Source organism: Lycium barbarum, chromosome 10 (genome assembly GCF_019175385.1).
Source record: "Lycium barbarum isolate Lr01 chromosome 10, ASM1917538v2, whole genome shotgun sequence".
NCBI lineage: Eukaryota > Viridiplantae > Streptophyta > Magnoliopsida > Solanales > Solanaceae > Lycium > Lycium barbarum.
The window spans coordinates 107,231,577-107,361,202 of record NC_083346.1 but is presented as its reverse complement, the minus strand read 5'-3'; the positions used below and the strand labels follow the sequence as shown (position 1 = coordinate 107,361,202).

Sequence of the window (129,626 nt, the reverse complement as noted above, 5' to 3'; positions counted from 1 at the left end):
AGACTAAAACCCGTGTGGTTTTCTACTCCGTTTGAAATTCGTGTTCTGACTTGAAGATATAAAAACTTCGTTGGAATATTAAAGTTCATACTTGCATAACGATTTGAAGAACATAAAAAATTCAACTTTGTTGTTGTGAAAAGTTTGCTATTCTAGTTTGTCAATTTTGATAGTTAAAAGAAATGGCAATTGAAAGCGCTACTACTTCTGCGACTGTTGCGGCAACAAGCCGAACTGTTGTGCCACCGGCGGAAAAATCGGGAAAATTTTCTAGAGCCAACTTCAAAGGATGGCAGCAAATTGTGTTCTTTTGGCTTACCACTCTTGGTATGCAGAAGTTCACCAACGAAGACCCTCCTGTGCCTACTGCCAATATGCTGGCCAATGAAAATTTTATGATTGTTGAGGCGTGGAAACAGGCAGATTTTCTATGCAAGGGCTACATCCTAAGTGCTTTGGAGGATGATTTGTATAATGTCTATAGTGCTATGAAAACTTCGAAAGAATTGTGGGATGCACTTGAGAAGAAGTATAAGACTGAAGAAGATGCATGCTTAAAAAATTTTATGGTTGCCAAGTTTTTAGACTATAAAATGATAGACAGCATAACCATTGGAACCCAAGTTCAAGAGCTTCAACTTATTTTTCATGATCTCATTGCTGAAGGTATGGTAGTTAACGAAGAATTTCAAGTGGCTGCAATGATTGAAAAGTTGTCTCCTTTGTGGAGAGATTTCAAAAATTATCTAAAGCACAAGCGCAAAGAAATGAAGTTGGAAGATCTTGTGATTCGTCTCAAGATTGAGGAAGATAACAAAGCAACCGAGAAGAATTCGCGTGGGAATTCAACGGTTATGGGAGCGAATATCATTGAAGAGGCTGCTTCAAAAAGTAAGAAAAGAAAGAAGTCGAAAGGAAAGAAGTCCACCGGACAAAAGAAGGAGCAAGCCAAGAAAAAGTTCAAGGGAAACTGCTATAATTGTGGGAAAGCATGCCACAAAGCCTTAGATTGTCGTCTCCCGAAAAAGGACAAGAAAAAGGGACAAGCCAATATGGTGGATAAGAATGATGACATGGATGATCTGTGTACAATGCTATCAGAATGAAATTTGGTTGGAAACCCAAAGGAGTGGTGGCTCGATTCTAGTGCCACACAACATGTTTGCTCTGTAAAAGAAGCATTTGCAACCTACGCTCCCGCTGGACCCGAAGAGGAGCTTTTTATAGGAAATACTGCAACAGCCAAGGTTGAAGGATATGGGAAGATACTTCTGAAGATGACTTCAGGCAAGGTGCTAACTCTTAACAACGTTCTGCATGTTCCTACAATTAGGAAGAATTTAATTTCAACCGCACTACTCGTCAAAAACGGGTTTAAGTGTGTGCTTGTTAGTGAGAAATTTGTAATAAGTAAGAATGAGATGTTCATAGGAAAGGTCTACCTCACCTAGGGTCTTTTCAAACTAAATGTAATGGTTGTTGACAGTATTAATATGAATTCAGCTTCGTCTTACTTATTGGAGTCAAATGATTAATGGCATGTTCGTTTAGGATATGTCAACTACAAAACCTTGTGAAAATTGATTAATTTAAAAGTATCGCCTAAATTCGAGTGTAATAAATCAAAGTATGAAATCTGCGTTGAATCTAAGTTTGTTAAACATCCATATAAGTCTATTAATAGGAGATCAGATCCTTTAGACTTAATCCACACAAATATATGTGATATGAAGTCAATACCATCTCGCGGTGGGAAAAAGTATTTTATAAATTTTATTGACGATTGCATGATATATTGTTGTGTATTTGCTTAATAGTAAGGATGAAGCAATTGATGCATTTAAGCAATACAAGAACGAAGTGGAAAATCAATTGAATAAAAAGATAAAAATGATTAGAAGTGATAGGGGTGGAGAATACGAATCTCCTTTTGCAAAGATAAGTTTAGAATATGGAATTATTCATCAAACTATTGCCCCATACACACCACAATCAAATGAAATTGCAGAAAATAAAAACCGAACACAATCTATTACATATGAACTATGGAAAGGAAGAAAACCCAACTTGAAATATTTCAAAGTGTGGGGGTGTTTAGCAAAGGTACAAGTTCCTTTACCCAAAAGGGTAAAAATCGGACCAAAAACTGTGGATTGTGTTTTTATTGGATATGCTACAAACAACAAAGCTTGTCGATTTTTGGTTCATAAATCCGACAATCCCGAAATTCATGTTAATATGGTAATTGAATCAGATAATGTTGAATTCTTTGAAAACATTTATCTGTATAAAACTGAATGTGAATCGTCGAGTGAAAGATCTAAACGACCATGGGAAGAACTAAAAGAAAGTACACCAAGTGAAAAGGATCCAAGGCGTAGCAAACGTCAAAGGACATCCACTTCCTTTGGACCAGATTTGGTGACATTCTTGCTTGAAAATGAGCCTCAAACAATTAAAGCAGCGATGTCTTCTTCTGATTCAGCATTTTAGAAAGAGGCAGTCAATAGTGAGATTGAATCAATTTTGAACAACCACACATGGGAATTGGTTGATCTTCCTCCTAGAAATAAACCTTTAGGATCAAAATGGATCTTTAAAAGAAAAATGAAAGCTGATGGCACTATTGACAAATATAAGGCAAGACTTGTGGTCAAAAGTTATAGACAAAAAGAAGGACTTGATTACTTTGACACATACTCGCCAGTAACAAGGATAACAACTATTCGGATGTTAGTGGCACTGGTGGCCGTACATGGTCTTGAAATTCATTAAATGGATGTTAAGACAGTTTTCTAAATGGAGAGTTAGAGGAAGAAATTTACATGGAACAACCTGAGGGGTTTGTGGTTCCTGGTAAATAAAGGAAAGTGTGCAAACTTGTTAAGTCACTTTATGGACTAAAACAAGCATGCAAACAATGGCATGCTATATTTGATCAAACAATATTGGCAAACGGATTTAAGATCAACGAGTGTAACAAATGTGTCTACATTAAAAACACTCGAAATCATAAAGTCATTGTTTGTTTATATGTTGATGACATGTTGATAATGAGTAAAGATATTGCCGATATAATTGCTACTAAGCGCATGCTGGCTAGCAAATTTGATATGAAGGACTTAGGGGTTGCTGATTTGATCCTAGGAATCAGAATTCATAAAACTCCACAAGGTCTAGCGTTATCGCAGTCTCATTATATTGAAAGAGTACTTGACAAGTTCAAGTATTTGGATTTCAATATTGCCAAGACTCTAATTGACGTGAGCTATACATTTTAGAAGAATGAAGGTGAAAGTGACTCATAATTGGATTATGCAAGAGTGTTGGGAAGTTTGATGTATATCATGAATTGTACGCGACCAGATATAGCATGTGCTATTAGACAATTGAGTCGATTCACAAGTAATCTCAATTAAACTCACTGGACGGCAATGAAACGAGTTTTGGGTTGTCTGAAACATACCCAAGACTTTGCTTTGCATTATAACAAATATCCCACCGTGATTGAGGGATATAGTGATGCAAATTGGATCACCGGATCATCTGAAGTTAAATCCACGAGTGGATATGTTTTCACAATTGAAGGTGGAGCAGTGTCTTGGAAATCATCCAAACAGTCGTGCATCTCCCGTTCTATGATGGAATCTAAATTTATAGCTTTAGACAAAGCCGGTGAAGAAGTTGAATGGCTCCAAAATTTCTCAGAAGATATTCCATTCTGGCCCAAACCTCTGGGTCCTATATGCATACATTGTGATAGTCAAATGGCAATAGGTAGGAGAGGAAGCGTTATGTACAACGGAAAATCTCATCATATACGATAGAGACATAATACTGTGAGACAACTACTCTTTGGTGGAATTATCACTATTGACTATGTAAAGTCTAGAGATAATGTGTCAGATCCACTTGCCAAAGGCCTAACTAGAAAGGCGGGTGAAAGATCATCTAAGGAAATGGGTTTAAGGCTTAGGACAAGTCATCATGGCGGTAACTCTACCTAGCAGACTAGAGATCCCAAGAGCTAGGTTCAAGGAGATCAAACAAAGTTGTGACAGACGGTTTGGCATTGTCAAATAACTCAATCCATTCTCGTGATGAAGACAATGTTCAGGAACAAGGATAAAACATTAAGGCTTTTTAACGAGTTCATAAAGCTTAAGTTTTTTAACGGTTTCTATGTTTGGCAGGTTTGACCAAATAGTGTATCTACGCGATAATACGTTTAGGAATTGCCTATGTGACTGTGAAGTATAAGCCACTTCAAAGAGGATGATTGTAAAAAGCCCATTCTTTATGCACTCATCAAACCAAGAGGTGTTCATGGCTGAAACGAACATAGCCATAAGAACCATAGACGGTAAAGGGTTGATTGTGCGACATGTGGTTGTCTTGGTATACAACAAAGCTCGACGGTTCAAAGATATCAAATCTACCAATTGACCGAGTATATCCGACATATGTTCACTACGGAAAGTTCAAAGGGAAACCTACTTATCCAAATGCAATTAATCCCTGCTTGTAAATTACACACTCGTCCGTGCATTCCTTTATGTTATAGCCATTCCCCATTCATGTTGGGTTTAATTGATAGGTTGAATGGGAATTGATACAAAAAAAGTGGAGGGAAATGAGATGAGTTGTTCCCTCTTGCTTTATGAAATAAGCATTTGTCCCTCATTGGTAATGGAAAGAAAAGCTCTCCCACTTAAAAGTAGAAGCAGCCCTTCTTGTTGCTAAAGGGTTAAGAAGAGGGTCTCTCCTCGCGCCGTCGTCATCGCTCGGCTCGGCTTCGGATTTGGATTTGGTCAAATGATCTGATTGATTGATAATATTTTTGGACCAAATTTTCTTTAAATTTAATTATTTAATTAGTTATTATTTATTTAATTACTTAATTAAATTATACAAATCCCGACCCGTTAGTGACCCGGATCCGCGTGTCTGACTCGCGACCGGTTATTTCTTGGATTTTTTTTAAAATTCTCGCCTGTTTAAAGTGACTGTTTTGAAGGGTTGCAAACCTTCAGAAACAATACTTCCATGGCTATAAATTCGTTTGATTCCTTAGATTTTTCGTAACGAATTTCTTGAACTGCAAAAAGTTCTTCTTCTTCTGCACAAAATACATTCTAGTGTAATTACTGCTGTTGAGTGGTTCGCTGACACTGTAGTTTTAGGTACCGATACACCGGTGAGTAAGATCGTTCTATCCTGAGAGGATATACTCCATTAACCTCAGGTACTTGAGGGGAATAATTTCCCTAAGGATACGTTGTGCATTCAGTGGGATCGATTTTGATTCTTACATAGCTTTTCAGAGACTATTGTTATTTTTCCAGTTTATGGTTTTCGTTTTCTACTGTTTTTCCAGAATCTGTCCAGTTTCTGTTTTCTGTTTCAGAAATTTTTTCTAAGTTACTGTTTCAACTTTTTTTGCAATACTATGACCACGTCAAAGCTTCGTTATCTCTAATCCCGTTGTTAAACCTATCGTATTGATCTCTCATATACCTAAAGAGTGACGTTGTTCAACAACAACCTAATTATGCATTCTCTCTCAAGCAACACATAATAAATAGTAACAGCTAATCAATGGCCATTCAATCAACGGAAATAAGCACGTAGTTGAACAAGTAGAAAATCCAACCGCTCAATTATATAAAAATGTAACAAGAATTCATCCTACTAAAGGTTCCATCAAAACCCTAGATAGGGAATCTAGATACTCATAATATTGTTTAAGAACATAGCATAGAATTCCATAATAAACAAGTAAAAAAATGGAAGAAATTGGAACTCTAAGCCGAATCCCATCGCTTCTGCTCCGTGCTTGTTCTTGACTCCAAAATAATGTGTTTATGTTTTGTGGCCGTCCTCTGTGCATCCCTTCTCTTCGAAAATATGTCGTTAGAGGTCTTTATATGACCTAGGTTTTTTTAGGAGATCATTTAAGCCTATCCAAAGTCTGACAGGAAAAACTGAAGTCACACGTCTATGGGCTCGTTTTACGTGGAGGTTGATGAGCACCTTCTTTCCAATGTTCAAAGTTGCACTCTATGGGGGACGTTTTTTGCACGACTTTATTGATTTGTGTTGCTGCCAAGATCACTGGCACGCTTTCCTGGCTCGCGAAGTGGGAAGGCTGACCTCCTTCCGTTCGCTTCAATTGTTCTTGCTTCGATTTCATGTCAATTCATTCATTATGGCTCTTCCAATCCCAAGCACTTCCTACACACATAAAACATGTAATAAGCTCAAAGAAACTCAATACATAAACCGCACAACGATAATCAAGATATGAGGCGATAATGTGCTTGAAATATAGACTTTTTAGTCGAATATCACCATCCCACACTTAGACTTTTGCTCGTCCTCGAGCAAGTTTTAAGAATTTACATCATGGGAAAGAACAAGTTTCAAGCATACTCATGCATCACAACTAATGAAAATAGTTTATATCGACATTTAGAAACTAGCATATGAATATAGACACCAACATAAGAATCAAACGATCTCTTCTAACATCCTAGTCTCGAAGATTGAATTTCTTCCTATTCAATTATTGAATTCCTTTCCTACACCAACATAAGAATCAAGTACCTCACAAATCTCTTGTGAATCATGTGCCCTCACCAATCAAAGAGAAATCAGCCCACACACTCATATAAACTTCAGATGTATAAGGACTTCCCTAACAAAGAAAACTCATGTGCCTTCCAAGGTTGTACCATAAGCTTGTTGTTGTATAAGACTCAACTAATCTAAGCATGTCAAATCTAAGATCAAGTAAGACTTTTATAGGTTGTAATGTAAGCTAAGGGACAGGTAGGATATATTTAGGGAAATAGTGACTCCACCCTCCTAAGCACTTTAATACAAAACAATTTTTCACTTTCGGGTGCATGCTGCTCATAGTCCCCATTCAATTGCTCATTATACAAATGCATGACAAAAATCACTTTGTTTTCAATCCAATACATATAAACAATTTCACTATCCAAGAACAAAGTAGTATTCTTTTTCTTTTCTTTTTTTTTCCGTTCTTTTCTTCTTTTTTTTTTAATCATTTTTTTTCTTTTCCTTCAGCTAATGAAACTTCTCCACTGTTTCCTTTAGTTCCAGTCAAAAGTTACTCATATTCCCTATTTTTGTCTTTAGCTTATTCTTGCAAATCAAGTGCTTTCAGATGTAAAGGTTAAAAGAACAAGCAATTAAGAACAAAAGGGTATAAGCTTGTAATGTGGATGCCAAAGAATAGGTTATAGGCTCAAAAGGGTCGACTAAGGCTCAAAAGGGTTGACTAGGATATTGTTATCATTGGTAGAAAAAAGACTAAAAGGGCCGATCAAAGAAATGCCTATGTCATCTCCTAAATTTGATACAACTTATTTATTTCCCTTTGACCACATACAAGGCAAGTTCTAAACTAGCAAGGGATGACACAAATTATCATTTAATCCTCACTTCACATAATGCACATGATCCACTCTAGACAGTTCCGTCATGACTCTCAAGTTAAAGCAATAGGGCACAGTCAATAAATATACTTCAAGCACATGAGGTAATAAAAGTCAAAAATCGAGCCTCAAGTGTCAAACGAAGATCACAAAAATTCTCAAAGGCATTTGAAGAAAGTATTGTACACATGATCAGCCCTAAATCCTAACATAAAACATGTCACACAGTTTATGGCAATAGAGTTCTTCGTTTTCTTACTTGTTTGTTCATCCTAAAGACTAATCCACTTAACTAAAATAGCACAGGAAACTAGCCAACCAATCTCCCACCCCACACTTAAAATTGTGCGTTGTCCCTAATGCACACCATAAATATAAGATGGTAAAATAGACTCCCTAGTAGGCCGAAGAAATAGTGCCTTATGGGGTACTCAGACTTCTCCCAGGCATGGTTCTTTGTGCGGACACCCCATACTTAGTTCCGACCATCCCGCTCACTTTTGCATCCTTCAGGTGGCTTCTGTTCCTATGGTCCTACAAAATTTAAAAAAAAAAAAAAAACTAAAAAAATAGACAAAAATTGTAAAGTTGGGTTGCATCCCAACAAACGCCTAATTTAACGACGTGGCACGACGTGAACAACTTTTTGCCTCCGCTTCAAACTTATGAATTGTACTCCTAATTTTGATTCTGCTTTGTAATTATGCTCTTCGGGTGGTACAAATTGTTGCGAGCCAAAAATAATAAAATTCCTTAAGCACTTTTTGGCTTTCAATTGAGGAGTGTTACCTTGCCTAGACGGCTTCAAAATTTCAGAATGAATGATTCATCTACCTCTTCCTTTGATTGTTACATCGGCTAGTACGGATCAATTTCTATATCTCCTTCTGAACACAATGTCGAAAAATGCCTAGAGTGAGTACCAATGCGCTCAAACTGAAAATTCAACTTGTTATTAACCTCCTCTTCTTGACACAAACTAGAGTCAATTAAAATTGCATCTGTAAGGTTCTTGGTTGACTCTAGTACCACATTTTCAACTTGGACATCATCAAATTCTGATTGGTTAGACTGTTGGTGTTCTACTGTCGACTCTTCTTGGCTACAATCCACAATATTAGCATGTTGAGCTTTAAAAGCTTCCACCAATTGATTCAATTGAGCTTCCAACTTGTGAATAGTTTCCTCTTGCCTTTGTATTTGTAGTTGTTTCATATCATCTTTCTCCACAAGGCACTTTAATATACCCTTGATCTCCTTTATGTCATCATCATGTAGTTCTTTGTTCCTATTAACTTCACAAGAAAAAGCAGAACTATCATAATAAGTGGTTGGGGAAGGTTAAGAAATATAAGAACAACAATAAAAGTGACTATCTTGACCACCACACATATTACACACATTTCGCATATAAGATTGAGTTGGTACACATAACTTGCTCCACGGAAGATTTTGACAATTTTGGCACGGGTGGTTTCCTCAACAATATGCACAAGGAAGATCAAAAGTATAATTACCAACACCAAAACTCCCATAGTTCAAAGATGCCATGTTTCTCAAATCAACAACTAAAATAAATAATTAAAAATAATAGAAAAATATTCAAACTTAAAATCTAGCAATATTTACAACTATAACAAAACTGTTAGTTTCCCGGTAATGGCGCCAAAATTTGATCACGCCCAACTCTAGTCCTAAAAAGGATAGCGGTCGCTGCAAATATAATCCGGTCTACAAGTCCGGAGTCGAATCCCCTAGAGAACTAGCGTTAGCTATAACTGTTCAATGTTACTAAGAAAATAAGTCTGAATGATATTCTGAATTATAAAGATTAAGATTTCTATTTTAAACTAATTATGTAATAAATAATAAAGCAGTAAAAATTATCAACTCAAGAGCATGAAATTGAAAACAAGATTTAGGGGGCCTAGAGTTATGATTTTCCCAATTATCGGAATCCTTCTCGCTACGGTATCTATAATCTCGCCGAGTAATTCTCTACGGATCGTGAGCACTCAACTTATAATAATTCTCTCTCGAGCAATCACAATAATTTACTAGACGTATTCTCTCAAACTACCCTAGCTAGCAATTTCTCACCGCTCACTATGACCACGTCAAAACTTCATTATCGCTAATCTCGCTTTTAAACCCACCGTATTGATCTCTCATATACCTAAGGAGTGTCGTTCTTCAACAACTACCTAAATATGCATTATCTCTCGAGCAAAACATAATAAATAGGAACAACTAATCGATGGCCATTCAATCAACTGAAATAAGCACGTAGTTGAACACGTAGAAAATCCAACCGCTCAATTATATAGAAATGTAACAAGAATTCACCCTACTAAAGGTTCCATCAAAACCCTAGATAAGGAATCTATCTACTCATACTATTGTTTAAGAACGTAGCATAGAATTCCATAATAAACAAGTAAAAGAATGGAAGAAATTGGAACTCTAAGACGAATCCCATCGCTTCCACTCCGTGCTTGTTCTTGACTCCAAAATAATGTGTTTATGTTTTGTGGCCGTCCTTTGTGCATCCCTTGTCTTCAAAAATATGTCGTTAGGAGATTATTTAAGCCCATCCAAAGTCTGACAGAAAAGACTGAAGTCACACGTCTATGAGCACGTTTTAAGTGGAGGTTGACGAGCACCTTCTTTCCAATGTTCACCAGTTGCACGCTGTGGGGGACATTTTTGGCACGACTTCGTTGATTTGTGTTGATGCCAAGATCACTGGCACGCTTGCCTGGCTCGCAAAGTGAGAAGGTTGACCTCCTTCCGTTTGCTTCAATTGTTCTTGCTTCAATTTCATGGAAATTCATTCATTTTGGCTCTTCCAATTCCAAGCACTTCCTACACACATAAAACACGTAATAAGCTCAAAGCAACCCAATACATAAACCGCACAATGATAATCAAGATATGAGGCGATAATGTACTTGAAATATAGAATTTTTAGCCGAATATCATGTAACAAGTTAATTGTTTTCTCAATTGAGTTGGTCACATTTCCTCTCTGATTCACAATGAAAGAAGCAGCGTACACTATTCATAACAAAAAGGCCATTGAAGCTTATATTTTGGATCAAAGACAAATGCCTAGCATGAGGAGAAGATATGACGAGCTAACTTTTTTGAGCTAAATGTATAGATGGCAGTATATATTAGAGAATGTATAGCTAACTAGGTTTAACATTCTCTTCTAATTGGATTGCTTGCAATCTGTGTATGTATATCTATGGTATGGTCTAGCCCTCCCTTCTTTTGTGTTTGCATAAAATGATATACAACACCCCATGACACTTATCCTGAAAAAAATTAAAAATATAATAGTATACAACTCGATAATGATGGATTATATGGGGGATGTCCATTCATTTCCCGACGTCGAGACTTGTATTTTCCACATTGGTTCGGATTTTTCCAGATATATGCTCCGACAAATTATCGATGACTTAGATGCTGTTAGTGATGATGATCATGACAAATTGCTCCAGCAAATGCAGGATGGGTTTATAAAAATGGATAGTTGTTTCCCACCAGGTATGAAAATATTCATAAGAGAGATACATGGTGGGACCTCAACTCTGGAGAATTCATGATTTACTCTAGAGAAGTTGAAGGTAAGAACTTAGATTTACTCGCTCATGCAAAAAAATAAGAAGCCATTGTGGTTGGTCCACTATATAAGTTGTTACAATCACACCATGACTCCTCTATTATCTCTTTTTCTTCATCTCGCGACAAGGCTCCTCGTCATGAATGCCTTGAATTTCTCGACAATCAAGATGTTAATTGAGTAATATTCGTGTCGTTTGGAACAACCCCTAAATTATCACAACAGCAAGTCAATGAGCTTGCATTTGATCTAGAACAAAGCAATCAGATATTTATTAGGGTACTAGGAAAAGGATATAATAGTAGTAATAATAACAAGAAATGTGTGAAGAAATTTGAGACGAAATTTTGGCAAGATTGAGTTACTACTAATAGCCGGGGTGACATTGTATATCCTCATTAGTGATCATAAGGTGCAGCATGACTATTTACTTTCCAAGCTAGAAATTCTGAACATATTCCCTTCACCTAGCTTGAGGGGAGTGTTGAAAGAAGAAATACTCATTAAAAGGGAGTTTAGGAGATTCCACTAATTATTGAGTTAATTAGTTACAATGTCTAATAGTTGTTTAGATTTCTTGTTTGTTAGTTAAGAGAATTAGTCAACTAACTATCCTATAAATACCTCTGTGTCTAAAACAATTTGATATCACAATATCAATGAATAGAGATCAAAGTATATTTTCTCTCTTCTTCTCTGTATTGTAGGTGTGAAATCAGTGGATGTAAGCAGAAAGCAAAGCCGGTGACTGGTTATGTTGATACAAACAAGGTCTTAAAAAAAGTGGAGAGCATAGGAAAGAAGGCTGAATTTTGGACATGTGTAGAAATAATTTCCCAAATGTCTTTATTATACATGTTTGCCAAGAGAGTGTCACGTGCATTCTTAATTGTGTTCAATCTTTAAATGCATACCATCTGCCAATGCATGGCATTTGCATGTTATAAAGAAGTTCTGTAACATTATTTAAAGGACCAATGCACGGCATTTGCATATAAAAGATCAAGGAAAACTATTTTCGGAAATATAAAAGTTCCGATTTCCGAAAGTACTCATTTCTACATCATTCATTTCTTAGTGATATTCTCCTCAATTTTGTTCCAATAATGGCCGCTACCAACTCTGTGATTGTAGCTATGGTGCCATATCCTGGCTTTAGCCATATCAACCCGCTCTTCCTCGTTGCTCGCCTCATTGCCTCCCATAATATTCCGGTACACTTACTCTGCCTTCCTGAATTCAACCAAGATTTAAAGCCGCGCCTCCAAGGTGAATATTTTGGGGACTCAAACATCCATTTCAATGACATTTTGCTTCCACCAGCTGATTCCGAAAGAATGGAAGATGATCGTGTGCCTTCAATCGTAGAGTTGTTGAAAAAGCACAGCGAGCCCATTCGCGGAACCTGCCTTGAACTCTCCACAAATGCAAAGAGATTGGTCATAATTTATGACTCCATAATGAAGGATTATATGGGGGATGCCCATTCATTCCCCAACGTCAAGACTTGTATTTTTCATATGGGTTCGGCTTTAAGCAAATATTCTATGCTCCGACAAAGTATCGATGACTTAGACGCTGATGATGATGATCATGAAAAATTGCTCGAGCAAATGCAGGATGAGTTCCCGCCTATGGATAGTTGTTTTCCACCAGGTGTGGAAATATTTGTAAGAGCGATACATGAGTGGGACCTCAACTCTGGAGAATTCATGATTTCCTCTAGAGAAGTTGAAGGTAAGTACTTAGATTTACTCGCCCATGCAAAAAACAAGAATCCCTTGTGGGCTCTTGGTCCACTTAATATGTTGCTAAAATCACACCACGACTCCTCTATTATCTCTTCTTCTTCTTCATCTCGCAACATGGCTCCTCGTCATGAATGCCTTGAATTTCTCGACAATCAAGATGTTAATTCAGTAATATTTGTTTCGCTTGGAACAACACCTAAATTATCACAAGAGCAAGTCAATGAGCTTGCATTTGGTCTAGAACAGAACAACCAAAGATTTATTTGGGTACTAGGAAAAGGGGATAATAGTAGTAATAATAACAAGAAAGGCGTGGAGAAATTTGAGAAGAATTTTGGCAATATTGAATTGGCACAAGGGTTTGAAGAGAGGGTGGAAAGAAGAGGAATGGTGGTGAGAAATTGGGTTCCCCAATTGGAAATCTTGAGCCATCCATCTACAGGCGGGTTTTTAAGTCACTGCGGATGGAATTCTTGTATGGAGAGTATTAGCGCGGGAGTTCCATTAGTAGCTTGGTCAATCGAGTGGGACCAACCCTATAACGCTGTCCTTGTAACTAGTGTGCTAAAGATTGGAATCTCCGTCACCGAGCTGGACTTGCAAGGACGAATTAGTGACATCAACGTCGATTGAGAAATCCGTCAAAATTTTGATGAATACAATGGAAGGAAAAGAGATGCGGCAGAGGGCGGTGGAGTTGAGCAATAAGATCAAGAACTCTGTTAGCACCGGAGGAATTGCAGCCAAGGAAATGGAATCTTTCATATCTTATATTACCAAATAACTTTGTAGGTGGTGTCTCACTAATAAGAAAGCCATCACCGTGTTGCTTCCTTTGATTTTAGAGTAAATGATGTTAGGTTGAATGTTCCACCTGATAAGAATGGGATTTACGTATTAGTTTATATATGTATCTGATTAAGGGTTATTTGTGTGATTGTATAAGTATGGAATTTACGTATTAGTTTGTATCTATTTAAGGGTTATTTATGTGATTGTATACGTATCAACTCTTTTATAAATACCTCTTATATATGTTCAATGAAATACTTTGTTGGCTCCTACTTCATTGGGTTTAGCTACAACCCACTCGCAATCATCCAATGGTTCACGGGCGCAAACGGGAAATCTTAAGCTCAAACATATCCAGTCCTTCTCTGCCTCCTCTAGCCTTGCTCTTGATCCCATGAATTGCAGATGTTATACTCAGGCTATTAAAATCCCTGACTAGAGATCTTCTATGTTCGTAGAGTATAATGAGCTAATTGCAAATGGTACATGGAAGTTGGTTTCCCCTGATCAAGCTTCGAATGTAATTGGTTGTGAATGGGTTTTCAAGACAAAGAAAAAACCAGATTGCGCTATTGAACCACCTTAATTTTTGTCTCTTTATCTTTTTCGTTTAATAAAAGATGTACTAATCGTCTTTGTTATTTTTACTTTAAAATAAAGCTCTCAAATCTATTATTTTTTCATTTGGTATATTGGAAATGACTAAAAAAGTTAAACTAGTTCATAAGCTACGTGGCTTAAATCTACTAGAAGAAGAACTTCATATCCATGCTCTTTCCAAATTAGTAAATATTCTTCTTCCTGCTTGTGCTCTTCATTTGGGAAAAAGTCGACATATTGATTGACCTCGCTCAATATATGTTTCATGGCGGCCTTAATTGCTCCCTAGCAAATATTTGCAATCTATGAAGTGTCATTAAATTATTGACATTTAAATTAATGCTGGTAAAAATAAGTTACGACATTTATGCAATGTGTATGAACATTTACGTGAATGTCAAAGAATTAGCGACAATTCCTCAAAACTTTGAAAACGTGACATTTCGAATTTCTGACTTTAAATTACGTCAATATTAAATTTTCAAAAATATTAGGGATAACTTTAAAGAGCTCCAGGTTTTAATCCATCGCACTGATTTTCCTTATGTTTTAACATATTACGCTTATATTTTTTATTTGAATTTTTTCTTTGTAACCATTCTTTAAATCTATTCATTACTTAAGTACGATATGATATATTCACCGGCCCCATTAATTTCTTCCAATTAATTAAAACTATCAAAGTATCTTTACTAACAAATTCTCTAAAAATAAACCTACACAGATGAGTTGGGTAGTATAATCAACCAAGGATCAGTCACTTTCCGTACCAGAACAAAGTCCTAACAGCTTGCGTCTTCGGATGCTCACCATAGCTTGCATTACAGGTTCGGACAAACCCAATAACTTCTGCTTATATTCTGTATTTGTATTAGAAAATTCAATAAATATGTATAAATATTTAATTTGAACACCATAACTATGAAGATTATGGAATACAAGTTAAGTACACATAAACTCTTAATTTTGGCGCCGCCTCTTTGTTAACCAAGGTAAATCGCCCTTTTTGTTTCTTATTCTTCTTCTTTTTTCGCTTCATCATATGACTGCTTATTAGTATGGTGGCGGATCTAGGATTTTTATAACATGGGTACTCTATTAAAAAACATAAGAAAAAGAAGTATTAAGTGAGAATTGATCCCTAAACCTTTAGGTAAATAACTCAACATTCAACCAAGTAGTAGTACATCATTCAACCCATTTATAGCATGAGTGCCGACATAAATATTATATTAATTTTAAAATTATGTGTATAAAATATCTAATTTACGGGAAGACTACGGGTCCACGTGCACCATAACTTTTTTCATGCAATAGTCATTTGTGATAGCAATGACATGTTTATTCCAGTATTAACCTTCTTCTTTTTTTAAAATTGAGCCTCCATTGATCATTGATGTCCAGAAAGTTACAAGTTAAGTTTGGCATCCAAACTTTGTACATGATCATTGAGATGAGACTAGAATACTTGATCTATCCTAACCAAAAAAGGAGGCCTCAGTGGCCTGTATACCTATGGTGGATCATATATAATATTGGTGTCCTTGATGTTTCTGATCCTAAAGGACGGAGTATTCCATATGTCCATGTTTACAAGACCTTTAACAGAAGTAGTGATATCAGAAAAAAAGTTGAAAGTTTGAATCACTTCACTCTCATGACTCATAGAGGCTATTTGTCAGGAGGCTAATTTGCTTTTCTGTAACAATGTGTGATGAAGAATTCATTATCATCGACTAATATCTGAATGTCAGCAATAAGTTTTGAAATCATCCAAGGAATCTTCGAAACATTATAGATGCAGTTTGTTATGAGTAAGGAATCAGTCTCTGCCCATACAGAGTTAAAATCATTCCTTGAGCACCACTTTAGTCCATATAACATAGCAGCAGCTTCTGCCAGATTGCTGGTTCTAGGTCCCAAAGGCATAGAATATGCAAAAATGATCCTTCCATTGCAATCTCTGGTGATCCCTCCTCCTCCACATCTTCCATTGAGACAACTCCCATCACTGTTGAGCTTTAAAGTGTTCATTTGAAGTATGATCCATTTGACAATAATTGAAGATTTCTGTTGGATGTTTTGTTCACAAGCTTGGCATATGCCCACGAGTCACCAAATCTTGAATTTCCAAATCTGTTTCTCAGGACCTGCAAAACAATGAACATAACATTAAAGATTGATCTGTATGTGGAGGGTCTCTCTGATTCATGTTTGTTGCTACATCTTGATCTCTAGATTTCCCAACATATCAGTGTAGGAAGAATCTTGATGATAAGTGCACAGAAAGGGTTCTTGGTGTCACGACCCAGCCCCGTGGGCCGCGACTGGTGCCCTACTTGGACACCCAAACAAACATACAAACCAAATCATCATATTATAGCTTGACTCAGATTTCATATTCGTCATTTTAAACAGAGTTAAAAACAAATATTATCTTGCGCGATTGCGCGTACAAAACATCACATCAGAACCAAAAGAAGCGGCGGAATATGCATCGCCGAATATATGCACATATACAAATATACAGGCCATTCTGGCCGTATCCAAATCTGATAGGTTGGCGGCATATACATCGCCAGATACATATACGTATACAGACAGATGGGCTGCCACAAATCATATCAAACTGTCTCAAACACATTTCAAACACAACCATATATGTACATATATATCCGAAGCCGACTAGGATATCAAATGGCACAACGGCCCAAAACATATACAAATGCACGCCGACGAGGCTGCCATGGCGAGTGTGATCATACAAACACACCTGAACAGAAGTAGGCACAACCCACATATACGTCTACAGACCTCTAAACAGACCAACCGAGTCATATGGCGGGACAGGGCCCCGCCGTACCCCTGAACAAATACATACATATGTAGCGAACGAAGATATATACCAAAATGTAGGCTCCGGAATAAGAGGAGCACTCCAAATAGCAAAAGAGGGTGTCCTAAACTGGTGGATCACCAAACTGTGCGTCTGTACCTGCGGGCATGAAACGCAGCCCCCCGAAGAAAGGGGGTCAGTACGAAATATGTACTGAGTATGCAAAGCAGAAGATACAGAAAACAAATTTGAGGCATAAACGAAATAGAAGTACAGAACATAAGTGCAAACCCAAAATATCAAAATGTTTACTCTCAAAATATAAGTCATGCATAGGGCACAGAGAATACGGTCGCCCGCCCGTCGATGGCGCCATAACACAGCATAACACCAGAAGGTAAATCTCTGTATCCCCGTCACACATCATCACAACATATCATAAGCCATATCACAGCATAACTCCATAAACGGAACCTGGCCCTATGGCGAGGTCTCGGGAACCGTAACACAGCATACTGCCGAATATATCATAGTGCGCACGATCACAAAACCGGCCCGGGAACCGGCGAACGATATCATAATAATGGGCACGAGCAGAGTAGTGCGGAAACTAATGCAATTTACATATCAAAACATTTATGAGACTGGACATAATCATATGACAACCCGTTAGGCAAACTAGTCCGGACAACTGATCAATGCGGAGTTTGTCTCACAAAAGTACTTCTGAAATCGTATTCATAGTTCAAAATGTAAATCAGAATATCATGGAGTAATCAAAACATTATTCTTTAATAGCTAAAGTCATAAGCAAAAGTCTCTTTTCGATATCGAACAAAGTTAAGTCAATTAGGGCAACGAAGGAGACTCGGGGCTAGAGGGCCCACCTCGGTCCAAGTCGAGGCAGCGTACAAATTTTACAGACATTTGACCTTATGGAATCAACCATGAAAGCTTAGGGGTGATTCGATCATGTTTACAAAAGTTATGAATGTTCGAACGTTTCTTTTCAACAAAGCATAAGTTTCTAATTCAATTTCACTGAATAGAATAGTACTAAAAGTAAACTCGGATTTCTATGAATAGAATGATCCCCGAGGTTCAAACTCAAACCTTGTACATCTAGGACATGCCAAGAGAAGAAAAGGGATAGCTTCACATACCTTGCTTGCGCCTTACGCTCGTCCAAACTCAATCCCCGTTTCGTCCAAAATCTACAATTGGTCATAGTTGCCAAATATGGGTTTCAAGCTTTTAGAATTTCAAGTCTTAAATTCATATTGTCTACCGAAATTTCGGCAGCATTTCCCTTATAAATTCCACATCCCCGAGAGTCATCTCGGCCCAAAATATCAACAACAACAACACAACAATACCAACAACCACAACCAAACACATTCTAACACAACTAGTCTTCTTTTCTACATAATGCAACCCTTCAATTCCAACTCCACAATTCCAAACTAATATCAACACTTTCTATATTCATTAACTAGTTCAAGATTATTCAAACATATTTCAATAACATTCCAATCAATACCCAAGGATATAAACAATTCCGCCAATTCCATATTCTATCCGAAATTTCAACGAATGCAACAACACCACCAACTCGCCTTGTTTTCTTTCAAATTCATGAACAACAACCATAATTCACATCTAGAATCTTACTTCCACAATTACATAAAAATCATATAAAAATCACATAATTTCCCATAATAATATACAACCATTTTCAATACCAACTTAGCTCGTTAAACCTTCATTTACGTCATAAATGCCATGACGGCACAACTAACATATCAAACAAAGTTAATTCATTTCCATTTCAACTTCCATATACCACACGGCCAACATCTATATTTCCAACTTCAACCAAATTCATTCAACTTTTATTTCCAATATAAATTTCACCATAACCACAACTAGAATACAACATAAAATTCAACTCATCATATTCATACAACATCACACACACACGGCTACATGCCTACACACACACCCACTTTGCAAACTTTCATATTTCCATAATTTCTACTCATTTCCACATACTACAACACAAACAAACCTTCATAACATAAGAAAAAAGAATTGATTCTTACCTTTTCTCTTCAACTTCTTCACTTGACCAAAGAAACACTCTTTTGCTTCCAAATTGGTATCACATAGAAGAGGACCTTGAGCTTAGTATTAATTCAACAAGGGATGAATTTTGGACTAAAGATTTGAGCTCAAAATTCTTTTCTCTTTTTTTTTTTTTTGAAGGGGGCCGAAACCCCTCTTCTTGCTCTTGCTCTCTTTCTTTTTTTCTTGAACTTTCTAATGGGGAATGACTAATGGTCCCTTATATTTATTTGTCACATGATCATCATGTGACATGGGCTTGGGCCAAGGCTTGTTGGCCACCCCTATAAAAATTGGGCCTCATTTTCTCTTTTATTTTGAGCCCAATAATTCATGGATCTTTTTTTGTAATTCCCGAAACTAATTTCCAAAATTCCAAATTTTGCCCTTGGCCTTCCTCCGTATTTCCGCAACAATATTTCTCATAAATATCACACACATATGTTAGATAAAACAAAAACATAGCCTTATTTCCTACAAGGCAAGATTATTCCAACTTTTCCAAATGCGCAAAAACGCGGGATATAACACTTGGTCCTATGATTCCACTAGTTAAGGAGAGTGAATTTCAAATTGATGTCGTTAGTGTTTATGCCAAGAGGTCCTGCAAAATAAAATCATAATTTGTTAGCATGGTCACCATGGCAAAACAAATGGTCTACTGATTTGAATCAGTAGCTACTCTATTAGGATTACAACAGTAACATTTAGGATCTATAGAAATCCCAAATCTTGCAACTCTTTGATCTGTAGAGACTTTATCATGAATAGCCCTTTTTGAAAGCTACACTCTTAGCAATGTTAGCATAAGTGTATCGCGGGCTTATAGATTTCTAATACTAACAATTAGTCAATTGGATCTGAAAAAGTATGTGTAGGCCGTTCTTTGGCTGGAGCATGTTAGCTCCTAAGAAAAGTATCTGTTTTATGGAATTGTTCCTTCTGAGATTCAAGTTGTCTTCAGTTTGAATTGTATTATGCACTTGATTTGAGATTCAAAATTTGAAGTAACAAATGTTTGAAAATGCGATTATAATTCTCTCTCATTTTTCAGCTTCATAGGGATAAATCCTTATGGTTCAGCCTTTTCATGGACCTCACGCATAGCGGGAGATTAGTGCACCAGGCTATCCTTTTCTATAGGGATATTACGTGTGTCCAAGAAGGAAGCATTTCTAGGAAGACTGTGAAATCTCCACATCAACATCTCATAGAAGTTCAATATAGAGGTTATTTTGCAGATACAAATGATGTGGAACTTGCAACTTACCTTATTGAAAATACTTTAGCGCTTGAGGAATTCATTGTTGATCCTCGCGAGAAGAAGTTAAAAGATATCAGATAAACTTGTGAAGAGACTCGAAGTGCAAGAGATCTGGCTATGCTGCAGCTTCAACCAAAAGTTCCCAAAGGAGTCAAGCTGGTGATCAATTCACTACCCTTAGACGACATGCTAAGTGGAACAAAATGGGCTGGGTGGTAGATTCGTGGAAACACTCTTTTCTTCCATATTTGGTCCTTAGCTCCATGGAAGAATATGTTACTATTGTAACACAGGAAGAATTTAATCTTAGATCAAAACTCTATGTCTGGATTGTATGAACTGCCAGAACAAAAATTCTTGAACAGCGAACAACCAGTTCAGATAAATGTCAACTCAGCTGCTGGCTATGGATGTCATGTCTCTTCGGTACTGTCCCCTTCTAGGCAATTCGTACCATCTCGACTTCATCTTTACTGGCTTCCTCCCAATATCTCTGGTAAAATATTTCTTTAGCTTCTCCATTTTACATTCAAACTACGGGCGATGTTATAGCTTGTGGAGATTGCCATTGAACCACTAAATTTATATCAGCTATAAAATATAGGGAATTTATTTTCCAGTTCAGAAATGGAGTATGTTCTAACTAGCATATTGTTGAGGACTGCTATTTAGATTGGGGAATCCAACATTGGAGCATACTTAATCAGGATGGAAACCAAGTGGTTGGTCGTGTAGCTAAATATGCAAGTGATAATTTAGTTATTGGATTACATATGCAGTGAATTTGAATGTGTTGATGTTAGACTTTGGTTGTTGCTGTTGTTTGGGGCATTCTGTTCGAACTTAATTTTTTTTAGATGATCTGTACATAAATTTCCACTTGTTGATTAAAAAAAAAAAATTCATATCAATTAATGATAATTATTCATAATTATGATATGAAAGATATATATCATGTGTTTACGTTGAGTGAATTTCGTGCCTCTTGCTATTGCCACTTTATTCCAGTGACCAATGGAATATGTAAAATGAACTGAAAAAATATGTAATATGTTACCAAAAAAAAAATATATATATGTATAATGAACTGAAATTAAATAATGTAACGTCCCACTCAAAGCCTGAAAGGCTATTTTTAAAACGAGTGTTTAAATTACACACGTTGATAGTGTAAACAAATTATGTACTATATAGTTCATAATTTGTTTACACGATCAACGTGTGTAATTTAAACACTCGTTTTAAATTACACTCGTCTTACGTACTCTAATTTTTAGGTTACTATGTTTTTTTGCCTTATAAGAGAACAAAATATATTAAAGACGACAATTTAGGAAAATCACTATAATATCATGTTTGCTACGAAGAGTTACATGTTGTAGGTCAACTTTATCTGTACTAGTTTAAAAACGTTATGTACCAGAGCGAATAACCGAAAAGAACTTTAAACCTTTCCACAATTATGTGTGTTTGTACCTGTATTAATAGAGGATAATACGCGCACCAAATCTAGTTGGCTGCTAGAAATTGCATTTTCACGCGATTATGTGTCATGTCTTATTGCTTAAGTTTTTTTTTTTTTCATATATATAAAAATTTATAGATTCAAGTTTCCTCCTTTTGTCTTACTTTAACAAATTTGTTATAAAATGAAGCTAAAAGAGTCACAATATTAATGGATGAAAACCATAGAAATAGAATGACAAAAGAGGAGAGATTTTTACTATTCTTCCAAAATGTTTTTACAAGTGTATCTCATATGAAAATTTATGCCTCTATTTATAGTGATACATATGTATTTAATATATAAAATGGTGGAAGAAAATGGGAGAACCATTAACATGGTGGAAGAAAAAGGAAGAACCATTAACATGGTGGAAGGAGCATTATATTTGACAAAGGGACATTCATAATTTCATAACACTCCCCCTTGGATGTCCATAGATGATGTGCATCGTTAAAAACCTTATTGGGAAAAACCCTGTGGGAAAAAGCCTCAATGAAGGAAATAGAGTACACATATCTAGTAATACGCTTTGAGAGTTGCCTCATTAAAAACCTTACCAAGAAAACCCAATGGGACAAAACTTGATTAAGGGAAAAAAAGTACAACGCGTATTTTCACTCCCCCTGACGAAGACCAAGATTCAGATGTCGGAGTCTTCGCATTCCAATCTTAAATATCATCTTTTCAAGAGTTGAAGTTGGCAAAGATTTGATGAACAAATCTGCGGGATTGTCACTTGAACGAATCTGTTGTACATCAATATCACCATTCTTCTGGAGATCATGTGTGAAAAATAACTTTGGTGAAATGTGCTTCGTTCTATCTCCTTTTATAAATCCTCCCTTTAATTGAGCTACGCATGCAGCATTATCTTCATATAATACTGTGGGTATTTTTGTATCACACTTCAAGCCACATCTTTCTCTGATGAAATGTATCACTGATCTCAACCACACACATTCTCTACTTGCTTCATGAATAGCTATTATCTCAGCATGATTCGAAGAAGTAGCAACAATGGACTGCTTTGTGGATCGCCATGATATAGCAGTACCTCCGCATGTAAACAAATAGCCTGTTTGAGATCGAGTTTTATGTGGATCAGATAAATAACCTGCATCTGCATAACCAACAAAATCTGTACTACCTTTGTTAGTATAAAACAGACCCATATCGCTAGTTCCCTTCAGATATCGCAATATATGCTTAACTCTGTTCCAATGTCTTCGTGTAGGAGAAGAGCTATATCTTGCTAGCAAATTAACAGAGAACGCTATGTCAGGTCTTGTAGCGTTAGCAAGATACATAAGTGCACCAATTGCATTAAGATATGGTACTTCAGGACCAAGAAGCTCTTCATTTTCTTCTTGAGGTCGGAACGGATCTTTGCTCACTTCAAGTGATCGAACAACCATTGGAGTACTTAAAGGATGCGCATTGTCCATGTAAAATCGTTTTAAAACCTTTTCGGTATAAGCAGATTGATGGATAAGGATCCCATCTGTCAAATGTTCAATCTGCAAACCAAGACAAAGTTTTGCTTTTCCCAGATCTTTCATCTCAAATTCTTTCTTTAAATATTCAATCGCCTTTTGGAGCTCTTCTGGAGTTCCAATTAGGTTTATGTCATCAACATAAACAGCGATTATAACGAACTCTGATTTTGCTTTCTTAATAAAAACACATGGACAAATGACATCATTTATATAACCTTCTTTTACCAAGTACTCACTGAGGCGATTGTACCACATGCGCCCTGATTGTTTTAGACCATACAATGATCTTTGTAATCTGATTGAATACATCTCCCGAGACTTTGAGTTAATTGCTTCAGGCATTTTAAATCCTTCAGGAATTTTCATATAGACTTCATTATCAAGTGATCCATAAAGGTAAGTTGTAACCACATCCATCAGATGTATTTCAAGGTTTTCATGTACAGCTAAACTGATAAGATATCGAAATGTTATGCCATCCATAACGGGTGAATATGTTTCTTCATAGTCGATACCGGGTCGTTGAGAGAATCCTTGTCCAACAAGGCGTGCCTTGTATCTCACAATTTCATTTCTCTCATTCCTTTTTCGCACAAAAACCCATTTATGGCCAATTGGTTTTACACCATTAGGCGTTTGGACTACAGGTCCAAAAACCTCACGTTTGGCAAGTGAATTCAATTCTGATTGAACTGCCTCTTGCCATTTTGGCCAATCATATCTTCGTCGACATTCTTCGACAGATTGGGGTTCCTGATCGTCAATGTCTTTCATAATATTTAGTGCAACATTATATGCAAAAACATTATCCACCATAATCTTCGATCGATTCAAATTTATCCCATCACTAGAAGAACTCAATGATAGTTCTTTATTTACTTGAGTCTCGGGTTCCCTAATATCTTCAGGAGTATCGGGATTAGTCAGATCTTGAATATCTTCATGATATTCTTTCGTAGTGTCATTTTGATCATTTTTCGTGTTTCTTTTTCTAGAATTTTTATCCTTAGAGCCCAATGGCCTACCACGCTTCAGGCGCGTATGAGATTCAGAGGCTATGACACTAGTAGATTGTCCCTTTGGGACATCAATTCGGATAGGCACATTCTTTGCAAGGATATGTGACTTAGTTATCCTTTTCAAATCAGTAAATGTGTCTGGTATTTGATTTGCTATTTTTTGCAAGTGAATAATCTTCTGGATCTCCTGTTCACATATGGGGGCACGTGGATCAAAATGAGATAGTGATGGCACTTTCCATGCAATTTCTCTTTTAATTTCTTTTTTTCTCTCCCCCTAATTGTGGGAAATTTGTTTCATCAAATCGACAATCTGCAAATCGGGCAGTAAATAAATCTCACATCAATGGCTCAAGATAGCGAATAATAGAGGGTGATTCAAACCCAACATATATACCTAACCTTCTTTGGGGGCCCATCTTAGTACGATGTGGTGGTGCTACAGGCACATATACAGCACAACCAAAGATTCGGAGATGAGCAATAGTTGGTTCATGACCAAATACTAATTGTGATGGGGAGTATTTATTATAATGAGTCGGTCTGAGACGAATAAGAGATGCTGCATGTAAGATAGCATGTCCCCAGACGGTAGTGGGCAACCGAGTTTTCATAAGCAGTGGTCTTGATATCAATTGTAGTCTTTTAATAAATGACTCAGCAAGGCCATTTTGGGTATGAACATGTGCTACAGGATGTTCAACTTTTATCCCAACTGATAAACAATAATCATCAAAAGATTGAGACGTAAATTCTCCGGCATTATCGAGGCGTATAGACTTAATGGGATGGTCTGGAAACTGTGCCCTTAAGCGTATTATCTGTGCTAATAATTTCGCAAACGCCAGGTTGCGAGAAGATAGGAGGCACACATGAGACCATCTTGAAGATGCGTCTATTAGGACCATAAAATATCTAAATGACCCACAAGGTGGATGAATAGGTCCACATATATCCCCATGTATACGTTCTAGAAAAGCAAGAGATTCAATGTCAACTTTCATTTGTGATGGCTTAGCTATCAATTTACCCTGATAACAAGCAGCACATGAAAATTCACCACTTTCAAGAATCTTCAGGTTCTTAAGTGGATGCCCATTTGAATTTTCAATAATTCGTCTCATCATTATTGATCCAGGGTGACCTATTCGGTCATGCCAAAGCAAAAAAGTACTTGAATCATTAAACTTCTGGTTTACGATCGAGTGTGCTTCAATTGTACTAATTTTTGCATAATACAGTCCAGAAGATAAAGTTGGCAATTTCTCCAAAACATATTTCTGGCCGGAGACATTCTTTGTAATAGCAATATATTCATCATTTATTTCGTTTAATGTCTCAGCGTGATACCCATTACGGCGGATATCTTTGAAACTTAACAAGTTTCTTGGGGATTTAGAAGAGAATAATGCATCTTCTATAACAAGTTTCGTCCCCTTAGGCAGAAATATAGTAGCTCTTCCAGAGCCTTCAATCAATTTCGAATTGCCAGAAATTGTATTAATATTTCCCCTTTTTCTACGCAAGTTAGAAAAGTATTTCTCATCTTTGAATATGGCATGCGTTGTTCCGTTATCAATCACACAAATATCTTCATGATTGGTCATTGATCCAAATAAAATTTGAGGAATTTCCATAGATTCTTCAAAAATGAAATAATAAATAAAGTGAACATCGAAGTAGATATTATGATTAGACAAAGTATTACACACATTTTATTATATAAATATGAAAACATAACCACATACAAATGACACTTATAAAATATCTAAGTTTTCACAGATCCATCACCGATCAAATGATCTATTTTCCCTTCAGGGAGTTCAAAGAAATCTGCCACATCTAGATGTATGGGCTCAATATTATCTTCAGAAATAAAATTTGCTTCAGCATCTTTTTCTGCCTTTTTGAGAGAGGCTTGATACAAATCAACTAGGTGCTTTGGCGTACGACAGGTACGTGACCAGTGCCCCTTTCCTCCACATCGGTAGCATTTATTTTCTGAGTTTTTCTTTTGCACAGCTTTATGCTTTTCATCTTTCTTTTTACACTGCTGGTGGTGAAAGATATTATTTGGTGCAAAACGAGAATCATGATTAAAATTTCTTCCTCGACCACGACCATGACCACGACTGGGGCCACAATCTCTTCCACGCCTAGAATGGCGAAAATTTGCCTCATTCACTTCAGGGAATGGGGCAGTACCAATGGGTCGGCTTTCATGATTTTTCATTAATAATTCATTATGTTGTTCAGCCACTAGAAGATGTGCGATTAGATCAGAATATTTCTTGAACTTCATTTCTCGGTATTGCTGCTGCAGGAGCATACTCGAGGCAGGAAAAGTGGAGAATGTTTTCTCCAGCATATCATGATCAGTGATATTTTCACCACATAATTTCAACTGAGAAATAATTTTAAACATGGCAGAATTATATGCTTTAATAGATTTAAAATCTTGTAGCCTTAAATGGAGCCAATCAAAACGTGCTTGTGGAAGTATGACCATCTTCAGGTGGTCATATCTATCTTTTAAATTATTCCACAGAGTAAGAGGATCTTTAACAGTGAGATATTCCATTTTCAAGTCCTCATCAAGGTGATGGCGAAGGAATATCATTGCCTTGGCACGGTCTTGGTTTGATGCCTCATTTTTATCTTTGATGGTGTCTGCCAGACCCATCGCATTAAGGTGAATTTCGGCGTCAAGAATCCAAGACATATAGGTATTGCCGGATATATCTAAAGCTACAAATTCACGTTTGGTAAGATTTGCCATTAGTAAAGAAAAATAGAAAATCAATACCTTCGAGGCTTTAAAGTATTTTCTCGGAACGACAGAGTCTCGTGCTGATAACGTGTTATAAAATGAAGCTAAAAGAGTCACAATATTAATGGATGAAAACCATAGAAATAGAATGACAAAAGAGGAGAGATTTTTACTATTCTTCCAAAATGTTTTTACAAGTGTATCTCTTATGAAAATTTATGCCTCTATTTATAGTGATACATATGTATTTAATATATGAAATGGTGGAAGAAAATGGGAAAACCATTAACATGATGGAAGAAAAAGGAAGAATCATTAACATGGTGGAAGGAGCATTATATTTGACAAAGGACATTCATAATTTCATAACAAAATTAAGTTTCTTTCTAGGAAACATCTTTGTTTAATACAGCCATACAGCTCTTTCTTAGAAAGGTTCCAAATATATAGGAGTACTTATTTAACCACATTATTACTTCGTAGATTTTTATTCTACATAGGAGCACATCATTCCAGAAATAATGATTCTGTTTGAAGTCACAAGGAATAAATAAAAGTGCCGTCCTCATCAGATCACCAAAAGTCAAGACAATGATAACAAAGTGCTGTGTTGACTAACAATTCCTTAAATAATACAATGCGTATCCAGAAAAAGTGCAATTATTTTGACTATATCTGATATTAATTATATGTAACTAGATGCTTTTGATATTATGAGTTCCCAATTTTATAGGCTGTTTGGCTAAGCTATCAAAATCTATGTATTTTAATAGTAGTTTTTTTTTTTTAATATTACTTTTGGAGAGTAACAAATTTATTTAGCTAATTAATGTAAAAAGTATTTTGCCAATATTATAGTAGTTGTCCAAGCTAGGTACTAAAAGTGCTTCTGCTAAAAGCCTTTTTTTAAAGTTTTACTATTCAAAAATCCAAACACCTTAACTTTTTAAAATAAGTACTTTCCAGAAAAAAAAATTGATTCGAAGAGCTTGACCAAATAGTTTATTAATTTAGTATATAACGAAAAGATTAGAGTATGCGGCCTTCAAACTACGATTATGACAATGAAACCGTACAGAGTAATAAAATTTAAACATGGACAATATTTGGTAACAAATGAAAAGGGAAAAAAAAATTGTATAATCGAGACTTTTAGAATAATTGTATTTGGACATGAACTTCGCTTGCAAAGAAAAATGTAGAAGTTGATGATTTGTAAGTTCAAATTATTATTTCATTTGAAATACCTCTTAGAATCAATATTTCAATTATCATATTCAATATTTGAAAATAGGGAAATAATATTTGATACCCAAACGGGTACTAAATAATGTAACGTCCTCCCCGATACCAGAAAAGCTATTTTTGTGCAAATATATAATGTACCAATCGATAGTTAATAATGTGCACCAAACCAGTTGGCTCTTGGCTGCTAGCATTTTCACGCGGTGCCTATATGATTATAATGCCGTATTGCTTAAGACTTTTGCATGTGCCAATATCTATAAATACATACATACATCCAACATACATGTAAACCTCAATATTATTACACCAAAGAACTCTACAACTCAAGACCCATTCCTCAACACAAAAATCAACCAAAAATGGCAACATCATTCACTTCTTCTCTACTTCTTCCCTCACAATTTTCACCAAAAAGAAGATCATCATCAAGAGCTCAAAGAAGAACCACAACGCTGGCAATGAAAAGAGAGGCACATGATAAGAACCACTACAATGGTTCGCGTCTTGTAGATGAGAACTTGATAGTCCTTAGAAAGAGAATTCACGAGATGAAAATGATCGAGAGGAATTACGAGCCTCCAACTGAATGGGTGGATTGGGAGAAGAGTCTTTACACGGATTACGACTCAAATATTTGTGAGGCAGTGGGATTACTGCAAGCCCAATTGATGGATACAAGACCAAGCTTGGTTTTGGGTATGGTTGCACTCATTGCATTAAGTGTGCCCACCTCAACTGCTGTACTTTTGTTTCATTTGTTAGAGTTGACAAAGGGGGTTTTGGCTGCTGGACTACATATTCCTTAACAAATATTCGTCCTTCATATATAATTTATTCTTGGGATCTATTTTACGGATTACCAAGTTGAAGAATATTACACTTAGTTCTTTTATAGGTAGTATATTCATACTACAAGCGTAGGACATATAAGCTTTATTCTTTTCATTCTTTATTCAATATTGTATTTGGATGTGTACGTTGTGCCTGGTTTGGGCAATGCTTCTTATTTGTTATAGAGTGAATAGGAACTATTATTAGTCTTGAGAACACCCTTTTTTTGTTTTTAGGTATGTATAACCATCTTATATTGATATATTCATTGGTTCGACATATTCAGATTAACATCGTATAGGGAACCATTTTAAGGAAAACCATTCCTTCGGGATTTCTTGATTAAAAGGACTTGCAATTGAGATCTTTGATTAGGGGTGAAGTAATCTCATCCATCCCACTACACTCCTTATACATAAAATAGCTACTCGTATTAAGTGCATAAGTAAATAACGTGTTTTATACATAAAGTTTATCATTTATGATTCAACTATGGTATACTTAATGTTTAGGTTTAAGTTAATTTACATATTTTATAATAGCAAATTAAGGTAGTTGTATATATGCATGAGATTAAGCTAAACTTTTTTCCCACGATAAAAATATTCAAAAGATGAAGTACCCACTTAGCTTCCGCATCCTAGTCTATACGCATTACGCATTGAGATTCTTTGCGGAGCGTCACTAAACGTGTACAACATATAATATGATTTTACCTTTCTTTTCTCAATTCTTAAGTGATTCTATCTTCTCAATAAAAATCACTCTAGACAACAGATAGTTCGGTTCTCACAATGATAAATAACATAGCAAAATGCAATATTTGATGTGAATTACAAAATACCATAAATCATCGAATTATTTAAGGCAAAATTACGCCCGAAGCCGTTAGGTCGGGGGCATGTGTCTGCTTGAACATCACGGTTCGCGTTGCCGAAAAAGGAAAAAAAAAAATCTATCTTCTCAATAAAACCCTTACCTTCACTTCTCAATCTTTGAAAGATCGTGGTGACCATATAGTTTAATATTTCTTGAGACAATAAAAAGTTGAATTCTACATAACCCTCGGCAAGAAACAACAGAGGAAGCTCATAAGTTGTGCCAATCATTGAAAACTTTCCTCCTTTTGCCTTATTTTATTTTTAATAAAGCTTCTTACTAGGAAACATCTTTGTATGGTACAGCCATATACAACAGCTCTCTATTACCAGCATTAATCTAATAAATAATTAATCACATTATTGATCCCTTACTTACCGATAAATTCTTAATTTAGTCCTTGTAACGTGTGTTTAAACACATTTAACCTTCAATTAATTGAAATACGTGGTATCGATTCTTTTGCTTTTGACTATTCAAAAATTTATCATAATTATTAATTGTTTCAAATTAAAACACTTTAATACTCATGTGTTTGTTAAGTTTGTGTTGTCACTTCATATTTGACATTATATACTTGTAATAATAATCCAAATACAGAGATCACAAACGCACATTTTAATTAATTAAAATTTAAATTAACATGCTAAATAATATATTAGAAGGATCAAAATCAGATCAAAAAAGTATTATTGTCCCTCATTAAATTATAGAATGCTATACTATAATTCTCTTAAAAATGATAGCACAACATTCCAGAACTCTGATCTGTTGGAAATCACTAAGAATTAAATAAAAGAGTGGTCCTCATCAAATCATCAAAAGTCAAGCCAAAGATAACAAATTAAAATACTATCGAGCACTGAGAAACTGTAGGTGCATCCACAACTGTTAAAAGGGAGAATATGTCTCGGTGTTATATATGTTGATATCACATGATTTAAGTGACAATTTTCCCCTTTTCTTTGACAAGTGGTGTTAATTATACGAACATGAGTACTTACTAGTCTATATATAAACGCGTTTCTAGAATAAGTATAACTATTTTGGCAATATCTAATAATATAACAGAAAGCATTTCTAGAAAAGGATATTACTTTAAAACGTGAGAAGTGGTTTTAGAAGAAATTGCTTTAAATAATGTCCAACACTGAAAACATTAGAGTACTAGATTCTTATGATATTTGCTTCAACAAATATAGGATATCTGATGATCATAATGGGAGGAGGACTTAATTTCATGCATGGAGTTTGGTACTAATTAGGGTATAAACAGTAAAGACAATTTCTTCTAGAGTGACGTGTGTGTTTAAAATACCTATGTTAGTTTTGATTTTTGTACAAATACTTTCCCAATAGCCAATTTGAATAGTTAGAAATTGAAGGGAAAAAAAACAACAAAAAATAAAATGTCTTTAAGTATATATAGCATTAGAAGATGATCATGTAATCATAAACATGAAACATTGAGTTTAAGTCGTATACACTTACGATTTAAAGAAAAGTTACATCAATCAGAAAATTATATTAATTTCTATGTGAAATAGTAATTAGTACCCTAATAAAAATAGTAAATTATTAAATTTCTTCACATGTCAAATTAAAAAATAATATCACCACATATATAATTTTCAGTTCTGATCATGAAACTATGATGCTTATTTTTAGCACGCAATCCATACTTCACGCTAAATCCTCTAAGTACATGCGATGTGACTTGGTTCCACTTGTTTATTATTGGTTGTTTCTTCTTCACAAAAAAAATTGTAAAACACGTACAAGTGGAGGTGTGATGACACGGTTTTGCCTCATTCCTTCTTTCCTAAGACATTTCTCCAAGAAAAATATCGTATTCAATTGGTCACGAAATTTAAAATAATATTTTGAAATTTCTGATTTAGAACAAGTCATAACATATATTTATATAGTTATAAGTTATTTCATTAAAATTAAAATGTAAAATTTTAAATTAAATTATTTTTGTATAAGAAAATATAATATTCTTTTTGGGAATAGACTAAACAAAGATATGACACATAAATTGGGACCGACAGGTCGATCGAGTAATATAATACGTACTAATGTTATTCTTCTATAAATATGAGAAAACACATTCTCAAAAGCACACAGAAAAAATGGCATCATCAACAACTTCTATTCTTTCGACCTCATTTCTTCCTTCCAAACCATTTTTTTCTCAAAGAAGAAGATCATCAACAAATACAAGAACAATATTGACTTTGGCTATGCGAAAAGAAGCACATGATCAGAACTCTAATAATGGTAGACATGTGGACGAGAACATGATTGTTCTTAGAAAGAGGATTCAAGAGATGAAGATGATCGAGAAGAATTACGAGCCACCAGAAGAATGGATGGATTGGGAGAAAAGCTTACATGGGAATTATAATTCGAGTATTTGTGAAGCCATGGGATTTTTGCAATATATGTTGATGAATACAAGGCCAAGCTTGGCTTTAGGCATGGTTGCACTTGTTGCATTGAGTGTGCCCACATCAATTGCAATTGTCCTTTTTCATCTCTTAGAGTTTACTAAAGGGATTTTGGCTGGTGATAATATTATTAGTTAAAGAAAAGATCTAGTTAACTAGTATATGTATATGGCTTAAAATTCTCATTTGATTTGTTATTATTGCCTGACGATTCAATATATAATGACGTAAACCAGAAAATGTTCTTTGTTATGTGTTGGTGTAGTATATATGTGTAGATGTGGATTTAAAATTGTATCTTTTTTTTTTTTGCTTTTTATGATTTTTTTAAGTTCCGTTCATGATATGAAATCTTTGATTGTGTGCTAATTAGTTCTTTTCTTTTGGTGCGCGAGAGAGCTAGCCCTCCACTCATTGAAACCTAAAGAAGCAAATTATTGGTGGCAACAACACTTTACTTTTTGTATTTATATATTTCAACCTTTATAAAATTACACAACTCAAAAAAAGGAAAAAAAAAAAAAGGGTAAAGGACACAAATGGCCGTTCGGCCCAAACTATTGACAACTGGATGACCCAAGAAGATTAAAAGACATTTTTAGCCTTTTAAAATAATTTCATTTTGTATCCTTTTTTCAACTAATTTCAGCTTATGTATAGAAATTGTATCCTTGTTGTATAGAAAATGTATCATATGTATATAGAAATTGTATCATAGTTGTAAAGAATATGTATCCCTACAGTATGTGTTTGGAAAATGTATCTTTGTGGTATAAATTGTGTTTGATAAATGTATAATTAACGTATACTTACTAATTGTATAAATATTATACAATTATTATATATGTTTTGGATATTTTTTGAAGGCTCCAGCAACGTATACTTACAATTATTATACATGTTTTGGGATTTCTTTTGAAGGCTCAATATGATTTTTTTCCTTCGACCTTTAGTGGCGACTTTTTGATCTTTGTCGCCGCAACAAAGTATGATATTTTTGTTATGAAAGGGTTGTTCGGCTAGCGCTTGACAATAGTTTGGGCTGAACGACCAACTCGCGACATTAAGCCCAAACATGGGCCAAACAAATTATGATGGTCATATAGTGTTCTTTTCCCAAAATAGAACATGAAACCAATTAGTATATGTTGTCTGGCCCAGCCCAACCCAACCCATTGAGTCATGGGCCCTATGCGGCCTTCCACTCGCAAAAGAACTTGACCCAAAATTTGGTCCAGTAAACTAGTAGAAATGGCATTAGGTAGCCACTTTTAAGGTTATTGTTTAAAACATATACGCAATTTACAATGTATTTAAATTTTAACCACTATGTTACTGCCTTCGTTTGCTCTTCTTATTCTTCTTCATCTTTCTTATTTTTCCTCCTCATCCTTCTCCTCAATAAGAATATCAAATGATAGAACTAATATGTGTCCAACTAGACCTTCGGCCTAACTCACCCCCCAAAAGCTAGCTCAAAGGGAAGAAGATTGCTCAAGCCATATAAGGAGCCAAGGGTTCTCGTCCTTCACCGGTGGATGTGAGATTCATTCCATTCATCCCTTTCCCGTCACGATCAGATCTAGATATTTTTTATTTGGAGTACCACTGTTCGGTCTGGAGCGTGCAAATTTATGGACTCGGGGTATTTTCAACCCCCACCCCCACCCGCTTTCAGATCTCGGGGGGCCCACATCAGATTGGGTCTGGCTCTGATACCATGTCAAATTAGACCTTGGGCTTAACTCACACTCTAGAAGCCAGTTTAAAGGGAACAGGATTGAGCGAGCCATATAAGGAGCCCAAGATTCTCGTTAAGGAAATTAGTTGGTTTTCCGTTCATGATTAAATCTGTTTTTAATTGTAATTAATTAAAATAATATGTGGGATTATATTAGCATATTCTTTGGGATTGCAAATAGGCAAAAGACATAGATTGCACCCTGAACTATACCCGAAATATGAGTTCACACTCAAACTAATTGGGCGACCTATTACCCCCTACACATCTAAAAAGTGAATTTAGTACCACCTTGAGAGCTGATGCGGCACAAAAAATAAAATAATTAAAAATTAGGTGTTTTGTTGAAATTTATTTACTTTTTCCTTTACTTTTTATTGTAAAATACAATTTTCCGCACACCCTCCCCCCCCCCCCCCCCCCTCTTCATCTTCATCTTGTCTTCTCCATATTTACACAATTTTTCTACCGGCGAGTGTTCGCTGGAAAGTTAGATCAATTTCAAGTGAAGTTTTCTTGTCTCCATCTGAGATCTTCTCCATTCATTTTCAAAAAAATTTAATTCCAGAACCAAAAATAAAAGAGGAAACTAGACAGCAGACTTCACTGAAAATTTTTTCCAGCCAAAATAACTTTACGGTACTTAACTCAATGGTTTCGTCTCTCACTTCTCGTTCTCCCCCAGTAGATATCACGCCAGTTGAGATTATGAGCTTATTTTTTGTTAACCTCAAACTCTTCATATTGTTCTTCAATAATTAGCAGATATCTTTAATTCCTTCTGATTTTTGAACTTTGCATTTCATTTCACCTCTATTTTGTTTTAATAATTCAAAACTTGTCGAATGATTTTGTTTTAGTAGATGTGTGGAGGTACGGAAGAAGAGGTGATGCTGGTGATTTTCTTCTTGTGATGTTAGTAGGTATGGACATTGAAGAAAGAGGAAGAGAAGAAAAATAGGGAGAAAATGAAAAAGAATAGCTTCCATAGCATTTAAGCAGCAGGTGGAGAGTTGAGGGGACAGCCTTTATGTCTTGGAGCCAAGGTCTCCCGAAAATAGCGTTGTACTGCATGTCACCGCCGATCACATAAAATTTTGTCAACTTCGTGACCCTTCTGCTTTTACGGGCGAGTCGATTTCGCCCTTGGTGGTTTCTCAAGCCATGTTGAAGCCCGACAATATCTGCGCCGCCAGTATCATTTTCTCTAACATTTTCATTTATTCCACCACCTTCAAGCGAATGATATTTTCTGAACTTCCCGGATCTACCATGACTCACTTGACTTGGCAATTTCCAGTAAGTATGGTGATGACAAGGGCATCATTATGAGGCAAAGTGACGCCCGCTGGATCTTCATCAGAGAAGGTAACAGCCTCATCCTCCGGAAACTCTCGAGTTCTCTTTTCTCGTGTCACCGAGATCTTCATCTTCCTGGACGCGGTGAAGCTAGTCCCCGCTATCATAGTTTCTCCAAAAATCATGTTGATTACATGTAGGGGAGCAGTTGAAGCGTCCTTCCCCTCGGCAAGGTTGGATTTACTGTAATTGTTTCTTCCCCTCTCGCTCAAGAATTCTCGGAAGTGCCCTCTGGCAAGCATGTTGCCACCTCCTCCCGAAGATGTCTATAATCTGTGGTCTTATATCCGTGAGTCCCGTGGAATTCGCACCAGACCGTCTGGCCCCTTAAATTTGGGTCGTATCACAACGGCCTTGAAGGACGAGATGACGGGTGAGTCTTCAGAACATCCATCATCTGAGATTCGCTAATGGTGAAACTATATTTCGAAATCTTGGGATGTTCTGATCCCTTCGGTGGAGAACTGGACTGATTATTCTTGGGCTGCGAACCCCATCCGTTCTTCTCGGAGTTATCATTTTTATTTCCTCTGGTATTTTCAAGTGACCTATAATTGGACCTACCATTGGCAGCTTCTGGCGGAGGATACGGCTGGAAATGATTCTTTGAGGAGTTCCGATTTAGACCGTAACCTTTGTCCGCCTTTGCAGGGGAAACTGAAGACGAAGCCCCTAGCAAGTCATCTTCCACTAGAATCTTAGATTCTAACGGTTGTGTACATCCTCCGAGGTTGTGGCTTAGAACTCGAGTAGACTTTTTTTTAGCCTCTGGGATGCGTCCGAACTCAAAGGATTTAGACCTTTGGTAAAAGCTTCGGCTGCCTACTCATCCGGTAAAGCAGGTAGCAGCATACGCTCCTTCTAGAATCCGGTAACGAAATCTTGAAGACGCTCCGATTCTCTTTGAGCAATACGAAAGATGTCTGTCTTCATGGTTTTTACCTTCCTTGCACCAGCATGAGCTTTGATAAAAACTTCCGCCAATATGGCAAATGATGTGATTGAATACTCCGGGAGCTAGGAGTACCACGTCATGGACCCTCGGGCAAGGGTCTCACCAAACTTCTTGATCAACACAGACTCGATCCTTCTCCTGAAGGTTATTGCCCTTGATCGCCATAGAGTTGGCTGTAATGTGATCCTGCGGATCAGTGGTGCAATCATATTTAGGAATATTGGGCATTTTGAACTGCTTCAGGATCGGCTTTGGCGCCGCCTCGGGTGTGTATACCCGCTGGCTGTACTTCTTCAAATTTGGCCCCTCCACGACCGGAGGTGTCCTGGGAATTTGGCTAAGGCGCTTCTGGAATTCCTTCACGTTCTTCTCTGCCTCTTTGGCAGTCTTATCCATCTTCCCGTTAATTTCCCTCATGAACCGCTGGACTTCAGCGGAAAGGATCAAAGGTAGCTATTTCACTTCCGTTGGCCTCTCTGCCTCCTCCGACCACTTGTTTGTTTCCTCGAGTGGCGTTTGAGTTGGTCACAGGTTCTGGCGTACCGATAGGAGGTGTGGCAGTTTGACATGCTGGTGTTTCCATGAAGGTTTCAAAGATTTGTTTTAACCGTTGCACTTCCGACATTGCACCGTGGTATTGTCCCCTGAGAATCTTGATGGTTTCTGCTATGGGTTAGTCAATAGGGATATCGTCTGTTACGGTGTTGAGGTCATGATCCCCTCCTGTTGTCTGATCTCCCACGTGTGGTGGCTGTAGGCCTATTTGACTGGGTAGTCCATCCGGTCCCAGTGGGAGATCAGCATGCTGATCCACGGTGTTTGGGTTTCCATTAACTTCTGACATACCTAGATTGGGTACTTAGGAAAAAATAGAGAGCTTAATAGAAAATTAGTAAAACAACATATGGTTAAAATGATAACCACAACTGTCCCAGCCCTACGGTGGGCATCAAACTGTTTACCCGTAAAACAATTCAATTGAATTCGCTCACGTGGTCAGGGACACGTAGATCAGAGTAACCAACAAGATTAAGATGCTCGTATCTAAATATTGTGAATAGACGCAAAAAAGATAAAGATAGAGAGAGAGCCTAGATTATAGATGCTCATTCGAGTTTAGATTCCTCTTGTTATCGATGAGCCGTGACTCCGGAGCTGTCATGCCCCAAAACCCACCCTGGACATAACCGGCATCCGACATCATGAACAACATCGGAAGAACCTAAACGACACAATAATAACACTTGGACCTGCCAGGTTCAATACTCGCCTCCAACAGTTTATAAAATAAATGTAACATCAAGTTCCTTTTTAATAATCTTTCCTTATTAAATTAAACTAAGTTATAAGTAACTGCATATATGAGGATCACAATTAAGGAATAAAATCAACGGAAGTCTAATATAAGTAAATAGTCATAAACGTGGCAAACACCCATTAAGTCGTACGAGACTTTAACATTCTACTCACAATTCTGACAACTATCTATGGAGCTTCTAAGAGACACAACAATCATCTAACAGACGCAGCCTGGAAATCTAGAATAATAAATGAAACAGGAAGTGTCCCACGAACAATGATGTGGGCTCACCAAATCAACAGCAGCAGCAAGTTCTCCTAAGCGTCGAGAGTGTCACGAACCTTCTTTTCTCCGTTACCTAACATACCATCAAAAACAACAATGGTATGCCTGAGTACTTTCGTACTCAGTGAGTGCCTCGGGGACAACAAGTAATATAAAACTAAAATATAATAATACATAAAGAAATCAGTCCAGAAAAGATAGTACAAAAACTGTCATTCCACTTTATGATTCTTAATATCATTTGTTAAACAGTTTATAAAGCCATTTTAAAATCCCAGTTTCAATTATGCTTTAAATCGATCGGGCATAAATACCAGTTTCATAATAAAGATGGATACCACAAGCGCCCATATAGGTGCAACTCAATATCAACAACACTGCGCAATACACCGGAATATGGATTCACGGTGGCTACTCTTCCTCCCGAATAGCAAGGCACGCTGCGCAATACACCGCAATATAGATTCACGGTGGCTACTCTTCCTCCCGAATAGCAAGGCAATTAATACACCCTAGGTAGCGAACCCAGAAGTGGCCATTTCCCCCCCCCCCCCCCCCCCCCCGAATGGCAAGGCACACTGCGCAATACACCGCAATATGGATTCACGGTGGCTACTTTTCCTCCCGAATAGCAAGGCAATTAATACACCCCATGTAGCGAACCCGGAAGTGGCCACTCTTCCCCCCGAATGGTAAGGCACACTGCGCAATACACCGCAATATGGATTCACGGTGGCTACTCTTCCTCCCGAATAGCAAGGCAATTAATACACCCCAGGTAGTGAACCCGAAAGTGGCCACTCTCCCCCCCTCCCCCAATGGCAAGGCAATTAATACACTAGGATCCATAGTGGATACTCTTCCTCCCGAATAGCAAGGCAAACACAACAATAAAGTTCATAGCAAATAAGCCGATTCACAATTTGACTCAAAGTAGTCACACTATCAATTAGCATTAAAGTTCATTATTCAAATATCGTAAAGATAAACCATTTCAAAGAACGTCTTGAAAACGTTTACACTTCTTTAACCAAGATTTCAATGCCATAGTTCAATATGAAAACATCATTACTAACCCTTAGCCATCATTATTGATCATCTCTTCTAGAGGAAAAACATAGAGCATGATACAAACTAGGTTTAATGTGGGCTTGTCCCCTCACACACATTAACCATGATTAAATCAAGAAATAGAGTTTTAATTTGTGAAAAGTTAACCTTTTTATTCAATGAAGAGCCTTAAAAGAGCCATACAAATCACAATCAAAGATTTCATAAAAGCCGACCGAAAGAGTATGTTCAAAAGAGACATACAAATCACCTTTATAGTCAAAAATGGTTTTTAAAAGATACATACAAATCATCCTTATAGCCAAAAAAAGGTTTTTAAAAAGAGACATACAATTCACCTTTATAGTCAAAAATGATTTTTAAAGAGACATACCTTAATTCCCGCTCAAGCGTACTTCCCACAATCCAAGAATTATTCTACAATTTTTTAGATAGGAGAGGTTAGAACTCTATCCTATTTCCACCCATAAACCCTTCTTGCCAACGAAAGCTAGGGTCTTCATCACTAGAACGTGTTCTTGAACGCTTCATGAATCAATCATGGATTCTAATCTCGTAGGGCAACCTACACCAAACTAAACCCTTTCAATAATATCACAAAATTCAAGGATCATACCTTATTGAAGGAATATTAACTTCTCCCAAACGTCCCTTTCTTCTTCTCTTTCTTGAGTTTCAAGAATCTAGGGTTTGTGGAAGATGAACTAGTGTTAATTTGATGTTAGATTGATGAAGTAATGATAGAATTGATCAAGAACTTATCTCATATGTTTTGGGGAAACCCTAGGGTTGTATCCTCTCAAAAAGTCGTCCAAAAAGAAGTGGGAATGAATATAACGAAGTTAGGCTTTTATAAAATTCGGGAAAAATCGCTTCAGGCATAAAATGGCCTGGTGCGTCGCCCTGGGCGACGCACACAGTATATCCATTTCGACGGCGTCAAAATTTTGAGTTTGCTGGAAATTTGGCTTGGGGCGCCGCGCACGCCTAATTTTCGCACTGCATAGATGATGCTCAGTAAAATGGGCATAACTCCTAGCACAAAGCTCTGTTATAGCTGGGAAACCTACCGTTGGAAAGCTATTTCAAAGACCTACAACTTTTATTGAGGAAGTTTTCCCAAATTCCCAACCTATCTTCCCCAAACTGGCTTAGAAGTCAGACCTACTGAAATTTAGACGAGTCTGAGAACTCTTACGAACTTCACTATTTGGGTTGACTTCAAAACGACTGTTTATCACCCGAATTCATCCCGAATGGATTCATATGGCTAAAATATCAAGTTAATACTGGTTTTCATACATTCACACCTAACTCGGATTTACGGGATGTTACATTATCCCCCCCTTAAGATCATTCGTCCCCGAATGAAAGTCATGGCCTAGGATTCTTTACTAAACCTCAAATTTCGGAATTTCAAGAGTTCTTCTAGCAAAGTGAAGCATCCTCAGAGATAACATACGACGAACCATATAACGAATGCATCATTCAAGCCTAAACACAATTGTGAGATTTATACTTCACTCTAAAGTTTCACAAGAAAACACATCCGAAAGGTTCAACACATACTTGTAATAGGGAGTAATTGAAGGTAACACAGCTTGAGTGACACTACAACAACTATATAGAACTACGCCCCTTCGAGTTCATCCCGTAAGTCTTAAGATACGGCATAAGTCTGCCTCGAGGTTTTAGCTATATCCCTTTTTCACTCTATAACGGGTCCATCAGCAAATTCAAGCCTAACTATTTGATTGACAATCTAGAGTTTCATAACACTCGCAAAACTAGTCTATCCCCAAAAATCACATTAAAGTTCACAATTTCTAATTCAACCACATCAAAAGTAGTCTCACGACCCTTAACTACAACAACGCTGTCTCTATATATTCTAGAGGCGATAATAAGGACACTAGCAGGGGTAATCATAGAAAAGAGTCCCAACAATTGTTTGGGTTCCCTACCAAAATCAAGGGTAAAGTACGAAGTCACATAAGAAAGATTTCGAACTTGGATCAATCAACAAATACGCATCAAGAGAACAAATAGTGACAATACCTGTGACTATAACATCTGAGGCTTCAGCCATCTCCCTACGAGCCAATTCATGAAGTCGAGCTCCTTTGTATACATGACCCCAGAAAGACAAAAATACAACTAACACCCAAATAATAACAACATAGTTCTCACGGGGATTCTAACAACTAAAACACTCAAGTCTCAACACAAACAGGGGTTCCTACCTTCACCTTACTTTCCCAAGAGTTAGATACCCAAAAGGGTTCAACACGTATATGCTTTGCCTAGGAAGTGCACAATATATCAATCTAGACAATATATTCCGACAAGGAGGCTAATTCAACAACACATGATTCAAGCCTAACTTACCTTATGCCAAAACTGAGAATAACAGATTAAAGCCTGAATCAACTCCGTCATCTTCTTAAATCATTATTCCACGGTTGTTTTTGAGTTTCAAGCCTTAAATATAGTTCTTCCACTAATCATCAAAATGGCACAGATCTTTTAACCCAATAAGAATATAACCTCAATGTACGATAATTCTTAATCACTACAAGAGACCCTCAATTGTTCCCTTCATACCAACCTCCAGTACTTGAAACACATCACATCTTAATTATTCCTTTCAGTGTAACAAGATTTCGGCAGAGTTTTCCTGTAACCAGGACTACTTTTGTTTCTATACCTGTCTCAATTTATCAACAACCAAACCCTACAATGACCATATACACAGAACTCCTACAATACAATTTCAGCAACTCTGTACCATCCATCAAATTACACATCACAATAATGTGCACTCCGTAACACCATTGTTCACTTGGTCAGAATCTGCAACATGAGTTAAAGTCATCTCCATAAAGCACAAGTAACAAACAAGTCAGAATGATCCTAAAAGAAGTTAAAGCTCTATAGCACAATCTAGAATCAAGAAGAATGAGAAACACCTAAAATGTCCTGGTAGTCATTCATCCATACAGGTGGCCAGTCTGCATGAAGAAGACTCCGCTAGACACAACTCCACAGACACAGACACATCCTAGGACACATATAAACCTAGGCTCTGATACCAAGCTTGTCACGCCCCAAAACCCACCCTGAACGTAACCGGCATCCGACGTCATGAACAACATCAGAAGAACCTAAACAACACAATAATAACACTTGAACCCGCTTGGTTCAATACTCGCTTCCAACAGTTTATAAAATAAATGTAACATCAAGTTCCTTTTTAATAATCTTTCCTTATTAAATTAAACTAAGTTATAAGTAACTGCATATATGAGGATCACAATTAAGGAATAAAATCAGCGGAAGTCTAATATAAGTAAATAGTCATAAACGTGGCAAACACCCATTAAGTCGTACGAGACTTTAACATTCTACCCACAATTCTGACAACTATCTATGGAGCTTCTAAGAGACACAACAATCATCTAACTTCGGGACGCAGCCCGAAAATCTAGAATAATAAATGAAACAGGAAGTGTCCCACAAAGAAGGATGTGGGCTGACCAAATCAACAGCAGCAGCAGCAAGTTCTCCTAATCGTCGAGAGTATCACGAACCTGCTCTTCTCCGTTACCTAACATACCATCAAAAACAACAATGGTATGCCTGAGTACTTTCGTACTCAGTGAGTGCCTCGGGGATAACAAGTAATATAAAAATAAAATATAATAATACATAAAGAAATCAGTCCAGAAAAGATAGTATAAAAACTGTCATTCCACTTTATGATTCTTAATATCATTTGTTAAACAGTTTATAAAGTCATTTTAAAATCCCAGTTTCAATTATGCTTTAAATCCATCACGCATAAATACCAGTTCCATAATAAAGATGGATATCATAAGCGCCCATATAGGCCCAACTCAATATCAACAACACTGCGCAATACACTAGAATATGGATTCACGGTGGATACTCTTCCTTCCAAATAGCAAGGCACACTGCGCAATACACCGCAATATGGATTCACGGTGGCTACTCTTCCTCCCGAATAGCAAGGCAATTAATACACCCCAGGTAGCGAACCCGAAAGTGGCCACTTTTCCCCCCGAATGGCAAGGCACACTCCGCAATACACCGCAATAAGGATTCACGGTGGCTACTCTTCCTCCCGAATAGCAAGGCAATTAATACACCCGAGGTAACGAACCCGGAAGTGGCAACTCTTCCCCCCGAATGGCAAGACACACTGCGCAATACACCGCAATATGGATTCACGATGGCTACTCTTCCTCTCGAATAGCAAGGCAATTAATACACCCCAGGTAGCGAACCCGGAAGTGGCCACTTTTCCCCCCGACTGGCAAGGCACACTCGCATAAGTGCTTGCCTTAGGCGAATCCCACATCTGTTGGGAAGGAGCAAGAATATTAAATGTATTGAAATATGAGAGTAAGAACTGTGTGTATTAGCTTGAATATCGTGTGTTACAATAGGAATTACCTCCTCTATTTATACTTAGAGCTAGGGGAACATACTCCATGTGTCACGCCCCTGCTCATAATAAGCCTTAAAGGCATTGTAATAATGTGCAATAAAGAGGCTCATAAAACTGCAATAATAGTGAATCTGTAACGCCCCAACTGTGTAATAACGGATGACCGTTAGGCCAATCAGGTCCGGAGAAGCTGCACGTTACTCCGGACCTGCAGCTTCTTCCGGTACCATAGACCTTCTCCCGGTGGTAGCGATGCTGACTCATCCGAAGTCTCATCCTTCGTGCCATGTGTCTCGACCACATTAGTACAGCACTGGATCCTTTATATTTCACCCAACACAGTACTATCATGTTGTTTGGGGCATCGTCTTCAAACTTAAATTTTTTTAGATGATTTGTACATATATTTCCACCTGTTGATAAAAAAAAAGTTTCATTATAAAAAAAATCCTCATATATATATGTGTGTGCGCGTATATATATAACATGTGCTTACGTTGAGTGAATTTCGTGCCTCTTTTGGGGGAAAAAAAATCGTGCCTCTTGCTATTGCCATTTTATTCTACTCTTTTTCCTCAAGATAAAAAAAACTTTCATTATAAAAATCCTCAAGATCTTTCGTTCTACTAAGATAGCACAATTTATTTTTAGGACAAGGGTTCAAAACACACTCTAACTTTGACCGAAATTGCTATAACACACTCCAACTTTGCGGGGGTCCTATGACCCCCCTAGACTATTTTTTTTGCGTATTATTGATGGTATTATCGGGTGACACGGACAAACAAGTGAGCACATGTTGGTTGAGCGCGTAAGGGTGGACTTAAAACCCGTCTCTATTTCCCATGTTAAATTCCAAATAATCCTTCTTTATGTGCTCACTTGCTTGTCCATGTCACCCGATAATACCATCAATAATACCCAAAAAAATAGTTCGGGGGGAGTCATAGGACCCCCGCAAAATTGGACCCCCACAAAATTAGAGTGTGTTATAGCAATTTCGGTCAAAATTGGAGTGTGTTTTGGACCCTTTTCCCTTTATTTTTCAACGCTTATTTACTATGAAAAGTAGGCCTTACCTGAAATAATGATTGTGACAATGGGACATGTACAAATTACAATGGACTGAAAAATAAATAATGTAACGTGCCCCTCAAAGCCTGAAAGGCTATTTTTTAAACGAGGATTTAAATTACACACGTTGATCGTGTAAACAAATTATATACTATCAATGTGATTTAATTAATTATAGTAGCTTAAGAATTAGTACTACTCTAATTTTTAGGTTACTATGTGTGTGTCTCTCTCTTTTTTGTTTTTTCTTATAAGAGAAAAAATATATATTAAAGACGAAAACTCAGGTAAATCATTATAATATCATGCTTGCTACGAAGAGTTACATGTTATAGGTCAACTTTAGCTGCACCAATTTAAAAACATTATGTACCGTCGTCAATAACTTAATATAACTTAACCTTTGTACAATTATATACTCCGTATGTTTTTATTTGTACCTTTTGTCTGTCTTTAACAAATTAAGTTTCTTCCTAGGAAACATCTTTGTTGATATATCCCCACAGGCTACAGCTCTTTCTTAGAAAGATTCCAAATATATAGGAGTACGTAATTAACCACATTATTAATTCATACACATTATTAATTCATACACATTATTAAATTTAAATAAGAGCACATCATTCCAGAAATAATGATTCTGTTGGAAATCACAGAGAATAAATAAAAGCGCCGCGCGTCCTCATCAGATCATCAAAAGTCAAGACAAAGATAACAAAATCTTGCATCCGTTGAGTAACGATTCTAATAATGCAATGCGTATCCAGAAAAAGTGCAATTATTTTGACTATCTCTGATATAACTAGATGCTTTTGATATTATGAGTTCCCAATTTATAATCTGTTTGGCTAAGCTATTAAAATCTATTTATTTTAATAAAAGTGTTTTTTATATATATAATATAAAAAGAAATTTTGGAGAGTAGCAAATTTATTTAGCTAATTAATTTAAAAAGTACGGTTACGAATATTATAGCATCAATTTATGTTTAATTTGGCCAAGGTTCCAAAAGTGTTTCCTGGGAAAAGTCTTTTATTTAAGTCTACTACTCAAAAAATTTAAACATTTTTTTTTTCTAAAAGCTTGATCAAGCACCTCAACTCTCTAAAATAGCTTCGGAGAAAAAAAAATGACTCTCGAAAAGCTTGGTCAAATAGTTTATTGATTTAGTAGATAACGAAAAGATAATTGTATGTGGCCTTCAAACGACGATTGTGACGATGGAAACCATACAAAGAACTAAATATGGACAATATTTTGTAAAAAATTGAAAGAAAAAAAAAATGTATTCGAGACTTTTAGAACAATTGTATTTGGACATGGACTCCACTCATAAATTAGGAAGTTGAAGACTTGTAATTTCAAATTATTATTTCATTTGAAATACTTCTTAGAACCAGAAAAGCTATTTGAAAATGGGAAAGTAATATTTGATACCCAAATACTAAATAATGTAAGTCCTCCCCCAAAACCTGAAAAGTTATTTTTGCACAAATATATAGTTTACCCATCGATAATTAAGAATGCGCACCAAACTAGTTGGCTCTTGGCTGCTAGCATTTTCACACGGCTATATAATTAAAATGCCGTATTGCTTAAGACTTTCGCATGTGCCAATATTATTACTACTATATATAAGGGAGAACCAAGGGCTTTTGTAGTCCTAACAAAAATTTTCAAATTAATGTTAAACTTTTCAATTAATTACTTCTAGGTCCTAATGTTATTTTTTAAAGTCAATTTTACTCTCTTTTTTTAAATTATTTTATTATATAGAGGTAGGGGAAGGGGAAATGCGGGAGGGGATTACAACGTGGGGATTCAAACCCTCACCAACAAGGTAAAAGTTCAGGTAGCCAACTAACTGAACTACTAGATCCCTACGTCAACTTTACTTATTGTTCGTATGGTCTACTTTTTAAAAGCTGTCGAACACCTACCGTATTTCTTCTTTCACTTTCTTCTATTGATCTTATCTATTATCCTAAAAAAACAATCATTTCTTCACTAGATATTCTTGCTTCTTATCGCTCTCTCCTTTTTTCCTTTTTCATTTGTTGCATATTATCCTCCAACTTTTTTTTTCCTCCTGTTATTGATTCGTTGGTTGTAGATTCTTACATGTAGGCATTTCTTTTACTTTATACTTGCATCATTGAATTTGAGAATTTCTGAAAATTTGTTTACTTACATGTAGGCATTTCTGTTACATTATATTTATATTTTACCGAGCTCATGTGTTTAAAAATATTTGTACTAAAATGATTTTCAGGTATAATTTTAGAAATTATTTAGTCTAAAACTAAGGTTAAAATCACATTTAACCAACATAAACCCTTAACACAAAATAATGAGTGCATAATTTAATAAGTATCAAAACAGATTTATTTTTATCTATAAGTATAAATGAAATCACACGCTTACAAATTCACAAAAATATGAAAATATTTTTTGATTTATGATTTTTGCAAGTTATAATTATCCTACTTTATCATCTTAGCTTAGGATACCGAATCAATTGTGTTCTTTGAGATTTGCTAATTTTTCTACTTAATTGTTCCTCATAAATAAAGTTTTCGTTAAAAATCATCTAATTGTGTGATGAAGAAACTTTAATAATTATAAAACTTATTAATAAAATATTATTAACCTGCAAATACATTAAATTAGTTATCCAGTAGAAAAATGTACTCCCTCCGTCTCAATTTATGTGATATAGTTTGATTAGGCACGGAGTTTAAGAAAGAAAAGAAGGACTTTTGAAACTTATGGCCTAAAACAAGTCATAGATATTTGTGTGGCTGTAAATCATTTCATTAAGGGTAAAAGGGGAAGTTTTAAGTTAGATTATTTCTAAATATAGAAATGTATCATTCTTTTTTGTACAGATTAAAAACGAATGTGTATCACATAAATTGGGAAAGGAATAGCAGGCTATACTTATTTAATAAAATATTATATTTTTATATTTTGAGTTTGAGCCCGGACTTAGCACAGGCCTTCCATAACTAGTACTTATATATAAGGGAGCATTTTTAAGTTTTGTAGTCCTCACATTTTTTATTGACCATTCATGTTGCACCAAGTATGTTCCAATTGTTGCATTTTGGTTGGTTATTCCCAATTCTTAACACCAATTATTTTTCTTAAGTTCATTCTCTTTAACTTGTATATTGATATTGTAATAATTTTTTGTGTTTTTTTTTCTCTTTACTCCGTCAGTTTTATATTACAGAACAATATTTTCAACTTTTATACTTAGTTCAAAATAAATATTACTATTATATAGGGACAAATAAGAGGCTTTTGTAATCCTCACAAAAGTTTTCAATAAAATGTTAAACTTTTCAATTAATTATTTCTAGGTCCTAATCTTATTTTTTTAAAATCAAATTTACTTTTTGTTCTTAAGGTCTACTTTTCGAAAACTGTCAAACCTCCTATCTCATTTTTCCTGTTTTTTGGTTTTCTATCCGGTGGCCGGTATCCGCACTCGAGCCTGATTAATTCAGATAATTCGCATTGTGTAGCACCTATTCAGGGAAAGCGCTCCCTCCAAAGATTTTTTCATACCCAAGCTCGAACCCGTGATCCCTAATTAAGGAATGAGCAGCCCCACCCACTACGCAAATTTTGTATTTGTCTTAAAAGTTCAATAAAAATGTATAGATTATTAATACACAAAATAACTTTAAAAAAATTAGGATCCAGAACTCATGACCGTCAAATTCTGACTCCGCATTTGATTTGAAGTAAATAATTTCTTCAAAATGAAAGTTAAAATATTAAAGGAGTGAAATGAAAGTTTTGTTTTTATATATTGAAAATTCACTTATATGAGATTTAAATATTACTAACATAAATTATATTTCTTTAATTAAAATATCTACTTTTATATATTCGATTTGGGCCCGGACTTAGCACGGGCTTCACAGAACTAGTGTATAAATACATACATCCAAGATACATTTAAACCCCAATATTATTACACCAAAGAACTCTACAACTCAAGACTCATTCCTCAACACAAAAATCAACCAAAAATGGCGACATCATTCACTTCTTCTCTACTTCTTCCTTCACAATTTTCACCAAAAAGGTCATCAAGAGCTCCAAGAAGTACTGCAACGCTGGCAATGAAAAGAGAGGCACATGATAAGAACCACTACAATGGTTCGCGTCTTGTAGATGAAAACTTGATAGTCCTTCGAAAGAGAATTCACGAGATGAAAATGATCGAGAGGAATTACGAGCCTCCAACTGAATGGATGGATTGGGAGAAGAGTAAAGACACGGATTACGACTCAAATATTTGTGAGGCAGTGGGATTATTGCAGGCCCAATTGATGGATACAAGGCCAGGTTTGGTTTTGGGCATGGTTGCACCCATTGCATTAAGTGTGCCAACCTCAACTGGTGTGATTTTGTTTCATTTGTTAGAGTTAGCAAAAGGGGTTTTCGCTGGACTACATATTCATTAAAAATTCTCCTTCATAGTTTCTTCTTTTATCTGTACATTGATACTACAAACATTAGGACAAAAAAGCTCTATTCTTTTCATTCTTTATTCAATACTGTATTTGGATGTGTAAGCTGTGCCTGGTTTGGGCAAAGGTTCTTAATTCATAGATACGGGTTGTAATTTTTTATTCTAAAGATTAGTTACATAGAAATAATAAGAGTTGGTGACGTTTCCCCACGTAAAATTGTGTGTTCTTTCTTTTAATTGTTACTGCTTTCATATATTGTTGTCTTCTAACAAAAGCTTATTCGTATTCGTATAAAGTGCATCACGTATTTTACACCTAAAGTTTATCATTCAACTATGATATCTTTATTTATTGGCCAAATCCATCGGGAGCCACCTGAGGTGCTCAAAATCTTTTACTTAGACACCTCAAGGATGCCCTATTCCATTTAGACACCTGAACTTGACTTAAAATTTGTTATTAGACACCCTTTGCAGATGTGGCAATGTGCGTGTCCTACACATTTTTTTGGAGCGTGAAAGAGAATAATTTTGTGTTTTTTTTTTCTCCTTCATCTTCTTCCTCAATTTCTTCCTCCTCTAAATCTCCCACAAGAATCACTAAATCTCCATCCTTCTAATTGAAACCCAATTGGGTTAAGAATTCAAAAAATTGAGACAAACTCCACAATCTCTAGCTCCAAATTGTTGGTGGCACATGTAGATGCAGTGATCTTATATAAAGAGGATGGAGTCGTCGAAATCACTCTTTCAAGAAAATATTATCTCCGTTTCCATGGCCACCACTATATTCAAGAAATGAAACCCAATTAAAGAGAAAACATAATATTATCTCGGTTTCTATGGCCACCACTATATTCAAGAAATGAAACCCAGTTAAAGAGAAAACATAATTTCACCTTTCCATAATTCAAAATCAATTGAAGGAGCCATCAAAATCACTGTTTTGTTAGCTTGGATTAAAGAAATTGAGATGACTCCGTTAAAGCTCATTTAAATATGGAAAATCATAATTGAAGGAAAGATTTTTAGATTTCATAAATTGTAGTCAATTAAAAGCTGTGGAAGTAATTGTTATGGCAGAGGACAATGGAGGTTGAAGAAAATGGGAGGTGGATCGAGGTGGTGCTTGGAAAATTAGGATTTTTCTTTTCTTTATTTTTGGTTATTTAGTTATCTAAATAGTGTAAAAATATTGCTTCTAGTCATATTTTATTTTTAATAATTATTTTGAATACATATGCCACGTGTCTTTATTTAATTCGTCACCTTGACACATCATCGCCGAGTGTATCACACTCACTTTACATATTTGGCTGATTATACAAAAAGTGTCTAATTGGAACAAATTTTAGGTAGAGTGCTCAATAGAAACACTCTTAAGTTGAGGTGTCTAAGTGAAAGACCTGGAGCACCTCAGGTGGCTCTCGATGGACTTGGCCTTATTTATTACATACTGTATTTAATTATCGCAAATTAATATAGTTTTATACTGTGCATGAAGTACCCCTTCAGCTTCCACATCGTAGTGGACGGGCATTTAGTGAATCATCTTCTCAATAAAATCCCTAGCTACCTTCACTTCTCAATCTTTGAAAATTCACAGTGACTCTATAGTTTAATGTTTCTCGAGACAATAAAGATGAATTAAAAAAAAAATGAATGCTACATAACCCACTAATTAGGCTTGGAACTACAGTATATAGTACCAAAGCAGCAAGAAACAACAGAGAAGGAAATTGTGCCGATCATTGAAAAGTTTCCTCCTTTTGCCTTATCTTAATAAAGTTTCTTGCTGGGAAACATCTTTGTGTGATACGGCCATATATAATATACTTTCTCCGTTTTAAAATAAGTGTCACCATAGCAAAAATCACGTTCATTATGAAATCAATAAATACAATATTTAGTTTACTAATCTACCTTATTTATTAGAATTTTTTTTAGAATTGAGGAATATTAAATAGAACTGTTTCTTTCATGTTAAGGGCATAATTGGAAACACTTGCCAATTTTTATCTTGAATTTCCCAGGTGACAGTTATTTTGGGACAAAGTTTTTTTTTTGCTAAGATGATACTTATTTTGAGATTGAGGGAATAACAACTCTCTTACCTATATTAATCCAATAAATAATTAATTAATCACATTATTGGTTCCTTAGTTATACTAATATAAATTCTGAATTTAATCATTGTGTTATCTTACTAAGCACATTTAAAGTTCAATTAATCGAAGTGTCCTTTTGATGTGTTTGTTTGTGATTATTTACAAATTTATCATAATTATTACGTAATTGTTCCACCACTTAATTCAACAAGTATTACATTAAGCTTGTACTGTTACTTTATATTTGATTGGTGATATTGGTGATATAGTTCTAAAAATCATTCAAATATAATAATAATTTATATAAAAAGATCAAAATACACTTTTAAATTAAGTGAAGGTCAAATGTGTTGGTTATAATTATATATTATAAGGATTAAAATCCAAATTTACTAATAATTGAGAAAGCTAGTATCCTTTATATTCATAGAGTAGCTAAATTTTTTTAATACTCTCTCCGTCTACTTTTACTTGTCACTTATTGATTTGGCACGCCTATTAAAGAGCCAAAAATAAAATGAAAAGTTTATTATATCACTCTTTAAATATAATTCAATGTCTTAAGAAATACATTGGGAGATGACTGTAGTTAATAATAAGGATAAAATAGAAAAAAAGTAATAAATTATGTCTTGATTTTTTAAAATAAACAAGTAAAAGTAAATAGTATAATGGATAAATAAAAGTGTCCATATCTCAAGCCCAGCACATCATTCCAGAACTGATGATTCTGTTGGAAGCCACTAAGAATAAATAAAATAAATTAGAAGAGCCGTCCCGGTCATCAAATCATCAAAAGTCAAGCCAAAGATAACAAATTAATTAAAGTAATATCCAGCACTAAACTGTAGGTGCATCTACAACCGTTGAAAGTGAGATTATATGTATGCCTTCAAAATCTCTGACGGTGTTATATATTTTGATATCAAACGATTTAAAAAGTGACCATTTCTCCCGTTTTCTTTGAAAAGTTCTTTTTTTTTCTTCTTAGAACACATTGATCATAAGAACATTTGTATCTACAAATTCGTTTCTAGAATTAGTATAATTATTTTGACCATATTTAATAATATGACAAAAAGCATTTCTAGAAAAAGACATTATTTTAAAACGTGAGAAATTGTTCTAGAAGAAATAGTTTTACATAATGTCCAACACTGAAAATATTGGAGTACTAGAAACTTATGATATTTGCTTCAACAAGTATAGGATACCGATGATCATAATGGGAGTAGGACTTAATTTCGAGCATGGAATTAGGTACCAATTAGGGTATAAATTAATAGTAAAGATAGTAGTACCTTCTAAAGTGACTTTTGGCTAAATACATAAGTTAACTCTTATTAACTCTTATTTTTGTATAAAAATACTTTTTTTAATTAAAAAATTGACTAATTAAAAATATGAAGAAAAAAAATATATCATTAAATTAAATAAATATATAGCGTTAGAAGATGATCATAAATACATGAGATTGAGTTTATGTTAGGAGGATCATCTCATAAATACATGAGATTGAGTTCAAGTCTTATGCATGTTTTGTCCTTTATACTACCAAGTTATTTATAAATAGTTAGTTAGTAATCTAATAAAAATAATAGTAACTTATTAAGTTGCTTCACATGTCAAGTTAAGAAATAATGTCAGAAATATTTATACCACATTATATCATGTAGTATAACTTAATTATCATGAGATTGCGATGCTTTTTGGAGCACGCAATCCATACTTCACTACAACACAAGGTATATATTGCTACAAAATACATTGTAGCTAAATATAAAAAATTTCGTGGCTAAACACTTTAGCCACCAAAAAAATTTCCATAACATTCGTAGCAATATGTAGCGTAGCTAAAGTTAGCTACAAACTTTATATGATCCGTGGCTAAGGATTAATACTTATTGCTACAAATTTTTTGTGTTGTAGCTATGATGGCAAGAAATTTTTGCCACGAAAAATATATTTGTAGCAAGTGATTTTATTCTTTTGCCAGGACAAAATAAACTCCGTGGCTATCTTTATGCTTTAGCCATGAAGTGATATATTGTGGCAAAAGATGTAATTTATTTTGCCACAAAAATTAAAATATATAGCTATGCTTACATATTAGCCTCTTGTTATTAATATGTATTTATGTCTAGCTACAAACTCAAAATTTCATAGCTAGAAATCGGCATAAGATCCATGGATATATTTTTATTATATATTAAATTATAAATTATTGATATAAATTTATTTATTAGTAGCGATAAAACTTTTTATTGCAAATCTATTGCTATTTTTCCAGATTAAATATTTTCAATGGTTCCATATCCATACATATTATGAACATTAACAACATAATAAGCTTAAGGTATGACTTAATTCATACAAAAAATACACAAATATATAACTAAAGTTCAAGGCATTCATAATACACAATACTTCCAAATCATACATAATGAGATTGTAGAACAAAACTAGATAAGCTGGATAGTAACAAATATTACAAACTATGTACAGTATGTTATACATTTCAACCACAATCCGTAAAATTCTAAAGTTTCTCCTATCCCCCCCCCCCCCCCCCCAAAAAAAAAAAAGGGAATTTGTCTGGGATTTGTGATGCTGCAACCCTCCCGATGATCTTCTTGCATTCAGGGAAAGGATGAAGTAGGTTTTACCTGCATCAATATGCTGAAAGCCTGAAACAATGAACCAAAAATACTTTGTCACAAACTTATATGTGAATCATAAAATAAAAATAACGGATATAAATACATTTTATGTATCTCCCTACCATTAACAAAAAGGCTAAACGAGTGTCTGCAAAGTCATTTTTCCTCCTCTCTAACTCTTGTCATTAAAATGCATCTGTAAATTCAGAAATTAAACTAACAATCAGCACAATAAGAATGAGCCAACCCCCCCCCCCCCCCCCCCCCCCAAAAAAAAAATAATACAAAGATGAAGTTTGCTAAGTAACGATAATAGAATCTCAAGAAGAAAAAAAATTATGTCTTGACAATTCTTTTACAAGAATCTTAACATATAACAAAATGAAAAAAAACAAAAAGTACAATATACAGATCTTTGTAATTGGAAGAGAGAAGCGCCGATTATAGCTGGTCGAAGACAAAAAAGGAAAAGTAATAGAGGGGGTGTGGAGGCCGGAAAGGGAGAGGATTGGAGGAAGATGTTTAGGTTTTGAAGATTTTATTTTGGACAATTGCCCTAGCCTTTATGGCCATTTAGCTTATTCACTACTATATTTTACTTTTCTTTCCTTCTATAATAGTGTACGTAAATGAAAGTAAATGCAAGTACTAACAAATATTAGTAAGAAAATTACTTCTGAAGATATCCTAAATAATAACTACGTATAGTTTGCATTAAGTAAAATAGGAAAAACCAACTACTATATGATATCGTTAATCTTTGCATATGGTCCTATTTCAATTATATTAAATTCTTAATTTTATATTCTTAATTAGATTTATAACGATTAAGTTTTAAAATAGTACTTTCCTTCTATAATAGTACGTAAATGAAAGTAAATGCAAGTACTAACATATATTAGTAAGCAAATTACTTCTGAAGATATCCTAAATAATAACTACATATAATTTGCATTAACTAAAATAGGAAAAACCAACTACTATATGATATTGTTAATTTTTGCATATGGTCCTATTTCAATTATATTAAATTCTTGATTTTATATTATTAATTAGATTTATAACGATTAAGTTTTAAAATAGTACTATAAATCTACCTTTATTCTTATTTAAATTGAATATAATTAGTAATAAGTATTAAAGATACATGGAAAATAGTTAATTTGATATCTTAGTTATTCAAATGTAATTTAAATTAATTATATGGAACATATATAAAAATATATATAATTTGATTAATGATAAATTATTGAAATAACAAAGGACCATATCATTATAACGTTTTTTCTCATCTAGATCAAATATAATTAGTTGTACAATATAATTGGGTACAAGCTTCTAATTGTTTAAATTCTAGTATATAATTAGTTATAGTTGTTTACTATCAGTTAGATATCATTCAATTCTTCTTTTAATTATAATTGGAACTTACATGTAATACTTATTTAATAGGAATTTATAATATAATTTATGTTTTGATTACATGTTTGGCCAAATTTCTAAAATACTTTACTTATTTTTTGGGAATGTTTTTGGCAAAATAGCTTATCAAAAGTATGTTTGGAGAAAAAGTTATTTGTGTTTGAACAATTCATTTGATAGGTGCTTTTTAGTATGTGATAAAAATATTGTGTTTGACGAATCTTTTCAAAAAGTGATTTTACGTATTAAATTGTGAAAATGATACTAGAAAATGATTTTTAGAAGAGTTTAAGGAAGTTTTTTATTTATTTCGGAAAAATTTAACACATAAATAAAAAAAACATTTTAAGGTATTTAATCAAATATAAATATAGTTAAACCCAAAAAGGGAGGAGAAAACAATTTGTATTTATATTTGAGAGATATATTAGCTATATTAATGATATGTAGTTTTACAAATATAATTTTCTTGGACGGATAATTTTGTCTTGAAATAATTAGCTTTCTGCTTTGCTTTAAAAAAAATTATAACTTTTTCCTAAAATAAGAAAAAACTATTTCTATTGTTACTGCAAAACACTTTTTGATTTTGGCCAAACACTTCAAATCTCTAAAAAGAAAAGTGTGTTAATATCAAAAAGTACTTTTGGCTCGCTAAAAGCAACTTGCAGTAATTATTTAGAGATGAGTTCTTAGATAAGTGAAATTACTTTAAGTTATTTAAGATAATTAAGGTCGACCCATACATAAATTTAGCTACAACTAATAAAGTCTTCAATATATAAATACTTGTCTAAAATAAGTGCTTAGACATATAAAGTTATTCTAAATACTTATTTAAAAATTATAATGGACTAAGAAATACATAAATTTATAGATATTAATAACAATTTGAATTTTATATATAAAATCATAGAAAATATTAGTAATTGGAACTTAGAATTAATACCTATTTAATAAGAATTATTATATAGTTAGTTTCTTATATGGACTTAGAGATTAGCCATATTAATTTCTTAATACTTAGTGTAAATTAATAAAATAAAATTATGTAAGAATTTGTATAAATAAAAATATGAGTGATAAAGAATCTTGATGGAAAAAAAAAAAGAGATTTCGTCAATATTTCGGCATGCGTTAACGCAAAAATTAGCAATAAATTTCATTTTAGTCGTAAATTCCTCATTATTTTAATATTTCTTAGTTTTTTTCTCTCTATTTATTGAGTGATGCAAATATAAATCCATCATTATTCAATCTATGCAACTATGAAATGTCAATTAAAACGTATTACTATAAATTTAACAAAACTAAATGCACCAACACCATCACAAAAAGTTTCAATTGTATGAGCACTTATTTAAAATCAATTTTTTTTATGTATATGAAATTACTTTTAAGTGCTTATTAGGACTAATTAAGGATCATATACATAATATCTCTACAACTATTAAATCTTCAATACAAATATTGATGAATTGTGAAATTACGCGATATTCGATGCTAATTCCTTAAGTTTTTGTGACTCTTTAAGCACTTTTGTTGTTACTTTATGTGTATTTTTGTTGTTTTGTAGGAAAAGATGCTCGGAGAGCATAAAAGAGCAAAATTGACCAAAATGGAACAAAATAGAGCAAAACAAGCCAAGATAGCTGAAATGAACCAGAGCACCACCTGCGAATCGCAGGTACTGCATGCGAGTCGCAGGTGGTGCAGCATCTGTTGACAGAGAATGGCCAAATAAAATAAGACAATGATGCAACACATGTGACACCACATGCGACTCGCATGTGGAACCCGCGAGTCGCATCCTGTGTCGCAGATGCTGCACCTCGGCTGATTTATGAGATATTGGTGCTCTATCCAGTTTTATGTGATTTAGAAGTGATCAGAAGAAACCAAGTGAAAAGAAAGTCAAAAAGAGGCCAAACTGGACATTTTTGCAAAACTAGACAGTTTTGCAAAAACGGGACAGATTTGCAAAACTGAAACTTTGGGGTTTATTTTGTCATTGTTTGGACTTGAAAAAATTGGGAAACATAAAAAGAAGACTTGGGGGGAAAACATATCATCTTTGGCCATTTTGCAAGCTTGGAGGCTAGGGTTTCACCTACACCATTGGAGGAGAAGATTGGAGCACTTTAACGAGATAATTCTTAAACCTTTCTTCAATTCCTTGTTTTGTATTGAATATTTAAGTGTGTAGTATTTCATTTCTATACTTGAACTTTGTTTATGGAAGTATACATTTTTAAAGTTTGGTTTGAAACTCTTGTTGTGCTTATGTATTGAGTGATTTTTATTGCTATTGAAGTGGGTTATTATTTCTTTAATTAATCTCGTTCTTGAATGTTTCCAAAGGGATTAGCTAACCCTAGGACTCACCCATTTACTTAGATTGAGCTTGGAAGAGGAAATCTAGGTTGGGAAAGACTGATTAACAAGGATTTGGGTCATTAAACCCATCTAATAACTTGAGCTCGGAAGAGGATAGTTACTTGAGGTTGAATTGATTGTGCCCAATATCACACTCTAAGGCTTGGAAAAGCTTAGAGTGAAATTCATTGATTTGGTTGGAAGACTTTCAATGAGATTTTAGAAATCATTATCTATTAACATAAACCCGCTCTTAGTTGTAAAATCGTGAAATACATTGGATCGTTACTTGAGTGTAATTTCCTTTGTATCCATGCTTGTGGCCATTGATCATTTTACTCGCTTTCTAGGTTAGTTTACATTTCCGCATTAGTTATAATATTCTCCAAAAACCAAAATATTACCCATCGTTTGGCTTTAGCTTAGTTGGTGAAAGTTCCTTACTTTCTTAATCGCCTAGCATATTGTTCCCTGTGGGATCGACCCCGACTCATAGTTGGTAAAATATATTGCATACAACCGTGTACATTTTCTCTTTATGTGTATTTTTGTTGTTTTGTAAAAAAAGATGTCCGGAGAGCATAAAAGAGCAAAATGGATCAAAAGAGCTATATATGTCTTTATGTTGTAGTGCTTCACGCTAAATCCTCAAGTACATGCGAATTGCGGTGTGACTTGGTGCCACTTGCTCATTATTGGTTGTTTCTTCTTCATCTAAACAAATTGAAAAACACGCACAAGTGGAGGTGTGCTGACACGGTTTTGCCTCATTCCTTATTTGCTAAGACATTTCTCCAAGAAAGTCTCTTTTTATTTATTTCCCAAAGCAGTGTTCGGTTCCTGTTTTGGAGTCCAATTAAATTTGAATCGCTCACGGCAGGGTCCATTTCTGAGAGCGCCGGCACTCCCAACAAATATTTTTTCATTTCCAGGGGCTCGAATCCGAGACATCTGATTATGGGTGGAGGGATCTCAACCATCCTGCCACAACCTATATATGTTGGTTCCAAGAAAGTGTCTTAGTCCATCCGTCCCAACTTATATAGCGGTATTCGATTGGACATAAAATTTAAAATTTATAATTTAAATAATTCATAGACATTTGTGTAATTATAGATTATCTCATTAAAATTAAGATAAAATTCAAAGTTGAATTATTTTTAAATAAAAAGGTTTGGAATTCTTTATGTGACAAACTAAAATAAGACATGACGCATGAATTATTGACGGAGGGAGTATAGCGCTAATGATAATCTTCTATAAATATCAGAAACTTGCACATTCCCAAAGCACACAATTACAAAAATGGCATCATCATCAACTTCTATTCTTTCGACCTCATTTCTTCCATCCAAAACCATTTTTTCTCAGAGAAGAAGATCATCAACAAATACAAGAAATATATTGACTTTGGCTATGAGAAAAGAAGCACATGATCAGAACTATTATAATGGTAGACATGTGGATGAAAACATGAAAATGATCGAGAAGAATTACGAGCCGCCAGCAGAATGGAAAAATTGGGAGAAGAGGTTTTATGGGAATTATAATTCGAGTATTTGTGAAGCCATGGGATTTTTGCAATATATGTTGATGAATACAAGGCCAAGCTTAGCTTTAGGCATGGTTGCACTTGTTGCATTGAGTGTGCCCACATCAACTATTGGTATACTTTTTCATCTCTTAGAGTTTACTAAAGGGATTTTGGCTGGTGTTCATATTATTAGTTAAAGAAAAGATGAAGAAGAAAGAGGCCTAGTTAACTAGTATATGTATATGGCTTAAAATTGATTCTTTTGATTTATTATTATTGGATGACGATTCAATATATATTAATATGAACTAGAAAAAGTTCTTTGCTGCTTATTGGTGTAACTAACAATACATGCCCGTGCGATGTACGGGCCTAACATGTCTATTCACTTTAATTAGCCAGTCTTTAAGATTTGTATTTTGAAAATAACTTTTAAAAACATTCTAATTGTTATTATATATAGCGAGATATACAAAATGTATTTTATGTACTATCACTTTAGTTATAATTAAAAAATGGAGTTTAAAATTCAAAAACATATGATGGAATTAAGTCTTTGGGGTGGATAGAGTCAGACTTTTTTCTCATTGTCGTGACTATGAAAGTTGTTCGTCGATGTGAAAAAGAAAATTAGTAAGAATATGAGGGAAAATTAATATTTTGAAAAATGGATTTTAAAATTTAAAAACATATGATGGAATTAAGTCTTTGAGATGGAAAGAGTCGGACTTTTGTCTCATTGTCATGACAATGAAAGTTGTTCATCGATGTGAAAAAAGAAAATTAGTAAGAATATGAGGAAAAATTAATATTTTTATTCTAGATTTTTTCTTTTAAATTCTTTAATATATTATATGTATACCGACAGATTGATATTTATTTTAATTAATTAACTGTTCAGATCCAAACATAAGAACCATTGTTGTATATATTGGATTTTTTAAAAGCAAACTAATAAAATATTTTTATTAAATTAATTAAAAAATATATTATAATTTTTTATATTAACAATTATAGACAAAAAGAATTGTTACAAAGAAATCAAAATTAGAAAGATATAATAATCAGGGAATGCAAAGGAGAGCAAAATAAGTAAAGTATTGACAAAGAAGGAAAACGGGGATAAAAGTCACTGCCTCCCTTCACTTTTATTTGTCGACGTTAAAAAAAGAAATTTTTGCTCTTCTTATTTTATCCTTCACATTAATTACTTTTTTTCAAATCATTTTCTGAGGCTATTGAGACAATACACCAATAAATATGAATATTATGATAAAATATATACTTCATTTATTAATTCTTAAAGAACATGAAAAGTCAAAAGTGGACAAGTGAAAGTGCATGGAGGGGATAAATATGTGTAGGAGAATTAAAATTGAAGTGCATACATGTATACATGAAAAGAGAATAAATACTCAGTACTGTGACATATGTCCAAGTGGGATAAAAAAGTTGTTGGTTAAACTGTACAATTTATATAACTTTTGGTGCAAAATTTCATTGCTATTGTTCGTCCTCTTTCCAATAAATACATTCTAATCAAAATTGACTATTTTCAAGAACATTATTACTACAGGTAAGATGGGAAAGATGTAATTAATTTTATCTTGATTTTGTAAATGAAAAAGTAATTTCGACATATATTTTGAGTAATATGGCCAAGTAATATGGGAAAAGAAATTTTTGTTCTTATTATTAATTTTACCCTTCACATTAATTACTCATTTTCGAAGGCTATTGAGACTTACACCAATAAATATTAATATTATGGCAAAATATATACTCCCTCCGTCCCATATTACTTGTCACTTTTTATTTTTTGCACGCCTCTTAAGAAATCATAAATAAAAGATATATTTTACTATCTTACCCCTGTCTCTCTCCAATAAATACATTCTAATCAAAATTGACTATTTTCAAGAACATTTATTACTAAGGGTAAGATGGGAAAGTTTTGATTAATTTTATCTTAGTTTTGTAAATGAACAAGTAATTTAGACATATATATATTTTAGTAATTTAAGTACTTCATTTATAACAAGTAAAAGTGCACGGAGCAAATAAATATGTGTCAGAGAATTAAAATTGAAGTGCATATATGTATACATAAGGAGAGAATAAATATTCAGTACTATGACATATGTCCACGTGAATAAAAAAGTAGTTGGTTAAGAACAAATAAAAGTGCATGGAAAAAATAAATATGTGTCGGAGAATTAAATTTGGGGTGCATACGTGTATACATGAGGATAGAATAAATATTCAATACAATGACATATGTCCATGTGTGATAAAAGTACAATTTATATAGCTTATGGTACAAACATTCATTGCGGGTACAATTTTTAAAGCTTTTGGTACAAGCGAATGTTAAGTACTTCATTTATGAATAAGTAAAAGTGCACGGAGGAAATAAATATGTGTCAGAGAATTAAATTTGGGGTGCATACGTGTATACATGAGGAGAGAATAAATATTCGAAAAGTAATGTATTATGAAATAAATATGTGTCGGAGAATTAAATTTGAAGTGCATACGTGTATGTATGAAGATACAATACATATTCAGTACTATAACATATGTCCACGTGGATAAAGAGGTAGTTCGTTAAAGTGTACAATTTCTATAGCTTTTGGTACAAGCATTCATTGCGTGTACAATTTTAATATTAAGTACTTCATTTATGAACAAGTAAAAGTGCACGGAGGAAATAAATATGTATCAGAGAATTAAAATTGAAGTGCATATGTGTATACATGAGGAGAGAATAAATATTCAAAAAGTAATGTTGAGTACTTCATTTACGAATAAATAAAAGTGCACGGAGGAAATAAATGTGTCGAAGAATTAAATTTGAGGTGCATACGTGTATACATGAGGATAGAATAAATATTCAGTACAACGACATATGTCCACATGGGATTAAAAAGTAGTTAGTTAAACTGTATAATTTATATAACTTATGGTACAAGCATTCATTGCGGGTACATTTTTTAAAGCTTTTGGTACAAACGGGGGTAGTGGTGTTCGTACCACCACCGCACTTATATATATTAAAAGAAATATGTGTGTGTAGAGATATGAATTTAAAATTGATTTTCTTTTTTAACTTCTTATGATTTTTTTAAAGTTCCATTCATGATATGAAATCTTTGATTGTGTGCTAATTAGTTCTTTTCTTTTTGTGCGCGAGAGAGTTAGACCTCCAATCATTGAAACCTGAAGAAGTAAATTATTGGTGGCAACAACACTTCACTTTCTGTATTTATATATTTCAACCAATATAAAAATTAACTTTATAAAATTAGGAAACTGAAAAAAATAAATGAAACCGATTATACCTTGGGAAAAGCACATGGTGTGACCATGAGGGAAAAAGGCCCAAAAAGGACCCATTTTAAGCAAATGACCCGAGGCCGTTCCACCCAATGCCAAGCGCCAGCCCAGCCCATTCACTACGAAAAAAAAAAAAACTGACTTTTTGCGACTAAAAGTCGCCACAAAAGAGTGAAAAGTCATCACTAAAAGTTCGCTACAGAAAGAACAAGACTATTGCGGCGACTAAAGTCGCTACTAAATATTGACTGAAAAAAAAATCATATTGAGCCTTCAAAAAATATCCCAAAACATGTATAATTAGTAAATATACATTAATTATATATTTATTAAACAACAATTATACACCAATGATACATTTTCTAATTATACGTTGATTATACATTTATTATACGCAAATTATACAACAGTGATATATTTTATATACATATTCTATATGATAATGATGCACTTTCTATATGTATGATACATTTTTCTATACATATACATATACATATACAGTTGTGATACATCTTCTATACAATAATGATACAATTTCTTTACATATACAACAATGATACAGTTTATATACATATTCTAGATTAGTTGAAAATGACTAAAAAATGAAATTATTTTAAAAAAACTAAAAAATGACATTTAAGATTCTTGGGCTACTAGGCGTCAATAGTTTCACCCGAGTTGCTATTTGTGTCTTTTTTCCTTATATCTTGCCTGGCCCAACCCAAACCTATTGAGTCACGGGCCCTATGTGGCCTTCTACTCCCAAAAGAACTTGACCAAAATTCGGTCCACTAAACTAGTAGAAATGGCATTAGGTAACCACTTTTGAGATTATTGTTGCGTATTGCCCTTCTTTTGGGGTGGTCTTTAAATTTTGCCTCTCAAATTACTGGTCTTTAAGTTTTTTCCTTCGTCTAAAATTCATGGGTTTCGGGTTCAAACCCTTGCTTAATCAAAAATTAAAAAAAAAAAAATCACAAGGCAGAGTTTGAATTTCGCTCTGCCCCCTCCGGCAAACTATTAGTTCTGCTTAACTAAAAATCTGTCGGAGGGCGCAGACTTTGCCTTGAGGCATATTATATATATATATATTACTTTTCAAGGCAAACTTTTAGTTATGTCTTAACTAAAAGTATGCTCCATAAGGCGGAACTTTTCCTTAAGGCATAACTAAAAGTTTGCCTTGTAAGACAAAGTCTATGCCTTAAGGAAAAGTTCCGCCTTATGAAACATACTTTTGGTTATGTCTTAACTAAAAGTCTGCCCCATAAGGCATAACTAAACTATGCCTTAAGGAAAAATTCTGCCTTATGAGGCAGACTTATAGTTATGCCGGATCCGGTATAACTTTAGTTTTTTTTTTTAAGGAGTGTATGCTGGATCCAGCATACACGCCCCCCAGCCTTACCTTGCAAAAGTATTTTTTATTCTATGCCTGTGTGGGGGTTCGAACCCAGAACCTCAGGTATTCGCCCACCTTTTCAAGCGAAGAGCAAAACTTAAAAACCACAAATATGAGAAGCAAAATTTAAAGACCACCCCAAAAGAAGGGCAATCCGCGAAAAAAAAAAATGTTTAAAACATATTCGCAATTTACAGTGTATTTAATTTATTTATTTATTTTGGGGGGGAGGGGGGGGGGGGGGGGAATTCAGATCCATATTATATATTTAGCAAAATAACTACAAGGGAGCATATAATTGTGGCCCAGCCACCATATTACAGATAGCATATTTAGTAGTTAAATTAGAAATATTTACAACAGTAGAACTATTACTAAGCAACATCGATGCTTGTCCAGCAGTGAGTTCGCCATAAGCATTGTTGGCTCGCCCCTTTGATTATTTGACAAAATGTTGATGACTGTTGGTGGTGGATCCCAAAAAAGTCAGAGAGAAGTCAGTGGCTTCTGGCCTGTTGCTAGAGTCGCCAAACTGTTTGCTAGAGAATTCCTGCTCCCCATAGATATGCCCTATAGTAAGGCTATTCGAGCATTGCAATGAAAAACCTGCAATCATCGAGTAGAGAAGATCAATTAGTTTTATTGCCTTCTTTTGCGCTTCTTCTTCTTTTGTTGCTACAATTGCGATTCTTATTCTTCTTCCTGTTCTTATTTTTCCTCATCATCATCCTTCTGGCTCCTGTGATAAAACTATCGAATGATAAAACTGATACACACAAAATTTTAATAAGAACTTCAGTTATACATTTTACAATGTGGACTATAATATGTAAAAGATCAACACAAGAAATTTATTTTAGCTGTTTTTATATATAGAAGCTAGTGACTGAAGAAAAATAATATTTTCTGGGGACTAAACATAAATATCTAACTTATTATTTGTAAAATTATCACAGCCCTCAAATTATGCTCTTTATTCTTAAGGGGAATCATCAAAATGGTCATTAATGTATGGGGTTTGCTAATTTTGGTCCTTGATATATAACACCTAACATATATCGTCCTCCTAATGTCCAATAAATATTAACGTATTTGGTTTTTAATCCTAAAAATAACGTTGTTTCAAATATATTTTAGTTAAAACAAACAATCGAAGATGGACTTGATGAAGGAACAAACGAATGTGGGTATCATGAATTAAACAGGCCGAGTTGAGTTAATGGGAACGTCGACAATTGGTGCAACTTTGCTCTCCTCATCCGCCAAAAACTCACGGTGAGCCGCGCCACGTGAAACACGTCTCATATTTTACCTTCTCACAAAAACTCCAAAGTAATTCCCATATTTATTTTTTACGTATGATGAATCCTATGCACATAGAAAAACTACAAATTTCTTTCTTTCCATTACTAATTACGGATTCTAAAACGTAAATAATGCAATTAAAACCTTCTTTCAATTCTCTCCTCACTCACGAGAAATATAATCATTTATTGAAATAATAAATATAAAAATTCTCCCTCTAAGGGGAAATCTAGAGAAAGCGAGAGGTTCGGGTGAACACCCTCACCAACCTCCCTCGGTTTTAATTCTGTAACATAAGTTCTTGAGAGCCAAACACTAAAAAAAAAATCCTACGTCTGAGAGCTTCTCTCTCATGGCGAACTGAAAAACCCACCGGAGTTAGGACTTTTTCGGCTGCCTATGGCCACTCCGATCAATGAGCAACCTCCCCACGAGGTTGCTCCCCCACCCATCACCTTAGACTACTCGAAACTTCTCAAACCAGCAACTATTAACACAACATCTGATCCACATGCCACCGGTTTGCATGCAAACAGTGGAGAAAATAGTTTGGTTCCCACTATTCCTTTGAAACCTATTATTTACGTGCATGGGGAGCCAACAATTCAGTATAGCATGGACGAAATAGATGCAATGATTATTCAAGAAAAACTTCAATACACTGTTATTGGAAAATTTACGTATGGAGTGCCTGACATACAATTTCGACGTTCAGCAATTGCTAAACAATGTGAACTCAAAGGAGAGCATATTATCGGGCTTTTATGTAATCGACATATATTGATTAGGTGCACGTTATTTGAGGATTATGTGACGCTCATGTCTAAACCTGCGTTTTGGATTAACGGGACACAATGGTACTATCCTATGAGAACACTTAAATGGGACCCATGGTTTGATCCAGAGAAAGAAACGAGCATTGCACTTGCTTGGATTTCATTCCCAACGTTAGCACCAAATTATTTTGGACAAACTCAATTGTTTTCAATGGCTTCGGCAGTAGGAAAGCCATTAAAATTGGATTTGGCAACCAAAAATAAGACACGGCCTAGTTGTGCTCGCGTCAAAGTGGTGGTTGATTTGTTAAAGGAGCATCCTAAGCGTGTGGCTATTCAAGCTGTTAATAACTCTACTGGAGAAGTTACAACCAAGTGGGTGAAGATACAATACGATTTCATGCCGAAGTATTGTCAAGAGTGTTGCTTGCAAGGCCATGATGAAGAAACATGTTGGAAAATTCACCCAGACTTGCTCCCTGAAAAGGAAATTAAAGAAAAGGGTGATGGTGAGGAGGAGGAATTTCAAGTTCATACTGTAGAGGACAAGAGTAAGCAGCCTGCTGTTACAAATAATGTGCAGGAACCAGGTACAAGCAAAAATATTACAAGGCAGTCAAAATTTAAGCAAGCAAATCATAGAAATAGGGATCATGTGATTAAGGTGTTGGAGAGTAGGAAAGTGGTTGGCAATGTAAAGGACTTATACAAATGGCAAAATAACAAAGGTAAGAAACAGGTGAATGATAACGGAAACAAACAATTAAAACTGGCCTTGCCAGCAGTTAAAGAAAATGGCCCAAACAATGTGGGGAAACAACTTGGTACAGTTTCAAATAATGTTCAAGTTGCCAATAAATTTGATGCTTTAGATGGGGTTGAAGATGAGCAAGAGCAGGTTGTTGATGGGGTTAATAATACTGGTAGAAATAATGTGGTCAGGAAAGGTGATAATGAAGTTGAAAATGAAGATAAAGGGAAACAACTGGTTGAGATTGCAGATAAACCAGTAGTTAATTCAAAAAAGCAGATGACTACAGCTGATTCTAACAGTGTAGATAGAATTTATGTTGATCCTAAAGTTCTGCCAATAGTTCCAGTGGTGATGGGAAGTTCAGAGAAGCAGTTGAATAATGCAGTTGTTTCAGCTAATGGGAACAAGCACAATACTGTGGGAAATATTGCTGATACTGCCAAGGAAATTGCTTCAGTACTTTGCACTGAACAAATGACTTCTGAGCATGTGGAAAGTGTTGAGAAGGATGCAGAGAAACATTTGGTTACAACACCTGGATTACAATATCAGGTGTTGTGGCTACAGATGGGGTTATCTCAAAATCTCTAAATGTAAATGCTACAGTTTATTCACCTAGGAAAAGGAAAAAATCACCAAGTACAAAACAATGGGTGGCATCTTCCTTTTCAAAGCCTGCATCTTGTTCTGATGGGAAGCTATGGAGTGACCAAGTGGAGGAGAACATAGAAGAAGATGAAATTCCTGATGAGAATAAAGAGGATCAGCACCAGTCTAATGAATCAGTAGAATCATCAAAAGATGGTGTAGAAGTCATGTTTGGGAAAAACTCAGATGAGATGGAGGTTGTTAATCAAATACAAGGAAATATTGACACACTAAGTGAGAGTGTCAATGAGTTTTCAGATACTAGAGGTGTTGATCAAGAATTAAGTACTGATGCATAACATGGTACTAGTGAAATTCCTGGAAAGTTTGCAGGGAAACCAATGCAAATGCAACAAAAATTTGTTTCTGGTGAGACACAGCAGCAGGAAAGATCTCCATCAGTTCATGAGAACAAGATTGGAACAAAGAAACAAGTTAGTGCAGCAAAGCAGAATAAATTAAGTGGAAAAGAGCAAGCTCAATCAGGAGGCAAGGATGTATCACAGCAACAACAACAGAATAAGGGTAGTTCTGGAGTGAAACAGCAGCAGATGGTACAAACTGATTTTTCTGCAACAAAGAAGCAAAAATAGGTTGCTAAGGTTCAAGAAAATTTTGGAATTCTACAAATTGTAGTACCAGATAGTGAAGGTGGCAAAAATGACCTTGATGAAGAATCCATTACACAGAATTTCCTTAATGCAGCCAGGGAAGGGGATTTATCTCCCAAACAAGTTGAAAAAGTTATTGGCAGAAGAAAGAAACCGTATAAAGAAAACACAGCATCTCAAGTCCCTAGGGTGCATTCAAGGAGAACTACATCTAAATCCCAATTATAGTGATGATGAATGCACTAATTTTGAATATTAGATCAGTTAATACAAAAAAAGCTTTCAAAAGGCTTTTGTCAATGCATACAAAACACAGGTTCTTTCTTATAGGCTTGATGGAGCCATTTCAACAAGCTTATAAGTTGGAAAGTTACAGAAGGAGGTTGGGGCTAGAGACTGTTATCTGCAATATTTCTGGCAAAATATGAGTCTTTATTGATGAGGAATATGAAGTTTCTGTATTGATTGATAGTGTACAGCAGCTCACTTTGAAGTTGTTCAACTGGGATCTTGATATAGAGATGGTGGTCATACTGGTTTATGCTAAGTGTGATAGCACTGAAAGAATTGAATTGTGGGACTCTTTATATAATCTTGCTTCTGACATGTCTGTTCCATGGCTAGTAGGTGGTGACTTTAATGTCATTACTGATGAAGATGAGAAGTATGGTGGATTACCAGTATCTTTGAATGAAATTGAAGATTTCAGGCATTGCATTCAAACATGTAATCTCACTGATTTGGGGTACAATGGAAGTGTTTTTACATGGTGGAATGGGAGGGGGCAGATGATTGTGTATTCAAAAGGCTGGATAGGTGCTTGGGTAATTTTGAACTTCAACTGTTGTTTCCAGGTTTGGAAATCACACATTTGATCAAGTTGGGATCAGATCATTCTCCTTTGTTGTTAGAATGTAAGCAGCAAGTCCAACAGTTTAAGAATCTTTCAAATTCTTAAACTTTTGCACCAAGCATGTTACGTTTCTTGATGTTGTAAATGAGAATTGGGAAACAGATGTGGTTGCTAATTCCTTTATGACATTCAATGTAAAGTTGAAGAAATTAAAGAAAATTTTATCAATTTGGAGCAAAGCTACTTATGGTGATATATTTCAGCAGATAACCAATTTGGAAGAAGTTATTAAGGCTCATGAAGCACTTTTTGAAGCTGACCCTTCCTTTGCTAATAGGGAAAAGCTAATGAAAGTGCAGGCAGAACTTACTAGAGTCTTGCATTTGGAGGAAGAATTCTGGAAACAGAAAGCAGGCATGAGCTGGTTTCAAGATGGTGATAAGAACTCAAATTCTTCCATGCACATGTAAATGGTAGAAGAAAGATGTTGCAATTGAAGAGAATTCAAAATAGTGTTGGCTAGTGGATTGATAATGAGCAGGATATTGCCGATAAGGCAGTTAGGTTTTTCCAGGCTCAATTTCATGAAAGTGTGGTTCCAACACAGTTTAATATCTTGAAACACGTTCCTTCCATGATCAATAATGAGCATAATCGGGAACTTGTTGCAGTTCCTACTAAAGAAGAGGTGAAACAGGCTGTTTTTGGTTTAAATAGTGCAAGTGCAGGTGGTCCTGATGGTTTTACAGACCTGTTTTTCCAAACATGCTGGGATATTATTGGTGATGATATGTTCAACATGGTTTGGGATTTCTTCAGAGGTTTTGAATTGCCAAGGTACATTACTCATACTAATCTTGTGTTGTTGCCAAAGAAGAAGGATGTTCAGACTTTTAACGACATGAGGCTTATTAGTTTGAGTAACTTTGTGAATAAGGTGTTTTCCAGAGTAGTGCGTGAGAGGATGGTGCATTTGTTGCCTGATTTGATTTCACAGAATCAAGCAGGATTTGTAAGGGGTAGAAGCATTGTGGAGAACATCTTATTGACTCAAGAAATAATAATTGATATCAGACTCAGAACAAATCAAGGCAAGAAGAATGCCAATGTTATTGTTCCTAATGTTGTGATGAAATTGGACATGACAAAGGCCTATGATAGGTTGTCATGGATCTTTCTTACAAATGTTCTGAGGAAAATGGGATTTTGTGAGCATTTTATCAGCCTGATTTATGAAATTGTTAGTAATAACTGGTACTCTGTTCTTATTAATGGTCAGCCACATGGATTCTTTCATTCTACTAAGGGTGTCAAGCAAGGTGATCCATTGTCGCCTACATTGTTTATTATTGCTGCAGAGGTGCTATCTAGGGGCTTAAATGCACTGCATAACAATTTATGGTTTACTTGATTTGGCTTGCCGAAGTGGAGTCCAAAAATTAATCACTTATCTTATGCAGATGATACCATCATATTTTCCTCAGCTTGTGAGATATCCCTGGGTTTGACCATGAATGTTTTGACTGAATATGAACAAGCTTCTGGGCAATTGATAAACAAGGCTAAAAGTTCTGTCTATTTGCATGATAGGGTGGATGAGGAGGAGTTTCAGAAGGTAGAAAGAGTTACCGGCATAGCAAGGAAGGAATTTCCTTTGTTGTATTTAGGCTACCCTATTTATTATGCAAGAAGTAAGATGTCATTTTACTCAGAGCTCATTACTAAGGTGAGAAACAGACTGCAGGGATGGAAAGGGAAGTTGTTGTCATTGGGTGGAAGGGCCGTTTTGTTGAAACATGTGTTACAGGCTATGCCAATGCACTTGATATCTGCTGTTGATCCACCGTCCTTTGTGATAAAGAAATTGCATAAAATATTTGCTCAGTTTTATTGGAGCAACACAATTGGTGAACGGAATAGACATTGGGCAAGATGGGATACTGTTTGCTTGCCTTGTGATGAAGGTGGTTTGGGTTTTAGATCGCTTAGTGACATGTCCACGACATTGTTTGCTAAGTTATGATGGAATTTTAGAACCAAGCCATCTTTGTGGAGTTCTTTCATGGGCATTAAGTACTTGAAGAAGAACAATCCTATTTTGGTGCCATGGAATAAAGGTTCACATATTTGGAGGAAAATGATTCAAGCAAGAGTTTTGATTGACCATCAGATATGGTGGCAGCTTAGAATGGGTCTTCTTTGTTCTGGTTTGATAACTGGACTGGTTTAGGCCCTTTTTATTTCCTTACACCTGCTGATTTTTACTGCAATGAGGAAATTAATAATGTCTCTGATGTAGTGACAGAAGGTAGGTGGCATGAGCCTGCTATCAGAAATAACTTGCCTGAAGAAATTGTTGATTATATATTGAATGATGTTCAACTACCTGCCAGAGGGGATGAATTAGATAAGCCTTGGTGGATGTTTGAAACTAAGGGAGATTTTACTGTCAAGTCTACATGGGAGTATATTAGAAGCAAAGGAGAAAAAAAGGGATGTTTACAAGAAGATATGGGTGAAAGGGTTGCCATTTAAAATATCATTCTTGATGTGGAGGGTGTGGCATTTCAAAGTGCCATTGGATGATGTGATCAGGAGTTGGGAATATCATATGCCATCTATGTGCTCTTGTTGTGCATCACCTGAAGAAGAAACTGTTCCTCACATATTCCTTAGATGTGAAACTGCTCAGAGGACATGGTATTATTTTTGTGCTGTTGCTGGTATTAATATTTCAGAAATGCATTTGTATCAGGTTATAGTGAAGTGGTGGACAACTGATGTGTTACCTAGAATGAAACCTATATTCTATGCTATTCCTTCTATTATTGTTTGGCAATTGTGGAAGAAGAGGAATGGGGACAAACATAGAGATAAAGTTTCTATCAGTAGGGCTATGTATCAGGTTTCAAGTGATATTTAATATCTGGTAAGGGTGAGGAAACCAGTCATCAAAACCGTTCCTCATAGATGGCCTGATATTTTGAAGATTTTGGAAAAATTTGTTCCTAAACTACAGGTGACTAAGGTTATGTGGTATTTGCCTAATGAAGGTTGGTGGAAATGTAACACTGATGGGGCTACTAGGGGCAATCCTGGTAGGAGTTCATTTGCATTCTGTGTTAGAAATCATTCAGGTGATTTGGTTCATGCAATGGCGAATGAAATGGAGAATGCTACTAACACAGAATCTGAAGCCAAGGCATTGCTTGAAGCTGCAAAGTATTGCTTATCTCAACATGTATATTCCTTCATATTGGAAACTGATTCACTCTTGATGAAGAACATTTTGGATAGGGAATGGAAGCCACATTGGAATATTACCTTTGTGGTTGAAAAATCACTGGAAATTATTAAAAATACAAATGTTCAGGTTTTGCATATCATGAGAGAGGGTAATCAATTAGCTGATCATTTGGCTAATTATGCTCTTGATCATGGGGAGGTGATTGATTGTGAATTCCTTTGTAGAGCTGGACCCAAAAGGAAGAAAGATTCTGAATAGTGACAAGTTACAATGTCCCTATTTGAGAATAAGAACTCAGAAAAGATATTGATGCTGGATATTGGTGCTTTAAAGTGGAAGAGGCATTGCAATCTTACTCAAGTCCTATGGGAGGAGAGTAGGGTAATATATCTTCCTACTTACCTGTTTTTCTGTTTTTATGATAACCATGAAAGGAAGAGTAGGAGCAACAATTTAATTTTCACTACTGTGTGTTGTGCTAATGATTTATGTCTCAATGGAAATGATTTGGTACAACAGTGGCTCAATAATGATTCTATCATCTGTTTCTTTGATCCTTGCACAGGATATGATATGGGAACAGTTAACATGGTGCAATTCAAGATGTACAGGCTACTTTCAACTTCAGAGGTACTTTTGACAAAAGCTACAGATTGGAGTCTAATATTGATTACAACTGGATATTCTAGTGATTGCTATGACACAAGGAATGGAAATACTCAGATCTTTATTTGTGCCTTTGATCCTGTATCTGGATATGATTTGGTGTAAGTTTGGCTGCTGTTGAATTCTGGTGTGGTGCTGAGAAAGGAAATATACCATTATGCTCAAATCATCTTGGATGAGGGCATAATGGTTTTATTTAATGCTAGAGTCATCAGGAAAAAGAACGAGGGCACATTTGGCAAGTTTGTGCAAATATGGTTGATGTTGGTTGTTAACTGTGAAGTCAGGTGGTTAGTGTGTAGCAATGATCCAATTTTTGGAAATGATTTGGTGTATACCTGGAATTTAAAGACAGTTATAACTGACCATCAAGTTTGGTTGTTGCTGATGGTTACTGATTGGTTTACGCAAAAGTGGTTGATGCTGGTGTTTGTTTGGTTTGCAAGTTACATTAGCTCTTTTGTGTTGAATGAAGCTTGGGATACATGGAAACATAGGCATACCATCAGTCTTGTTTGGTTGCTAGTGTTGACATCAGGATGCTTTAAGATTTGGCTTATAATCTTGGATCTGCTAGTTGCAAATATTGTGCAGCATACTACTGTGCAGTACGATACAACTATCAAGATTTGTAAGGAGTCTCAACTAGTGAGATATGAGTTGGTATTATTTTGGTTCATTTGCTTCTATTCCATTGATTCCATAGAAAATGATAAAGGATGGGGCCTAGTGATAGGAAATGCTATATGGAGACATAAGGACATCAGATGGCTATGTAATGGTTTTTGGTTACTGATGTGAAAACAGGAGGTTTGAACTCAAGTATTGGCAAGAAATATGTGCAAAGATGAGAAAAAAGATATGGTACAAGGCTGAATATAATAAGCAGTTCATTGATCCAAAGTCAGGAAGTGATATGATTGATATATGTTATTCACTTAGGATATTGGTGCACATGAGATTTGGTGGATGTTGGTTGTTGGCTAGTTTGAATATATCTGCCTTGAAGACATCGGGGGAAAGGAAATATTGGGCAGACCTGGTTTCTTTTTGGTTGCTGGTGTGGAGCAAACTTAGTAGCTGTTATTTTTTTTATAAAGGATCACTACCATCATACTCAAATCCTCTGGGAGGAGAGTATGGTGGTATTTCTTTACACTAACATAGTTTGTTTTTTTGTAGGTTACACTAATTTAGAAAACATGGCCATCAGGATTGCTAATTGGAGATATGCTGAGAATGTTACTGATCCTAACCATGTAGGAAATGATGTGATACAAATATGGTTATACAAACTATACTAAGGATAGTTGGAGCAAATTTACAGTTGACATATTACAGTTGTACATCATGGTTTACAATTTAATATGGACAGGTGGGGATAAGGTTGGTGTTATTGATCCTACTAAAATAGGAAATGATGTGACACAACAAAATTTTGTTAAGGACATGAAGACTACAGCTGAACTTTTCTAATGTTCCATTGATTAAATCAATTGAACATGATATGGGACATAGCTGGTTTTTACAGTTACTGCTAAGGACTACCATTGATACTAGAGCATACATGAACTATTCATTGGTCTTGTTTAAGTGGGTGGTATTAGTACCATGTACTCATTCCTACTGAGGAAGTACCAGTGGATAGGAAGTGTAGTGACTCTAGTTTGGACAGGAATTTGATAGCAGGATTTGGTCTTTTACTCAAAATACAGAATATACAATTTTAGAACAGTGCAGCAGGTCATTTGAACTGTTGATGGGCTGTTGTTGAAATTTCAGAGCATCATAATGGCACTATGTTATTGGTACTAATGATAAATGCAGGTATACAAGTACAATCATGAATTGACAAAAGGAACAACACCATACGGATGTGCAGGCTTGATGATATCAACAATTTATTTTTCCAAGTTTTAGTTATTTTCCACTTTCATAATTTAGCAATTTGTAGCACCAACTTAGGACATCATATAAGTTTTAAGTTGGTCATTAGTTTATTTCGGGCTTTTTTATTAGCTACAGTTGTAAAGACTTTATTTTCTTGCTTTTGAGAAAAATTTATAAAATTAGCCCTAGGCACACAGCCTAGTGGACTTTATTTAAAAAAAAAAAAAGCGAGAGGGAGAGGGTGAGAGATGAGAATCGTTCTCCGGCACAACAAAGTTTATTTTAATAAGAGTTAATGGTTCAAACACACCTAGTTGAGTAGATGGTGATAATTCAGGTAGGAAAAATGAACAACTGATAGTTGAGATGTGAAACTCGCACAAGAGTGATAATTCAGGTGTGCTTGTTATCATTTTTTTTTTTTTTTTGCAATAATAAGCAACGTTAGTTTTAGGGTTAAAGACTGTGTTAACTTTTGCCATACATTAAGGACCGTCTTTATTAGGTGTTATATAGTAAAGACCAAAATAAATCAAACCCCATAACTTAAGTACCATTTTGATTATGAAAAAATATATTTGGCACAACCACAAATGACACAACTTGGCACAACTCCACCTTGTTTAGGGGTATTAATGTAACTTCAAGTGGACTTTTGGAACAAATTGCACAAATGCCATCGTTGTCTATTACGTTTATGTTCTTTCTGAAAATTTTAGAAGCAAATTTCAAATTCATTCAAATTTTACTCTCTTCACCCAAGATCATTTACTACATTTTTCTTCCCAATGACAATCACTAGAGAAAACCGTGCATTTTTTTGAATGTATACTTTTCTTAGATATATATATATATATATATATATATATATATATATATATTCCTATTTTCTATTTATTTATTTATTTATTGTTTTATTGGTCATCATTATCAAATATCTGATGACCAATTACCTATAGTAAGATAAAAAGTAGAACTTACTATATAACCTACTTTTTTTTCTTATACAGTATAGACAAATTTTTGCATGCCTATTTTTTTTTTTTTAAATACTATTCAAAAATATCTTCTTTGGAAAGCATATCTTCTTCCAATTCCTCGGATCTATATACCTCTGTACTCTTTGATATAAGGCTATATATGTGGTTACATAAAAAAATATTCTAGTAAAAATAAAAATAAAGTTGTTAACAAAGAGTTATAAAAGTACATACTAACATGCATATAAATTCTTCATTTTTTCATTGGTCATCACAGAGATGGGAGAAGCTTATATTTTTCTTTTATTTCTTTTTATGTTTTTTTTTTTTTTTTTTTTTTAAGATTATGATGAAACACAGTTCATATTTAACGTTGATGACCAACATTCATTTACCCTCTTTTCTCTTCATCTTTTATTTTTTCATTTATTCCTTTATGGTTGACTTTAAGTGAAACATTAAATTAACTCAATTTAGCTAAACATTAGATATAATTGAGTAACAATTAACAAATTTTAATTTAAGTCAATCAATTTTTTTTTAAAAAAAATAGTGGATGTAACAACTCAACATTATGGTTGACTTTAATTGAAATATCGAAATGATTCAATTTAACTAAGTATTACTTATATAAGATTGAGGAAAACAAATTGATAACTATTGATTCAATTTCATCAATTAAAAAAAAAATGTGGATGTAACAAGTAGTCAACACTATGGTTTACTTTAATTGAAACATTGAATTATCTCAATTTAGCTACGTATTAGATAGAATTAGGAACAAATAATAAGTTTAGATCCAATTCAATCTATTTTTTTTTAAATAGTGGATGTAATAAGTAGTCAACATTATGATTGACTTTAATTAAATTTCTTTAATTTAGCTAAGTGTTATATATGATTGAGTAACAATTAGCAACTTTTAATTTATTTAATCAATTTTTTTTTATAATTTTTTTTAAAAAATATATGTAACAAGTAGTCAATACTATGGTTGATTTTAATTGAAACATTGAATTATCTCAATTACCTATGTATTAGATAGAATTGAGTAATAATTAGCAAGTTTAGATCTAATCCAATCAATTTAAACAAAAATAGTGGATGTAATAAGTAGTCAACGCAACACTATAGTTGACTTTAATTGAAACATTGAATTCCTTCAATTTAGCCAGGTATTAATATAAATTATTGAGTAAAATGTTTGGTAAGTTTTGATTCAATTATAAATAAAATATATGTGAAAAAGTCGACACTATGGTTGATTTCAATTGAAACATTTAATTATCTCAATTTAACTAAATACTAGATAGAGTTAAGTAGCAATTAGTATGTTTAGAGTTAATTCATTCAATTTTTTTTTTTTTATAAGTGTAGATAACAAGTAGTCAACACTATGATTGACTTTAATTGAAATATTGAATTGCTTCAATTTAGCTAAATATTATATATGATTGAGTGACAATTAACAAGTTTAGATCTAATTCAATCAATTTAAACAAAAATAGTGAAATTAAGAAGTAGTTAACACTATAGTTGACTTTAATTGAAACATTAAATTCCTTCAATTTAGCTAAGAAAAATGTTTGCTAATTTTTTACTCAATTCAATCAATTCAAAATAAGATATATGTGAAAAATAGTTGACACTATGGTTGATTTTAAGTGAAACATTAAATTATCTCAATTTGGCTAAGTATTAGATAGAGCTGAGTGGCGATTAGTGTGTTTAGATCTAATTTTAAAATAAAATAAAAGCAGTGGACGTAACAAGTAGTCAAAATTATGATTGACTTTAATTGAAACATTGAATTGCTTCCATTTAACTAAGTATTATATAGGATTGAGTAACAATTAATCAATTTTGATTTAATTCAATTAATTTTAAAATAAGTAAATGTAACAAGTAGCCAGTATTATGATTGACTTTAATTGAAACATAGAATTGTCTCAATTAGCTAAGTATTAGTGATTGAATAACAATTAGCAAGTTTAGATCTAATTCTATTAATTCAAACGAAATAGTAGACATAACAAGTAGTCAACAATATGATTAGCTTTAATTTAGCATTAAATTCCTTAAAATCAACTAATTATTATATAGGATTGAGTAAACTATTTGCTAAATTTTGATTCAATTCAAAATGCAACAATATATTTAAAAAATAGTCAACACTGTAATTGATTTAATTGTAATATTGAATTGTCTTAGCTACACATTAGATACGATTGAGTAACAATAAGCATGCTTAAATATAATTCAATCGATTTTAAAAATATAGGTGATGTAACAGTAGCAACATAGGGTTGATTTTAATTGAAACATTGATTGCTTCAATTTAGCTAAGAATTATATAGGATTGAGCAACAATTAGAACCTTTTGATTTAATTCAATCAATTTAAAATTAAAAGTAGACATAACAATTAGTCAATACCATGATTGAGTTTAATTTAAATATTGAATTATCTCAATTAACTAGGTATTAGATAGAATTGAGTAACAATTAGCAAGTTTAGACCTAATTCAATCAATTTAAACAAAAATAGTTGAAGTAACAAGTAGTCAACACCATGGTTGACTTTAATTGAAATATTAAATTTCTTAAATTTGGCTAAGTATTATGCAAGATTGAGTAAAATGTTGCTAAATTTTGATTCAATTCAAGATAAAATGTATATAAAAAGTAGTCAACACTATGGTAATTTTAATTGCAATATTGAATTATCTCAATTTAACTAAGTATTAGATAAGATTGAGTAACAATAAGCATGTTCAACTCTGATTCAATCAATCTAAAAAAATACAGTGGATGTACCAAGAAGTCAACACTATGGTCGATTTTAATTGAATTGAATTGCTTTCAATTTACCTAAGTATTATACATGATAGAGTAAAATGTTTGCTAAATTTTGATTTAAAAAAAATATAGATGTAACAAGTAATCAATACTATGATTGACATTAATTTAAACATTGAATTATCTTAATTAGCTAAGTATTAGATATAATTGAGTAACAATTAACAAGTTTTGATTTATTTCAATCAGTTTTCTTTTACAAAAACAGCGGATGGAACAAGTAGTCAACATTATGTTTGACTTTGAATGAAATATTTAATTTAGAAAAAAAATACAAATAAGTATTATATATGATTGAGGAACAATTAAAAAGTTTTTATTTTATTTAATTAATTTTTTAAAAATGGCAAACAATATATGAAACAAGCAGTCAACATTATGACTGACTTTAATTAAAACATTAAATTATCTCAATATAACTAAATATATTATATCGAATTAAGTAAAAGTTTTTACTAATAACCTGTTTGGATGGGCTTATTTTAAGCAGCTTATAAGTTGCTTTAGATAAGCTAAGTCAAACAGGCTCAATTATTTTTTTGAGCTTATTTTAAGCACAAAATGACTTTAAGCTGGCCAGCCAAACACTAAAAAAAAAAAAAAAAAAAAAAAAAAAACTGTAAACAGCTTATAAGCAATTTATAAGCCAATCCAAACAGGCTCTAAGTTTTGATTCAATTCAATCATTTTTTCTTATAAAATAAATGAAATTTCGTCAAGAAGTAGACAAGTTTTCTATTTAATTTAGTTTTTTTTCTTCTATTGTTTATAAGATATTTATAGTGCACATTAACATGTAGTTTGTATTGTAGACCGTATAAACAGGTTGACTGTATAACTAAATTAGGTGTATGTCTATATGTATAAACATTTTAGAGGGAATTTTTTTTTTTTTTTTATAAAATACCAATTTATGATCTCTAAGTGTTGGAGGAAAATATCAACTATGGAGTTAATTCTTCATTAAGGATACAACAAACTTTTTAATCAAATTGTGTCAAATTGTGCCATTTTGAGTTGTTACAAACAGCAGCACCCTTTGACTATAATCTCCTTTTCTTAACTAGAGTAGATTTTGTTGTGTCACAAAGATTTCATGCCTGCTCATCCAACCAATCCCGCTCCCACCTCCGCGCTTTCTTAGCTGTCTTGCTCCTTTCCTTCCCCGCGCGCCTCTTTTTCCTCCTTATTTTCTTTCTATAAATTGTTACTAATTCTAATTCTGCAATCACTACACACCACAAGATTTCATATTCATAGAATCTTAACCCATACATAAAGTCCATTTCTTTAAAAAGACCCTTTCCCCTATAAAGTCCATAAACACCCCTTCATTTTCAAGATTTCTTCACCACCCCCACCACTCTTTTTTCTGTTTTTTTTTTTTTCTCTAGAAATTGTTACTAATTCTACTAATTCCATTCTTAGTCACTACACACCACACGATTTCATATTCAGAGAATCTTATCCCATACATAATCTTTCTGTCCTTTTCTTTTAAAAGACCCTATCTCCCCCATAAAGCCATAAAACACCCCTTCATTTTCAAGATTTCTACAAACCCTAACTTCACATGTTTTAGCCCTAAATCTCCTCTCATCTTTCCATACCAATCTTCTAGCCAACAAATCAAACATACCCATTAACCCCTTACCCCCAATACACATTAAAGGTGAAACCTTTATCTTTTTTTCTTATCAACAATTATCCAATTCTTGATTCTTGATTTTGCAATTAGAAATATAGCCATTGCATACCCACATTTTCCCCCATTGAAGCCATAAACACCCCTCCATTTTCAAAATTTATCACCAACCCCACAACTCTTTTTTCTCATTTCTTTTCACTTTTTTCTCTTTACCTTTCCTATATATACCCCTTTCCTACTTTCTTGCTTCTCCTCACTTCACGTCTTTTAGCCCTAAATCTCCTCTTTATCTCTCTATACCAATGTTCTAGCCTACAATACACATTAAAGTTGAAACCTTTAATCTTTTGTCTTGATTCTTGATTTTGCAATTTACAAAAAATGGCCATTGCATACCCACATTTCTTTGTGTCTGAAAAAAAGGCCAAAACTTTGAACCCATCATTGTTAATTTCTCCAACACCATCACCTTCAATTTTATCTCAAGATGAATTAAAAAAAATAGCAGCATATAAAGCTGTTGAATTTGTTGAATCAGGTATGGTTTTAGGTCTTGGTACAGGTTCAACAGCCAAACATGCTGTTGATAGAATAGCAGAATTATTAAATCTTGGTAAATTAAACAACATTATAGGTATACCAACATCAAGTATTACACATGAACAAGCTGTTAAATTAGGTATACCTTTATCAGATTTGAATAAACATCCTATTGTTGATTTAGCTATTGATGGTGCTGATGAAGTGGACTCACAAATGAATTTAATTAAAGGTAGAGGTGGTTCCTTATTAAGAGAAAAAATGGTTGAAGCTGCTAGTAAAAAATTTATTGTTATTGTTGATGAATCAAAATTGGTTAATCATTTAGGTGGTGCTGGTCTTGCTGTGCCTGTTGAGATTGTACCTTTTTGTTGGGAATTTACTTTGAAAAGATTGGAAATGTTGTTTATTGAAGCTGGTTGTGTTGGAAAGTTGAGGGTAAATGGGGAAAGTGGTGAACCTTATGTTACTGATAATGGGAATTATATTATTGATTTGTATTTCAAGAGCGACATGGGTGATTTGAAAGCTGCTAGTGATGCAATTTTGAGGCTTGCTGGTGTTGTTGAACATGGGATGTTTCTCGATATGGCAACGACTGTGATTGTTGCTGGAAAGCTTGGCGTATCCGTGACAAATAAGTAGTATTAAGGTTAATGTTGTTTTAGGAACCTTAGTTTTCTATTTTTTGACTAGGATATGTTGGGGGTATTGATATCTTGCTGAACTATTTATGTGGCAAGGACAATTTTTTTTTTTGCAATAACTTATATATTGAATTATTTGGGGTATTTGCCTCAACTTTTGGAAAATTTCATGATAGTCACTACTTATTATGTATGTTTAATATTTTTTATGACTTGCATTTGCTTGAGTATGCTTATGGTTTTGAACATGTGTTTGATAATATTAGAATTGAAGCTCTACTTTTATGATGTTAAAGCTATTGCTCTGCCCTATAATGTTCAAGAGATCAACTCTTTAGAGTCATGTTGGATGTTATTTACTTTAGAAGTTTATTGTCATTGTTGATGAGTCATTTAGGTGGGACAGCTCTTGCTATGCCAGTTGAGATTGTACCTTTTTGTTGGGAATTTACTTTGAGGAGATTGGAAATGTTGTTTATTGAAGCTGGATGTGTTGGGAAGTCGAGGGTAAATGTGGAAAGTGATGAACCTTATGTTACTGATAATGGGAATTACATTATTGACTTGTATTTCAAGAGTGATATGGGTGATTTAAAAGCTGCTAGTGATGCAATTTTGAGGCTTGCTGGTGTGGTTGAGCATGGGATATTTCTTGATATGGCGACGACTGTGATTGTTGCTGGAAAGCTTGGCGTTTTGGTGACCAATAAGTAGTATTGAGGTTAATGTTGTCTTAGGAACCTTAGTTTTATATATTTTTTGACTAGGATATGTTGGGGTTATTGATATCTTGCTGAACTATTTATGTGGCCAGGACAATGTTTCTGGCAATAACTTATATATTGAATTATTTGGGGTATTTGCCTCAACTTTTGGAAAATTTCATGATAGTCACTACTTATTATGTATGTTTAATATTTTTTATGACTTGCATTTGCTTGAGTATGCTTATGGTTTTGAGGTTCATCTAGTTCCGTGGCTACTTGTTGTTTCATTGAACATGTGTTTGATAATATTAGAATTGAAGCTCTACTTTTATGATGTTAAAACTATTGCTCTGCCCTATAATGTTCAAAGCTCAAGTGATCAACTCTTTAGAGTCATGTTGGATGGTATTTGCTTTAGAAATTCATTGTTATTGTGGATGAGTCAAAGTTGGTTAGTCATTTAGGTGGGACAAGTCTCGCTATGCCAGTTGAGATTGTACCATTTTGTTGGGAATTTACTTTGAAAAGATTGGAAATGTTGTTTATTGAAGCTGGATGTGTTGGGAAGTTGAGGGTAAATGTGGAAAGTGGTCAACCTTATGTTACTGATAATGGGAATTATATTATTGATTTGTATTTCAAGAGTGACATGGGTGATTTAAAAGCTGCTAGTGATGCTATTTTGAGGCTTGCTGGTGTTGTTGAACATGGAATATTTCTTGATATGGCATTATTGTGATTATGGCTGGAAATCTTGGAGTCTCGGTCACTAATAAGTAGGATATATGTTGTTTTAGGAACCTTAGTTTTCTATTTTGTTTAACTAGGATATGTTGGGCTTATTGATATCTTGCTGAACTATTTATGTGGCAAGGACAATTTTAGGTGCATTTGGAACAACTTATATATTGAATTTATTTGGAGTATTTTCCTCAACTTGGTGACACCTGTTAAAGAATGTTTAATTTCATGCTGTTTACTACTTATTATGTCAGTCTCATTTTTTCATGATTGCATTTGCTTGACTATGCTTATAGTTTTGAGGTTCATCTAGTTCTGTGGCTACTTGTTTCATTGATCATGTGTTTGATAATATTAGAATCGTGCTCTACTTTTGTGATGTTAAAAGTTATTGCTCTGCCCTATAATGTTTAAAGATCAACACTTTAAAATCTTGTTGGATGGTTTTTACTTTGCATTTGGATGGTATTTACTTTTGCATCAGATATGTGGGTGCTGCTAAGATAAACCTGAGGTCTCTGATTTTCTGTTAATATCAAGTTTTCATAAGCCTACTGCTATTTTGTGCAATTAGCAACCTCTTTCAAACAAATATAAGGGAAGTGACATTGATAGAGGACTCACCGGCTTATAGCTGAATTGCAACAAATCGCAAGGTCTAAGAATATAGGTTGTTTAGAAACTATATGCAGCTCCATTTGTAATTGTAGTAGAAGTTTGATTGATGTGACAGTTACTTTATTTTGTTTGTCGTGCTGCATCTTGGGAAGTGTTGCTTCCTATTGGTGCTTTGAGCTCTGTATTTTAGGAAATCAAATGTTTGGAGTTTTCCAATGGAACAACATTATTTATGGCTGGTTTTATATGTTGTTCTCTTCTGATTCTGTGTCATATTTATCGCACTTCATGGTGAGAGGAATATTTAGTTCAATAGTATGCATGGGAAAGGAACTTTTATGTAAAGCAATGCTTACTGCCAGAGCCTGAACTCAGCCAAAGGACGGTGATATATATTCTGTTTACTAAAACTTAGTAGGATACTTGTTCAGATTTGGCTCTTCGACTGTAACTGAGTTTTACTTTGATGATGCCCTAGTTTCTCCACCTTTTTAAGTGATATCTTTTTTCTGTGCATGTGCACTTCCCATGAAAAGGTTACTAATGCCTGAAAATTGCGATATGGTTTAGGTAAGTTTTCACCTATGGTCCCCGTGCCTTGAGATATAATTGGAAAAGAATTCCATGTCGGTGATAAATTCTGTTTTGGGCCATAATCCTAAGTGCCTTTCTGGTATAATTTTTGGAACAAGCAAACATAAACTTAAGATCATGATTATCCTTCAATTAAGGATGTCCTCGTGCTCAGTCTCGAAGGATATCCTTTTTCGTGCATCATCACTCATTACGAGTTCCCTTGCGATTATACTGCAGCGGGTTGCTCAGCTGCGGGTAAGTGATATTCCCATACGTAGGGGTAGAATATCTTACAGAATTCAAATTGGGGTGTGTATTTAGACAAGATACTGAATTTTGTGTTCTTTAACTTCATGCATTTTTCTTGAGAAATGCTAGAAGGTTTCGTCTTCACAACTTACATTTATATAATTCTGCTACATGAGAACAAAATGAAAAATGAGAGAGAAGGTGTTGTTGAATCTTCGATAAGATGGCATCGCTTCCTTGTGGCCCTAAGTGGTTTGAATGTCCTTTTAGAGGTAAATGATGTAGAGGAGTCATGGCAGGTTTTATGTAAATTGTTGATCTAGTGATAGATGTGGAGGAAGCAGGTTTAAGGAGTACTATGCTGAATTGCCAATAAGTTCGTATCTACCTTTAACTGCAAGTAACTACTAATTGTCAAGGCATTTCCCTTCGAGTGTTTTTTGTATGACTTCATTTCTTAAGAGATCTGATAGTATTTTCATTACCCAATTTTGAGTGATGGAATACATAAAGGGCTGCCATACATAATGCCTGTAGTCTTATTTTCTCTGAACTCATTTCTTATACGATTAACGAATTGAATTCTGTACTGGGTTAGAGTTGGTGTATAATGGACTGTTTATTCTCCCTCTACAGTTAGTCTTGTAGTGATGAATTTGTGAAGAGTTTTGATCATAATAATTTTGGCAAACGAGATTTATATCTTGAATTCCGTTATCATCTCGTCTAAAAGCTTAACTTATTGGAGAGAGCTCATTGTTTACTAATTATATCTTCAACCAGTCCCGGTAGAATTTTTTTTGATAGTTGGTGGCAGTGGGAGTTGAACCCAGGATCTCTGGCTGTTTTAATACCATGTTAAATTGTGTGATTATATCATGTATACTTTTAACATAGGGCCAATCTTTTTTCCTTAAGATTATTTTTGCTATAGTTCCTGATCATATTCCGTTACTACCATCTATGTTGTGAAATCAACATCTTCCACAATGTAGTTCCTTTTTGGAATTAAGCTAATGTGAAAGAATATGCAAAATTTAATTAGGACCAGTCCAGTGTTTGATAACGAAAGATTACATGTTTTTCAGGTTTGTGTTGGAGCTTTCCATCTATTCATTTAACTTACTAGGATGTAATAATTTATTTTATTTGTTTACTTTTCTCTCTTAGTCAGGATTGTATTTGTTTTATTTTGCTTTTCCATTCCCTTTACAAAACACATTTTTATTTTAAAGATTTAACTTGCAAATAATTTTTATGCTATTAGTATATGGTAACATGTCTGCTTTTTCAAGTTAGAGTCACAATGATCTATAGTTACCTTTCTGGTGATCTATCAGTGTGAAAATTCTTTTACTGTCAGTGTGTAGAAGTTAAAACTCTTATTTTAATACCATGACGACTGACCTTCTTTTTGTTTGCTGGTCCACTAGAAGGTTTTCTCATTCTTCATTAAACTCAAGATAAAAGCAGCTGAAACTTTAGAAGTTTGAAAATATTGAGAGTTTAAATACAACACCAGCACATGATTTATTCCTGAATAACAACTGTACAGGCAAGCTTATTTCAACACAAACAATGGGAAAGGCAAAAGCAGGCCAGCTGCCATGAACAGAATTACAACATTTTGCAAGTTCAATCTCTGCAGATTCAATGGTGATAGATTCAACCCCATTTTCGAGACCAGAGTCACTATGATAGTGTCTTCATCTTGAAGGCCAATTTCCTCGAGCGACTCTGTTATATCCAACTTAAAGTCTGGTGGTTCTTTTATGGACCTCCATGAAGGTGTGGCAAGTTAGTATAGCTTCCTGCAGACTCAACCTTACCTAGCTCATGCCAATTGAAGGTATCCACGTTGAGGAACACTTCAAGTCTTATTTGCTTACTAATATCGTACTTGACTTGTTTTAGAGTTAAAAGCTCTTCTTTTTCCATCTTTCTCTTGTGGAGTCCTTCCTGAAGCTGGCCTGCAAACTGAAAATGAAATGACTTTATCCATCTTTGATATTGGAATACTTGAGTAGCTGGTGGAACTAAACTTGGATTGACAGTGATCTTGATCCTCTTCAGTGGCTTAAAATGGGGCCACGGAGTTGGCATTTGTTGGTAATCATATCCCATTTTCCTATTGTCCAAACAGTCGTGCACTCTAACCCGAACAGGGTTCTTGTTTTCATCATGAAAGAATATCTCACTGTTCAAATAATTTGGGTTATTCATGTCCTTGTGTTTGCCTCCTAACGTCTTCCAAATTTTCCAAAAAATAAGAAGTGGGAATGGAGCATTGGTTACCATCTGACAGTACACTAAGTTAAGTTATTGCTTGTGGCGACCTACGTATGGTCATCTGATACGATATGCAATTTACTCCAAGTTCTATCCTTTAGAGTTTAGTCCTAATTTTCTATTTTATTGGGTTGGCATCCTAATTTAGTTTAGTAAAGGGTAATATTGTCATTTCCATCGGAATATGGTTCTTGCTTTGTAGCGTATAAATGTCTTGTTTTGTACTCATTTGAAGATCATCAATAAAAAACTATCTTTTAGCTCTCTGTTAGTATAGCTTTAGCTTAGTCTTAGTTAGCTTCTTCTTCCTTGAAATTCAGTATTTGTATCAGTGGTATCAGAGCAATCATCCTCGCTCTGTGGGTATCCATTAATGGCATTCGAAAACCCTTGTTATGTCTCAAATTTCACTTTCAATCATCCCTTACAATCTGTTTTACCTGCAAATCCTTCGCAGGATTCTAGAAATGCAACATATCAGGGTAGTAATCCTTATGGGTATAGTAATATGGGATATGGGAATGACTATGGTGGGTATCAGCAACACTTCAAGCATACACAATCCTTGTATTCCTCTAATTTCAGTCCACATCAGTCTTGGCAAGCTAGGAATTTACAATTTGTCCCTTATGCTTACCAGCCATCAGAGTTTACCATGGCATTTCCCAATTTCTCGACTGCTGGCGTGGTTCTGGAAGGCGTGGGTTTCTTTTCGAACAATCAGACGGCTTCTTTCTACGGCACAGGGATGATGAGAACAAATTGCAAATCTGAAGATATCAATATACCGGTTCAACATCAAGGGTCTCCTATTAACCATGTCATGGATGGTCCTTTTCCAATCGACTTCCCTGTTGAAAAGTCTGAAAATTATAATGGTACTGGTACTATCTATTATGGTCTCCAGGTGACTTCCTCTTCTCATGAGGTTTGTGCTCTTGAAACTCCTATTCTCGGTAACGTTATTGCGGACAACAGGGATGAAGGCGCTATGAAATTAGTTGTGGCAGATGGGCTAAATGGAAATGGAGTTATTCTGAATGAGATTGAATGTTCTGTGCCGACTTCACCATTTGCTGCAAATAGCAAAATTAATCTTCCAAATCCTAAGCATAAACTGCTTGATGAAATGCCAACTAGTGAAGTAATGGGGCCTTTTGACAAATTATCTCCTATCTCTAAAAATCTAGTAGAAGCTGAACAATTGGAGAATAGGGTAATGGCAAATTCTGAACCAAAATCAAAGATTTTCAGTACACCCGAAGTTTTGCTAGAGGGAAAGATATTGGAAGAAACCGAGCCTTGGAAGGGGGAAGAGTGCCCTGCTCCTGAGATGCTTATGGAGCCAATAATGAGTCCACCTAGCAGTGCATACTGTCTCAAAGTCAACGTGGCTGACCTTTCATCATGGATGATTGTAATTCCGCAAGAACAAAAATCTCAGGCAACCAGTAGTGATACGGGAAGAGCAGCTGATTCAATCACCATAGCCAACGAGGAAATCGATTTGAATATCATTGAGGGGAATGATGAGATGGTGATACAGGAACATATTCCAACTATTGAAACTAGGGCTAAGGACATGGATACCAGAAAGCATGCCGAGGTGGAACCTCTTGTGATGATAGTTGATGCACAGGGTGCTCTTATAGGCAAAGACAGAGCAGTGGGTGTTGAGAAAGAGTCTGCTAACATAGAGATTGAGATGAACACTGAACGATATGAGCCTATTGACAGAGGAAAAGAGTGCACGACCGAGGGGCCAGAACAAGTACCTGGGAAACCAAATGTATTTAAAAAGGCTTATAGTGTTCCTGATTCAACCAATTGCGTCTCTGAGACTACTATCCTGGAAGCACTCCAAACATTCATGATGCTACAGCTCATTCAAATCACACAGAAAAACTGATGCACTTGGTGCTTGGCTTAAGTTCAATTGGTTCTGTTTTAGTTGCAAACGGAACAATGAAAAAGGTACTTTCAAGGCACAAGAAAACTAATATTGAGAAATATGATCTGAAAGGACGGTATCATTCATTTTCTGTTTACGGGGAGCTTGTGGCAAGCTCAAACTACACAGATTATCAGTCAAGGAGTTCGGAAATACGATTTGGGCAGCAGAAGGGTATTGCGGATAAGTTGACTGTCAAGTTTAAATCTGAAAGTTGGGAAGTCATGGTTGGTGGTGATGAATATTCACTGTTTGTCAACTTGAAAAGGTTATCTAAGCAATTATTGAAGCAAGTTTTCATTGGAAGTTGTTATCAAGATTTTGCAGTGGGTACAAATTACATTGGAAAGAATGGATTGACACTATATGCTCTGGTGAATGCACTTCCAGTCCATTCATGTGAGGGACCATTTTTTAATTATAGGTGTCTCTATGTTAAGGGGGAAGGGTCACTTAAAGATTGTTCTACAAACATGTCTGTCTTGGTTGCATTTGGAATTACAATTGCCTATGTTGATTATTTACGTGCATTATTTTATGGTGTAATTACCATGTTCCGGTCTTCACCATATTTTGAGAGAAACACCATGAATTGTTCTGTAACAGGACAGTGTAGGAGTGCTCTAAAAGTTCCAGGTTATCTAAGGAGTGTTCTTATACTTGTGTTATTAGTTCTCGGAACAACTTATATTGGTTTCACAGAGTTGATCTTCCAAGGGTCATACGGAGAAGGCTTTAATGGGAGGTGGTGTTTCTGGTTCCTTGTTCCTGATAGCATCGGTGCAAGGGCCAGCAGCTGAGGAGAGCATTTCACTTGAAAGGAGCAAGGCATTTCAGAAAGGGGAACAGGAAGGTACTAAGCTGCTTGAACTTCTTGGAGTGCAAGTGCTAAAAGTAAAGTACTCTTTGCACGATCGACTAGAGAAGGACATCTTGATGATTGTATTACTGTTGACAGTGATTCAATTCCTTTCGGAGCCAGAAGAATTATCAAAGGGAACTTGCTCGATATGCTGATTAATCCTAAGGAGTATAATGAATTTATTGCAAGAACTCTTGGAATGAGTGGGTTTATTCTAATTTCCAGTAGATTTGAACCTTTTGATTTCATTCAGTTACATTCCATGACGTACGGGGCAGTGTTTGATCCGGGAAGATCTATCCATGATGTTGCACCAATGCTTTGTGTTGACGATGACATATTTTTTGGAAGCGTCATGACTAATATAAGTTGTTGGCTTTACTTCTCTGCTCCACCTAACTTCTTGTCCAGTGGTGAGCACAGTCCGATGCTCACTGTACTTCAAAATGAAGGGGTCGGTGCTAATCATTCAAAAGAGAAGGTTATTGGAGTATTAATCTCTCATGTTGGCTTTATGATTAGTCATACAGTGGCTTCTACTACGAAGATGATGGTTATCATGGTCTCAAAGTATTCACACGAGTTTTTGCCACTTTCATTTCATTTAAAAATAATTGGCATCCTAGATCACTTTGAGGTGTTCAGTGATGAAAACTTTCACAAGGTGTATGAAGTATTTCCTGTTCAATTAAGTTCAAGGCCCTTGGGATCTTCTGCTGCAAATGAAGTATTGATGAGGAAACATAATCATTCTACGCCTACAGTGAAGAAGATGAATATTGATTCAAGGACACGAATTTTGATTTACAACGACTTCACAGTTTTCATTTGATCCCGATGGCATTAACACCCTTGAGGGACAAGTTTGATTTTAAGGAGGGAGATCTGATACGATATGCAATTTACAAGTTCTCTCCTTTAGAGTTTAGTCCTAATTTTCTATTTTATTTGGTTGGCATCCTAATTTAGTTTAGTAAAGGGTAATATTGTCATTTCTTGGGTTCTTGCTTTGTAGTGTATAAATGTCTTGTTTTGTACTCATTGAAGATCATCAATGAAAAACTGTCTTTTAGCTCTCTCTTAGTATAGCTTTAGCTTAGTCTTACTTAGCTTCTTCTTTCTTGAAATTCAGTATTTGATCATCATCGCTAAAATGTTACTTTCTGTGGCAATCTACGTATAGTCATAGCTAAAATGTTACTTTCCTTCGTGACCTGCGTATAGTCATCGGTTAGATGTTACTTTCCGTGGCGATGGTCGCTACTAAAACTAAAACTACCACGTAAAAGGGTCAACGCTTTACGTGGTGACCCCTTTAATATGATGATGACTATCTGTTTTGTCTTGGTAGAAATTCTTACTTTTGTGATGATTAAAGGGGTCACCACGTAAAGTATGAAAACCCCATTTCTTGTAGTGTAAAAAGATAATCAAAGTATGAGGGTAAAAATTGGATATGTACAATTTTTCCTTTTAGATATTTCTATATTTATACTTTATAACTATATAGAAGCATGGGTTTAGACCCATGCTTTGGCGTCCGTTGTCCCTTAAAAAAAAAAAAAAAAAAAAAAGTGAAACCCACCATCTCCAAACTCACGGAAAAAAAAGTGTACCCATATTAATAAAATCAATCAATATAAAAATAAAAAAAGTGAATCCCATATTAAAAAAAACAAATAATGTCAAAAAAAAAAAGTTCAGACTTTGTTTTCGTAGCAAACATTAATATAATAAAATTTTAGATATAGAGCACAAACCATACAATTTTTTTTTATTTTCTTATATTAGCCTGAGATCTAATCTAAATATTTAACTGTTGTATTTGCTATTCCGCCATGTGATTTATTTGTTATGTTTACTAAAATAAATATACTTAAAATATTTATATTTTAATTTTCGTTCTTACTCTAATAAATGTGAAAAGAGATTAATGTCGTAAAAGAAAAAATAATAAATAAGGTAAATTAGTTAAATTATAATTCTAATTGACATTTCCTTAAAAAAAGTGCAAAAGACAACATGACAAGTAAAATGAGCTAAACCAAGAATATTCTACTAAAAATTAAAAAATAGTAGTTCTTCGTTTAAATAGAAAATCAAATTTCTACTTTGTTTCGTTTTAAACATGTAAAATTAATTTAATAATTTGAATTAGAATTATCCAAATCAAAATTTGATAGAAAATAATAAGTATTGTTCAGGTCCAATCTACATACATTAGTAATAGAATATTTTACACCTTTAAATTAATCGAATTAAAATTTAAAGTATCAACTGATGCTTAAATATTGCTATTATTTTATCTGAAAGAGAGGAAAATAGTTTCGTTTTAAACAAGTCTTCTCTTTTAAAAAGTATTAATAAATTTTTGCAAACTTTGTAATCGTTGCAAACACTAATATAATAAAGTTTTGGATACGGAACACAAACTACAATATTATATTAATCGTGTTTTGAACATAATAAATAAATAAATATATATATATATATATATATATATATATTATCACTACCCAAACAAAACTACATACACATAGATACACTATAATCCAAAGTGTTGGGCCCGTGCCTAGCACGGGCATTGGAGGTGGTATCGTCGTCCACCTCCAACTCATGTTAAGAAAAAAAAATGAGTGGACCTCATATTAAAAAAAAGCAATAAAAAAAAAATAGACCCCATATTAAAAAATCAAGCAATATCAAAAAACAACTACACACATAAGTACACTATAATCTAAAATGCTGGGGCCTGTGCGCAGCACAGGCATACGCCATCTAGTTATATATAAGCATGGTGGGAGGATGAACACAGCTCCTCCAGCTTGTACCATAAGCTTTACAAATTGTACACGCAATGAATGCTTGTATCATAAGCTATATAACTTGTAGACTTTATCCAACTATTTTATATCCCACGTGGACATATGTCATAGTACTTAATATTTATTCTCTTCTCATGTATAGACGTATTCACTTCAATTTTAATTCTCCGACACATTTATTTCCTCCGTGCACTTTTACTTGTTCACTTTTGACTTTTCGCGTTCTTGCTCAATATTTATTCTTTTCTCATGTATAGACATATGCAGTTCAATTTTAATTCTCCTATAGAAATTTATTTCCTCCGTGCACTTTTACTTGTTCACTTTTGACTTTTCGCGTTCTTGCTGAATATTTATTATCTTCTCATGTATAGACATATGCAGTTCAATTTTAATTCTCCTACATAAATTTATTTCCTCTGTGCACTTTTACTTGTTCACTTTTGACTTTTCACGTTCTTTAAGAATTAATAAATGCACTTCAGTTTTAATTCTCCGACACATTTATTTCCTTCGGGCACTTTTACTTATTCACTTTTGACTTTTCACATTCTTGCTGAATATTTATTCTCTTCTCATGTATAGACATATGCAGTTCAATTTTAATTCTCCTACATAAATTTATTTCCTCCGTGCACTTTTACTTGTTCACTTTTGACTTTTCACGTTCTTTAAGAATTAATAAATCCCACGTGGATATATGTCATAGCACTGAATATTTATTCTCTTCTCATGTATACACGTGTGCACTTCAATTTTAATTCTCCGACACATATTTATTTCCTCCGTGCACTTTTACTTGTTCACTTTTGACTTTTCATATTCTTGCTGAATATTTATTTTCTTCTCATGTATATATGTATGCACTTCAATTTTAATTATTCGACGCATATTTATTTTCTCCGTGCACTTTTACTTGCTTATTTTTGAATTTTCACGTTATTTAAGAATTAATAATGAAGTACTCCCTCCATCTCATATTTCTTGGCCACATTATTTGACTTTTCACGTTCTTTAAGAATTAATAAATGAAGTACTTTCTTCGTCCCATATTACTTGGCCACATTATTATACTTGACTTTTCACGTTTTTTAAGAATTAATAAATATGAAGTACTCCCTTCGTCCATATTACTTGGCCACATTACTAAAAATATATGTCTATTTTTCTATTCTATATTTTTCTTCTTTTCTATTTCTCATATATATATAAGTGTGAAGAGAGGACTAACACAGCAATAGAAATTTGTAGCACAAGCTATATAAATTGTACATTTTAACCAACTACTTTTTTATCCCACGTGGTCATATGTCATAGTACTGAATATTTATTCTCTGTTCATGCATACTAGTATGCACTTCAATTTTAATTCTCCAACACATATTTATTTCCTCCGTGCACTTTTACTTGTTCATAAATGAAGTACTCAACATTACTAAATATATATGTCCAAATTACTTGTTCATGTACAGAACCAAGATAAAATTAATTAAATTTTTCACATCTTGTCCTCTCCATCCCATATTACTTGACCACATTACTAAAAATATATATCCAAATTACTTGTTCATTTACAAAATCAAGATAAAATTAATTAAATCTTTTTCATCTTACCGTTAGTAATAAATGTTCTTGAAAATAGTCAATTTTGATTAGAATGTATTTATTGGAGAGTAAAATATTCATATTTATTGGTAAGTCTCAATAGCTTTCGAAAATAATTTGAAAATGAGTAATTAATGTGAAGGGTAAAATTAATAATAAGAACACACAAATATTCACTCATTGATTCCATGGAAATTAATGGCCAGCTCCTTCTGCATGATTCTCCCCACTCTTCTTGCGTTGCCTAGCTTGATGATCCTTGATAACGTCCAAATTCACTCCTCAAAGAGAAAGTGTACACGATCGTATGCAATATAATTTACCCAACTATGAGTCGGGATCGATCCACAGGGAACAATATACTAGGCGATTTAAACAAGTAAGGAATTATCACTTTCTACGCTGAGCCAAACACTCTTTCTTTAATATTTGGGTTTTTTGATTTAACAACTAACAAAGATAAACTAATCTAGAAAGCAAGTAAAATGATCAATGGCCACAAGCATGGATACAAGGGAATTTACTCTCAAGTAACGATCCAATATATTTCACGATTTTACAACTAAGAGCGGATTTATGTTAATAGATAATGATTTCTAAATTCTCATTGAAAGTCTTCTAACCAAATCAATGAATTTCGCTCTAAGATTTTCCAAGCCTTAGAGTGTGATATTAGGCACAATCAATTTAACCTCAAGTAACATGCTGTATGCACAACATGCTGCAGCAAGTGCTGCTCGCATGCACAACATGCTGCAGCAAGTGCTGCTAGCATGTGCTGCCAGAAAGTGTTGCTTGTTCTATTTTTGCTCTATTTTGCTCCGTTATGCTCTCCGGGCATCTTATCCTACAAAACGACATAAATACACAAAAAGTAACAACAAAAGTGCTTGAAGAGTTACAAAAGCTTAAGAAATTAGCATCGAATATCCCGTAATTTCACGGCACATTAGTCCTTATGATAAATAAAGAAATACAAGAAAAAGGATGACATGTATACAAATATGTATGCCTATAATATATGCGTAGTCGTTATCTTTATACACAATCAACATAATTGAAGTTTCGTACTAATTAATAATTACCATATTGATTTCTTTCTCTTGATATGTTAACGTGGACAAGTAAAAGTAAACAGAGGAAGTGACTTTATCCCCGTTTTCCTTCTTTGTCAATACTTTAAACGTGAAGAGAGGACGAACAACAGCAATGCCAAAAACTTCACCTCCATGGCTAAAGGACGCTCTCCCACAATCAAATGCGCTAAGCTACCCATACTCAATGCCTTTCGGCTCAATGCATCAGCTATCACATTAGCCTTTCCCGGATGATAAAGAATGGTGATGTCATAATCTTTAAGCAACACTATCCATCTACGCTACCTCGAATTTAGATCCCGCTAATTAAACACATGTTGAAGACTACGGTGATCCGTGAACACCTCACAATGGACTGCATAAAAGTAATGCCTCCAAATCTTCAAAGCGAAGACTACTGTAGCTAACTCTAAGTCATGAGTGGGGTAGTTTTTCTCGTGAACCTTCAACTGTCTCGAAGCATACGCGATCACCCTACCCTCCTGCATCAGCACACAACCCAAGCCAATTCGAGAAGCATCACAATAAACAGTAAAGTCTTTTCCCTCTACAGGTAAAGCTAAAATCGGGGCTAAAGTCAATAAAGCCTTGAGCTTTTGAAAGCTCTCCTCACACTCATCAGACCACTGGAAAGGCACATTCTTCTGAGTCAACCTAGTAAAATGGGAAGCAATAGATGAAAACCCCTTCACAAATCGACGATAATAACTTGCAAGGCCTACGAAGCTCCGAATCTCAGTCACCGAAGTAGGCCTAGCCCAATCTCTAACCGCCTCGATCTTCTTGGGTCAACCATAATCCCGTCCTTGGACACAACATGTCCCAAAAATGCCACAGAACTGAGCCATAACTCACACTTGGAAAACTTGGCATACAATTCCTTCTCCTTCAATAGGCTAAGCATGATCCTCAGATGCTTCTCATGATCTTCCTTACTCCGAGAGTACACCAGGATGTCATCAATAAACACGATCACAAACTAATCCAAGTAAGGCTTGAAGATCCCATTCATCAAATCCATGAAGGCTGTCGGGGCATTAGTAAGCCCGAAAGACATCACCAAGAACTCATAATGACCATAACGGGTCCTGAAAACAGTCTTCGAAATATCCTCCGCTCGAATCTTCAACTGATGATAGCCTGACCTCAAATCAATCTTCGAAAAGATCGACGCACCCTGAAGCTGGTCAAATAAGTCATCAATGCGGGGTATTGGATACCTTTTTCTGATTGTAACCTTTTTTAATTGCCGGTAATCGATACACATCCGCATGGTACCATCTTTCTTCTTCACAAACAGAACGAGAGCACCCCAAGGAGAAACACTGGGTCTAATAAATCCTTTGCTCAATAAGTCTTGCAACTACTCCTTCAACTCTCCCGGAGCCATCTCATAGGGTGGAATAGAAATAGGTCGGGTGCCTGGCTCTAAGTCAATACAAAAGTCAATATCTCGATCAGGCGGCATACCAGGAAAATATGTGGGGAAAACCTCTGAGAACTCACAACCAACTGGCATTGACTCCAGGGAAGGAGTATACACACTAGTATCCTAAATATGAGCCAAATATGCTAAACATCCCTTATCAACTAACTTCTTTGCCCGAAAAAATGACATGATCTTCTTAGGTGCTGGACTAGGAGTACCCTTCCACTCTAACCGCGGAATACCTGGCATGGCCAACGTGACTTTCTTGGTGTAACAATCTAAAATTGATAAGATTCAACCTAAGGAAACTCTAAGAATTCAAAAACAACAAAATAAAATAAAAAGGAAATTGAGAAATTGAAAATGAGAAGATAAAGGGACAGATACTAGACCCAAAGGATAGTAAATCTATGGGCAAAATTGGGTATATCAAACCCAATCCCTCCCAATTTGATTCCACCCTAAGAACCTAAGTAATTTGAATTCAAAGAAAGGACTCAAATGATTCCACAAATGAGCAACCTAATATGAATTCAATGGAACTTGCAATTCAATGCACAACTAAGAATTACACTTAGTCAATAATCAACCAAACAATCTATCTATTAACTAAATCTTTCAAAATATAAATTCACACAATATCCAAGATAAGTCTTCCAAATGGATGAAAATAACTATTTATACTAATGCCTATTACACTAAAAGGCCCTAAAGTGGCTCTTTTGCAAAAATACCCACATGGGTCTTCAATTGCATCCAAAGCCTCATAACTTGCAATTATGACCTCCAAATGCCATTCTAACCTCATAACATGCAAGTATGACCTCCAATTGCAATCTTAGCCCCATACTAATGCCTATTAACCAAAAGGCCCTAAAGTGGCTCTTTTGCAAAAATACCCACATAGGTCTTCAATTGCATGCAAAGCCTCATAACTTGCAATTATGACCTCCAATTGCCATTCTAACCTCATAACATGGAAGTATGACCTCCAATTGCAATCTTATCCCCATAGTTGCACTTTTAGCCATTTTGCGCTTCTAATCACTTTGTAACTCTTCCAATGCAACTCCTAAACATTGTAAATCCGTGAAGTCTTCTCTCCAATCTCCTCCAAGGCATCATTTTTCATGAACAAGGCTTGCAAAACTTGAAGTTCTAGTGCTTAACTTCTAGTGAAAGGCCTTGTGCTTGTTGGGTTCATATCATCCTCCCCTTTTTGGAGAAGATTCGTCCTCGAATCTAAGGGCATACCTACAACATAAGAGGAAAGATCACTCACATTGAAAACATTATGAACATTATCCTCACTTGGCAAGTCGATCTTGTAGACATTGCCATTGATAATTTCAAGCACTTTGAATGGTCCATCTCCCCTTGGGCTCAATTTCCCTTTTCGCATTTGCGGGATCCTTTATTTTCGGAAGTGATCCCAAACCCAATCATCGGGTTGGAAGTCCACCTTTCTTCTCCCATGATTTTGTCTCTTGGCTACCTTGGTGTTGACCTTGTCAATGCTCTCCTTTACCTTGGCATGGATTTTCATCATTTCGGTCGCTCTTTGCTTTGCATCTAAACTCACAACAACATCACTAGCCAAAAGGGTTAAAGTTAAAGGAATCAAAGGATTAAAGCCATAACATACTTCAAATGGAGTCATGCCAATAGAGGAATGAAGGGACCGATTGTAAGCAAACTCAATCAAAGGTAAACGATCCTCCCAAGAAGTGGGCTTTCCTCTAATCATACACCTAAGCATACTCCCTAGAGTCCTATTCACTACTTCAGTTTGACCATCCGTTTGAGGGTGGCAAGAAGTAGAGAACATGAGATTGGTACCAAGTGTACCCCAAAGACTCTTCCAAAAGTGACTAAGAAACTTGGAATCCCTATCACTAACAATAGTGCGGGGAACTCCGTGCAACTTAAGAACATGATTCACAAACAAGGATGCTACATGAGATGCATCATCATATTTATGGCATGGTATAAAATGAGACATTTTTGAGAACCTATCTACCATTACAAAAATGCTATCATGACCCCTTTTGGTTCTTGCAAGACCCAACACAAAATCCATAGAAATGTCTATCCAAGGACCACTAGGAGTAGGAAGGGAAGTATACATACCTTGGGGTCGAGTCTTGGACTTGGCTTGCTTGCATTCCAAACATTGACCACATAGCTTTTCAACATCATGTCGTATTTTGGGCCAATAGAATTGCTCACCCAAAATATCAAGTGTCTTGGCCACTCCAAAATGGCCCATCATTCCACCACTATGTGCTTCCTTGACGAACAACTCTCTCCATGAGCTCATTAGGACACAAACTCTACCATCCTTGGATAGGAACCCATTAACAAGTTGGAACCTATCAACCCTCCTCCCTTGGGTCAACTCCTCACAAATTGCCTTAAAGTTGGGATCTTGAGAATAAAATCCCTTAAGGATTTCAAATCCCATCATTCTAGAAGTCACAGTGTTTAGCAATACATACCTTCTAGATAATGCATCCGCCACTACGTTTTCTTTACCTTTCTTGTAATGGATCACATACGGGAAAGCTTCAATAATTTCCACCCATTTTGCATATCTCTTGTTGAGTTTGGCTTGGCTCTTCAAATGTTTCAAGGATTCATGATCCGAACGAATCACAAATTCTTTATGCCACAAATAATGTTGTCAATGGGTCAATACCCTCACAAGTGCATACAACTCCTTGTCATAAGTAGAGTTGTTCAATGACGCCCCTTTTAGCTTTTCACTAAAGTAAGTCAATGGCTTGCCTTCTTGCATCAATACTCCACCTATGCCAACCCCGGAAGCATCACACTCAACTTCAAAAGTTTTCTCAAAATTGGGTAATTGCAACAATGGTGACGAACTCAACATGGATTTCAATTTTTGAAACGCCTTCTCTTGCTCATCTCCCCAAACAAAAGGAACATCTTTCTTGATCAATTCGGTCAATGGAGATGCAATTGTACTAAACCCCTTCACAAACCTTCTATAGAAACTTGCCAACCCATGGAAACTCCTCACATCGGTTGCATTTTTAGGAGTTGGCCAAGTTCTAATAGACTCCACTTTTTCTTCATCAACCTTCACACCATTTACACTCACCACAAAACCCAAGAACACCACTTTATCAACACAAAAAGAACATTTCTTGAGATTAGCAAACAACTTCTCACACAACAATACATTAAAATACTTGTCTCAAATGGTCTACACGCTCTTCAATTGATTTGCTATACACAAGAATATCATCAAAGTAGACAACTACAAACTTATTGATAAAGGGTTTCAAGACATGGTTCATCAATCGCAAAAATGTGCTAGGTGCATTGGTTAGACCGAATGGTATGACAAGCCACTCATAGAGGCCAAAATTTATTTTGAAGGCTGTTTTCCACTCATCGCCAGGATTCACTCGAATTTGGTGATAGCCACTCCTAAGATCAATCTTCGAAAACACACTTGAGCCACAAAGCTCATCCAACATGTCATCAAGCCTCGGAATGGGATGGCGATACTTTACCGTGATTTTGTTGACGACCCTACAATCAATGCACATCTTCCAAGTGCCATCTTTCTTTGGAACAAGAATCACCGGAACGGCACACAGGCTAAGACTCTCCTTCATTAGCCCCTTCTTAAGAAGTTCATCCACTTGCCTTTGTAATTCTTTTGTTTCTTCCGGGTTGCTCCTATAAGCCGGTTTGTTGGGAATTTAGGAACTCGGTACAAAGTCGATTTGGCGCTCAATACCTCTCAAGGGAGGTAAGCCATCGGGCATTTTCTCCGGAAACAAGGCTTCATATTCCTGCAAAAGAAAAGACATGCTACTAGGCAAAGTGCTACTAGCTTGGTTAGCATTTAAGAGAAGATCCTTGTTGGAAAGACACACCATGAAGTGTCTCTCGTCAACCCCTTTCAAGCAATTACTTGGTTTGGCTAACAAACATTTCTTGGAACCATCTTGAGATGTTCCTTCTCCACTTATGACCAACAAAGTCTCCTTCTCACTTTTCTCCTTTTCTTCCCTTTGATACTTCTCCCGAATCTCCCTCATCACTCTATAATCCTCACTCACTTGGTAAGGGGTAGTGGATTAAGAATGTACTTCTTCCCCTTGACCACAAATGAGTACTTGTTATTCCTCCCACTATATTGGGCATCAACATCAAACTACCAAGGTCTTCCAAGCAATAAATGCCAAGCTTGCATGGGTACCACATCACACAAAATCTCATCTTGGTACTTTCCAATGCCAAATTTGATAAAGGCTTTCTTGTTGACCCTCATTTCACCACATTCATTAAACCATTGGAGTTTATAGGGATTAGTGTGCTTGCAGGTGGGGAATTTCATACTTTCAACTAAAAATTGGCTAACAGCATTCGTACAACTTCCACCATCAATGATTAAGGAGCACACCTTATCCACAATTTTACAACGTGCATGAAACATGTTCTCCCTTTGGTCACTCTCTTCCCTAGCTAGAGCGCCATGGCTCTTCTAGCCATAATAGCATGATTCAAGGCTTCTTCATACCTTATCTCAACCTCTTCATCGGAATCACCCTCACACTCACTTCTTTCTCCCTCGTCTTCATGACCATCCCCGCCCTCATGTTCATCATCAGTTCAATACCCATCCCTCACTATTGTGATAGTCTTCCGGTTGGGACACTCACTCACAATGTGCCCTCTTCCTTGGCATTTAAAGCATTGGATGGTAGAAGGTCGATTATAGTTGGGGTTAGAATTGTTACCTCGTTTAGCCTTGTCATCACCTTTGGCTTTGTAATCGAATTTGGTTTGAGGTGCTTGAATGTTGCTCTTGGGCTTATCCCAAGTGGAAGTTTTCCACTTTTCTTTGCCTTTGTTCCAAGTTGAGGACGATTTGCTTTTGTCTTTGTAGGTCCTCTCTTCTTTTAGATCCGCTTCAACCTTGGATGCGTCATGGAATGCCTCTTTAAGACTAATATAAGTCTTGAGCCTCATCGGTTTAGAGATGTCCCGATTCAAGTTGGCTACAAACCTTATAATTGTGTATCCTCATGCTCTTCTATCTTGGACTTCATCCCCAAATCTTCAAACTCATCAAAATACGCTTCCACACTTTTCAACCCTTGCTTCAACATGTACAACCTTTTGAGTGCATCTTGGTGATATGTGGGTGGAAGCCACCTTGTCTCCATGAGCTCAATCAAGTCATTCCAAGTTGGGAGATCATAGATGTGTTGTTGGGCTCTTTGTAACTTCTTAGATTCCCACCAAGTAGAAGTGTACCCCTCAAATTGAGTGAGGGCATACTTTGCCTTCAAGGCCTTAGACACATTGTTCGTGAGAAAGATGCGCTCACTTTGCAATTTCCATTCAAGAAATTCTTCCGGATTGATACCCCCTTGGAACGTAGGAAGGTTCACCTTGATGGTGTTCAAATTTCGCTCATTATCTTGCCATGTTCCCCGGTCTTCATGACCTTAGGCCCTCTCTAAGTCTACATGACCTTGGGATCTAGGATCATGGCCCGGAAACCTCTCAAAACCTCATTTCCCTCCCCTCCCCCGGTTATTCATTCCTCCACGCCTCCCTCCTTGCCGGTTATCATCCCACGACCTACCTTGTGGATAGTCATCATACTCCTCTTCAATCATGGGGTATTGGTAGTGGCGTTGGTATTGGTTTTGGTTAGGAAAGAGATCTTGTGTTTGGACTTGGGGTGGAGCTTGAGGTGTTTGTTGTAAGGTTACTTGAGGGATTGCCTCATTCGGGGTGTGTTGGTAAACTTAGGGATAGGTTTGTCGATTGGTGTTTTCGAATGTGGAGTTTTGGGATGGAAGGTTGGTTGTTTGGGGTGGTGGAGCTCTTTGGGTGGAGGTGGTTGTGGTGTTGGGATTACACAAGGCATGGACTTGTCCCGGGGTAATGGTTGGTGTAGTGTCTTGTGTTTTATCCCCATCACTTTCATTCCGAGAACAGGGAGTGCCTATTCTACTCGAACCCTCCATTTAAACTTTCTCAGTACTTACCATCCGTTCATCTATACCCTTCAACTTCCCATTCACACCATTCATCTCTCCTCTCATCTCTTCCATACCCGCTTGCATGCCCGAGATTTGATTCACGATCATAGCCAATGAACTTTCTATGGATGACATATCTATTACCTCTTGCGTCCTATCGCCTTGGTTAGACATGATGACCTGCAAAACTAGCAAACAAGATTAGCAATAAAGCCTCATGTCACTCCTATTGAACTCTCAACCTTACCACATTCCGTGCTCTTTCGAAGGTGTTGATGAATCGCTTACCCAATCAAATTCACACGTTGCTTATCCCTTGTGGTAGAATGAATTTTTGTTTAGATGAATGACAGACGACTCAAAGCAAATCGGAAGAGAGCCAATAAAGTTTCAACGAGATAAAACGAAGAAAAACTTGAAAGAAATTAGCACGAAAGAAATGTGGACACAAGAACTAATAAACACAAGTAGGAACAACTACTAAATAATTATTAGTTGAGAGACACAAGAAATTGGAACGCCAAAATCGGAAAATAAATGGAATTTCGGGCCCGGGTAGGTGATAACTTGAAAACGGGGTCTTAAAGCCTCCATTGAGCCAATGTATCAGTTTGAACTAATGAAATTTTTTAAAAATTTCTATACTCTTTTTTATGCTCCCTACTAAAGGATTAGGGACACAAAAACCAACAAGCAATCCCAAGAAATTTTCTGGGATTGAAATGAATTAAGAACAAGATTTGAGGCTTGGGAAATCAAAGAAATAAGATGAAAGTTAACTCGTACCCGGGAAATTATACGACTGGGAATAAGGGTTTATACGGTCCGTATAAATTTTGACGGACTGTAGAAGTGGATCGTCAAAATTTTGGAAATGTTGTACTTTCTGCAGGAAATTATGCGGGCCGTATAATTATACTGTCAACGCGTCACGGTAAGCAAATTTCTGGCCTGATTTTTTACGCTGAGATTTTACGGTTCGTAGAAACTTTTACGACCGCACAATTGTACCGTCAACGCGTCATAGTAAGCAACTTTGTTGGCTAGATTTTGATGTCCCGTAGAATTTTATACGGTCCGCATAATGGACCGTATACCAGTTCCCCTGATGACGTCTCATATTTGAATTTCTTGGATCTTGGGTCGGATTTCTGCCCTTATTGACTTCCTTAGGCCCACAAAAATCTAGTAATTACCATTTTGGGCTGTTTTAACACCTTTTGCACTTGGACTTGGAAAATCTTAGATCAAACCTTTTTTTTTTTGGTTTTCTTCCTCAAGATGAATATATGAATCTCCTCCAGAACATGAATAACATTCAAAATTCCAAGTACCTTACTTCCAACTCGTTTTTCCTCTAACTTTCGGATATAGGTTCCTCTTTGATAGGAGAACAAAGCCCAATACCTATTGAAGTCAATTTCAATCCAAATCAACAAGACCCACTTTGAGTTCTTCAAGCTTTGTTGAACCTCTAATGGTGGAAACTTCAATCCTTACCCAAATGACTTCAAATTTCGTTTCCAGATGTTTTCCACCACAACAAACTCAAATCTACCTTAAAAAGCACTCAAATCCAACCACAATTGTAATTTTCAATTTTTTTTTATTTTCAGATTTTTTTATTTATTTTCGAATTTGAGCCTAGGATTAGAAATTGTAGGGACAATCTCTTAGCCTATGCTCTGATACCAAATGATAAGATTCAACCTAAGGAAACTCTAAGAATTCAAAAACAACAAAATAAAATAAAAAGGAATTTGAGAAATTGAAAATGAGAAGATACGGGGATAGATACTAGACCCAAAGGATAGTAAATCTATGGGGAAAATTGGGTATATCAAACCCAATCCCTCCCAATTTGATTCCATCCTAAGAACCTAAGTACTTTGAATTCAAAGAAAGGACTCAAATGATTCCACAAATGAGCAACCTAATATGAATTCAATGGAACTTGCAATTTAATGCACACCTAAGAATTACACTTAGTCAATAATCAACCAAACAATCTATCTATTAACTAAATCTCTCAAAATATAAATTCACACAATATCCAAGCTAAGTCTTCCAAATGAATGAAAAGAACTATTTATACTAATGTCTATTACACCAAAAGGCCCTAAAGTGGCTCTTTTGCAAAAATACCTACATGGGTCTTCAATTGCATCCAAAGCCTCATAACTTGCAATTATGACCTCCAATTGCCATTCTAACCTCATAACATGCAAGTATGACCTCCAATTGCAATCTTAGCCCCATAGTTGCACTTTTATCCATTTTGCGCTTCTAACCACTTTGCAACTCTTCCAATGCCAACTCCCAAACATTGTAAATCCGTGAAGTCTTCTCTCCAATCTCCTCCAAGGCATCCTTTTTCATGAACAAGCCTTGCAAATCTTGAAGTTCTCGTGCTTGACTTCTAGTGAAAGGCCTTGTGCTTGTTGGGTTCATATCAAAAATAGCATGATAGGGAGATAACCAGTCCATGCCCAAAATAATATCAAAGTCCACCATATCCAAAATAACCAAGTCTACCCAAGTGTCATACCCCATAAACGTGACCACACAAGACCTATAGACCCGATCTACTATCATAGAATCTCCGACAAGAGTAGAGACGCGAATAGGTACATCAAGTATATCACAGAGCATATCCAAACTCGTAGAGAAGTAAGTGGATACTTAAGAAAAAGTAGAACCCGGATCAAATAAGACAGAAGCCGATCGGTGACAAATCGAAATAATACCTGTGATAACCGCATCAGAAGCCTCGGCCTCTGGTCTACCCGAAAAAATATAGAAATGGGCACGTCCACCCTCGGACTGTGTGCCTCCACGACTACGATGACCTGCCTGAGATCCTCCTCTCACTGACTGAGCACTGCCCCTACCCGACTGATGACTACCTCTGCTAGGTTGATGGCCACCCCTGGCAAACTGCGAACTCCTCCTCCAGAAATGGGAAGTAAACTGAGTGCCTCTATCTAAAATGATAGAAATGGGCACTCCATGTAATCGCACTATCTCTCGGATGTAAATCCTGGCCAATTTCTCTGCATTATAGGTAATCTGAACCGGAATGAAGTGCGCGGACTTAGTCAACCTATCCACGATGACCCAAATCAAATCAAACCTGCCCAAAGTCTTCGGAAGACCAACCAAGAAATCCATAACAATCCTCTCCCACTTCCACTCGGGAATGGGCATCCTCTGAGTCATACCACTTGGTCTCTGGTGCTCATACTTAACCTGCTGGCAATTCGAACATTGGGCAACAAACTCCACAATGTCTCTCTTCATCCTACTCCACCAATAATGTTGTCTCAAGTCACGATACATCTTTGTTGCACCCAGATGAATGGAATATCTGGAACTATGAGCGTCTTTCAAGATCAACATAATCAAATCACCAACTCTAGGAATGAAAATCCGCCCTTTAATCCTCAAAACACCCTCATCATCAAGAATAACCTCCTTGGCTTCTCCACTTAGCACCTTATCCCGAATCTTACACAATTTCACATCCTCAAACTGCTGGGCCCTAATCTGCTCCAAATGAGATGGCCTTTCCTCCATACAAGCTAGAACCTTACCAGGTTCTGAAATATCGAGTCTCACCATACTATTAGCCAAACATTACACCTCCATGGCTAAATGACGCTCTTCCACAATCAAACGCGCTAAGCTACCCATACTCACTGCCTTTCGGCTCAATGCATCAGCTACCACATTAGCCTTTCCCGGATGATAAAGAATGGTGATGTCATAATCCTTAAGAAACTCCATCCATCTACGCTGCCTCGAATTTAGATCCCGCTGATTAAACATATGCTGAAGACTACGGTGATCCGTGAACACCTCACAAGGGACTGCATACAAGTAATGCCACAAAATCTTCAAAGCGAAGACTACTGCAGCTAACTCTAAGTCATGAGTGGGGTAGTTTTTCTCGTGAACCTTTAACTGTCTCGAAGCATACGCGATCACCCTACCCTCCTGCATCAGCACACAACCCAAGCCAATTCGAGAAGCATCACAATAAACAGTAAAGTCTTTTCCCTCCACAGGTAAATCCAAAATCGAGGCTAAAGTCAACAAAGCCTTGAGCTTTTGAAAGCTCTCCTCACACTCATCAGACCACTGGAAAGCATATTCTTTTGAGTCAACCTAGTCAAATGGGAAGCAATATATGAAAAACCCTTCACAAATCGACGATAATAACTCGCAAGGCCTACGAAGCTCCGAATCTCAGTCACCGAAGTAGGCCTGGCCCAATCTCTAACCGCCTCGATCTTCTTGGGATCAACCATAATCCCGTCCTTGGACATAACATGTCCCAAAAATGCCACAGAACTAAGCTATAACTCACACTTGGAAAACTTGGCATACAATTCCTTCTCCTTCAATAGGCTAAGCACGATCCTCAGATGCTTCTCATGATCTTCCTTACTCCGAGAGTACACCAGGATGTCATCAATAAACACGATCACAAATGAATCCAAGTAAGGCTTGAAGATCCCATTCATCTAATCCATGAAGGCTGCGCGGGCATTAGTAAACCCGAAAGACATCACCAATAACTCATAATGATCATAACGGGTCCTGAAACAGTCTTCGAAATAGCCTCTGCTCGAATCTTAAACTGATGATTGCCTGACCTCAAATCAATCTTTGAAAAGATTGACGCACCCTGAAGCTGGTCAAATAAGTCATCAATGCGGGTATTGGATACTTATTTCTAATTGTAACCTTGTTCAATTGCCGGTAATCGATACACATCCGCATGGTACCATCTTTCTTCTTCACAAACAGAACGGGAGCACCCCAAGGAGAAACACTAGGTCTAATAAATTATTTGCTCAATAAGTCTTGCAACTGCCCCTTTAACTCTGTCGGAGTCATCCGATAGGGTGGAATAGAAATAGGTCGGGTGCCTAGTTCCAAGTCAATGCAAAAGTCAATATCTCGATCAGGCGGCATACCAGGAAAATCTGTGGGGAAAACCTCTGAGAACTCACAACCAACTGGCACTGACTTTAGAGAATGAGTATCCACACTAGTATCCCAAATATGAGCCAAATATGCTAAACATCCCTTATCCACTAACTTCTTTGCCCGAAGAAATGATATGATCTTCTTAGGTGCTGGTCTAGGAGTACCCTTCCACTCTAACCGCGGAATACCTGGCATGGCTAACGTGACTGTCTTGACGTGACAGTCTAAAATAGCATGATAGGGAGATAATCAGTCCATGCCCAAAATAATATTAAAGTCCACCATATCCAAAATAACCAAGTCTACCCAAGTGTCATACCCCATAAACGTGACCACACAAGACCTATAGACCCGATCTACTATCACAGAATCTCCGACAAGAGTAGAGACACGAATAGGTACATCAAGTATATCACAGAGCATATCCAAACTCGTAGAGAAGTAAGTGGATACATAAGAGAAAGTAGAACCCGGATCAAATAAGACAGAAGTCAATCGGTGACAAACCAAAATAATACCTTTGATAACCGCATCAGAAGCCTCGGCCTCTGGTCTACCCGGAAAAGCATAGAAATAGGCAAGTCCACCCTCAGACTGTGTGCCTCCACGACCACGATGACCTGCCTAAGATCCTCCTCTCACTGACTGAGCACTGCCCCTACCGGACCGATGACTACCTCTGCTAGGCTGATGGCCACCCCTGGAAAACTGCGAACTCCCTCTACCAGCATATCCTCCTCTAGTTGGCGGTGTTAGAGGCCTAGATGTCTGAACTCTGGAACCCTGCCTGGATCTAGGGCACTCTCTCGCGTAATGCCCTGTCTCACCACACTCTAAACATGCCCCTCTGGCCATAGGCTGCTGAACTGTCATAGAAGAACCAGAATACCCTCCGCGGTCTGAAGGTCGAGAGTAAGAACCTCGAGAAGTCGGCTCAGAACTGTGCCCGCTATAACCTGAAGAACCACATGCTAAAGCCTGTAGTGATGACTGGATGGGGCGGCTGTAGGGATGATGACGAACCCTGTCATGGTGTCCCCCACCTCTAATAGGACCTTTGAAACTGTCAAATCTACGAGCTTTCTTGTCGCCACCCCCACTATGTACCCGACCCATCTCTGACTCGACCCTCCTGGCATGCTCTACTACTGACTGAAATGAGGCCCCAGAAGCCTCCAACTGTAAGGTCGCCAGCCGAAGCGGAAGGTCTAAACCCTTCACAAATCTCCTCACTCTCTCAGCCTCTCTGGGAAGTAATGTCGTCTCGTAAACGGGACAAAGCGAGAAATTTGGTCTCATACTGCGCAACCGGCCTACCCTGCTGCTCCAATGTCGAAAACTCATCCTTCCTGTTGTCTCTCAGAGTACGAGGGACATACTTCTCCAGGAACACCTGGTAGAACTGGGTTCAGGTCAAAGGTGGCGACCCAACTGGTCGACACTCCATGTACGATCTCCACACTGCTTGGTATCCCCAACTAACCGGAAAGAAACATAATTGACCCCATGAGACTCCACTGCGCAATAAATACACGACATCATAATTGTAATTTCCTTAAAAACAAACAAATTTTTATACTAAAAAGTAATGATGTTTTACCATAAAGTTTTAGGACCCGTTTGGCCATGAGAATTATTTACTTTTTTTCGATTTTTTTTTCACTTTTTTCCGAAATCAGCGTTTGGCCATGAAAATTCCAAATACAACTTGAAGTTGTATTTGGAATTTAAAAAACACTAAAAAACTTGTTTTCTTACTTTTAATACATTCAAACAACCAAATATTTTTTGCAAAAACTATAACTAAACACAACTCCATCTTCAACTCTAACTCCAAAATACCCAATAAAGTGAGATATTTGGTTTTCACGGCCAAAGGCCTACTTAAATTATCAAAGATATCATGGATATATCAATAAGTTTAAGTGAAGTTGAGATCTTTATAAACCGAGGAAGATGAGGAATACAATTATTTGCAGCTCGTACGAGATTTTCAGGTGTGTATTTTCGTACATGAATTTCAAATATTTACAATGATCAAAATTTTCTACAATAATTTGATCAGTTAAAAATTAATTAAAGTACTCAAATTGTATTGGAAAAATAACCTATTAACGATAACCAAAGAGAGGGAAAAAAAAGGGAGAAACTTCACTTCACTTTGACTCCTTTAGGCTTTACCAACTACGGTTACTGGCGTAATTTGGGAGGAAAAGCAGAGGTTGAATGGAAAATGGGGTCCACCAAGGGGTTGGGGCAAGGATAAAAGGGTCAGTGCAGTGATAAATTTATATGGGAACTACAGTAAAGCCTCTTATCAACCAATAGAGTTGCTCCATTTTGACATAATTACAGAACAATCCTTCTTGGCCCAGATAATGAAAGGTTATTTTAGTAAAATGATACTTAGATTTTTTGTCAATAAAATCCCAAAGGCCAGCTTTTAAGCATAGAGCTCAAGCAAACGATGCACAAATATTAGGTGAAATGACCAAGAAGCCATCAACATAGAATCAATTACTCTAAGCTTGACCCGAAGCTCCTCAACTTGTGGCTTATATATTAGTAGTAACTCTCTCACCAGCTGTCACAATTATTGGTGTGTAATGTGGACGAAATCACTCTCTGGGAAAAAGCATCAGTCATATAATTGGTTGTTCAGAGTGCATAGCTATAATTTCAACAATGTTGTAATTGCCTTCAATATAATTATTTCTTCTCTAAGATAAAAGTAGCTTGATCAAGGTAAGGTCTGCGTCTCACCCCATATTATAGGATTTCACTTGGTATATTGTTGTTGTGGAAGATAAAAGTCAAAATACACTTAGATTATTATTTTTTTGTGAATTTCACACTCAAATTAGTTATTTCTTTTTCTACTTGAATTATCACCATTATTTCCTTTTCTTACATGAACTATCATCATCTATCTATTAAAACACATCTATTTGAGTAGATGGTGCTAGACCATATAGAAAATTGGGAACCACTGATAGTGAACCATAGAATCCAAACTGTGTGGTCACACTACTAGTGCACCAAATACTTTTCTTTCCTTATCTCCAATTTTTTGTCATATAATTGGTCCTTTCGTCTTGTAACAAGGTGGAAGCTACATGTGTATAATTAAGCACAGATTTCAAAGGTCTGGATTTTCTAGCCTATCCTTCTCTTACCTTCACACTTCAAATGTTTGAACTTGCTATCCTATTACATACATACACACACTTGGACAAAGCAAACCTTTTTTATTCTACTTTTGCTCAATTTATAAACACTTGAAGAACAACTTTTTATGGAAGGTAATCACAATTTCCAAGTCTTACTTGTGTTTACTTTTGTTCGATTCTGATAGAATTCAAAGTTGTTGCCTTGAAGAAATAAAAAAAAGGTTGAATATTATAACCCTGCTTCTTCCATGACACTAGCTCAATCAGGAGACAAGGAGGATCGGACAGAAGTACGAAATTCCGATCTTTCTACTTCCATGTGTAGCTATGACGTGGTTGTAGTCATGGTTCCATTTCCAGTTCAAGGCCATCTCAATCAACTTCTTCAACTTGCCTGTTTAATCTCCTCATCATATGATCTTCCTGTCTATTATGTTGGCTCAGCCACACTTAACCGTCAAGCTCGGGTTCGAGCCAACGCCTTAAATTCTTCAGACATAGCCAAAATCCATTTCCATGACATTCCAACTCCTGAATTTGCATCACCTCCACCTGACTTTAGTGGCTCGAGCAAATATCCATTACATCATCAGCCATTATGGGATGCTTCTTTGCTTCTGCGCGAGCCCATTGCTTCCTTTTTACGCGATATCTCCTCTAAATCGAGGCGAATCGTTGTTGTTCATGATTACTTTATGTCGTATAATGTTCAGGATGTTTCTTCCTTGCCCAACGCTGAGTCCTATATATGTAATTGCATATCAGCTTTCAATTTGTACTGTTTTGCATGCTTATTTAGTGGAATGTTTGTCCAGCTTGGAGAAGAATTGCTTAAAAAGCTACCCTCCTTTGAAACAGTGATGCCAGATGAACTCAGGGGCTTTATAGATTCTCAGGTTCAGTATAAGGATATTAGATCAGGTGATATCCATAATACAAGCAAAGTAATTGAAGGCGAGTTTCTTGATTTGCTTGCACAGGTAGCAAGTAAACAGAACAAGAAACAATGGGCAGTCGGACCAATTCTGCCTACTAAAATAGATCGTGCCTCGAATAGGGAGAATATATGTTTGGAGTGGCTGAATAAACAACCCCCGAGATCGGTTCTTTATATATCTTTTGGAACAACAACTTCATTTTCCGATAGAGAAATCAAGGAGCTCGCGACGGGATTAGAACGAAGCAAACAGAAGTTCATATGGGTGTTAAGAGACGCCGATAGAGGAGATATTTTTGCTGGAGAACCTAGAAGAATTGAGCTTCCAGAAGGGTTTGAGGAAAGGGTAAAAGAAGTAGGCTTAGTGGTAAGAAAATGGGCACCACAACCACAAATCTTGGCTCATTCTTCCACAGGCGGGTTCATGAGTCATTGTGGCTGGAATTCTTGCATAGAGAGTATTACTATGGGGGTGCCTATAGCTGCTTGGCCTATGCACTCTGACCAACCGAGAAATAGTTTCTTGGTGACGGAAATGTTGAAAACAGGCCTGATTGTGAGGGAGTGGGAGAAACGTGAGGAGCTGGTGAGTGCATCTACCATTGAGAACATCGTGAGCAAGCTGATGGCATCTGAAGAAGGTGATGTAATTAGGAAAAGAGCAGAAGAATTAGGAGAAGCTGTAAGGCGTTCCACAGAGAAAGGGGGTGCTTCTCGTATAGAGTTGGATGCTTTTATCTCGCATATCACAAGATAGACTTGCTTTTCACCAGAAGTTTCAAGTATTTTGGTTACTTTTCGTTTTCATTGAAAGTTAACTGTCACTTGTCTGCTTCTTGTCTCAGACTAGTTTATACTAGCCTATATTTCTTTGTTCTTGGAATGTTCAGTATCAAACTTTTTATGGCTATCATTGAGAAGCTTGCTTTGTATTTCTCTCTTAACGATCTTGTGTACATTTCTCAGTTGTTTGAATATGCTAAATTGGATGTAATCATATGTCCTATATTAAGACTATTATGACAAAAGACACTTTGTCCATAGATTCCTGTGTCTGTCTAAAGGTTTATTGTGAAACAGTTTTGATACTTGTCCTCTAGAACTTCTTAGGAATGAACATGATTAAATTTTTTTACCTATGTGCTTTGAACTTCTGATATTGCCAGAATCTCTTTTTACAAGAGTCCAAGTAAACTCATATTTTTTTATTAAGAAGTTATTCCTTACATAATCAATAGACAGGAGAGACTAATGTTACTTAGATTATTCCAATTTTAGACATGAGCAGGTAATAATTATTGATTGCTTTATCTTTCATGGTTATTTTAGAACTAATTTGGCCAAGTTCATGTTATAGACAACTAGATGTAAGAAGCATATGCAAGTGTTATCTGCCACCTAGGGATGTGGTGAGATAGATTCCTCAGCTCTTAATTAAAAGTTTGGGTTCGAGCCGTATGAATGGAGATATCCCTGGAACAACGGTATTTTTTCCCTTTAAATGTGTCCAACAAAAAAGATTTAATTGAACTCCCTTCAATACACTTAATCCTCCACTGCCCTGCCGATTAAAATTTAATTTTAATTTCTACTCTTACAACCCACCTTAGGACTAAAAGTCTGTTTGGTCAAACTTTCAAAATTTGCTTATTCTGAAAAACATTTTTTGTTAGAAGTGTTCTTCAAAAAATTACTTCTAGAGAGTAATAATTTCTGTTTGAATAATCAATTTTAAAACACTTTCAATCTAAGAGCACCAGTTTATGTTTGACCAAACTTTTAAAAAGTGCTTGAATCACTTTACGAAAAATAGTTTTTGCTACTATTTCAAAGCACTTCTTTCTTTTTTTCCCCTAAAAGCTTGGCAAATATCTAAGTATTTAAAATAGGCACTATTTTTATATATACAGACAATTTTAACTCTAGAAGCTTGGCCAAACAAGTAAAGGGTAAATATGAGATTCTATGAACCCCTTACTTTGCCTTAAAAATGCAAATTATTTACGGTATTGGAATGAATAGCTCTGAGTAAAGCAGTAAGTGAATTTTTATAGTCAAACAAGTAAGTGAATTTTTATAGCCAAACGTCCGTACTTTGATTAACTGATTGAAATTCAATATATTGTTTCTCATCGTAAAAATAAAAAAATAAAAAATTGAATTTCTTACCCGTCTGTCCGCACATGACTTTTCCATAACTTAAAAAAATATTTAAGATTACTTAAAATAAGTACTACTTTGTTTATCAAATCGACTCATTAGCAGCTGTGAGCAATACCTACATCCAGAGTAATAATTTTGAAGGTAGAAAATTAGGTTCTCGAACCCAGCTATCAAATGATGTCAGTTCCAAATTAGAACTCAAACTAACTCCTCATTGCTTTTTGGATCTCTTTTCTAGTCAACAAAAATAAGATTGGCTCATTTTGCCCGGTACAATGAACATAGTGAATGAATGAGCATTATTGTCGATCGTTTGTATCTATTTTGAGTGCATCAAAAGTTCAATATACTACTGATTAGCTCATCCATTGATGATGCCAAGGGCTTGAACATCCAAAATATTAGTAATCTATGCACAATAGAGACCAAGAAGACAAATGCTCTATAGAAATATTGGAGAGATTGTCTGCTTCACTCAAGGAACTAATCATCTCTTGTATTTGCGCACACAACAAATTCTGCCTACAAAATAAAACAATGTTGTAACGTTTTAGCCAAGATGTTCAAGAAGATCCCTTTCTCTTTCTCCATTTTTGGGTTTCCGAATAGGCGTTAGCATAACTAATAACGTCCCTCAGAAGGAAGTACGTAAGAAAGAGGCTCCCCAGATTTAAACAGGCAATCCAAAAGCATCTGCATACCTTCCTAAGCTCTTTAGCCCAGCTATGTTTGCATGGCCTGAAAATGCAGAGCAAGGAAAGTATCATAACGATCCAAAACAGGAATGATCTTTAAAGTCAAATGCTGTGAGCTAAAGGAGGACGAAGAAACCCTGAAATAATAGCACAAGTAGCTTCCATGGTTAGCTAACGGAAAAGCCTTGGCACTGATCCTTTTGGAATCTTGCCTTCAAGTTTTAGCCTTCTATATGCTTCTCTCATGTTACACGGCCTCATTGGCCCTGTATCCTTCCTCTCCGCCATCACCATTCTAGCTGGAAAAAAAAAAAGAATTCCAACAAAGATACAGCATGGTGAATACTTGGGAGTGATTGATGCACTATAGCCCTTAATTTGAAAGTGTGAACTTTGATGAGTTGTCGATAGAAGCCATTTTAGTGGTCAGTTTATGAGGTTAAGTGCTTAAATAGCTAAAGTGGGCAACATACTCATACGTGGAAGGTTCTAAGGGATGCTACTACATTTTACCCTTTAATCAACGAACCAACTATGCCTCACTGGAAAAGATATTTTGGCTTCATCTAGTATATCTAATATAAGCTCGTTAATGTCTACCAACCTGTTTCAACAAGCTCACCAATAAACAATTTTGCTATACCAGACACCACAATCGTCACTGGGATAGATATCTTTGAATTTCCAGTGATACTGGTCAGTAACTGCATAAACAACATAGGCGAAGTGATGACGTATAAACAAAATGTTACACCCCGGATTTTTTTGCACGTTAAAGTCGTATCATGAATTAGACGACGCAAGTTCAAAAGAAATTATGTTGAGGATAAAAAGGATTGATTTTATTAATAAAATGGTTACAAGAGTCTATAAATAATATTAGCAAGTGGTGGAAGATTTGGAGGGTGAATGAATCAAAGAAGCATGAGTTTCGTCAAAAGTCGGCAAGTTGGGAATACGATAACTTGTACTTTTGGGTGAGATTAGGAGTGCTCCACATGCTAAGCAAGTAATGACATGAAGTATTTGAATTGTATAATGATCTCTTGTTAATTTTGGAAGTCAAACGAGTTGTAATACGAAAGTTGACAAAGGGCGTTGCAAGTTAAGTTTGTAAATTTCACTGAAATTTGGGTCAGATGTCTCGGAGATTTTCTCTCAATCTACTTGGAGTTACGGGGTGATCAACCTACTAAATCGAAGGTCTACGAGTCTAGTTTCCAGATCGTTTTACCGTTCATCGATACGACATCGGAGTAGAGAGATATTTACATTTCCGTCCAGGGACATAAACTGTCGCGGGAACAGTGCTCTAGGTCGGTGGCAGCTTATTCATTTTTATATAAAAGACCCACAAATCAGATTGGAACCTCATTTCTCTTCAAAGAACAAACCCTATACTCTCTCAAAACATTTCTCCATCAATCATAAGCAAATCCAAAGTCTAATCAAGTAACTTTAACGTAAGGAATCACGTGGTAATCGTAGAATCGTCGTTTCTTCGTTGTTTCGCTTTTCGGAAGAAATCTTCAACTTGAAGAAATCTCTGTTTTGGATTGATTCTGGGAATCTAAGGTATGTTTTATCCTCTTAATCATTAATTATCTCCTTATTATTCTCCAAGTATTTAATCTAAGAAATCTAGAGGAAATCCCATGTATATGAACCATATGAACTAGTATGGATGAAATTGATTGGTTGAGCTGATTTATGTGGTTTAAATGTTTTTTTTTTTTTTGGAGTTGTGAAGGTATGGATGGATTGATAAGGAAGAGTAGGAGTAAAAGAGAAGAAAACTGGTAGTCTTGAATGAAGAAATTGAACTACAAATGACCCTACGAACTTACACCCGCAAGTTGTTTGACGAAATGTCTCATTGAGTATTTCCATAAGCTATGAACTTGGAATTGATCCCATATTGATCGTATGATGTAGGTGATTGTTCGTAAGGCATTTGAGGACTCGGGAAACATATATAACTCTATCGGCGAGGTATGTAGGGCTTTCTATTCTCTTTGTGGCATGATTAAATTTCAAATAACCATTCATTGAAAAGTTGTTCCGCTAACTTAGATCGATCGCATTCCATGATAATTGAGCTGACACATACTTATCTATGACTTGTACCAACTTATTGTCCACATCTTCTTTTGGCTATTGATTAAAAGACTTTCCGTTCAACTTGTGTCGATTATGTCCCAAAATGATTATAAGCTTACCCTTTTCTCATGAATAGCTTGTATTGAAGTACCTTTCACATTTCGTATCCCTCTTGTTTATCGAATGAAGAATGATATTAGTTATGGTACTCTTCACATCAAAGTTGAGTTGATTGTACTTCCTTTAATAGAGTTAATCCTTATCTTCTTGTCTATTGCTCCAATGTGACGAACTTTTCGTTGGCACACTCTTTCCGATAAAAGTTGTGTCGATCATATTTCATAAGAGTTTGGCTAACTTTGGCTTCGTGAATAATTCATAACAAGATGTTTCCTTGTACTTTTACTTCTTTAGCCTAATGATCAAATAATGATAAACGTAGCAACAATAATGATAGTCGGAGGATAACAACGATAGGTCACTCCGACTCTTTCCATGATATTTCTACTGAGGTCAGTCTTTCATTGCGCTTATATATATATTTTCATTACTGAGTCGTGCTATAGTCGGCCGGGTAGGCACTTATATGTGCACCTAGACATGTTTCTTTCTTTACCAAGCCATGTTGTAGGCGGCCGGGTAGGCACGTAGCTGTGCACCTAGATGTATTTCTTTCTTTACCGAGCCCTGTTGTTGGTGGACGGGTAGGCACGCTGTGCATTGCCACTGATCAGTTGGGCAGAGACGATGTTATGATGATGAGCTCACCCCACAAAGGGATTTATTATTGTTATATGATATGATATATGCCTCCACAGTGGATTTTACGGGCATGCATTTACATTTATGTCATGATTATGGTCGCCCTCAGTGGCCTCGTTCAGAGTTTCAGGTTGTCTCTACATCTTTTCCCAAGTTAACTATATCTCTTATGCTTATGTTATGCTTATGCTTATTGCCTTACATACTCGGTACATCTTTCGTACTAACGCATTTTGTGCGTTGTGATCATGCCCACAGGTATGGTAGACGGATTGTTGTACCTTTCTCAGTAGGATACCAAAGTTCAGCAGGGAGGTTCGCACTCCATTCTCCGGAGTTGCTGGTCAGAGTCATTAAATAGGATACATGCATATATATAGAGAGAGTATGGCTATGGCTACGTCAAAGCCACTGTCCCGACCATTTGATGCAAATTAGTGCTCTTAGAGGCTTACAGACTATCAGTCAGTGTACAGGTATTGTGTTTGGCCTTACCGGCCTTCTGACTAGTTGTCTTTCTCGGTTGTGGCCTTGTCGGCCCTAGTTGTGCATATATGTGTTGTTGGGCCTTTTCTGCTTGCAGGTTGTCATGATATACTTCTTAAAATTGTTATTCAGCGGCCTTGTCGGCCTATGATTCACGTTACAGAGTTTAGATATCACAGTTGGTTCGCTCGGCCCTTCGGGTGCCGGCCACACCTCCCAAGATTGGGGTGTGTCACAAAATCATGCATTTATGAGAGTGAACAAACAAACATCTCAATGGACCGGGGGCCTAAACAATGTCCTTTAAGGTAGCAAAGATCATTGTTCCCAAAGATATTCCCGAAATTTGGCGTCTAATCTTGAGGTTCCGAAATTACATATTCTTGATGACAAACTTCACACCAATTGCTTCGGTCGGCTAAATGTAAGAGACTGGTCAAATACCGACTTAGTAGATCATCTTTCTTGACTCAAAATACCATCAAATTAATTAAGTATTATATATTTTATCACTACATATTGTTGATTTCCTTTGTTTATCACTAAATATCATTGATTCCTTTTGTTGATCACTAAATATGGGTGAATCCCTTATGAACGTTTTCATCCCAGAACACCTCCAAGTGATCTAGGATGCCAATTGAGGTGTTCAGGGATGAAAACTTTCACAAGGTGTATGAAGTATATCCTATTCAATTAAGTTCAAGGCCCTTGGGAGGAAACATAATCATTGTCACCCCCCGAACCTGGGCCTAGACGTAACACGGCACCCGGTGCCTGACTACATGTGACCGAGCGAACCAACTGGCTGGCTGAATCAACATGTGATACCAAAACATAACTAATTTATAAAATAAAACTAACACATGCTTAAGTCTGACCGAAATATCATAATGCGGAAATACTTAGACAATCTGAACATATCTGAAAGTAGCCAACATGGCTAAACCAAAACAATTGAACGACTGAGTATAACTGTCTACAAGGCTAACATAACAAATATCTGACTGTTTGGACTGTGTCTATTAAGCCTCTAATGAATATAAAAAGGTAACTATCTAGAAAGCTGTAAGAACTGCATGACTGATATCGCCCCGAAGAAAATTGGGGCTCACCACAGTAGCTAATACGAACACTCCTAAGTAGCTGGATCGTCAACCTGTATGTTGTTATCTGCATCGTGAGATGCAGGCCCTCAAGCAATAAAAAGGGACATCAGCACATTTGAATTGTACTGGTATGTAAAGCAACTGAAGCAATAAAGTACTGAGACTGATAACTGTAGCTGTAATAGCAAGGAAGTAGAGATATGAATACTCCCTGCTCTGTATCTGAATCATCTGTATTATCTATGTTTGTATATGTGGGGCCTCGGCCCAATAAAAATGCACGCTATGGCCTCGGCCTAGTAGTGTGTCAGTCAATGACCTCGTTCATGTATACGTATACACACGACTGTACTGTGCCCTTGGGAAAAATCACATATGTATAATTATGGTTAATTAATAAGGACTGAGACCATAATAACAATGAACAATGCTGAACTGAAATAGACATGCTGGACTGAGTTGAAAACACTGACTGTTTCTTAGCATACTGAATTTCTAGACTGAGACTCATGCGGTAACAATACATAAGTCTATAAAGATTACGTGCTGAGTTCATGATATTCAAATTGACAACCATGAACGAATTCTGTAACTGCAACCCTAGAAGATAACAGTTCTACAACATATCATGAAATGAGGGCTAAACTGTACAAATTACTGACAAGTATGAAGAATGAAGCGTAGGGAGAATCATGAGCATTCCCTAACGTAGATAGTTAGCCTCACATACCTTAATTCCAGCCTTTGAGCGTAATACAACGTTCGTCAATCCTTTCAACTTTGATCTATATCAATACAAGTCAAAGGGATTCTATATTAGCAATAATATCCATGCTTTGGTCATCTAAGCATTTTATCAAACACTTGGTGGGCATAAAGCTCCACAATCTCCATTAATGGTGTTTCTTCACCCAATTCCCCTTCTATTACTTCTAGGTGATTCTACAATCTCAATTTGATGAAAGTAACATCATTCTTCATCACCCGTATGACTACAACAATCCTAAGTTAATAATCCAAAACCCCAGCATAGTTCATGTAATACTCTCTATCAAACCTATTTACGATTCTCCCAAGAACTCATCAATTCACAACTATAAGTGATTAGAGAGTAGAAGTTTACCTTTTTTAAGTTCAATCCTCTTGAATTCGGATTCTAGGGTTCCTTTGTCCAAGACGAAGATTCAATCGATAATCTATGGAATAGATTAGGATTCTAGCGTTAATCATTGTTAGATTGATGTAATAATCAATGGGGTTTGAGTATGAACTCACCTTGTATGCTTTGTGGAAGCCCTAGAGTGTTTTCTCTCCAAAAAGACGATTTAGAAAGAAGTGGGAAAAGTTTTTCGGGGTTGGATACATATAAAATTTGAAAAAGGATGTTTCAGGCATAATTTGGCCTGGTGCTTCGCCCTGGGCGACGCCCAAGGCGGGGAACTAGGCCTATATTACAGGCCCTGATAAAAAAATATGCTTCCTGCAAATTTGTCTTGGGGCGGCGCCCTAGGCCATTTTGATAGTGTTCAGTAGAATAGGCATAACTCCTAGCCCAAAACTCTATTTTGGCTTCACAATATACCGTTGGAAAGATATTCCAAAGGGCTACAACTTTCATGTTTTACATTTGCTAAAATTCCCAACAGATATTCACGAAATTGGGCTGGAAGGAAGACGTACCAAAACTTAGCCGATTCTATCGAAATCTGATCACCCCTCTATTAGCCATTTTGAGATGATCATATCTCCTTGATCCGGACCCCGATTGTCCTGATCCTTATATGATTGGAAGGGTATTTTCTACGTACTACAACTTTAATTAAGGGTACTTTCTCAAATTCCCAACTAATAAAGGAGTTATGACTGCCCAAAATAGGCCTATCAACCATTTTCGCAAAACGTTCAAACCTTCAGTTTTTCCACTAAAACTCTAATGATACAAGCCTAACCTTAGCTCTAAGATACGGGGTGTTACAATCACTCTACGCCTACAGTGAAAAAGATGAATATTGATTCAAGGACATGAATTTTTATTTACAATGACTCTTCACAGTTTTCATTTGATCCCGGTGGCATTAACACCCTTGAGAACAAGGGTGATTTTAAGAAGGGAGATCTGAGACGATATGCAATTTGCTCCAAGTTCTATCCTTCAGAGTTTAGTCCTAAATTTCTATTTTATTATGTTGGCATCCTAATTTAGTTTAGTAAAGGGTAATATTGTCATTTCTATAGGAATACGGTTCTTGCTTTGTAGTGTATTAATTTATTTATTTTTCTTTGTACTCATTTGAATATCATCAATGAAAAACTATCTTTTAGCTCTCTCTTAGTATAGCTTTAGCTTAGTCTTAGTTAGCTTCTTCTTCCTTGAAATTCAGTATTTGTATCATCATCGCTAAAATGTTACTTTCTGCGGCAATCTACGTATAGTGATCGGTTAAATGTTACTTTCCGTGGCGATGGTCGCCATTAAAACTAAAACTACCACGTAAAAGTTTCAACCCTTTACGTAGTGACCCCTTTAATATGATGATGACTATCTGTTTTGGCTCGGTAGAAATTCTTACTTTTGTGATGATTAAATGGGTCACCACTTAAAGTATGAAAATCTCATTTCTTGTAGTGTAACTAGATGCAAGTGCCTGTGCTAGCACAGGCCCAACATTATATCATCTTTTACTTATTAATGTGTTTTTTATCACTATTCCCTCTGTGTTGAAAAAATTATCTTAGTTTGATTTGATACGAAATTTTTTTGAAATATGTGGTCTAAAATAAGCCTTAGATATTTGTGTGGTTGTAAATCATCTCATAAAATTAAATTATATATAAATATAGAAATGTGTCAATCTTTTTTGGACAAACTAATAACGAAAGTAAGACAATATTTTGGGACATAGGGAGTATATCTGTTGTTTATTTTTACTTAAAATTTATTTTTGAAACAATGATATGTTTTTATATTGATAACAATTAAGTTTAAACAGGAAAAAAATAAACTTTAAACTTCTCATTTTAGCTTTTTAAGAAGTTTTATAGCCACAAAAATATTAGGCCATAGTTAAGAACACAAGCTTCCAAAAGTTCTATGGTTACACAAATATTATGACATGTTTAATCCACAAGTTTTAAAAGTTTTTTTTTTAATTTTTTCCTTAAATTTCCTATTGAGCCATACTATGTTAAACAAACTACAGGTAAAAACTTAAGCTCACAAAATGTTTATATCAAATAATATTAATCTACGATGATTAAGAGATTTAATCATATCATATTATACTAAAAGTGGAAAGCTCCAAAGTGCAAAATTGAAATACTAAAATACCCCTCAAAAGTTAAATGACATTTTCATCCTTTAAAAAAAATTGCTTCTTCAATATTAATTACAAAATTAAGAGTTAAAGTATTTCATTTAAATTAAAATTGTCTCTTCCACTACTCATGAAATTATGAATACACAAAATAGGATGCAATGTGTATCTGTTTACTTTGGAATTTATGATATCTTTTTGTATTCCGAACTAAATTCACTGCTTCATTTTGCTAGGATGATTGTACATAAATTCTTAATTAATTCATACATTAGTGGACAACCTGTTGAGCTGCCAAGTGATATTAATAGGCTCATATTTCACCATTTTTTATCCAAGAAAATCAGCAAGGAAGCTTGTAACATTTTTTTCTGTTGGCTGCAGATGCTTACGAAATCTTTTAGTATTCCATCAAATTCTATCTTATGTTCATTTGGTTAAAAAAATTGTTCGTAACTTCTTGTACCAGTGTTCCACCAGAAAGGCCAAGTTGATGAGGTTCCTCCTTCTTTTCACTTTTTTTGACAAAATTATGGTCTTCATAACAAGATTGAGAATTTGACATGTTCTTTTTGCTTATTAATTCACATATTTACCTAAAGATGCACTTATATAAAATTGTTATCTTTAATTTTGTTGTTATTCTTTCATGTATACACTAGAACTGTACATACTAATACTTTGAACTGTGCAAGTTGAGAGAAAATAACAAATGAAATTACCTAAAGTGTACAACTAATTAATTCTGGTAAAATTTGAGTATTTTATGTATTAATTCCTTTGGAAGTCAGATAATTTTATGCACCTAAAAGAAGTAAAATGATATTTTTATTTATTTTATGTAAATGAATTTCTTTTTTGGTTATTTGATTTGGCTTTGGTTTTATTGAATTGAATATGCAGGAATATTACAATTTCTTCTTTCTTATATAAACAGGGACATAGGCTTTGCTTTTGTTTTCCAAGGCTCATGGTTCAACAGTTTCACTAAGTGCTTTAAGAAATACATATTCATTTTGATACTAAAATTAAACAAACGAAAAAGAGTAGAGCGCTTTGAATTTATTGGTTCTCTAGGTTGTATGAGAAATTAATTAGTTCTTGAAAAAATAATATTTAATTAAGTAAATCAATATTCACCTACAACAATTTTTGAGTTTGGCAGGTTTTTCCCTTCTCATTCTATTGATTCAATCTACCTATCTTCTAACTTTCTAAAGTTATAATTCGAATACAGTATTACAAGCATATTCTTCATGTACCAAAGGGAGTATTGGAGTCGAAATATGATAGTCAACCCTTTAGCTATGAAGTGAGAAATGTCATATTTATTTTTACGTGAATATGCCTTTATCTCAAAATACTATATCAACAAAAGTTATTCATACGCCGAGAAAATATAAGTACATCAGTTGAGTTTATGATGCTTGATTTATATTTTATTCTTATGCTGAACAAACTCTGCGGAAAGAATCAGAGTCAAAATGTAATTGCAACAATAGTTTAAAAGTATAATTGTTCACCTATCTAGTAAATTTAAGTTTAGTTACCATGTTGATATATAGGATTACACTGCGCTTGTATTTTCTTTCCTTTCAACTTTATTTTGTAACTCATACATATATTCCAATATTATATTTATATCACTTTAAAAAGTTTATATTGATCGTCACGGGATACGCGTGCAACGCACATGTCCAAATACTAGTGAGGTAAAAAGTATAAAATTATATGTATATTTTCCTTGAGTTTGTCTTATGTAGAATATTTATTCATATTATAATTTTCCATGTTACCAATACTGATATAGTTAGATTAGCTCATTTGAAATTTTGAATGGTATAGTTTGTAACACCTCGTACCTTTAACGTAAGCTTTGACCATGATCCAAGACTTAGAAAATCAGATAAAGAATGTGGGAATTGGAATTTCCCTGTTCCGTTGTAGGATGGGAGTTTACGCCCATGAACAGTGACCGTATTTCAGTTTACGGTCCGTATTTCAAGTCGTAAACTGAAACCAAGGATTTCTGAGCATTCTGGAATTTGGCATTTGGATGTCAAATGGTTAAATACGGACCGTATTTCAAAATACAGCCCGTATTTCAAAACATATTTGGAATTTGGGAAACTTCCTTCATGAAAGTTGTAGATCTTTGAAATACCTTTCCAACGGTATATTATGGGGGTCAAACGGACATCTGCGCAAAGAGTTGTGGTCATTTTACTGAAGAGATGCAGTGCAGTCTGTATTTCAAAATACGGCCAGTATTTCAAAATACGGCCCGTATTTTGAAATATGGCCAGTATTTAACTGGGCCAAAATTTTAATTTTCCAGAACAGTATATATTCGTCCGTACCAGTTCAAATCATTATTTTTCATTCCTTCAAGCCCTAGAACGACCTCCTACCCTCTTCCATCATCAAGAACATCAAGGTAAGCCTACTCTAATTATTCCAACTCAATTCTAATAACTATCCTTGTAATCTAAACAAGAAATCATCATTCCAAAACTAGGGTTTTCAAGAAAACCCATCTCAAGGTTCAAGAATTCAAGATTTTGGAAATCTTCTTCAAAGCTCAAGTCTTTAATTCAAGTTTTGGAGCAATTAAAGTATGTAGAACTTCCATCCACATGTGGGAATCTCTACGTTCTTCCCCATGCTCCGTTTCTTGATATCCATGAAGTTCAAACCCTAGGGCATTAAACCCAACATATTGGTAGCCCGTATTTATGTATTTATGTACATGAATTTTGTATCTATATTCATTATTGTATTCTTAATCTTCCATTACAGTTATTAGGAACTCTAGCTTAATCCATGAATCATAAATTCTTCCTCATGTGTTCTCATTATGTTTATATGAAACTTTATGATTTTATGTAAAAAGTTACAAGCATGTTTTCAAGTCAATTATATATATATATATATATATATATATATATATATATATATATATATATATATATATATATATATATATATATATATATATATATATATATATACATATAATTATGAACTATTGTTATTACTCATGAATCAAGAACATGTTTGCAAGACTATGAAAAGTTATCTCATGAAACCATATTACAAGATATTTCATGAAACCATGTTACTAGTTATTTCGTGAAATCATGATTACAAGTTATTTCACGAAAATCATGGGCTTCTTAGCCAACTATATTATGTTCATGTTTTGGGAATTGCTTAGTTAACCGAGAAGGCTCAGATAGCCTGAAACTACGTAGCCACCGTAGGATAAGGGTTGTCAGCAAGGAGGCAACACCTTCATTATGCAGTTTGGATCCTTACATGCTTATTATTACTTAAATCTCATATCCCTGGCAAGGTTGTGAGTGTTCTGCTGGTAGGACGCAAGTACTAGACCATGTTGTCGGTTATACTTAGCATTCCCCACGTTACAAGTAGCTTTACATACAAGTATTTCTATTGATTTACTGTTTTAAGACTTTACTCACGTTTCATGCTCATGTTCAAGTTACATTCAGTTTCAGTTCATATCCTATATCTATGTTGTGTCATGTTCTTCATTTCAGCAGGTTTTACATACTAGTACTATTCACCATGTACTAACGTCCCTTTTACCCGAGGCCTGCACTTCACGGTGCAGATACCGATTTTCAGGAGCATACATCTGCGCAGTAGGATCACTTCAATTATCAGCTTATTGGTGAGCCCCACTCCTCTCGGGGTTCAACATAGAGTCTGCATTAGTATTTAGTTTATGGTAGTCCAGGGCCATGTCCTGGTAGTTAGTATTCAGACATGTTTTAGAGGTTTCATAGACAAATATTAGTTCACAGAGTCAGTTGTGCTTTCATGTTTGCAGACTATTATGTTTTCATGATATTTCATGCTATGAGATAATTTCAAGACTTTATTCCGCAAATTACATTTTCATGATTCATTTAAATTGCATCATATAGATTATATTGTTTTGAGGCCTGTGTTGACAAGCAAGCCATGAGGTTCGCTCAGACACATGCAAGCAAGGCCCGAGTGTCGTGTTATGCCCAGGCCATGGTTCGGGGCATGACAAAGCTCGGTATCAGAGCCCAGGTTCAAGTGTCTTTAGGGAGTCTATGAAACCGTGTCCAAGGGGGTCACTTTTGTATGTGTGAGGGCCCCACACATATAAACAGTTGACCACCAAGACATTCAGGATTGTCTCAATTCTTTCATATTCTAGATCGTGCAATTAGAGCAGTACTTTTAGGATATCTTTCTAATTCGTGCGTGTACATATTTTTAGAAAATTCCTGCAAAAAGGAAATACACCAAAAATGCTACAGCTACCAGCCAAGGGGCTACTGCGGAAGAAACTCGGGAAGAGACTGTTCCGACTCAGACAGCAGCCCCAACCGCTCCTACAGTTACACCTCATGTTGATTCAGATGGGAATGTTAGGAATGCTATTAATATGCTCACACAACTAGTAGCAGCTCAGGCCCAACGTCAGGAATCTGGGTCAAGCTCAAGAGGTAATGGAGAGTCTTCTAAGACTAAGGACTTTCTCAGGATGAATCCCCCAGTCTTTACGGGGACAGACAAAGATGAGGACCCTCAGGACTACATAGATGCTCTTCAGAAAATCTTCAGGATTATGACAGTTATGGAAACCGAAGCAGCTACTTTTGGAGCTCATCAGCTGCAGAGCATTGCTAACACCTGGTATGAATCTTGGGAATTATCCCAAGGTGAGGATGCACCTGATGCTACATAGGATGAATTCACAAGTGCCTTTCTGGAGCACTTCATGCCAATAGAAGTCAGAGAAGCTAAGGCTGAGCAATTCCTGAAGCTTAAACAGAATGGTAGGTCAGTTCAAGACTACTATTTAGAATTTATCAATCTGGCTAAGCATGCTTCACATATGGTACCGGATATGAGGGCAATAGTGAGGAGGTTTGTTGGAGGTCTTGATCACTATTTGTATGATGGGGCCAATATTGCCGCACAGAATGGGGGATGACTATCTCCAAGATAGTTGCTTTCGTACAGGGGAATGAGACAAGGCTGAAGGAGGAGAAAGCCTTGTAGAAAGAGAAAGACAAGGAGTTCAACAAGAGGGCCAAGTCTACCGGACAGTTCAGCGGTAATGAAAACAGAAAGTTCTTTAAAAACAGGTCAGCCGGACCTACTCCGTCCACGGCAAGTGCTCCAGTTTCCAAGTCCAGGAAAGATAACCGTCAACAGAATTTCAGGTGGTCAGGCTCCCAGTCTCAGGCCAGTGTGACTCAGAGTAACTTCACCAATCCGATTTGTGCTAATTGTGGGAAGAGGTATCCTGGGGAGTGCCGCTCTGGATCAAATATTTGCTATGGGTGTGGCCAGCCGGGCCATGTTCAGCGAAATTGCCCTTCAGTCAGACAGGGCACAAGAGGTAATCGGACTCAGTCAGTAAATTCATCAATTCCTCATAATAACCAGATTCAGGAAGGACGTGTACCAGCTAGATCTGGCAACACAAGCGGTGGCCCAAACCGTTTGTATGCTTTGACCGGGCGCCAGGATATCGATAACCGTACTGATGTTGTCACAGGTATACTCACCGTTTTCAGTTTCGATGTTTATGCTCTCATGGACCCTGGATCCACCCTATCCTATGTCACCCTTTATGTTGCTAGGAAATTTGGTATTGAACCTGAAAAGCTAAAAGAACCTTTTGAAGTGTCAACTCCAGTTGGTGAGTCAGTCATAGCCCGACGTGTCTATAAGGGCTGTCCAGTCAGAGTCTATCACCTTGTTGTTCCAGCTGACATATGTGAGTTAGAAATGGTAGATTTTGACGTAATCATGGGCATGGACTGGTTATATTCATGTTATGCGTCAGTTGATTGTAGAACCAAAACTGTAAATTTCAAGTTTCCTAATGAGCCAGTCTTAGAGTGGAAGGGTGATTCAGTAAGTCCTAAGGGTAAGTTTATTTCTTACATCAAGGCAAGAAAGATGGTGTCTAAGGGTTATATCTATCATCTCGTTCGGGTTAGGGATTCAGCTTTCCAGACCCCAACTCTTCAGTCAGTCTCTGTTGTTAATGAGTTCCCAGAAGTCTTTCCCGAGGACCTTCCCGAAATCCCTCCTGATAGGGAAATTGATTTCGCAATTGACCTACTCTCAGGTACGAAACCTATATCTATTCCACCTTATAGGATGGCTCCAGCTGAATTACGCGAGCTTAAGGCTCAACTCAAAGATCTCTTAGACAAGGGTTTTATCCGACCTAGTGTCTCTCTATGGGGTTCCCCAGTCCTTTTCGTTCGCAAGAAAGATGGTTCTTTGCACATGTGCATTGACTATCGCCAGCTCAATAAAGTCACGGTCAAGAACAAATACCCTCTTCCACGAATAGATGACTTAATTTGATCAGCTTCAGGGTGCCCAATGTTACTCCAAGATAGATCTCCGATCAGGTTACCATTAGCTTAAGGTTAGGGGATAAGATATTCCTAAGACAGCTTTTAGAACCAGATATGGTCATTTCGAATTCTGTGTCATGTCCTTCGGTTTGACAAATGCCCCACCAGCATTTATGGACCTCATGAACAGAGTCTTCAAGCCATACCTCGACCTCTTTGTCATTGTCTTCATAGATGATATCCTCATTTACTCCCGTAGTGAGGCTGAGCACGCAGAACACCTTCGTATAGTTCTTCAAATTCTTAAGGATCGCAAGTTGTATACAAAATTCTCTAAGTGTGAATTTTGGCTCAAGTCAAGTAGCCTTCTTAGGTCATGTGATTTCTAGTGAGGGTGTTCAGGTTGACTCTCAGAAGATTGAGGCCATTAAGAATTGCCCCAGACCGGCATCAATTTCAGATATCTGCAGTTTCTTGGGTCTAGCAGGCTATTACTGACGTTTCGTAGAGGGATTTTCGTCTATTTCAGCACCATTGACCAAGCTGATGAAGGAGGAAGTTAAATTTCAGTGGTCAGATGCCTGTGAGCGTAGTTTCGAGGAATTAAAAACGAGACTGACTTCTACGCCAGTTTTGACTTTACTAGAGGGAACCGAAGGGTTCGTGGTTTATTGTGATGCTTCGGGAGTTGGTCTCGGATGTGTCTTAATGCAGCATGGTAAGGTTGTAGCTTATGAACCTCGTCAGCTCAAGGTTCACGAAAAGAATTATCCGACTAATGACCTAGAGTTAGAAGCTGTAGTTTTTGCACTTAAGATATGGCGTCATTATTTGTATGGAGTGCATGTTGATATC

General features: G+C 35.6%; 9 protein-coding genes and 1 pseudogene across 10 annotated transcripts; 9 read left to right on the top strand and 1 right to left on the bottom strand.

The window, feature by feature from the left end:
* Positions 1–12,200: 12,200 nt before the first annotated feature.
* LOC132613938 (zeatin O-glucosyltransferase-like) lies at positions 12,201–13,822 on the top strand (annotated as a pseudogene).
* A 14,979-nt stretch (positions 13,823–28,801) lies between these two features.
* Positions 28,802–29,631, top strand: LOC132614728 (uncharacterized). Its single transcript, XM_060329247.1, has one exon. The coding sequence runs from the start codon at positions 28,861–28,863 to the stop codon at positions 29,305–29,307; it is 447 nt and encodes a 148-aa protein (XP_060185230.1). The 5' UTR covers positions 28,802–28,860; the 3' UTR covers positions 29,308–29,631.
* Positions 29,632–32,346: 2,715 nt separating this feature from the next.
* Positions 32,347–32,802, top strand: LOC132613269 (uncharacterized). The gene has a single exon (XM_060327295.1). The coding sequence runs from the start codon at positions 32,347–32,349 to the stop codon at positions 32,800–32,802; it is 456 nt and encodes a 151-aa protein (XP_060183278.1).
* A 16,161-nt stretch (positions 32,803–48,963) lies between these two features.
* Positions 48,964–49,401, top strand: LOC132613268 (uncharacterized). The gene has a single exon (XM_060327294.1). It carries the CDS (start codon positions 48,964–48,966, stop codon positions 49,399–49,401), a length of 438 nt encoding a protein of 145 aa, XP_060183277.1.
* Positions 49,402–59,280: 9,879 nt separating this feature from the next.
* On the top strand, positions 59,281–59,706 carry LOC132613267 (uncharacterized). The gene has a single exon (XM_060327293.1). The coding sequence runs from the start codon at positions 59,281–59,283 to the stop codon at positions 59,704–59,706; it is 426 nt and encodes a 141-aa protein (XP_060183276.1).
* A 20,356-nt stretch (positions 59,707–80,062) lies between these two features.
* LOC132613940 (probable ribose-5-phosphate isomerase 2) lies at positions 80,063–81,882 on the top strand. Its single transcript, XM_060328246.1, has one exon. It carries the CDS (start codon positions 80,865–80,867, stop codon positions 81,666–81,668), a length of 804 nt encoding a protein of 267 aa, XP_060184229.1. The 5' UTR covers positions 80,063–80,864; the 3' UTR covers positions 81,669–81,882.
* A 130-nt stretch (positions 81,883–82,012) lies between these two features.
* Positions 82,013–83,116, top strand: LOC132613266 (probable ribose-5-phosphate isomerase 1). Its single transcript, XM_060327291.1, has 2 exons — positions 82,013–82,369; positions 82,796–83,116. Exons 1-2 carry the CDS (start codon positions 82,013–82,015, stop codon positions 83,114–83,116), a joined length of 678 nt encoding a protein of 225 aa, XP_060183274.1.
* Positions 82,015–90,742, top strand: LOC132613939 (uncharacterized). 2 transcript variants are annotated; one of them, XM_060328245.1, is made up of 2 exons: positions 82,015–86,410; positions 87,491–90,742. In XM_060328245.1, exon 2 carries the CDS (start codon positions 87,506–87,508, stop codon positions 88,757–88,759), a length of 1,254 nt encoding a protein of 417 aa, XP_060184228.1. In that variant the 5' UTR covers positions 82,015–86,410; positions 87,491–87,505; the 3' UTR covers positions 88,760–90,742. The 2 variants fall into 2 exon arrangements, with proteins under 2 accessions (XP_060184228.1, XP_060184227.1); XM_060328244.1 differs by having other exon boundaries at positions 87,308–90,742.
* On the bottom strand, positions 86,123–86,784 carry LOC132613265 (polyphenol oxidase F, chloroplastic-like). The gene is made up of 2 exons (XM_060327290.1): positions 86,391–86,784; positions 86,123–86,298 (listed from the first exon to the last, which is right to left on the bottom strand). Exons 1-2 carry the CDS (start codon positions 86,782–86,784, stop codon positions 86,123–86,125), a joined length of 570 nt encoding a protein of 189 aa, XP_060183273.1.
* Positions 90,743–110,718: 19,976 nt separating the features above from the next.
* On the top strand, positions 110,719–112,688 carry LOC132613936 (zeatin O-glucosyltransferase-like). The gene has a single exon (XM_060328242.1). The coding sequence runs from the start codon at positions 111,068–111,070 to the stop codon at positions 112,511–112,513; it is 1,446 nt and encodes a 481-aa protein (XP_060184225.1). The 5' UTR covers positions 110,719–111,067; the 3' UTR covers positions 112,514–112,688.
* Positions 112,689–129,626: the final 16,938 nt, after the last annotated feature.

Coding starts and splice junctions, on each gene's coding strand:
- LOC132614728 (XM_060329247.1), top strand. CDS start 28,861: ATGGCAACATCATTCACTTCTTCTCTACTTCTTCCCTCACAATTTTCA.
- LOC132613269 (XM_060327295.1), top strand. CDS start 32,347: ATGGCATCATCAACAACTTCTATTCTTTCGACCTCATTTCTTCCTTCC.
- LOC132613268 (XM_060327294.1), top strand. CDS start 48,964: ATGGCGACATCATTCACTTCTTCTCTACTTCTTCCTTCACAATTTTCA.
- LOC132613267 (XM_060327293.1), top strand. CDS start 59,281: ATGGCATCATCATCAACTTCTATTCTTTCGACCTCATTTCTTCCATCC.
- LOC132613940 (XM_060328246.1), top strand. CDS start 80,865: ATGGCCATTGCATACCCACATTTCTTTGTGTCTGAAAAAAAGGCCAAA.
- LOC132613266 (XM_060327291.1), top strand. CDS start 82,013: ATGTTGGATGTTATTTACTTTAGAAGTTTATTGTCATTGTTGATGAGT. Junction 82,370..82,795: donor CTGGAAAGCTTGGCGTTTTG/GTGACCAATAAG, acceptor TATTTGCTTTAG/AAATTCATTGTTATTGTGGA.
- LOC132613265 (XM_060327290.1), bottom strand. CDS start 86,784: ATGAATAACCCAAATTATTTGAACAGTGAGATATTCTTTCATGATGAA. Junction 86,299..86,390: donor CTTCAATTGGCATGAGCTAG/GTAAGGTTGAGT, acceptor TGGATATAACAG/AGTCGCTCGAGGAAATTGGC.
- LOC132613939 (XM_060328244.1), top strand. CDS start 87,359: ATGGGATATGGGAATGACTATGGTGGGTATCAGCAACACTTCAAGCAT.
- LOC132613936 (XM_060328242.1), top strand. CDS start 111,068: ATGACACTAGCTCAATCAGGAGACAAGGAGGATCGGACAGAAGTACGA.